We start from the raw sequence: 144,179 nt of genomic DNA on the forward strand, positions 1-144,179 counted from the left end.
AAGATTAGGTTGAAAGGCAACTGCTCTCATGGAGGAGCCCTGCACATGGATGTATTCTCTCACAAAATAGAGAGTACTGAAAAATCCAGCTCTGTTCTTTTAGTCTGGAAGTTGTTACCTGCCTTCTCTAATGGAATGCCCTCACTGGTCCTTGAATCTGTGGACTGACACATGGAGAGAGCTACACTAATCCAACATTTAGTACTCCAGGATCAGAGAGTCAAGAGCAGTATAAGCCTAACAACCTGGAATATCACAGGTTGGGGTGAAGAAAATTGTGTATTATGGAGTCAGCGTATCATAAAAGACGTTCCTCTTCAGAGGTTCACAGCAGAGATGCAGTAATTTTAAATATATGTGTAAAAGAATAAAGATCATAATTTTAAAATACATTTCTTCATGCACTCTAGAGTAGGTTTCCATTCAAGCTACACAATGGCATTGTCTTAATATTTCAGTATTTGAAATTACATACATATATGATTCCAGGAATGAAAGACATGTAAATGAGTTTCAAGAATAGGAAATAGATTTTTGGAGGACTATTGAGATTACTGAATCAAATTGTAGCTGAAGAGATTAACAAGAAATCTCAATACCAACAAAGGCAAATTACAGAAACTGTTTAAATGACCCAGAGGATATATGTGTCCTGACATCTAGTGGAGCTGTGAGCATTTGGGACAGGTCCATGATGCAATGTGCCCAAGTCACAGAGCAGAGATATCCTAGATATCCATGCTGGGAGCTGAGTGAGGACTATGAGTTTGGGTCCTGAGGCAGTATGTCTGTAGTCACACAGCAGTGCTTGAGCAAACAGTTCCTCCTATATATCATTATTCTACAGAGACAGCTCTGTTATTAGCATCTCTTGAGGTACCAGATCACTACAATCCAGATCCACAAAACTGGAGATTCTCAGTGTGGAGGTGCCCTTAGAGGCCTGATCTATTAAGTCCAGTGGCTCTTGCTGCAGCATGACACTGTGAAAATTTCATGTTTGGAGAACTGGCAAAAGGATCAATACTCAAATGATTGGTAACATAAGCATTTTTCTTAAAGAGCTCTCGTCTGTCACATCAGCTTTGCTGCAGGCATAAATTTGTATATGCCAATGATGCCCTGTGGGGAGCAACCTCCACAGGTCAGGATGGGTGTGTTTTCTTTTGAAACACAAGTTTTTTAGAAATGGTACAGAAGCTGAAGTAGAATGGGTGAAAGAAAGAGGAATTTATTGGCCACCTGTAACATTAGACAACAGATTAACAAGTATTATCATAACAGTGCAAATACTCACAAGAGAGTATTCAAGGCTAGAGTGTGCAAGGCTCTTTCTACCAAAGGGTTTTCTTTATATTTCCAGGCTCTGGAATCTGGAATCTGGAATCAGGGATCTGTCTAAACAGGCCTATGGAATAATTGCCTCACCTGACTTTGGCACGATTTTAATTATTTAATGTGTACATTATTGTACATTATCTCTCTAAAATTTTTTGCTGCCAAAGATGAATGTGCTAGAGCTTGAGAGCATGCCTTTGAGAGGTGACTGACTGACACCTAGTGTTTAAAATCCAATCACACTTAAAAAAGAAAAGTACATATACACACACAAAAAGCAACCAAAAAGGTTTATTTCTAGCAAGAAGGGCTCCCATTTGTTTCAAAGTACCACCTCATCAGCATTGCTCCAAGTTAAGGGCTGAGATGTTTCAAAAAGCAGCATTTAAAGAGACCATATGACATACTGTCTTACTAAGTCCACAATCACCATGTCCTGATAATCATCATGTTTCCATTAATTTAATTATCTGAAGTGCGCCTTTGCCCCAGATCTCCCTGTGCTGGTACATCTAACCCATTGCTCTAGAGCTGGGAGGGAAGCAACCTATCATTCACTAGTGGAGTGGCCCTGGCAAGTCCATGCTCCCACAAAGCCCAGCAGTGCCCTGCTTTCCACTGCAGGAAAGTGGTTTCATCAACACTTTTATTACAAAGCCCTGGGATAGAATTAGGGCAGGAGGGGAACAAGAAAAAAATCCCAAAACACGTTATCTTGAAGACTTTTAGATTCAAATTACCAGCACTAGCCTTCTCACCAAGCACAGCCCTTTCCTATAACAGACACTATCTTCAATTTCAAGGAACCCAAAATATGTGCAACGTATGAGACAGGTATTCTCTTATTTTATTTTTATTGGTTTTCACAAAAAAATAAACTGAAACATGTAATGATGCAAATAATTTACAATTTGTGTATAACCCTGAAGACCTCATACTTTCCAAATTCTTCAGTCAAGTAGAGCAGGTTTACAATGAATCAAAGCTGACTGTATTAACAGTATAATGAGTATATGTTAAATTCTCCCCAGCCTGCAGAAAATAGGCACAATTTTGCTAGTGTCCATCTCTTTCTACTGTTGCCTGGTGTTGAAACAGGCTCTGATATATACATCACTATTTCTTTTTATTAAATGTCCAAAAGGGATCAGGGATAAAGCTTTTCCATCCTGTGTGTTTTAAATAAAACTTTTTTTTTTTCTATTAAAAAAAACCTTGTGAATCAAGATGCTACTGAAATTATGCAAGTGGATAAAGACCCTTGCCAAACTATCATTGAAAGTCCGGGCAAATAAAGTTTGCCTGGAAGATGAAGTTCATTAGTGAAGATGGACTGGAAGACTTTATGAAGCCACAAAGTTCTGCTGGTTTGGGGGTTTAGGTGTTAGCTGAGTGGCAAGTTTTGCTGTTCTCCTGAAGATAGAGGTTGCATACTTGATTTCAACATTAGCATTGAGCTCATTAATCCCTCAGTCTGGAAGGACATACAATGCCTCAGCCATTCCTCCAGATATGTCTGACCTTGACCAGTGGTCCATTTTCTTCCCAGTAGTGCCTGTAGCAGGAGCCGGGGGAGAAACCAACAAGAGGACAGCAGCATTCTCCCTGTGTCTTGCAATTTTTGAACAAATAACCACGAGTCAGAAGAGTTGACAATGTATCTAAAAAGTCTTTGATAGATATTTTTTCATGGTTTTGTCAAGTTTCCTTTTGGGTACATGTACATTTTCAATATCCTTAGCAAGTAGTTTAAAAACTGAAGAAAGGCTTCCCACATAGTAGCCTTCTGCACAAAATCAAGAATGAAATGAGTATTTGTTAGCTATTGTGGTCTAGAATATTTACATAATCACCCTATTTCTCATTTTTGGCATTGCTTAAAATACCAAATGACAGCCAGAAGCCAAAACAAACTTTAAAATGCAATTATTTTTCATCTGTATGAATGCAAAGTGACAGCTTGCTGAATCCAAACTAATTTTGTGAGTTAATATAAACATAATAATAGTGCTGTAAGGTCTGGAATACTAATTCTTTTCATCCTTCCCCCCCTACTTTCATCTATTCTTTCCTTCTTTGTTAATGTCTTGCTTTGCCTATCTATTACACTTTGTATTTTTTAATCCTTGCGTGTTTTGATTTCACTGGAGCTATATACATATGATTGTGGTTTCTTTAGAAACTTCTGTGAAATTAGAGAATATTAAGAGGAAAGTTGAAAAAAAAGCTATGGTAGTTTTTACTCAAAGATTTCAATTGCTTTGTTGGTTCTTTGTCACTCTAAGTGTCTTTCTGAACTAAATACCAAAAGCATATTCTCTAACTATTTATCCAGCAGGTAGGGGTTTCCACCTGCCAAGTTTCCAGGAGAACCAGAGCATGGTGACAGACCTTATATGCAATTGGCATTCAAAGCTGTGACCTGGAATTTTTTCTGAGATTACCAAAAATAGGCTGATGTATATATTCTGATGAGATGCAGTAATATAACTCTAAGCACAACCCTGTGCTGCATCAGTCACCAAAGCATTTTTATCTCCCAATGTCACCTTTATCTTTTAAGTTACTTTGTAGGAAGCATCAGGTAAGTAGACCAAGTTGTATCAGTCGGCTGGCACTGGTTAATCAAATGCCAGCAGATAACTTGCACATCTGCAACGGAGAAATACAGGGCAGAATGCTAAGAACACCACATGCGCCACACACTTAGTCCTAAGGAATAATGGTGCTGTTTTCCATACAAACAGCATTTCCTTGGCTATGCATATGTACCCATATACACACACCCGCACATTCCCATGCTCTTCATGCATTTGATACATTTAAGTATTGCATCCTTCAGCTTCTCTACTTGATAGTGATAAGAATAAAATTGTGAACCCAGGCTTCAGACTAAATACTGTGGCCCAACTTTCTCTGCCCTTGTGCTTGAACAACGATGTTTCTGATCAAAACTGCTATTGCTGGCTAAATAATGCTGGTCTGAAACATTATGATATATGAACTATGATATCTTTAACTGTGCTGGGAAGACTCCGAAATGCAAAGGCTGTAACTGCCAAGCTCTTTGGCCAAAATATCTCTTTCCACTAGGTCAGAGAAAGAAAGAATAACTAGGTCAAGAAAATGTGGGCATGCACTCTGACTCTGATCATCATCTAGTGTCTAATAAGAAAGAGGTGGTCATTCTGTCTTGGACACCTGTTCTAGACTGAGATTGCTGGAGATCTTGTCTCAATATCTCAGAGCCATGACTGGTTCTGTTTGATTAGATACCCAAACCTGAGGAAGCAAAAATGAGAATCTTGTAGTGTATCTTGTCCCTATTAAAGGACAGGCCTTCAAGTTAGAGCAGGAGGTGTACTTCTTTAATTCTCTCAGTGCAGTTAAAGCAACAGACTTGGTCCAAATTAAAACAATTTGAAAACTTGAGGAACATTTCTGACTGGAAGTAGGTTGTTTGTAGAGCAGGTAGCAGCTTTGGGCAACCAGATGAGCCTTTGTGCTGAGTCCCAAGGCCGAAGGTTGCTTTGCTGATTCCCATCATCCTCTTCAAACTATTCTCCTTTAAAGGCAAAGAGAATGGACTATTTTTCCTTCAGGAGCTTCAGTAAGGTATGTCTGATATCTACATAATTGCTGATGTCCAGGAATAAACACGAATACTAAATAATGCTCTGAGCCCTGAGTGCCTGTGTGCTACATGTACTTGACTGAAGCAGGGACTTGGAGTTGAAAGCATAAAACCAGACAGCCATGACATATCACCAGGTTTTATGACTCAGTGCATGCATAAGTGGAAATGAAGAGCAATCTACGTGCAATGTACTGCCCAGTGCCTCATCAGGTCCCACTTCAGTACCAGAAGGTGAAGTCTTATACACAGGAATGTCATTTATCTGGAGCAAGAGCTTCATTCACAATGAAGCAAGAGCTTCATTGCCAGGAGAAAGCAAGCCGAGTAGAATTTTCAGAGAATCATAGAATAATTTGGATTGGAACGGACACTTAAAGACCATATTCCACATTCCACACATTCCAGCAGGTTGCTCAAAGCCCCATCCCACCTGGACTTGAACACCACTAGGGTTGAGGCAGCCACAACCTCTCTGGACAACTGCCCCACTGCCCCACCATGCTCACAGTAATTCCCTCCTAATTTCTAATCTAAATCTGCCTCCATTTCCCCTTGTCCTACCACAACATGCTCTTGTGAATAGTCCCTCCTCAGCTCTCTGGTCAGCCCCCTTTAGGTATTGAAAAGTGCTATAAGGTCTCCCTGAAAGCAACTTTTCTCCAGGCTGAACAACTCAAACCCTCTCAGCTTGTCTTCTTAGGAGAGGTTCTTCAGCTCACTGATCATTTTGGTGGCTCTCCTCTGGGCTGCTCCAACAGGTCTGTGTCTTTCGTGTGCTGAGGTCTTCGGAAGTGGACACGGGACTTCAGGTAGGGTCTGATAGGAGCGGAGTGGAGGGGAAAATCACATCCCTGCTGTAGTTGGCGTTCTTAAGCCTCATGACGTTCCTATAGGCCGGGTGCTAGAGCTTGACCAAGTCCTTCTAGATGACATCCTGTCCCTCAGACCTGTCAACCATACCACTTCTCTCAGTGTCATCAGCAAACTTGCTGAGTATTTTGTATAGACTGAGGTGTTTAATGCCAGCAATATATAAATTTTGCTCTCAGATCATTACCTTTCTTTATGTATGTATTGCAGATTAATCCACTATTGGAGAAGAAGTCTTGGATAGGTTTAGAATAATATTTTACTTTAAGGAGAAATTATACTATTTTGAGAATACGCTGGTCAAATATTTCTTGGAAATATTTGATTTCCAGATACTGGATTTTTGTTTTATTAAATTTGCACTTTAGGATTAATTTTCAATACAACTGATATTATTATAATGTTTTATGTGATGTGTCCCTGGAGGCTGTCATGTTCATGTGGGCAAGTTCTGTGTATTGACCAAGGCCTCTTGTAAAAAAAACAATTTTAATCTGAAAGAATTCTATTTAATTCTTCTATTTTCAAATAAAATAATAAAATTCCTTTAATCTCTACATTCTCTATCTTATTTTAAATCCTGGCACTGCTTTAGGACTTCAAGCACTGCAAGCCAAAACTATATAAAACTTATGTATAAAAATATATATTTTAAGGAACAATACAATATTCACTGTGGCCTGATTTTACTCTATGGAGTCTGTGTTCCAGATGTGAGTGGTCAGTGTAGTTCTCCTCTACTCCTCTTACCTCATTTATATTGTGATTTTTTTCATTTTATCCATTCTATATCCTCACCAAGAAAGGAATCTATAATTTCATGACACTTTCTAAATACCTCATCTAATGATTTTTATCAGAAAGAGGGAATTCTTTCCCCTCTTCTTGAGAAAACAAGTCTGAACATTGGACCATGGGATAAATTGTATTGTCTACCCACAGACATGGTGTCTGGTCATCCAAAAGAAAAGTTACTCTGTTGACTGAGGGTTTTCCCCTCAGCACTCAAGACAGAGGAGATATTACAGGAATTGTCTCACTGAAACTTGACTCATTACCTGATATCTCCAATTTACTTCCGCCTGATGATTTTTGTGGGCATCAGACTGACAGGTATGGAGGGGAGAGCACTGATGTTCAAAGGTAAGAACACCTTTACCTTCTGTGAAAATTACAATGCATGAGGAAATGTAACATTACCTACTAAAGCTGATTGTTCTTTTGAGGTCAGTAACCTGATCTTACAGCAAACAAAGTCCTTTATAGCCCTTTTATTGTTCAGACATTTCTAAATTGAGCTTTCCAGTTGTCACCAGCCATTCTTAATAATAAAGGAGAAATAGTGTAATCTTCTCCATTGTGGACTTTTTACCAAAACAAAAAGCACATTTAGGTGAATCAAGACTCAGCACCAAACTGTATCTTAGAAATCTTATATTTCAAAAGCACAAACAAAATTTTTATATTGTTATTTCTTCCAATCAATATTATTCTGACATGGAAAAAAATTACCAGTAATGACAGCAAGTAATTTTTAGGTATCTTCCAAACATTCCAGAAAATTATGTCCATCATTGATTTGAATTTCCCACTTTCAAAAAAGAAAAGTCTTCCTTGCAAAATCAGTTCATTCTCTTCTAGTCAAATAAACATTGTCCCAGCTAAGAGTTAGAATAATCTGCCCTGATTGTGTACCTGAAAATGGACTAGCATAGCTCATCATCTCATGAAATCAGTAGGAAAGATTCTTTAAAAGGACAGGGAAAAATAAATAGCAAAAATTGGTCAGTTCTGAACCTATAACTTCTCTGAGTTAAACTTACTTAAAAAATCACAATACAGCAGAAAACTTTGTTTTCTTTACCTCGTTTAAAGTTTTCTCTAAATTACCAGCTGCAAAGTCCACAACTTGAAGACCTTGTCTTCAAGCGTATCTCTTCTTTCTGGTTGATGTGTGTTTACACAATTCGGTGATTCAGAAAGGAACTTTTTTTTTTGAGTTTTAGAGAACACTTGTGACATTCTCTTGCTGTTTCCAGAAACATCTACTGCTTCCACCATTTCTCATGACCACTTCAATCAGATGTTAATAACTAATATGAGATTTGTATGAACAGCCAATCTTCAAAAGGAATTGATCTATCAGACAGTACTTGGAAGCTATTATAGCATTATGAAACACTAACTCTAATTTCATTTTAACACAAAAGGACCTCGATATTAGCTCATATTTTCTGAGGTGCTCTAATTTTACTGGGCTGAAGATCAGGTTTTTAGAGACAAACTGCAAGATACTGCTTTGTGTTTGTGATTAAAAGCTAATTTTAAGAGTTGCATGTTGTCAGAGTGCCAAGTACTTCAAGTTACTAGGCTCAGACAAACTCCCATATCAGCTGTTCTTTGATCTGTTAGAATATTGTCCACCGCATGGAAAGGTACACTTGCATGCAGATAAAAAAGGCATGTCACCTCTATAGGTCTTCTTACACAAATTCCTTCAAACATTTCTGTAGTCGAATGTTCTCATCTCTGTTCTCTTCTGGTGTTCCCAGAGTAACCTCTGAGTGCATCTCCATTTGCATTGACATATGTTGCTGTTGGATAAAAATTACATTATACACAAAATCTGCATTCATTGGTATTAAAATTCTGTGCATTTTTACAAGAACTCAACTTATTTGGCATATATCTGGGATTAGTACATATTACTTACTCTGTTGCAACTGGAATGCAAAGATTATATTAATTATTCTCTCGATCTACAAGTTGCTCACAGGCAAGTTTGCTTAGTTTTTCTGAGCCTTAATGTTATTTCTTGGCACTCTCCAGCCTGTTATGACCATTGTGCCATCAACAATCACTTGAATCCAAAGATGACTGTGTTATCTCAGTAACTTCTTGCTATCATGTAGACAGTAACTACCCAGCTATGCTGAAGTCTTCTGTCAAAGGTTTATTCAGTGTTTGTAATAGTTTGGGGACAGAAGTCACTTCTTTCTCTGTCAGTAACATTAAATATAGTTTTTGTGGTGATTATATATTGAATACAAAGACCTCTACACAGCAGCTTACAGAGCTCTAATGTGAAGAGAGATACAGAATATAAAGTTGATAGTGATGATTCTGTATTCTGCCAGCCCATATTCATAGCCACAATGGGTATTATCAGTTAATTTGCTCACTATTACTGGTAAAAATGGGTGAGAAGGACTTTAGCACAGAAGAGGTGATAAATATACTCTTTAACCAGCTGTGCTCAGGGTCAATATGGCACCTTTAGCATCAAATTTGGTCAAATTATATTGACCAGAAATATCACAGAAATTATTCTGAATCTTGAGAATAAGAGAATTGCCCTCAGGCCAGTTCTGGAGCTCTTGAGCTTTTCTGAGAAGATGAGTGTAGTGAAGAAGAGGAGCATAGTCTGCTCTGAGACCCAGCCCAAGGCTTGTGGAATGAACTCCAGATGCAAGTTCAAAACACTTCAATCTTTTAATTTGTCATTTGATTGTATAGATATGCACATTGTTTTCCCCCATAAATTTGTTTTAAGAACATAAAATTAAATGAAACAACCCATTCCTCTTGCCTCACAACTCAAATTATGGTTCCTGGATTGAGATATCTGTGGTTTCTTTCAGAGTTTGCAATCACGTAGATATATTATTTAAAAAAGCCCCAAAACACAGTATTGGAAGGCATACATCTTTCTCTTGGGAAAGAAAATAGCCCAAGGGAACACACTGGAAATTGCTAGTTAAATTGCTGAATGCTCTACTAGGAGATATTTTGATATTGCAGCATAAGTACAGTAATATGGCAGGAGAGAGTAAAATTTACAGAAATCCTGCAGAGGCTCTGAACAAATATTTTGAGCACACAAAGCAGAGAAAATCCTCATTAAAGTTTTCTATTTCAATGGTGCTTTCCACCAAAAAAAACCATAATTTGGGCACACCTGTGCCTTCTCCTCATGTGTTGCAGAACCAGGTAAGGAGCAATCTTGCTGTGCCTTTTAGCACACAGTACACTGTATAGCTTTTCTGGAGTTACACAGATCTAAACAACTGCCTGACTAGCACATTTTTCCCTGCAGCTCACACAATGACAGGTATAAGAAACATTGAATGTGCAAGCCAAGGAGCTCCATTAACGACAATCACAAAATACTGTAAATATTTAGTTCTTGTTTTGCCAAGTTGACTGAAGACTTGTAATCTGGCATGAGATAAGCAAGCACCTTAACTTATAGTGCATCAGCTCTTTCAATGTAAACACCTCTGCTTGTGGCTTTGTCCTGAAGCAGGGGCACAGGTGGGGTAGGTTATATCGCATGAATTGTGCAGCCTCCTCTTTCCTGCTCTGAGAATGTGCACATTTCCTACTGCATAGCCAATGACTTGCAGATTGCCACAGAAAATTCCCCTTGATAACTGCTTACTTGCTGCAACATGCTTACGTGTATAACATCCCATAACTGACTATTCTTCAGGTACTCAGGGTGATCGCTCCTTAAAATGTTGGCCCACTGAGTGTGGATATGCTGAAACACCTTTGAGCACACTAGACATTTTATTCCCCTGAGGATTTTCTCCATCCTGTCTAACATCATTGTCCTGTAACCTCTAAAAGTTTTCTGTTCTCTTCTGGCTTTACTACAAATGCTGTACATACCTTTTTCCCTTTTTTTTTTTTTTTTAATTACATGCTGCTCCAAATGCAATGTTGTACCATCCGATTGCAAGTAACATCATGCATGTCAATGTGGTGAGAGAAAAAAGACACACTACCTGGTGGTGAGTCTCATCTGCTAACCACATTTTGATATTATTTGAAGGATGTGGAACAGGCGTGGTTAAAACTTCCAGGCATCTATACCTGCAAGACAGTGATACAGGCACGCAACTATTCTTGTCTGCAGGAACGGATCAGACATTAATGCTTTGTAATATTTATTCCAGTTCCAAGACAAGCATCTACTATTTCTAAAGCCATTTAACCTTTTTCTCAACATTTTCCCTAGCTCTTCGTTAGCCTAATTGGTTTCTAACCTGCAAGAGTTTTAAAAGGACTGGATGTATATTAAAAAACCCTATTATCTATACACAAATATTATTTCCAAGCAAATTGAGAACTTGTGGCATGCTACTTTGTCTGTAGCTTAAAAAATTATTGCTATGTATTCTTTCCATAATTTAAAATTGATAACTTCTTTTATACAAATCAGGAATAATGATTAGTCATTAATTAAATAATAACTTTACTTTCAATAGAGGCTCCACTTACATACTGCATCTTTCAAATATTAAGGTATCTTGAGTTATCATCCTATCCTGGACAAGTTTATTTCTCAGTTCAAGAAAGCCTTTGCTGCCATAGGCAGCTCTCAATAGGGAAGCTATGTTGCCAGACAGAAAAGTAGTGGCCTAGAGAGAGTTAGCAGTATTAACTGCTGGTGGGTGTAGGGCCACTACTATCACTTTGCTCTACTAATGGTATTAATAGTACAGTAAAGGAAATTCGTTCCATCAGCCTGACTTCCCTTTTTTATTTCTAGTTAACTCTCTAACTTAGAGTGAAAGACTGCTTTCACAACATCCATGGATTATGAAATGAAATTGGACAGCATGACATGCAGTTCATCTCTGGTCTGACTGATATAGGTGGCCTTGAATGCAGAACCTGTGAAACCATGGGGTAAAGTCACACTGAAGATAGAGAGGCAGCTGTCAGAGTAAGATTAAAAAATGTCATTTATAGTGGCAGAAATACATCAGAGAGTAAGGTGTGAGACTGGATCTGTGGGGGACTGTGATAGGAGCTGTGAGAGAAGAATTACTGGTGTCAGTGTCTTACACTAGGTCATAACATTAAGCACTAATTTGTTAGAACAATAGCTGGAAAAGCACAATTAACTGCTTCTTGAGAAAATCTGTGTTTGACTTTTATTCATTGTATGGTTTACTCTCATCCTGACCCCTCTTCCACCAAAAATTTATACAATCATCAGAAATGTACACTACCTTCTACCTACATATATCATCAGACCTCCAAGGAAAACCAGAGGACAAAACAATGCAAGGCTTAGCATTAGGATATCCACTGTCTTTTCTTAAAAAAAAAAAAAAAAAAAAAAAAAAAAGAAAAAAAAAAAAGAAAAAAAAAAAAAAGAAGAAAAGGGAAAAGTAGTGTTAATTATATGGGAGAGGCTAGGGTATTTAATAAATTGATTAATTACATATGGACTCATAAATATTGCTCTATTCCTGAACTGTCACAGATTTAAAGAAACATTTCCTGGAGACTTTTTACGGGAAAAGGGCTTCTGACTTCAGCACTGTTCCTTCCTCCCCTTCCTTTAAGCCCTCAGCCTTGCTGCTGACTTTGTCCAGCACTTCTTCTTGCTTCATTCCATTCCCTCCTTTTCCTGGAATTCTGCTCTCATAGCCTAGGCATGGCCTGTCCTGCCACTGGATATTTCCACATAGCCTTGATTCTTCTGGATATCAAACCCTCTGTCCATCTGCCATTGGTACTTCTGCTGCTGATCCAGCTGCTCCTGAGTTCCCACTGCTGCTACCTCCCATCTCCACACACCATGGGTCCCCTGCTTCTGCCGCCTTACCACTTCACAGCTGTAACTGATTTAAGGCAAAATGAAAATAAAAGCATTTTGTCAAGCAAAATATTCCTTGGGATTCAAGAAGTAGCATTTGGTTTCTATTATACTTACCTTTTTAACCCTGCTTGGCACAGTGCTAAAGAAATTGCATCAATACATATTTATACTGTTCAACAAATACTACTGCTCTGTACCTTGCATTTCTTCCTCCAAAATACCCAAAATAGCAATCTATTTGGTTGACTCAGAAATGTTTTTCTGGGAAATTTTATTTCTTGTTTAATATCTAGCTTCAGAACCACAACTAGTTTGAACTGGTTTTAACTAAGTATTTTGAAGAAAAACAGGCAAGGACAGCTCTTAAAATAGAGCTGTTTATAGTCTGAGGCCAGTTAAACAGTGGTTTTAGGATCAATCTAGATTAAAATCAAAGTATAAAAGAATAAAAGTTCTGAGTTTGAACCCATTTATTTCCACAAATTTCATATGAAACCAAGACAAAACTCAGAAACTTGTGGGTAGAACTTATATGAATATGCATTATCTTCTTTAAAGTACAAAACTACTCTTTATTCACTTTAAGATGAAGTTACTTTCTTCTTGTTGTCTGAGATGAGGGCTCAGAAAACTTATTCTGAAACACCTCTGGACCATGTAGCAGATTTTTTTTTAGTTTGTGGTAATTTCTCTGCATCATTCTGCTAACCTTATATCATGCACACACCCAGGAGAAGAGGAAGTCCTGTTCTTATCATCAGCTGAACCACAAAGTTTGCTTCTCCTGCTTTCTTACTTCTTGCATTTTGGAAAGCAGCAAGAAAAAGAAGCACATATATTCTTTTGGGTAGACCATTTCATGGTGGGTTTTTTTTCAAATTAAAATACTTTAAGTTTGACAGAAATAACAGAACTTTGAAACCAAAACAAGTGGCTTGGTTTGCAAAAATGCAGAACACTTCTGAATTACTACAAACTTCAAAGTGATCTGTGAATGCTCATCAGCTTTAAAAATAAGACCAATTATTTCAAGTTTCTACATATGAATAAAGCTGATTAAACATTTCTTTTTTTAGCAGAAAGTTTCTATAGTAAACAGCTCAGTTCAGGTTAAATTGTGAGGGGTTTTTTTGAGGGCATATGCTAATTCCAAAGGAGAATTAATGTTTTTCTCATGAGAAAATTAGCAAATTCTTTTCATGTCAAAGGAACATTTCAGAACAAATATTTTAGTTATGTTTTGAATTATGTTATTTTATTTTGATGTTTCAGCTTTTTTTAAAATAAAGGCTAAAATGCCTTTTTAAAATGCATTCTTAAAGAAATGTTGCACATTTCCTAGATGAAACAGTAGAATGTCAAGGAGAAGCAAACAGAAAGCAGGTCATGCCATGCTTCTTCAAGACTTTCAGTAGAAAGAGATTGTGTAACACCAGAAAAATCAACACATTTCAAAACAAAAATATTGAATGGATGTTATTCTTTTCAGGTTACTTGCGTAATGTCAATTTATACATGTCTCCAATTAGAAGCAGATAGAATAATTTCCACAGAATACAGAGTAAAATGGACAGAAAAATTTAGCTCAGCATCAAAGGAGGTATGTAAAGAGATTTAGCTGAGTACCTGACCCTCCAATGGAATATCTCCATAGGTTCATTTTATAAAACCACTGATCCTTCCTGAGTAGGAAGGAGGGGAGTTGCTGCATCACATGTGCAGTACGCTCCAGGGTAAATCATCTTGCTGCACTGAACACATGCAGATATTACAGCTTATATGCCATGGGGTCTTGTCCATCCTAAACTTTTCTGAAGTGGAGGAAAGCTGTTGTGATGCTTGAACCTCAGCAACAGCTGTAAAGGAGGCTGGGAAGGCAGCAGTGTTGAAAACATCTAAAGGATACTGGCAGATGCTGAGAGCAAGGTTTGGTAGGCTGGAGCCAGAATGGGTGACTGCTCAAATCCATTTCCTTCTTCTGGTGAAAGGCTGGCAGGGAACAAATAAATCTACATGCCTCCTCACAGAGGACCTCTTCTGATTTCCCCTATCTACACATGATTTCCATATCTACAGATGTGTCTGGCCTGATGCCAGGCAGACAGACCAGGCAGACCCCTCCTAGGCCATGCAGTGGTCCTAGACTCTCTCTGTCTTTAGTGAGAAGAAAGGGGAACCTCTAATGAAGAATTCAAGACTCTTATGGCCTGAAAATTTCTCTCCTTCACCACAATGAAAATGAAGGGCAATTAGGTTTCTTTCTCTAGATATTTCACAAGTGGAATGCTTTTGAAATTAAATGAAAGAATTTAGGCCAAAAAAGGTTTCAGCAGACCAGTGGGATACAATGAATGAGGCACCTGATAGAGCAGGCAGCCAGTATCCAGTAAACTCTATAACGGAATTTACATTCAATCAATTTCAAAAATAATAATATCTCGCCTGGCATTTCCTGTCCTCAGATAAATATGTATTTGAAGCTCAAAAATCAAAAGGACATATTCCAAAACACAGTCTGTTGTATTAAATAATGATACTTTCCTTGTTTTGTTTTACTACCCATAGTGCTGTATTTTTTTTTTTTTTTTGCGTGTCGACACACAAGTTTCTCTCTATAAATACAGCATCACACCACTGTGCTACTGCCCCTCTGCCTAACCTGATGGCAGAAAGCTTCTGCAGGTGGAGGCATTTTTCTCATCATGGAAAGCACAAGTTTCCCTTGTAAGCACACCACTGTTAGGTGTTTTCTTCATAGAGGTTATAGGAAAAATATTGCAAGGCTCTTGTTTACTTTGTGCTCGAGTGAGATATTGGAGCCAGAGCCCATGTATTTAAATGAGAGCTAAACCATTTCCTATCTCTGTCAGATAAGAAATTATTCCACCAGTGTACTAAGGGACATTTTGGACTTAGTCCTTAAAGACTATGTGGTTGGATGAATTTTATGACTTCTGTGGATTTCTTCGCTTACTAACTCCAGTTGAAAGTATTTTTAGAGATGTATGGGCTGTCCTTTGCAGGGCAAGGCAACAGGGTGTTAGGACCTTGACAGCTGCTGACCATTTATTATTTCCTAAAGGCTGTCAAGAGTCAAGTGTAACTTAACTCAGGACAAGAGTTCTGTAAAGACCAAGGAAGTAGAACTCAGACTAAGGACTCCCCTACGGCAGGGCTGTGTGAGCCTGGTGTGTGCCATGGACCCCTAGGTAGAGTTATGCCCCAATAGCAGCCTGAAGAAGAGAGGAATTAATGAAGTAAATATATTGAATGGTAGTAACATAACCCATGATAACAGTTATGAGTAGTAAGTACATAACTTACCATCGTGAATAAATACTGGTTCACTCCATTCACTCCAGATCTTGTTTGCTATGCAAATCTCTTTCTTTACCCTCACTTGTGCTGCACATCTTTTTGCTGGCTTATGAAATGGATACTTATAGTTCTCTGCAGTGACATTTGCAATCTATCAAGAGAGGTTTAGTGGATTACTTTAAAATATTTTGCATTGCAGTTCAAACAGATATAAACTAGGGATGTCAGACACTACTATTTACATCTCTAACTAGTAGGAAGAGATTTTCAGAAAAAGTTCTTATGTCCAGATACAATTTGACTCTCATCTGATGTGTGTTAAAACTCAGAACTGAACATGAAGAGAGACTGGAACTGATAAGATGCAAGGAGGTATCATTTATGGCAGGACATTAGGATTTTGAAACCACTGATTCCCCTTTCATTTTTAATCACACCACATATGGGATGAGCACAGTAACTATGGAACTGCAAGTTTCAAGATTTCGGTGTGGGTAGTATGCTACACTTGCTTCTCTGTTATAATAAAATCTTTCATTTTTCAGCTGAAGGATGTCCACTGTTTTTGTGGCTATCCTGAAACATCTTTAATTGTGCCTATGAAAAAAAGCACATCACTACAAAAGATCAATGGAGTGGTGGAATTTAAAGCAGAGGGATCTTTAAATAATCCCTAATCACTTTTAAATACTGAAGCAAACTTCTATAAATAAACAATGTTAAAATTTTAAGAAGTATTAAGAAAGAGAGAAAACTCTTGCTTGTAGAAATTAAAAGTGATGTTAGAAGGCTGCAAAGAAGTAGAAAGTATGAATCTCATACATGGAGAAGCATGGAATCTTTGCTTCCTTGGTGTTAGGAAAGCATGATCTGTTCTCCTCATACTGACTGATGTGGTGTGGATTTGACTCTGTGCACCACGTCACTTCTTTCTCTTCCCTTTAAGGCTTTTCCAGTTCTGGTGTCTATTATTATTTTGTGGTACCCAAAGCACAGTATGAAACTTCAGGGGAAACTCAGCATCTAGATAGGCAAATTAGTCACAACCTGCACCTTACATGTGACATGCTGGTCATGTACACTTGAATAACATTTGACCTTTGCCTAACACAGAATGATTGACTCAGATTGTGGTTCAATGCAATCCACAGACCTTTTTTCTTCTGTGTCGACTCTTATATTTTAATTCCTTATTTCGTGTTGACATATTTGACCTAATCACAGGATTTTCCTTATTCCTGAGTTTTGCCTTAACCAGCATTTCAAATTCTAACCTTGTTTCCCATGGTATTTGACAACCTTTCCTAGCTTTCAGACAGTATTTTTTTTTTTCTATAACAAAAAAGTCAATATGGTGATAATAGTGTACAATTCAAATTTAATATTGAAGCCAAAAACTTCAAATTCACTTCAATGCAAGCCTGACTCTAAAAGATTTAATAAAATGTATTGATTTTTCATTTTTACTAAAAAGACAAGTTGGATTATTCAATAAAGATAATGGGATTTCTTTAAAGTTTGTTTGAGATTAAATTCTCTTAAGTTCGAGGGGTTCCTTGTTTTTGTGGTAGTTATGTTGTACAGACTAAGCTACTACGAGGGAAACTGATTACCTTATGATCTGTTATTTTCACTTGGTACAAAAAACACTTTTTCCTTGCTGAACCAATAGTAGGTGGAGGTTTCCAGTGAATTTTAATACTTCTGTTTTCAAGGGAAACTGAGACATTGATTGGCGGGTTCAGCTTCTCTGAAAAATAGAGAGCAGAGAGAGACCTTCTGTACCTCATGCTCTTTCTCATATTTAAACAGATGTAAAACAAACGAAAGTACATCAGTCCTTAAAATATACAGCTGAGTGTTTTGGAGTTTGCCACACCCAAAGAAAACATTCTAGTGAGTGACACATTTTCTTCGAAGCTGCTGTTCAGGGAGTGTCTCAAAATAAGGGGACATAGTTGGGGTTTTTCATGTATCTTTCTAGGAAGGGCAGGAAGAGTGGGAAGGAGAACAAGGCCCTCTCCGGAGCCAGCACTGGTGCTGAGTCTGCTACTGGCTCCATGTCATGTAGGATACATGTGTTTTGTCTACCCACAGTCCTGGTATTAGTACTTAAAAAGAAAATTGAATTTCATCTCAGAGAGGGGTTACAGAGGGGGCACTTAGAAATTCATAGAATTCATAGAATCTTAGAAGGGTTTGGGTTGTAAGGGACCTTAAGGACCATCTATTTCCAAATCCCCTGCCATTGCCAGGGCCACCTCCCACTAGACAAGGTTGCTCAAACCCTCACTGAACCTGTCCTTGAACACTTCCAGGCATGGGGCACCCACAGTTTCTCAGAACAACCTGTTGCCCAGACGATTTATCTGATTCAATACATGAAGATTTCTGCAGATGCTTAAGAAATATCTCTCTTTCTCTCTCTTGTAGAGGAGCAAGCAAGCACTTGCTCTGGAGGAAGTACAGTATTGGAAGCAAGGGACATTTGGGTCCCCAGGATTTCAGCCTTGGATTCATATGAGCAAATCTATAGCTGTTTTTTAGCATGGCAATTGTTAGAGCGCAGCTCCTGAGTGTGTGCTCAGTACTCAGGCATCCTCAGTCCTTCTCAGCTGTTGCTGCATTTCTCTGAAATGAGGCATTCCAGCTGGAGTTTTCTGAAAAATCCCTCCCAGCAGAGAAAGAAGTGCATGGCAAGCTTCTGCAGACAGGGTCAGTGAGGTCTGGGGATGGCACGGTTGCAAAGTGAGAAAAGCCAGAGAGAGGCAGAGAGGGTGCGTGGCAGCACGACAGGTCCATGCAGCTGCTGTGCTTGCTCTAGCAGCCTTTGAGGGTGGGGGCACACCAGGAGCTGTGAAGAGACATGAGCCATGAGAAGAGTAAGAAGCAGGGGTTTTTTTGTTTAGCCTCTGAAATACTGCTGCCAGACCATTCTCCCTTCTAAGGATGTCAAGAATAAGCAGCAATTTAATTTCATCCTTTTGTCAAATGTCGGATTATAGCTGGCTCTGATTGCAGCGTAAAGCTTTAGGTGAAGCAAACAATTCTAATGTCTTAGAAAAGGTTAGATGAGATCTAACTCAGAATAAATATTTAGAGTTTTGAATTATATTTTTGCTATCCCTTGAGCTATGACTGATTCCCAGGTTACAGGTCTGGAAGATGATCAACATGTTAAAGACTTAAAAGGCATTTGAATCTGCAATCTTTGCTAAATTTCAGGTGAATTTCTTACCCATGAGATTAATTCAAACTTCCCAGAGAAGTTAGGAAAAGTAATTTTATATGATCATTCAAACCTGTAGATTAATATAAAAATAACTGCCAAGATATTTTTAATTTAAAAAAATAAATAAAAGTGCTACTAATGTTTGAAAACATTCATATTCTTAAATTCAGGTTATAAATGAGACTTGTGACTATTTATGGTTTTTTTTACAATCACACTTACTCAGCACTGTAAAAAAAGGACAGAAAAGAAAAAAAAATGAAGAAACAAGGGTGCAGTGCTTATAAATATTGTTTCCTCATATTAGCTCTTTTCTTTTAATTAAAATTATAGATAAGGAATGCTATTAAATCAGGCAAAACAATTAAAATACCTTCAGCCCTAATCCATTTTGTTTAATCTTTGTGTAACGTTCACACTAAGATGAATGCCTAAATAGTTAGAATTAATATTATGACTTTGACACACCTATTTCCTTTTCTGCTTTTCATGAAGTAACCAATAAATAAACTTTTCATAATATACAATAATACACAATACTTACCTATTGTCTGAGGTGTGAAAGCTTTGTAATAAGACAGTCCTCTTGAACTGTTTCTCAAATTTCTCACAGTTATGTTTAAATTTATTTTCCTTGATGGTTGGAAATATATTTCTTTCATATAGCATCCAATATTTTTCTTCTTTGCATTTTTTATATATTGCTGGCATGCAAAAACCTTCCCTACATGTCTGTGAGAAGGAAATATAAGGTATAAGGAAATATAAAAATATATACATATATTATAAATATATTTAAAATATATTATATATATATAATATATAATAAATATATATAATGTAAATTATATAATACATAATGTATTTGTATATATATATTAGAAATGTATATTTTTATATAAATAAATATAAGGAAATATAAGGATAAGGATATAAGGATTTTTTAAAAATCCTTCGGTCCAAAATCATCGTTTCATACTTATCTGGCTAAACATCCTTACCTGTATGAGATAAAGATCTGGATATCTTCAGGAGCTTCTGCTTTGATGTGCCAGGTGCAATTGAAAAAAGAAATGTTATATATGATGCATGAAAGATTCTGAATGTAGACTGCAACAAAGAAATAGTAAAAAGAAAGAGGCATGTTTATTTCACATGGATTTCCTAATAACAATGTGATGGTTGCCTTTACAAACCTATTATATTGGCTTATTTCTAGAAGCGTGAAAAAGTTCTATGTGAGTAAAAATAGTTCTTTTTGCTTTTTAGACAGTGAAAACTGGGAAGCACATCTGTTACTGACACAGAAGCCTTACTAACCCTCTTAAATTAAAATATCTGATCTTTTAAGAATTGCTGAAATCATGTGATACCGAAGGCAATCTTTATGATACATGAGTTGCTAGGGAAATGAAAAGAGTGTTTGGGTCATACTGACATCTTGCTCAGCAGAGCTGGAGTTTTCTGAATCTGAACACATCTAATAAAGGAAATAATTCTGCAATATCTCAAGATATTATGAACCATATTCTTAACATATCTGTACCAAAAAAAAAAAAAAAAAAAAAAAGTAGCAGAAGATAATGATGAGATTTCAGAAATTCTCCAAGTAAGACAGGAAATTATCGTAAATGCTTGGATGTCCTAACAACAAGCAGGAAACAGCTGACCTGGAGGTGCCTTGTAAGTAAATTCTGTCCAGTCACTCTCCTTAATCATGTCTTCTGTTTCTTTTGCAAAAAGTTGTGTCTTAACTTTAGCATTAAAACCAGAGTGTAATTTAAGATGTATTATCTTTTCCTTTTCCTGCAGTCTTTCCTAAGGGAAGGAAGAAGAAATTCCATGAAGGTAGACAGTTCTAAGTATTGAAAGGGAAAAATGCAAATTCATCTACTGAATAATACAATATATTATTTTACTTTACACTATGTGCAACCTCTGAAGAACTTACCTTCCTTTCCTTAGTGGTATTGAAGAACTTATAAATCAAAATATACTTCACAGTGTATTTCTTGGTTTCTTCTTTTGTCAGGTTATTGTTCCAGGACAAAATAACTCTTGACTCATCCTCGGTGGTCCACAGAACATTATGTAGCCTAAATGCATCTGCAATTACAATATTACATAGAGAGAGGATCCTCCACTGTGTACACTAAGGAATTGTCTCTCAGCAAGGCTTCCATGCCCAGTAGCTCTACCAGGACCTCTGTTCTTGCCTGGAGAAGGAATTTCTGAGCTTTGCTGAATATGACTTTCAGCAATGGGAATCATGCTGCTCTTTGCAGCTTTCAGAATTAATTGATTCACATTTGCCTGTCTTGGACACCTCTTCTACTGCAGCTCTCTGTTTCTCTCTATGGCCTGTAGAAAGTGCCTTGACAAGTTCAAATCAGACATATGAGATGGTTAGCACAGGATGAACTGTTAACACTCTACTTACCCTTTATGTCTTCTTGTCCTCTTGCCAGGATTGTGGAAAACGGTGACTTATGTTGGAAAAAGCTTAATAACAGCAGGACAGGAATGACTGTGACACGTGCCATAGCAAATGCTTTGGGCCACAGGTCTGAGGAAACTGAGACTCTTTAGTTCCAAGTTTGGTTGAAAAAGTAGTTAGAGCGTGACGCTTTCATTTTGCATCTGTGAAATATTAGGAAAGGGTCATCTAGATGCTTAAAAGGTACTTGCTCTAAAGTACAAAAAGTAAATATGAAATGACATATGTTTGACAGATATTGTTGACTGGTGCCTGCTGTTCCCAGGATGTTTGTATTCAAATCCACTCTTTAACTGGGTGCCAGGGCCAGAGAGAATGTGTGCCATAGAGCACTGGTTCTGAGTGACAGCACACTGTCATATGGCAAGCCAACACCACAGATATGACACTATTGACACTGCATGTGTTTAGGCAAGGCCCACCTGACATAACCATGACTAGATTTAAGCCCAATAGCTCTACTTGTATGTGTCATCTGGCCTCTTGTGATCATAAAGAACTGTCATTTCTAGACTGTGACTTGTGTCACCTGGTTTAGGAGGATATGAACCATAAGAGATGAATTCTGCCATTTGAAAAAGTATCAGCAAGAGAATTTTAGGTGTTTGCTAAATTTGGAATATAGTAAGCAAACAGATTCAGACCGATCAAAGTTGGTTTTAGCAACACAGCATTGCTATTTCGCTGAAGGGTCTCATTCAGAAGTTGCTTTAATGTAAAACAACATTTGATACCTTCTGTGTTCATATGCCTCCATGTTAAGAGACTTTCACTCACTAACTGATTCATCTTGGCTCTGATTGTTTTCACTTTTAAATTCTCAGACATACCGTATTCAGGGATCAGCACCTGGAGCCGTATCAAAAAGTTCACAATACATAGGCTCATAAGTGGCACTGGTCATGTAGAGGAAAATGTGTGAATGTTACAGCACATCAGAAAAATCTACAATGAGGTTTCCTGGAAAAAAGAAATACACATACACTTAAAATTACATACATCTACAGATTAATTTATAATGCTATTTTATCATTATGCAGTGAAAAAGAGACCACTTAAGGAATGCTGCCTTTGTTTATGAAGTGCTGTGAAAAAATCATAACAGAAAGCTGTAAGGCAAAGGTTTCCCCGTCTGGTTCATTCTGGAGTGATCTCAGCTGTAGCACCAGCAGCAGCTATAGTATGCAAGTCACACTATGCACATGGCCAGCCAAACAAAGAGTAAATTCTCCTGTTTGGTGTACCCAGGTAAGAAGTCAATTCTAATTGGCAGGGGAAGGGGTGAGCTGTGCCATTAATTGTGCTCCTAGAATAGTATGGTGTGTGGTAAGAGGGAAAAGTCAGGGAAGATATAAAATAAAAACAAGGGAATTTTGATAGTTTAGTATTCAACATATAGTGGCTCATCCCTCTCCATGGAATGGAGCAATCAAAAACAGTCCTAGGAGCATGTAAGTACTTTATTCAAATTAGCAGAAAGGGAAAAATGAGGATGGAAAACACTAAGCAAGTTAAAATACCTGTGGCTAATATTAACATGATTTTTTTGGAAAACACAAGTCAAAAAGGGATGTGGAACAGGAAAAGGAACAAAATAAATCTTACAGTAGCAATAATAGCAATTTTGATGTTAGAAACAAAAATGGACATAATTTCTGTGGCAATATAAATGCATTTATAGTTGGAGAGAGGACACACAGGGGCATACAAGGAAGACTGAGCAAGCTTAGAAAAAAGCCAACCAACCTGAGTCAAAGAAAGACATTTCAGGTGAGACCAGTGCTGTTTCCCCAAAGTGAGTTGCTCCTAGGAGTACCTTTTGTGCAGGACTGAGAAGCGCTTCTCCACTCAGTGTGCAATGAACACGTGCACCTTCTCCCACGGACACTGTGATGGTGGATGGTGTGAGCGGGCTGCAAATAGGACCAGGCAAATGCATGGAAAGCAGGTACATGGAAAGCTACCAAAAACTATTAGAGGTACATGCACAAGCTCACATCCCTAATTCAGCAGCTGTAGGTGCTGGGGGAATACTTAGGGAATGGGCTGCAGGAGGTGGCCAGAGTTGTGGATTATTTCTGAGTAACATCTCCTGTTCTCACTGCTGCAGGCAGAACAGCATAAGGACAGCTGGGCTGACCCCACAGGGTATTTCTTATGTTTATATACAATTAATTAGTCCACAAAAAACAGTGAAGTGAAAGCACTGCAGCATAATTGCACCCAAAGTGACCAGGAGGGAAAACACCTGTCCATACATAAAAAGCTTTTGATTCACAACTTGTCAAAGAACATGTATTTTCATTTATGCCAGCATAGATGAGCTGAAAGACAGAACATTTCTTCTCAGACATATGCAGACAGGACTTTGTGTTCCTCATCCTGTGCTACAAAGAGGTTTGAGTTAACATATGGTGCTGAAATTCAGTCCATGATATGGAAAATAAAATTCATTGCCTGACAATTTTTTTCTAATAAGACTCTCTGGCTCTTTTGTCTCTGAAAAAATGCGTACTAGCCAAAAGCCATACTTGCAGACAGTCCAGTTAATCTAGCGGGATAGAAATTATCTCAACAATCTAAATTACCTAAAAAAAAAAAAAACCACAAAAAACCAAATTCTTTCCAAGACATGTCCTGTCAAAAATGGGGCTTTAAAAAAAAAAAAAAAAAAAAAAACAAAAAAAACCCCACTAGATATATATTTTACCACTTCTTTTTCTTTTATTTGTCCCATCTCTTTCACTTTTGAGCTTCAACTACAGTTGGTTGGCGCCCAGCAATGTCTGGTTTACAGTAGTGCATCGTTAGAGTAAAAGAAAGGGAAGAGAACTGACAGGAGCTGCCAACCCATCCACCACTGCAGCTGCAGAAGTTGTTTGTACAAAACCCACCTGGTGAATTTGAGAAGTAGACAGAGAAAGAAAAATGAAAATAGATAAAACAAGTTTCATAAAACTTAAGAGCTGTTAGTTCAAGTGGCAGGACATTAATCTATTTAATTTTAAATTCACATTATACAAGTATTTGAATAAAGCTATTTTTAAAGTTTCCGGGGCTGATTATTATATCCTCCTAAATGTAAAAGTTAACTTTTTAAGAAATAGTTTTTATATACATATATTTTCTTTGAAAAATAAATAGTAAAATTGTCAAAAAAAGACAATTTCAGGTGGTCTTGAAAATTATATTATGCCAAATTTATGAAGTAAATTCAACCATTAAACAATGAAATCTTTTATTGAGTATTCTAATGCACAGTCTTAGATGAAAGGAATCACTGGGACTGTTTGTCTGATTAAGACTACCTAAAACTTAAGACTTAATTTAAGGTTGTCAGGTTTTTAACACTCCCACCCCCATCCCATATTTAATAGTGGAAAATATAGAAATTGATCAATGAATAATGAAATAAGAAGTATAGCTCAAATAAAGTTTAAATCTCTTGGTAGCTGAAGAATCAAAAGAGGAGTACCATTTACATTCTTTTTTTTAAACTTACCTTAATTTTAATGCTTGTTAAACCCTGGGTACCTATGCATTGTTTGGGCTGAGAAGTGGGACAGATCAGCACTGGAGAATGTCTTGATTTAGGACTACAATGAGAAATTGATTCAGGAGACTTCCCTTTTCACAAGGCACTCCCTCAGAAAAGCCCATTGCGAGAGCCACTTCCCACTGAGGGGCTGAAGCACACCTCTGAATAAAGCAAACACTGACTGGAACCTTACCCAAGGTCTTTGGACTTCTAAGGAGACACACCTCTGCATGACTAACTCAAAAGTCAGAGCTGTTACTATTTTTCCCATTTTGTATATGGTAGAGAAAGGTTTCAAAAATTTTTATGTATTTTAATAAGCTTTTATCTTTTAAGAAGAAGTCAGATTAAAGAAGAAATTAAATCACACGGTTCAAGTGTGACCTATGAAATTAAAATCCCAGAAAGATCCTACCCTACTTGTCATTGTTCTTCTGGTTTTTAGTGGCTAATATGCATCTTTCAGTGTGCAACAAAATAGAAAAAAAAAAAAAAAAAAGTCACAGAACTAATAAGGAAAAACAAATAAATCTTGCATCTTGAACAGGTAGGACTGTCTAACTCTTCATAGCTGATGGTTTGCCCAGCTGAGTCTCTGAAATGGTCCTTTTAGGTGGCTTGCTTTATAAAGTAAGTTAATTTGCAGTCATCACAAATGGAATTGCAGGACACACTGACAACTTACAAATGTCATTCTGGGGGGAGTTGACTGACTTGATAATAAGTGGGCTTGAAATCAAAAACTTTGTTCATACACACTGATATTTTGCATTTCAGCTTTCCATGTTAAGCTGAATTTGGAGGGACAATAATGGATAAAAAATGTGGTGGGTTTTTTTGGGTTGTTTGTTTGGGTTTTTGGGTTTTTTTTTTGGTTTTGTTTTTGTATTTTGGCTTGGAACAGATATGACTCATTGTTCACATAAAAAAGTTTATTTACTAAGGATCTGACCCCAGGTTTTGGTGCAAAAATGAACTTAAGGTGTCAAGACTGCATTATTTATTGCCTTTACGTGCAAAAATGAACTTAAGGTGTCAAGACTGCATTATTTCTTGCCTTTACAAAAAATGCCAAATTTGGACAAAATATTTCATGATCCCTTCTATAAAGGGCTGAGAGGTCAAATAATATAGTTTTTATAATTTGCTAGCTGGTGTGATCCTTTCCAGATCATGGAAACTAGCTCTACTTTGCTTTTCTCCATCTTTAGATACTGGACACACAGCAGAGAAATGCTAAAAAAGGAAGAATCCCATTAAACACCTTTGATGCTTATTCAGTGAAGTGTTAGAAACCCAAAAATCTTCACTCTTATCCCAGACAGAGGCGGTTACAGTTATGTATGGAAATAGTTTTATTCTTTTAGAATATGTGTTAAAAATACATGTTCCAAAGAAAACACAAACACATAAACAAAAAAATCCAACTATGAAATGTTATAGAGAAGATCAATGAAATGTTTTGGGTTGTTAATGGTAAAGTCTTAAAAACAGCAGCTTTGTCTTTTGGGTGCCTCTTTCTTTCAATAAAATATTTTTGACAGTGCTTACTTTGACTGACTTATATCTAGATTATCCTGATACACTGATTCAATATGCTAATCTTGATCTTAGATTAGAAAAGGATATATTTAGGTCCATGTGGCTTTTTTTGTTTGTTTGTTTGTTTTGGGGTTTTTTTCGGTTTTTTGGTTTTGTTGTTTTTGTTGTTGTTAAAGCTAGATAGTACAATTCCAGGTAAGGCTAAACCAACTTTACCTGAAGTGCTTGAAGCCAATTGCTTCCTTGTTCTGTTAATCAGACATGATCTTATGGTGGGGATTTACAAAACCCACACTTTTCTAATGATGAACTAAGATAAAGGAAGGTAAATGCTTCTGGAGAACTCGGACTATATTTAGAAGTATGTTTTATTTAAGTAAGAAGAGTGTGACTTGGAATCTCAAATCCAATGGTAATAGTGGCAAACCTGACCAAAAGCCCAGTAGTCAATTTTTTAAACGTGGAAAACTTCATTTCCCCTTGTATCTTCTGTTTATTAGAAAAATATGCAATTTTTTTCTAGTTAATGTATGGTTTGTACTTTCAATTAATGGTGGCACCTCAACAATTGCAGTATGTTTCTTCCTCTTCTCTTACACCACAACTCACTGCCATTACTGACTTCAGAGAAAAGAAGTTTATTACTTTACACACATTTTCTGGAGCACTTTTAAAATTTTAAATAATTAAAGATTTTTATTTTATTTTTCAAGTCTTCATATGTTAATTTATTCAGGAAAGCAGGAATGGTAGGAATTCAACACTTTTTTCCCATCCTTAACAGACTCTCACACTGAGTTGTGTTACAGTTTCAGTCCATCAAAGCGATGCATTGGAACCAGATGTGGATTTGAGCTGATCAAAACAGCAAGCCATATAATTAAAAATATCTATAAAACCAGTGCACTCTGTAGTTACTTCAGCAGGGTTTAGGTGTCTGTGGAAAGGAATGACTGCTTACTCTCCATAAATTAGCCTGTGCTTTAGGCAGTGTTTAGTACTTGACAGCCCTTTCTGTCCCAGTCCTCTGAACCCTGTGTGGGGCCAGTGAAGTCCCATGCATGTGACTAAAGGACAAGGTCTTTCCCTTCTCACAGTCCCTGCAGTCTAGTTTCTTCTGTCTACACAGCTAGGGTTTGCAATCACCTGCTGGGGATATTTAGTGTACTCTTGAGTTCCACCTCTGTTTACACCAAGAAAGGAAGAGGGGGGAAAACTCATCTTTTGCTTTGTTTTGAAGTGAAAATGAAGTTTCAGAAATTTGGGCTGTTAGTAACACGCTTCACTGCAACGGAGTAGTGAGGCAGGCTTGAAGGCTAGCAGTAAAGTAAATGGAGTGTCCTGAAAGTGATACATGCTTGTTAACAGAAGGGAATTTTGAAATCACAGCTTTATACTGCAGTGACTAAATTTCCACCATCTGGGTCTCTTAGTTCTGTTTTAAATCTGATCTCATGTTTCTGTTTCGTATAATAGGGATGGCAGTTGTTATGAAGCTTTCTACTCTGCATCTGCAGTCTCAAAATGTAGCATTTCTGATGTCATGGATTATTTTGTAACACTTTTCAAACTATGTGTATGTACATACACCAATGCAAGGCTTGAGAAGAGATCTCCTGGAGGAGATACCTCTTTGCTTGCTGAAAATGATCAGCTGTAACAAATAGCCAGCTGTTGACAGTGAAAGTCAGCCTTAGATACAAAGCCTCTGTTCCAGTTTCTCTCAAGTTCTACAGATTTGAGATTTATGGGAGAGAAATGTGCAGGTTTGGGGTACACTGTAGGGTATTGCTACTATTCTGTCATTTCCATTTTAAGTTTAATGAACTACATAAAAAAAACCTCCATACACTGGTCAGAAGCTGATGTCTCATTATGCACACAAATTTCCTCTGGGGTGATGGTCAGACTACTGAATCATCACAATAGTTGTCACTACAAGCAGCCTAAGAGAATAAGGCTGGAAAGAATGATTTATCTTTTATCATTAAAACAATAGTATGAATCTTGAATATTTCTAGGAAGATATCCTTCTGTATTATTTCAAGGGAACTGGTGAAACACAGACTAATATATAGAAAATTCCTAGGCACTTCAGAGCATATATATCATCACCTGATTATTAATTTGTGCTACTATTCCTGAGCAGATATTCAAGTGCTGACAGCAGTTAATGTCTGCTCCCCCTGTTAGGATAAAACCTTTAAAACGAAGCAGATTTTAAAAAACAAGAGACTCTAAACAAGAAAAAATTTCTCCATTCTACTCCTTTAATGAATAATTTTTACATTATCTTCATGCTGCTTCTATACAATTAATATAAGAATGTCCTTCTGAATGATTCATTCTATTTTTCTCCCTTGTTGGTATGCAGAAAACATTTCAGGTACTCAAAAAATTCCCTACAACATTTTTAAACTTCAGTTCCTAATTTTCCTAATAATGCCACCATCAAGAACTAGGACTGGCAAAGCAACTATTGATTTACAAGTAGTCACTAAAAATCTGCTTCCTGTCTAGATTTCTGATATTAAATAAAACATCTAGTGCTCATATAGGGTAATTGTGGCCTAGCCAAATACGCCAACACATATATGAGCAGATGACATTCTCAGTGAAGACAAGTATGTCAGTATTCATTATGGAACCAAACATGGAGAAGAAAAAAGTCTATCCACCTGCCATAGCCATCATTCTAGGAAAAAATTTCTTACCCTCGTAACACTCTTCCCTACCAAACTCTATCTGCCCAAGAGCACAACAGTGAAGAGCAGCATTTAACACTCAGTTGAAAGAAAACTGACTCTCAGCCAAGCAGTCTGGTGATATAAAATTCATCAGAGACAGGCAGAGGGAAAATGTCCATCCATCTGCCAAGTGAAAGTAAATAAACTACTTGTTTGTGGAACAGCTTTTGCTCACAGTTTCAAAACATGTCAGCTTCTTCACAACTGAACCATCTAAGAAAATAATTCCTCTTAGTCACTTCACCCAGACAGATATTCAGAAATTCATTCTGTATTAGAGAAAGATGCATTTCTAGGCACTCTGCTCATCAGTATTAATTATTGGTCAACATTGATAATTGTGCTTGTTCAAACTCCTTATTACTAACCTGGAGCTCATTAATACAAATTCTTCCATTGAGGTCTTGTGGTGTCTCAGCCTCTGCTTGCCGCCATGCCCACCCTGAAGCTCCCTGGCTTCGCCTGCCCGGCTGAGGCATGGTCAGCAGCAAGGGACACTCCCCTGTTTCTCGAGGAGATTCGGGGAGCGGCTAAGACAGAGCGCTTCGCTGTCTGCCTTGTATGGAGGAGAGGCGACGTCCAAGAAGGTAATGAGGGAGTCGACTCAAGGCTGGGAAGACAGTCTCAGTTTTTAATCTGAGCTCTGACGAGCTCTGAAGGCCACAGCGTCCGACAGCCGAAAGCACCCTCGAGACTTTCACAATCATCTTAAAGACAGGGGTTGTAACAAAGAGGAAGGGATGCCCATGAACCAATGGGGGGATTTGGGGGAGTGGAAGGCAGAAGGATAGACAGATACATAAACCAATGGGGAAAGTTTAAAAGAGGGATCCTTGGCCCTCATCCACTCACTCGATGCCCAAGGTGGAAGATTCTGGGAGAGTGGGATGAGGAGCTGAGTGATGGACAGGGTGGCAGGAGGGGACAGGGGAATTACTGAGCATTTTAAGGGAGATTGGCATTGAAGGAAAGGCGGGATAGCTTGGGGTGGAACCACCGGGAGAAAATGGGGGGTGAAGGGGCAAACCATTACAGAACTGTTACAGAAATATAAAAACACAATTCAGCATCTGCTCAGGGCCAATGCACTGAGAAAGAAAGCCCACTGAAAGGCAGTTGTGAGTGACTGGAATGTTAAAATGGTTAATGATTCAAAACAACTGGCCATTTGCAAAAGTTTCAGGTGCTTTACTGACCATGCTCAAGGTAATCATACAGGTGCAGAGAGGCTGCACAACCACCACCAGAGGCTACAAGCTGGGGTTTGAGCCAAGTAAGGGAAGAGGCCTATAAGATGCAGATCATGTGAGGTAGGATAGTGCTTTTACCATGTCACGTGTCCTCCTTTACACAAAGGATTCAGGAGTGAAAACTCCTTCCCAGGTACTGGGGCATACAGATGTGGCCTAAAGAGATTCATCCCTTCTGATGGGCCATAACTGGCTCAACTAAGGTGAAGAGAGATGCAGCTGAAATGTCTTAGAATGTGTCATAAACCATCAAAGACCCCTTACTGCCCTGTGATCCACAGTCTTGCATCAGACAGTGTAAGACTCTCTGCCCCATGGGTGGTGTCTCAGCATTCTCACCGAGCCAGAGCATGTATTAATGCACTGAGGTTTGTGGTTTTTGGGTTTCCACCATCCCCAATGGATCAAGACTGTGACCATCATCTTGACCAATGGGCATCAGGGATATCGAAATTACAATAATCAAGTCTTGTTTGGGATCCATGGATGGTGATATCTTTCTACTCTTATCCTTTCTTTCTTTGCCCTTATAAATTTTCTTAAGTGTTATTTTTATGCTTTTATATTACTATGGCTAATAACCAAAACATGTACATACCTGCTTTCATTGCAACCAAGAGCAAACATAAACCCCGACTATTTATATTTTATATTATTTATATTTACCTACCAGTCAGTGTCATTTCACTCTAATCTGCCCCAAAGAGATATATTAACAAGAATCTGGCTTACCCTCACCTTCTGGGGTGGATTGTAACAGCAATGAGCTTTGAAACAACTATATTCTCACCCAAAAGATTGACCTATCTACAGACACTGTTGTTTGTCATCAGTAAATAAAAAAAAAAAATAGCCAGGAAATATTTTTATTAAGTCCTGACATGTTAGATAGTTAATAAATCTGGGGTTTTTTTCTAAATTTTAGAAAGATTTGTAGTAAGAGCCATCTGAAATCTGCATCTGTGCTTCAAAATAATTTGAGAGTGCAGACTGGGAGTTATTTTTCAGTATCCCAGTGGAGGGTACTTGATTTTTCTGACTAAAATATAATTTTTTTCTTGAGGATTGACAGAAAACAGTGAAGGTGGAGGAGAAGCTGGGTTTAAATCTGTCAGACAGAGGAAGACTGCTCCAGCACGGAGAAGGGAAGTAGGGTTCCTGCCTCTGGAAACTTGTGAGAAGGGAGTGAATTTTCCTGACATTTTAAAGAGGAATGTTGTTAGGACTTACCTTTGGCAGAGGTTCACAGCTGTTTCAGTCCATCCATGGTTTTCAGTGCCCCAAGAAGGACACATGCTTTTCTGATGGAGAAGATGAGAGGATGCAGCCCTCTATGATGCTATTTCAACTGTGAAGCTTATATAATTCCCCATTTAGTCTTCTGGGGAGTCCCAATGAGATGTACTCTTCATTCTGAGATGATTTCTCAAAACTCTATCTTCCACTATGGATCAAGCTTGCCTTAACATTTTCAAATCCTTTCCCGCATTCTGTCCAATGTTACTTCCTTTTTCCCATAGATCAGCTTACTCACCTCCCTGTGTGCAATCAGATCAGCTAACTGGTAAATCAGTCAGATCTCTGCCCTTTCAGTCACAGACATTACTTTTTTCCCCCCAACCCTTACCAGTGCACTTTATCACACAAGTAGTACCACCAGCTCTATTGACATCAGAGTTCGCACGTTTGCCCTGCTGATTCAGGATTGTCATCACTATTTTAAACTGTTCCCTACATCAGGCTGAATCACACTAATTTAGCCACTTCCACTTCATTTTTATCTGGCAAGTGTGTGCGGCTAAATGTTTATCTCCTTTTTAAACCATTGTTCCTTAGTTTATCAAGGTTTTATTTCTGAGGAACCATAGAATCATAGAATGGTTTGGGTTGGAAGGGACCTCAAAGATCATCTCGTTCCAATTCCCTGCCATGGGCAGGGACACTTTCCCCTAGACCAGGTTCCCCTAGTCAAGATCCAACCAAACTGGCCTTGAACACTTCCAGGAGTGGTGACTGGAAACTCTATGGACAACCTGTTCCAGAGATTCATCACTCTCTTGGGAAAGAAATTATTCAAACTTATCCAATCTAATTCTACCATCTTTCAATTTAAAGTCATTGCCTTATCTCACATAGGTTTACCAATACCTTCAGGAGAACTTGGTAACGGGGTACTTTTCTCTCAGAGACATCCCTTCTGCTGGGTGAAATACTAATATTGATTATTTCCCATTAGATCAGACCTATGATTACATGGCTGAGTTTTGTACATGTCCTTTAAACAAAAAGATTAGCCAAATCCGGAGAAATTGTGGTCAACAGGTCAATAAAGAAGGCTGCTAAACCTGAAAAGGACGTGCCACTGTGGCAAAGATGGACTGCAGTCAGACTTGGGATCTTTTCTGCTTCCTTTACAGCTAAAAACAGAGTTGCTTTAATAGAGTGAGTGCCCTCAATATGGGTGGAAAGCATACTAAGAGCTATTCAATATTTAGGGGTTTATGAGCACTGTATCTTTTCTAAACCTCTTATAGGAAAAATTACAATAAATTGCAAAATGCAGGGCAAATAATTGTTAAAAAGACTTGGAACAAAAAAGAAAGGCAGAATTTACTTAGATAGTGTATCTCACAAACTTCAACAATGAATCAATGAATGAAGTACATCTAAGAATAAAATATCTCAAATGCAAAACTTCACTACTAGAATGTGATAAGCCCAAGTCTTCTACGAAATACAGAAAGGCAGAGGAAGTAATTGATTGACTTCCTTAATATTTTCTCACACAAAACTCCGAGTAGCCTAGACTGGAAGTGACTTTAGCACGAGAGAGTACAGTACTGAGTGGGAAAGCAATGCAAGTACTTATGTGCTGTAGAGCCGCAATTTCAGACTGATGCATATCACCTTTCTAGGAATAATCAGGTAAATGTCACTGTTACTTGAAAGGCAAAGGAATTCTGTAATAAAGAATTTTCAATCTTTTCTGTCAAGATATTTTTATCTACACAAATCAGCTATCATTATTTTCAATTAAAATAAATACACTCTGATAAAACAGCACCCTCCTCACCCTGTTCACTTTCACCCAGAAAGGATCCATTTCTGTTCAGAGAGTTTAAAATTAGCACAGAATCTCATAACTAAATTATAGGTGAATACAATATGCAGTTTTAATCTACACTTTAGAAATTAATCCCATCTTTGAAGTCTTGTTTAGCATCCCTTGTATGGAGCTTTAATTATGGAAAAAAATATTAAATATTAAAATAAAATATTTTAAAATTATTAAAATAAAATCTAGGACTAGGAACTAACAATATCTGCAGCTAAAAACAGAAATTGGCTGGATAGAAAGCTTCTAGCACAGTTTTAAGTATTAGAAAGCAGGCATTCTTTATTACAGCATGCTGGTCACCCTGAGGATATTTCCTCTAATCAAGTGTGCTGAGCATCAGGTGAACAGAGATTGTACCATGTACACTGATTACGTATTCATTAGATATCTCCACCTCCTTGATTTTATTTTACATAATCACAACCTTTATGGGAAGCCCTTACATAGTTCTTTGGGTTCTGTCATCAATGCCCCATGTCCTTTTTAGGTGGCTGTTCCTCAGTCTCCATGTTTGAGTAATCATAATATCATTTCTCTGCATAAATTCTGCTTTGTCAGCCTTGCAGAGCTGAGCTGGCATCCTGCTTGCATCTTGCATGATTTATGTCTGCCTCAGTTACATCCTTTATCTATTTCTTCAAGGCTGTGTTTTTCTGTTCTACTGTCCTTGATAAGAGTAAGATGTTCTGTTCTACTATCCTTATCAAGTGAGGAAAATGTTGTTCTGCCCTACTGTCATTATCAAAACGGTTTCCAATTTTCCACTTTTTAAACATTTTGTTGCACATCGAGAAAAAGGCTAAGGTGAAATGCTAAGACCACAATAAGTATCCACTTTGGTTGGAGACTGGATTTAGGTTTCAAATTATGGTAGACTCCAACTCCAATGTGGATTATTGGCTGATAAAGTGCTCTGATAAGAAAACCGGTTTGGTTCTGCAATGAATATATTAACCGTGTCGTTTTTTTTTAATTATTGTTTCTATCATTTCATGAATAAAAATGAGTCTACTATAAGTACCTTTACCTGGTGCAAAGTTTTCCTTCACAGTATAGCCTTGTGTGACCTGGAGATCTCTGTTCCTACCCTGACAGCTGCACATATATAGAAACAGATGTTTCCATATCTGAGTAACAGTCTGAAATACTAGCTCAGATGCATGAGCTTTGGAGAGTGTTTACTGCAATAATATTTTATAATATACCAAAATCAAAGAATGGTTTGGATTAGAAGGGATATTTAAACATTGTCTAGTCCAACCCTGCCCCCAGCCTGATCTTGAACACTTCCAAAGAAGGAGCATCCACAGCTTCTCTGAGCAACCTGTTCACAGAGACTGGGGATTGCCCCATCCCGGGACCAGGACCTTGTTAATTCCATGAAGTTTACATGAGCCCACTCCTCAAGGCTGTGAAGCCTCAAGGCTGTCAGGCCTCAAGCCTCTCTCTGGATGACATCCCCTCCCTCTAATGCAAGAACTGCACCAGTCAGCCAGGTGCCACAAACTCACTGAAGGGAGCCCTTGATCTTACTGGCTGTGGCACTGCTGAAGAGGTAAAATAGTGCTCAACCAAGCATGGACCTTTGTGGGACACCACTTGATACTGATTACCCCTTGGGCATTGAGGCACTGACTCTAAGTCTTTGGATGAGCCCATCCAGCCACCTAACCATCCATGTGTCAAACTGATGTCTCTCCAACCTAGAGGCAAGGCTGTTGGGGGGGACCATATCAGGGAACTTACAGAAGGGATTTATGTGGGGATGATTTGAATCTGAGTTTGAAATGTGTGGATAGAAATGTGTTTTAGAGTTTAATGCATGGAGTGACCCAAGGCTGCTACTTACAGAAAAATTTTCCTTCTGAAATTAGAGTGTGTTTTTCAGTATTTGCAGGGGAGGAGAATTAAAGCAGAATAAAACAGACACAAACCAAAGAACAGAATGTCTAAATAAGGGATGACTGAGTGCCATCAAGAAGCAAAATCATGCCCTCAGAAATCTCTGTGGCCTTCATCTTGTGTGCAGGCAGTGCCTTGCTGCTTTCCAGACTCAGTGAGTAATCAGCCTTTGCTTCTGTTACTTGGGAAGATTCTCAAAGTGGCCACATGATGGTAGCCTAGGATCAGGTACAAACAAGCTAAATCAAGAAAGTAAAGTAAATAAGGAGGAAAACTAATACTTGTAAGCTAAAATAAATATCTGGATGCATCATCCCCACACAGTGAGGACCTGAGTTTTAATTCAGCTTTCAGGTATTGTAATATCCAGAACAGAACTGCCAAGTGTACCTACTGGATAGCCCTGTACTGAGATGTGCTGTGTTTGGAGCTCTTTGGTCCTCGTATAGACAAATTCATATCTAGCAAACTTCTGCTTACACTTTCCTTCCTGTTTTTAGATACCTCACATAAAAGGTGACTGGTTTAAAATAGATTCAACCAGAACAAAGAAATCAGAAATGAAGGAAAGACTCTATTTTGATTATTGACCTCTTCATTACTATAACTGCAATGTTCACTCTTGGCATTAGCTATGAAGAAGACTAAATGCAAATTGTGGAATTCTTATGTTTTAAATTACAGGCTCCAGAGCTATTAATATAAAAGTTGTACAATTATTCTGGTTTTAAAAAGAATACAGATTGGCCCAAAAAGTCTGTGGTAAAATGTGTTGGTCTTGAAAAGGATGCCTTTAGACTACTCTGGCATGCAACACCCCTCCTTTTCATTAATCAGATCAAATCAAATCATCCTTCAGAATGCACAGCAACTAAGGAGAACTTCATCATCAGGTTGCCTGGCCTGGTGAAGTCATCCATGTCCAGATCAAACACTGCTATGAAACTCTAACTGACAAGACTGGGATGCTTGTGTAGTACCCCAAATCCTCTGCAGAGGTGATCTTGGGTATAATCACAAAGTCTTACATTCTGTACAATTAATTAAATTGCCTACACTGAAACTGATAGAATGTTGTTTACTCTGTATAAATATTGAAGATTCTACCTTTTCCAATCTATATGAAAAAAATTATTAAGAAAAATTACTTGAAAATGAATTAAGACTTTAATTCCAGCTCAGCTTCCGGTAGCCTAATTCCCTGTAGCAGTTACACCATCACCCAACTTCTCTAGTGCTGGATTTAGGGTTCCAAGAATAATTCTGTTCTGAGAACAGAACAAGGTCTAGTTTCAAGAATTACAGAAACTGAGTAGTTACAAAAGTCTCGGCATTATCACAGTCCTCCAGCAGACCTCTTTCAATTCCTCTACAGAGCAGCAGTCAGAAGTCCTTACTTCTGCAGGTCCTGAAATGAAATGTCATAGCAGGGTACATGATAGTGTCTTGCTGTTTACTCTATGAATAAAATTGAGGAATTGAGACCTAAAGAAGAGGAAATATCTCAAGAACCATCCCCTACCTATTCCTTCTCTGCCCAGAAGAGCAACAAGAACAAAGACTGATGGGAATGAAGATGTACAACATACAGACAAACAGAAGGAGGACAGATTTTATATGATTTACCGCTCTTCCCGTGAGATATAACACTGAAGAGTAGTACACTCAGTGAACATTATACATAATGAGATTTAAATGTTGTTGCCTACTTTAATGACTTCATTTTTCTGTTAAAAATACTTAAAGATGAAGAAGACAGAGGGCTCTGTACTCAGACTGTGCTATGGGGTACATGAAGAGGCAGGTTCTATGCGTCTCAGTTCCAGGACACCAGCACAGACAAGTGACATATTGTTGGTTTGGTACACTCAGGACATTTCATACATACAGAAACTTTTCCTGATCTGCGCATTGAATTTACCCAACCCAGAAATACGTGCACACAAAGCAGGAAGGTTGTCAAGACTGACATGGTTCGCTACCCACCTACAGGGAATGACGCTGGCTAGTGCAAAGCTGGGACCAGCTCTTCTGTAGGCCAGAGCAGTGGGCTGATACTCTTGTACAGGGCAGCATCCCTAAGCAATAAGCAGAAATCAATGGCATGGCTTGAAGCAATGATAGCTAATCTACACCCAAGCCAGAAGGAAGACCCATGGTCATCTATCTTTCAGGTGGTGCTCTGTACAAACATTTATATGAAAAATGTGTGACAGAAATGAATGAAAATTATGTGAATCAAGTAATGAAGAGGGCATCTCTCTATTCTGACCTTCGTCCCAAGGCCGGGAGTGACCCTGCTTCTCCCCATAGTTTAACGGAAGTAAGGATAAGGGAAATGAGGCAATGAAATCACATTGTCAAAACATGCAAAAATACACCAAGGCAAAGTCATAGTTTCTATCCTTTTTGTTCTCCATTACTGTAAGCACTGCAGGGAAACAGGTTTTCAAGGACAAGGTAGGTTTAATATTGTCTGTTTTTCTTTTCTATTTTCTTTTCTGTTTCTCTTTTCTTTTACTTCTAAGAAGCTAGGCAAAGAAATACTGAGTTTTGTCATTTCTGCTAGTTTTAATGTTAAAATAACTGTGAGGGTTGGATAGACACTACCTGATAGCAAATGCCTACTTTCCTCTGATGAATATCTCAGACAGTATTTTGATGGCATATTTTTTCTACATTCTGAAAATAATTGTATTTTAAAATTCGCAGTTTCCAGTACTGGTCTCATCCACATAGTAGTATTTTGTTTGTTAAGTTAAACCTGAATTACAGAATTGGAGAGCCTGTGTTACTTTCTCTTGAAAACACAGTTAAATGGAAATGTTTGGATTTTAGGTCTTTGCATCCATAGAGTAAAATCACTAAATGGAGTGAACTCTTTTAGGAGTACTGCATTTAGGCATGAGTAGAATGGATGTATGTCAGTGTCCTTTCTCTTTCATGATTTTAATACTTTAGAAGATTTCCTATACACAATTCCCTGAAAATGCTGCAGGAACACAGTCATAATCTTAGCCTCATAGCACATCCAGCATGAAAGCAGTAATTCCATTTCATATATTCCAGCTGACAATAATATCTCTCAAAATCTTTCAGGAGCAAAGCTGGGAAATGAAACTCAGAGGTCTACTTTAATGTACTATTACTCAACACAGACTTTCCTTTAACAAAATATGGTCATATTAAAAACAAAGTATAAGTTTTGGTTTTTTTTTTTTTTTCAGTTACAAACCTTTCTTTTCATTGGCTATAAAAATCATAGAGGAATCAAAATATGATAAAATATATGGCTATGTGTTACTCATCATCAGCAGATTGATTACTGGACAGTTTTTATTCTCATCTAGTCACCTCTCTAATCAACTGCAGTAGCATTTCAAATTTTGAATTCCTGACATGTCTATCCCCTGTGGAAGGCTGTTTGGGTTCAAGCTTCTCTGAGAAATAACTCGTTCTGTAGAACAGAGAGTAGTAGTAGCCAATTTTCATAGAAACTTATAAACTACAGGACAGGAAGGAAATGACTTCACACAAAAATGCTTTAATTTTCCTAAAGATTTTCATCAGTAATCTGCACAGGACCTATTTGAGATGTGGAAGGAAGTTTGAAACATCTCTGGAGAAAATAGGACTGTTCTGCTGCAACTGTTTTTCTGAAGAGAAGCAGCACGTGATACTTGCACAGGTATAAGAATGAGGAGAAAAACACATTATCAATAATAAATTTTCAGTTGAGAAAATAATAGTCGCAGCATTTTTGTTTAGTAATTACATGTGAATTTCAGATGATGTAAGAAAGGAAAGGAAAGAATCTGCTTGGATTTAGCTGACAGAAGTGGATAGCTCAGAATTAGAGAGATTCCTCTGAGCTATATTTTCAGTGAATAGAAAAAAGTAAATATGGTGAAGCCTTCATTCATCATGTCCTAACTAGACTGAATAAACTGGTTTAAAGTAGCTGGGTTTATTTTCCAGGTAGTGTTAAGGCAGCATAGAATTACTGGTTCCCCTATGAGCATCTATACAGCTTTTTGGTAGGTTTAGGTAAGACAAACTCCACCTCTCACCTAACAACATCTTCAGAGTTAGGCTGGAAGGTTAAAGTAATTTAATTGCTTTTTAATTTTTTTTTTAAATTTCCAATATCAAGTCTGTTTAACATCTTTTATAAAGTATCTAGTCAATTATATCTAAGATTCAACAGTTTATACTTTTTTTAGTTGAAGAATGACTGAAGAAAAGTAAAAATTCTCTTGGGCTCAAGACTCAGGTGAGATCCTGTCCTTCCCTGCTAGTAATGTTGTTGGTAACCACAGATGGTTGCATATTGGTGCTGAGATCCCCGATGTGGGAAGAATGATGTGCAGAACTCCATGATATCAGAAGGCTAATTAATTACTTTATTATACTATATTATACTAAAGCTATATTACAGTAATAAGAACTATATGACTACTACAAAAAACCTGTGACTCTCTGCCAAGAGTCCCAACACAGCTGTGACCTAATTGGTCAATCAATCCAAAACACCATCAACCATGATCCGATCAAGCAATCACCTTGGGTAAAAAATTTCCATACCACATTCCACATGTGCAACAACCAGGAACAGTAAATGAGATAAGAATTGTTTTTCTTCTTTCTCTGCTTCTCTCACAGCTTCTCTCAGGAAAAACTCTGAGAAAGCTAAGTCTCTGTTCAGAGGACGTTTGAATACCACAGTTGCAGAGCCAAATTTTCTTCTCTCTGATATTTTTCTGAAGCTAAGGTGCCTACATTGTTTCTGATGTCTGCCCAAGAGATGGAGATAATCTAAGTTGACAAAATAGACATAAACAAACAAACAAATAAATTAAAACACTCTATGTACTTGAAACAGCAGATTGTTATGCAGTAGTGTGCAATCATAATTGTCACATCTCTCAGTTAAGTATCTTCATGAAAAGAATGTCAAACATTTCAAATATATCTAAAGATAGTAAAATATGTGAAAATAAGTTATTTGTGTCTGAAACAAAGTATGCTTCAGAGGATATTAACATACTTGCATATGTATTTTACTATTATCATCAAATAATATAGGAGGCAGTTCAGAAGGATGAGTACAATATAGAGAAACTAAACTGGTTTCTGCATCACAGCTCACAGAAAAGACTAATAAGAATACGGTCCTACAATTTTTTATGGAAATAAACATATGCAAGTGACAAATATGGGGCATTTCAAATAGGAGTGGTTAAGCAAAAAGACACTAGAAAAACATAGCTAGTCCTCAGTATAAACTGGAGGCAGAAAAATATCAGTGTCTCTTTGAAATAATGAGATAATGTCTCTTTGAATAAAAGTCTCATGAAGACTTAGCTCTATTCCAGGTGTTGCTAAAAATACAAAGGTAACTCTGACAGTGTTGGATGAATTGAGTAGGCTCAAAAATAAACCTTACAGAAAGGGTAGTGGTGTTTATATACTTTACTAGAATTTCTTTGACATAACCAGAGAAATATGAATAAATAAAAAATGAAAAATAAATGCCCTAAAACCTTGGAAAAAAGGTCCAATCAGCAACAGGTATAGAGAGACTCATACATATTCACAGCATGTGCCTGAATGTTTCCTTTGTCATTGAACACTTCAAGTACTTATTGGCCCTCACAAGAACCACGTTGTGAAGTGATTTAAAATCAGAATAACTCTTTTTTTTTTTCTTTAGATTTGCAGCACTGCTAAAAGCTTAAGGAAGTCCATGTCTCTAAGACCCTTGCACAGCACCTGTGATCATTTACTGCTGCATTTACCCAGCAATTGGGAAGACAATTTCTCTATTCATTTTGTAAATGAGGAAGTGAAGTGCACAGACTTGGTTGGCCCAGGGTCATAAAGTGAATCTGTAGCAGACCAGAGAACTGATCCAAGCTCTCCATCACCTCATCAAGTACTGTAATAACTGAACTCTCAAAAGCAGTTTTTTAAATATATATAAACTTACACATAAATTGGATGTAAACAACTCTATGCTGAGAACTTAGATACCTCTAGTGACTAAGTATGGGTCAGTATTTACTACAGCTATGGAAATAGCTCAGACAACTCTTAGTTGCTAGCCCACACTGCCATCTCAGATGAGCTTGTCCCACTATTTCTGATAGAAAATAAAAAAATAAAAAATAAAAAAAAAATAAAAAATAAAAAACCAAACTCCTGAGAGGAGCATTAATTGTAATGATGATCACTTGTTCAAACCTACTCACTACAGAGCCCCACAGGAAGTGGCATTAGAATCAGGCAGGATCGATGAAGCATGGGAAAGGACAGGGCATGCTTAGGCGAACACTGCCATTGAAAGAAATGCTGCTGAACCAAGCTCTTGAAAAAGTTTCAACCTTCCTTTTGGAAGAGAGAAAGATTTCCAGAAATCCAGTAGTACTTTGACAACTTCCTCATATCTTAAAAAATTTCTCTTTATTTCCAAATATGTAAGAATCAGATGTGGAGTTTTAGGGCTAATGAGAAAGGTAAATGCAAATGTTGTGTGTGTGGTGCTTAAACTCAATGAACAGTGGTTGGATTAGACTCGGAAAGCTGTGGCCCAGTCCTTCAATTCACAGTGATAGCTGTTGAGGTACTGAATGTTCATAATTTCCTGTTGATGTTCTTGTCTTTTGGTAGGGGAGAAACACACAAGGAATTCATTCAGGTTGTGAGTTAACTTAAGCAAGCTGTAAACTTCTGCTTCAGCTTTGTCTTGATTTTACACTAATTATAGGGATATTCAGGCCTGTTTCTATCACGTTCAGTGCTAATAAGATTCCCCCTATCCTTGAATCCAAAGTACTGGAAGAGATTAACAGCCAGTTTCAATTCCTAACTGAAAAATACATCATTGCAACACTTCTGCAGGGAATAGCTTCAGGAAACAGTCTCAGGGTTAGATTGTAAACAGCCAGCTGTCACACAGAAGAAAGTGGTGGACATCTTATTTAAATTATTAGTGCTTTGTAACCAAGGGTCAGAGCACTTAATACAAGCACAGCAGAGAGAACTTTGCCACCCTGCTCATGGTTGTAGAATTTACATTCCACTGTAGACTGGGCCTCAGCTAAACAAGGGGTCTAAACAAAGGACACCATGGTGACTGTCTCTGTTATTAATTTCTACTAAATCCCTATGCTTGAGTTGATTAAAGAGTCAGTTAGATCCCAGTCACATCTATGGCTTCAGGAACCATGATAGATAATCCTTATGGCCCAACAGAAATAAAGTCATTGCCATCTTCAAGTAAGAACAAAACAACAATACTGAAACTAATACAGTCAGATTTGCCAAGCAGATAGCTAAAAATTGCTAAACAAGCTTGCAAAGATATGTGTTATTTGAGTTTTTCAGTCTTTCTACAGAGTGGACATGGGATATTCTTTCTGTTTGCAGGCATGAATGGGACAGCCATTGAAAATTTTGCCTGTGTCATTTTTAATGTTTCCTTCATGAACTGCACCTGGCATGTGGGCAGGACTGCTACAGAAGACACCCAATATTTCCTGTACTGGAGACCCCGGAAGTAAGTAGGTCTGCTTGAATATTGGGAATTTTTATTTGTGGTTGGACATGTGACATTGTCAGTATTTTATTGATACAATATTTCATGTAAAGGAAAGACGATGTCACGGAATGCCAAAATTACATCAAAGATACCTGTGGAAGGCACATAGGATGTCAGTTTCAAAACGTGACAATAGAAAATAGCAATGCTTATTTCCTGGTAAATGGGTCCAGAAGTGGACAAAGCATTCAATCATATGAGAAGAAGATACTGCTATACCAAATTGGTAAGCATTTTTTGTTGATTTAATTTTCAGTTATATGTTAAAAGAATGAAGAATTCATCCCTGGGAAAAAGCATACATTTAAAGAATATTTCTCCCCATAATAGGTTTTTTCACTTTTTCTCAGCCCTAAACTATAAGAATGGACAAAAACTAATAAATACAGAAACAATTTGGAATCATAGGTTAGAAAATTTTGAACATTTCAATCAAATATTTATTCTTTGAGAGAAAGGTGTAATTTTTTAGAATTAACTAGCTAAGGATTCCTATCTAAAATCTTGGTCTTATTATCTCAAAATGCTGTTCATCCACCTAATGAAAAGAACCAGTTACCTTAATGCTGTGAGCAAAAACTCCCCTTTTTAAATGGAAGAATGTTCATTTAAAAAATCTGTTTAATTTGAATACAGTATTAAAAAAAACCCTTTAAACCCAAGAAATATAACCAAACCTGCAGAAATCATATGCTGAATTCAGTAAAATGTAATAAATGGCTTGTGGGTTTAGTTTTCTTTACTGTTGCAGCTGGTCCTCCAGGCTCCTCAACTGAAATGTTAAATCAGGGGGGTCCTGCTTCAGAATAGGGGAACAATATAGAAATTCTGCTAAAGTTGCATTACATTTTTTTAGATCAGTTGCTTGAACATCTACCTATATTTTTAAAACAGCAGAATGAAGAGAGCTATTATTAATCAATAGTATTTCTGATTATATTACTGTAGAAAAACTCACCCCTCCATTAAATGTCACAGTGAACTGTACAGAAGCTTCTCACAGATGTTGTATTTGGTGGCAACCACCTCGCACAAGTCATGTGAAAAAAAGTAGCTGTTTCAAATATGAAATTGTCATAGAAAACAAGGTAAGAATAATTATGACATTTAACAGCATTTTGTTTGTCTCTATTTTCACACATAACACCATACAACCCTGTTCTCATCCCCTCCTTTTGAAAGGTTGAATGAATATGGAAAGTAATATTGCATCCTCCAAAAATAAAGTTCAAAATATTTGTGAGCTTATTGTTGTTCCAACAGTGAAAAATAAAAAAAAAAGGAGATATAACTTAGCTAAATTAAATATTTAAGAATGCAAAAGATACACAGGCAAAAAATGGAAAAAAATTGTCCGAGTTGATTTGTAAATTTTAGATACTTTGTTTTAACAATTAAAATGTAAACATTTTGTCAACCTGAGACTTCTTTTCCTTTGTTAAGTGCTTTGATGCTCAATTCTGCAACCAAATTTAAACGGTGCAATATTTCAGAGCATCAGTGGAGAGGAAAAACCACTTAGTGGAAGAACAGCTTAAATTTCACAGTCTTTAAAAGAAGGCATTTAAAATATTACATACACTTTTTCTTTCTGAAAATCAAACATCCATGAGAGAAGACCCTTTGTTATATAGTAACAAAAGAATAATCCTAAAAATTAAACTTTTCTCTTGTTGCTAGGCTGATGCTGAGAAAAACACCAAAACCGCATCAAAAACAGTAAGCCTGTATTAATCTAAGATTTATGCTATATTGAAGTTTCTTCTGTATCAGAGCGTCCTGCAAACAATTTGGTTTGGTTTCACACTACCTCTTTGAATGTACTGCACATGCTCATTATTCATAAGTTTTCTAAATCTAAAGTTTTAAACTGTTTTTTATAAAACTTGGTACAAAAACACCTGCACATGTGAACTTTGATATTACTTCACAAAATTTTCCATTTTACATTCTTTTTTACATCCTAACAGATTCATATATATGTAAAAATATGGATCATGATTCTGTGTAACACAAAAAATGTGGGGGATTTTTTTTTTTTTTTAATACTCTCTGGAAAGGATTGAGATGTAAAAGGCCAGAAAATATTACCTCAAAGATGAGGCCAATATAAAGATGGAAGAAAAAAAAAATATAATCTGGCTATTGAACTCTACTTCGGTTTTGGAAATATCCACCGTAACATTAAAGTGCCAGATCTTTAAAGAATTTTTTCTTTAAGTCCCATTGCTTAGCAGAGTCTAAGGAGCCAGGGAAGCATACAGCAAATTTCATCTTCATATTACCCAATAATAAAAATGTTCAAACAAGAGGAACTAAGATGAAACAATTTAAATTACTAAGTGATATTTTTCTAATTATTTCACTCTATTCTGTTCACAGATTATATAAATGTAAAATATAAAATTTTATCATAATTATTTAAAAATAATGCAAAAATTCTCATTCTACTTATTTTGCATTTAGACAGCAATCATTGAAGACAACTCCTACCTATATGAAAGCTTCAGTTCAGAAAAAAGGTACAGCATCAAAATCAGAGCAACAGATGCGGGCTTTTGTTTAGTAAGCCCAAACTGGGGAGAGTGGAGTACACCTGTGGAGTTTGGTAAGAATAAAAATCCCTTCTTTGACCTTGTTCAGTTATTACCTATCTGCTTCATTTTTTACTTCATGCTTACAGATGGAACCACATTGATAATTGCACATTAATTTGTTTGGACAAAGAGAGACAAAGAATTGCCATGTCTCTTACTATTAGGGGGTTCTCCAGTCATTCTTGGGAGACAGTGCTTCTTGCACAGGGATAGTGAATGCAGCAGACCTTTTTGAGGTCTGTTGCCATCTGTTTTACTTCTTCCATCTCTGCCCCTGATTTTATAATCTCTTTTTTCCTGCTGTTGTTGTCTGCCACCTTGGATATTTAAATACTCTGTAGGACTCAGTTCCTCAGGTTTCAAGTTTCTGTGGACAGTCCACATACTGTTCAGCCACTCTATTCCTTTGCATGCTACAGGGCAATGAGGTGCTGAGCAAAAGAAATCATCCCTTCACGCAGTGTTTCACACCCTGATGCAAAACAGATTGCACATAGCTGTGCAATCATTCGTGTCATGTGATGCTAACCAACACTTTGATGATTGCTTGATTTTCAGGAACACAACAACTTATGTCTACTTCATCATATGTGCTGTTTCTGATACCAGGGCTGGCAGCAGGTCTCACATTTTTCCTTTGCATAACAGTGTAAGCCTTTTTCTTGTGCAAAATTTTTATTCTATAGTTGAAATAGCATTTCTTCCCCCAACAGAAAATTTCTGGCTTCTTTTTAAAGGAGACAAGGAAGGGAGAAAATTGACTCCCTTGAAAAAATTGAGCTATACTAGGAATCATCTGCTGGATGTTCCTAAAGTATGCTTTATACTTCTGATTCCCAACTTTCTTATCCACTTGATTAATATAACACAATGCTTTCCAATACTGGGCCAAGGCCTTATATCAGTACCTCTTTCCCACCCTCAGACCCTGCAATGTAGAGGGGTGGTGCATGAAATTTTTCCCATTTTTGACAACACTTTCTTTTCACATAAAGAAACAACTTCCCTATGAGGCTTTAGTAATTCATAAAATAAATTATTGTCATGAAAATTCTGAACAACAAAATTATAATATTGTATTCAGCCTGTGTAATTTTTAGCTACTTTTGAATTAGAAGAATACTACTTATGTCTTAGAGAAATAAAATAGTACTTCAGGAGCACTGTTATATAGTATGTGTTCATGTGTTTGCAAACTAAGTCTTTTCTTCACCAAACCTTTTTGTCAATGTAGAAGAGCTTATTTGAAAAAAACATCTGCTACAGTACCACAGCCAAGAGACCCATTCCGTGAACCCTCTCCAATGGACTTCCAGGTATGCTTTCTTTCCATTTGCCTGAAATTTAAAAATTTAGTCTCAAAGGTATGACCTGACTGTCAGAAAGATGCACACAAGTAAGAATCAAATTTCTTTATTTTTCTTATTCTTGGGATATGGACAGAGAAAGTCCACACACAAATAACTTGTGTGTTTTACCTTTTCCATTACGAAATAATTGTCATCTGTCCACCTGGAGAATTGGAGAAAATGCAGTTTCACCCTGCTGTCCTTATAAGCCACATGCTATCACTAAAATAATGCTGAGCATAAGTTTCTCGGCACAGCAATAATGCAGAAGCAGGAAGGGAGAGAAGGGACAAAGAAATCTTCAGTAGTTTTGCCATGCTAGTAGCTGGCAATGATGCTAAAGGAGGCAAAAGTTTCTAGGGTATGGTAAGTGGGAAAGTAGAGCAGAATGTTGAGAGGTGCTAACTTACGTGGAACACTGGAATGACTCATGAGAAGGAACAAACAGACAGACACTGCAGGAACTGCCCTTCTAGAGAGCGTGTTGCAGTTTGCTACAATTTGCAAAGTCTTTAGGTTGGCTGCAGGCAAGTCTGGAAGACAAAATTTGTCTGCAGAGATACACGGAATTACTGACGAGTCTTTATAAATACTTTTATTTTCTCTTCCTTCATCATGTTATCTTTTCTATGTTTTAAAAGATGATTTTTCTAGCTTTTGAGTTGAAAATACTTTTTTCCTCTTTGGGAGCTATATGGAGGGAAGATCTAGACATGTCTACCTTGGTCTTCTAATTGACAGAGTCCTGTTACAGGTTTTATACAATAAATAACAAATTTGAATGACAGGAGATTCATAAATCATGACCTTGTGACTAATCTCATGCATGAAACACTAACAAAATGTTATATTCTTCCTTTAATAGACAGAATATATGAATATATTAAAACAAGAAGAAACTGAAGAAATAACAAATATTGAAGAAATGATGGAATGCAAGTGAAATGAGCAACTTGATTTTTTTCAAGCATATATACCTTATTGTCAAAAAATTTAGCAGTTTTTTATATTCTCTCACTCCTGGAAGCAGGGAGAAGAACATTGGCTGTAAAGCCAATTGCCCAAGATCTTATCTCTAATAGCCTCCTTGTATTTGGTTGCATTTTCTATGAATAGTTATGTTTGGACTATTTCTGGTTTTTATTATGATGAATACTGCAGTATTTCAGAAAAAAAAATATTTCAGTAATGCTTTGGAAGCTATTTTACTGTTTTTCAACAACATGCAAAAGAATAAGTAACAACTAAACTTAAGGGGTTTATTCAGTATCTCCATTGGTTCAGTGTCTCAAAAAAGGTACAGCCATACTGAGATTGTGATCAGGAATGAAATTTGACATCTGTATGAAAACCTGCTGTATGAAGACCAGCCAAGATCAAACCTCTTAAGATCACTTGCTCATATAAAGTGAGTACTATTAAAGAGTTCTGGATACAATCTTCCCATAAGTCTATTTGTTGCCTCCTGTTTTTCATCCCTTCCTATCTGTGTTAGATGAAAAAATTACTTAATATATGATTGCTAACAAGTAGCAGATGTACATATGTATATGTACTGAGTGGGAAATGTTGGAAATTGAGCATTTGAACTCTCCAGCAGAGGCCTGTCACTTGCTAATTGTAAATGGTACAGGCTAGTTGTGTGTTTCTGTAACACCCGGATGAAACAGCATAACAGCCTGAATCCTCCAACTATTAAGGAGATATGAGAGAAAACCCTCAATTTGGGTGCTGATCACATATTTTGACTTTCCATTTGCATGAAATTGAATATAAGTCAGTCCTACCCTGGCAGCCAGGAGGGCCAGCCTTGTCCTGGGCTGCATCAGGCACAGCATTGCCAGCTAGGCAAGTGAGGGGATTGTCCTACTCTGCTCTGCTCTGCACTGAGGCGGCCTCACCTCAAGTGCTGGGGGCAGTTCTGGGTGCCACAACATAATAAAGATATAGAGCCATTAGAGAAGGTCCAAAGAAGGGCTACAAAGATGATGAAGGGCCTTAAGGAGAGGCTGTATGAGAAGTAGCTGAGGCCATTTGGTCTGTTCAGCCTGGAGGAGACTGAGAGGAGACCTCATTGCAGTTACAACTTCCTTGTGAAGCAAAGCAGAGGGGCAGGCACTGATCTTTTCTCTCTGGTGACCAGTGACAGGACCCAAGGGAATGGCCTGAAGTTGTGTTAGGAGAGGCTTATGCTGGGTATCAGGAAAATGTTCCTCACCCAGAGGGTGTTTGGGCACCAAAACAGCTCCCCAGGGAAGTGGTCACAGCACCAGCCTGGCAGAGTTCAAGAAGTACTTGGACAACACTCTCAGGCACATGGTGTGACTCTTAGGGCTGTCCTGAGCAGGGCGAAGAGTTGAACTCAATGACTTTTGTGGGTCATTTCCAACTCAGGGTATTCTATAATTCCATCAAGTCTCAAGGTGGTTAAAGTCATAGTCATCTCAAGTAGCTGAAATCCTATCATGAAAAATAAATTATTCTTAGTGATAAAATTCAACTAGACCAGGTTACTGTCAAGAAACCATCTTGGAACTAAATTTTTCTATGGTTCTGTGCTTCTAAATGAGCTTTCAATAAAAAATTTATTTTTAATGTCTTTTTAAAACAGAACCAGAGAAGGATCCTTCTACTTAAGTTATATTTGCCAAAAGATAAAAACACCTGCATTAAATGGGAAAACTAAAGCTAACACTCACTGTAATCTAAGGACAGTTAAACAGATACAATCTACTGGATCCTCTCCATCTTGCTTCACACAGAGTTGATCACGGCCATTGGTGCACCCCTTACATCCCCACTGCTTTCACTGTGAAAGCTGCTGAGACAGAGAAGTCATTAAGAATACTTGTTCACTACCAGCACACTAATAGGAAAACCATAAACCATATCCATGAAACAGTGGAGGTGGTAGTAGGTGTGGAACTAAGGTATCACTTTCCCATCCCTGGGCAAAGACCTCAAAATCAGTGGGAAAGAATGGTCAGGCTTTAGAATCTTTTAACTAAGTGCCTTGGATGCTCACACAGGAAGAAGTCCTTTATTCTGGTCTCCTATAGCTATTCCTCTGTTCTGAGCTAAAAACTAGAAAGTTCTTGATGCAAGGAAAAAATTAATGGTCTTGTCTACCATTTGTATTTTTGTGACATACACAAAAGCTGTAACACACCAGTACAGCAAAACACCAGACAGCTCTTCTGAACAGTCCTGTTTTTGTTGGAGCAATAAATTATTCTTCAAGTTTTTGTGAGTTTTAAGAAGCATTTGGTTTGATACTGTTTCTGCAATGACTTCACTCCCTGTAGAGCCAAAAGTCTGTAAACAGTCCTAGTGTCTCTGCCCAGGTTTCTCTTCTCTCCTTTATTCTTTTTTTTCTTTCTCTTCCTCTTTCTCTTTCTCTTCTTCTCATTTTGCTTCCCACTCCTGAGTGATATCAATGCCACTCAAGTTGTCTGGTCTCTGAAAAATGACAGACTTTGGTAGCACCCTTAGTAGCACCCTCTTTGCTTGGGAATTCTTAAAATATGTTTCATCTGTTTGCATTTTTGAAAGCCTTAGGTAAGGAGTTTGCTTAAATATAGACAAGAAAAGAAATCCCCTGGGTAGAACAGTTCCCTTTTCTGCAAAAACACCACTGACCTTCCGGGCTGTTTGGATTGTTCTGCTGCAGTAATTCCAGTTTAAAGACAAAGTAGCCAAATCAAAACTCCACTCTTCCTCACTGTGTTTCAGAGATACATAATCTGAGAGAGCACACAAAAACACACTGCTTCCCTGCTGCCTTCTCTGCAGGCTCAAGTGATCTTCAGAGTGGGAGCATGATAAAGCAGGCAAACGAAAATTCTGACTTCCTTAATTTTCCAGAGTCTCATTTGAGTCTCCATGATATTTCTTACAGCTCTGATTTTATTACTTGGATACTTGTCATTCCCCTTCTCCATGAAATGCAGTATGTTACCACCAAAAAAATTGAGTGCTTTCTTCCAAAGATGAGGACACAATAAACTCTGGGGTTTTACATTTTTTGTGATCAGAAGTCCTTTCTTCTGTCTTTACAGCACAGTCAGTGTTAAAAAAATACATATATGGTTATGTATGGAATTTATTTAATCTGGAAGTACAGTGAAACTTCTGAAAATGGACTGCTTTTTCCTCTGAACAACTGTAATGGGCTCAGACCTGATGTCCAAGCTTTCATTTGCTTTGTCTATTGACTTCTATAATGAGATAGGGGTAATCATAATAATTCTCACCAAAATGAGCTGCGTATTTGAATAAATCTGCTTTTTGGTAGAATATCCACCTATACATATATGCTTCTCATTCCCACCCTTTGTCTCTTAGATATGCTTCAGAAAAACTTTGTCACATTTTTATTCTCCACTAGCATATGAAGAGAGTGAATGTCCGTGAATTGGTCCTTATAGAGCCAACATTGCCTTAGGTCTTTACCTCTGAAACCACAAAAGACCAGGCAAGGCTCTGTTGATTGTCTCATGGTTCTTGATTCTAGGGATGACTGAAGTTCTGGATGCTCAAAGTGAGTTGTTCATCTCCTCAGTTAACACCGAGTTATTAACAGATGTGATTAAATGCATGAACACAACCATAGAGTGCCACTTAATGCATCAGTTCTTTTTTTGTGCCTTGCTCTATGCTTTTAGTACTGCATGTTTTTTTTGGTTTTTTTGGGGTTTTTTTTTTGTTTTTTGTTTTTTTTTGTGGTAGAGAATAATTTTGCAGTCAAAAAGTTTCCAATATGATGAGTAGACCTGCTTCACTTCACCTGTTCACTTTATACAACATGTGTTGAGGAGAAGAAGGCATGCCAGATATGCACTTTGTGGTATTAGCTGGCCTCAGCAACAACTCAGTATAACTAATATTTACAATAAACACGAGATAATGAACCCAGAAAATGACTGCCCACTTCTAGCACATCAGTCATCAGTTTCATTCTCCAGCCAGATCCAGGAAGAAGAAATACTCATGAGCCTGGGCATTTCTGGGTCTCTAGAAGGTCTCCAAGGAAAGACAGCACTGAGCTACCTTTGGCTTCCTCTCTTGGACATAACTATATCCTAGACATCTGTGAATAGCTGATACATAAGAACTACTGCTGATATGGTTAAATCATCCCATATGCCAATAAAGAAGCTATGGGATTGAAATGACCTCAGCATTTTCATAAAGACAATTTCTGGAGCATCCTGGAAGACTGTTGGGCAGCAGGTGATTTTTTCCAAATATAGTAGCCAAGAAATGGGAGTATTAGAAAAGTACATGGACTGTTCTCTTTCGCACAAGTTTTTAACTCCAAGCAGAAAGGATCTGCGTGTTTTTAAGAAGAAAATATTGACATATCTTGGTGTTTGAAAAATGTAATATTTTCTAGTGATACTTCAATTTCAATGTGAAGAAATGAAATTACATGTATTTCAAATCTCCATATTAAGCAAATTGCATTGCTTCTGTGAAACAAAGCCTTTCAGGGTATAAAGGAGCTTTTGATGTTTTATACTGTTTATAATAACCCTCTTCTTTAGAAAATGTATGTCTGTGACCCAAGAAGGTAAAAAATGCTCAACAGCAGAGCCTGGAGCAGCTGTTTGTAGTTGGAAGCTTACTACCTGCAATTTTTTTCTGTTTTAGTGGCAGTTTGTAGTTTAACTGTTTTCACACTGGGTGAAATGAATTGAGGACAAGCGCACATCACACTTTTTAATAGTGATTTATCTTATCTGAAGACGTCATATCCAAGATTTAAATCCCCTTTTTTCATCTGCTTAGAGAACATTTACAGTTTACATTGTCATTTCCCTGAGAGCCCCCACAGACCTGGCTATCCTTGCCCAGTCCCTGGAGCTTCCCCCATCCTGCCAAGCTGGGCCCACCCTCAGACCTATGGCCCATCCCAGTCCCCAAGGATGTGCCTGGTGGTCAGGCTTGAGGCAGCCCTGGGTCCACAGCTGCCCTGATCTGGGCTGGAGGTGGGGTGAGCTGGGACTGCCAGGCCTCACCTCCATGGGGAACCCCCATCTTCCATCCCCCAGAGATGGCTTGTATGGAGACATGCTTTGTACTTCTCAGTATTGTTTAGAGCTAGAGAGAAATACCTGTAAAAGTAAATTGATGCACTTGCTGGATTCCCAAACACCACCATACTCTGGTGCAACAAAAGGGGAAATTTAACCAGCTAACTTCTTGTTCACGTTATAAGAAATCCCGAGTTGGGCAATCACAAAATTTGCTATGAATCAGGGGGGAAGTGATGAACATTTATTTTGCAACACTTCCGATGCTAAGATGGTTCCCCAAAACACAAGCAGCAAGGGAGACAGCCCAATTTATAGTTACACAGCTTTTCAAAATACAGTCTTTCCATCTTCTCTGAACCTGAAGATTATAATAGAAAGATAAACAAGGTAAAGACATTTTGAAATAAAAGGTAGGTCCATCTTTTTCTTTCCAAATTTTTTTTTGTTTGTTTTGTTTGCTGAGGTATTTACTGAGTCTCTAGGAAGTCCGAGACTGGAGGGGTGTCTGGATGTCTGAGTCAAAATCTAAAAAACTGTCAGAGGAATATATGGAACTAAGTTGAATGAAGTTTTTTTTACAAATAAAGTACCTGCTGCATGCTAAGAAAGATCCTAGACACAATTTTGATTTTTTACTGGGTTTAGTACTGAATTTTTAGAAGTGAGAGACTGTTTCTCAGTCACAGAATCATATTCACGGAATGATTTGGGTTGGAGAGGACCTTGAAGATTATTTAGTTCCAACCCCTTCAGGGATTTGTTCCAGTACACCTGGTTGCTCAATGCCCCAACAAACCCAGCCTCGAATACTTCTACATCCTTTAAACCACATAAACTAGCGCCCTCAGCAAACTTACCACATTGACATTCAACATTGGGTAACTTGAGTTGATGGATATTGCTGTGACCTATTTTGATATTTTCTGCTTGCAGCTATTTACCCAATTGCCTGACATCTACTCATCCTAAACTTTGCATATAGCAGATAGAAAAACAATCTTTAGACCTTAAAATAGCAGCCATCCAATGTATATCTATAAAGTTTATGCAGTGCTCCTGAGATCATCAGCTCTTTTATCACACAAATTGTTTTGTTGCAGCTATAATCACATCTTTGGAGGATTTATCCATAAAAAATTCTTCATTGGATCTCTCAGGGCAAATATCTTTCAGTGTTAGCAAACAAAATGAAATAAGTCATTCCTAAACCAAGCAATAACCAGATGGAGTCTAACATACCTAAGTGTGTGCCATGATCCTCCAGCTTGGAGGAGTCACATGATTTTTCCTCATCATGGATATTCCTGTGTTTGCAGGCATGAATGGGTCAGCCATTGAAAACTTCTCCTGTGTGATTTATAACATCTTCCTCATGAACTGCACTTGGCAGGCAGGAGGGGATGCTCCAGCAGACACACAGTATTTTCTCTACTGGCAGAAGTCAAGGTAAGTAGGTCTGCTTGGGACAGGGAATTCTGAATTCTCATTCAACACATCACAGTGCCCATGTTTAACGAAAATATTTTGCTGTATGCAGAGAGGACAATCAGATGGAATGTGAGCTTTACATTAAAGATGAAAATTGCAGAAATATGGGATGTATCTTCCAAAATGTGAGCATAGGGATTGAAAAAGCTTACTTCCTGGTGAATGGGTCTAGCAAAGACTCCCTAATCCGGTTCTATGATGAGTACATTGACCTATATAAAATAGGTAAGTAAATAATTTATTTCAGCTTTATGTTAATTATTGCATGAAAATAGTAGGGCATTTATCCCTGAGAAAGAACTGTGTATCCTGTCTCACCTAGAGTTGAGAGTAAGAGACTGTGGCTTCCTCAAGAAAACCTATTCCCCAAGCAAAAGATAAAGAGGGGAATTAAACAGGAAAGCTCCACAGCTGCATTCTTTCTCAGATTCTTTGGCAATCAACCCTTATGAGTTTTAGGTTTTTCTCAAGCCAAGTCCACAAGACTTAAAAAACTGTACTTTCCCCTGCTGCCCTTTCAGTGATGGCCAAACACCTCTCAACAGAAGAGAGAGGAAACTTTTTTGAAGTTTATCTGAGCACTAATTTCTGGTTTTCTTTGCCATTGGGAATGACATACAGGACACCTTATCCTAGAGTAAATGAATTAAGACATGTACAACATACCTTAGGCATGTGGTGCTGTACTTGAAAGCATCCTGTGCAGTTACTGTTACTGCAGCAAAGTCTCACTGGAAATGTCACAAATGGTTCTGGTATTGTGCTAAAACATTGAACAAAAAAGGCTTCATTCTATAAGAAGAAATTGAGCTGTAATGTCACTCATGGCAGATAAAACAAGATTGTTCTTTGACCAAGTAGCCCATCACAAACAGGTCAGGCCTGTCCCTAAAGACTGATGTAAAGTAGTATTCTAGCTGTTGCTAAACTTTCCTCTATCAACCTTTTGTCACCCTTTCTGCCATGAGTGACTGTCTTCAGCTGTTCCAATAATCAAGTCATTGGCAATGATCAAAATATAAATAATATTAAAATCCTCATACTTTTGCTTACATCTGTGAAGTGAGGGGCAATACATGAAGAAGTTGGCTAGACTATTAAAAATGAAGTGTTTTTCTTAAATTTGTGTGGCTATTTCTTTTGCAAGGAGGGAATAAACTGCATAGTTCACAACAGATTGAAGGCAACACTTCCATATCACAGAAGTATCATGGGGAGGCTTAGGGAAAAAAAAAATCTTTGAATTTCTTACTTTAGGGATAGCAGCAGCTAGTTGAGCCACAGTAATAATCATTCTCTTAAAATAAAGACAGAATTTTACCTTGCTCCTCTAGAAAAATAAATTGAGGGGATTGTTTCTTTCTATGCTTCTATATCATGTTGCTTGTCTTACTCCCTTTTTTTTTTTTCCTATGATCCTGTGTACATGATTTAGAAAACTTTGGTCTTTCAACTATTTCTAATAGTTGAATTTAGAAAACTTTGGTCTTTCAACTATTTCTAATAGGTCCTAAGAAAATAGGTACAAACAAGTATCTTTCATAGAGGTGTTACTTGCAATTTCACTCTCTTTCATCAAATCAAAAAGTGATCAAGGGATTTTAATTATTTGAATTCTTGGTTATATCATTTCAGAAAAGCTCATGCCTCCATCAAATATCACAGTCAACTGTGATGAAATTAAAAATGATTGCATAATTCAATGGCAACGACCCCAAATAAGTCATTCTAACAAAGACATGTGTTTTCAATATGAAATTAACATAAAGTATAAGGTAAGAATGTCTTCACATACACTTAACATTAATTCATATATTGGCATTTACCAAAACACATGAGTGAAAAGTAAATAAGTCTCTCTTCTCTGATGTAGCTTTCCCCATACATAGCACCCTATTTATTGTGACTGCACTTTTCAGGTCCATACCAAATCCTGCTCTGCCACACTGCCTCATTTTTACTTTTTTTTAATCCCTGCCTTCTTGAGTAAGACACTGCTGGAGAGACACTGGATGTCTGGGACAGTCCCAGAGGAGAAGCATGGTTAATCAAGATTCAAATATATCACAGCTTTGTCTGTGACAGCACTTAGAAAAGGCACTTCTTTCACTAAAACTTGTTGCAGTTGCCCTGGATTGGAGTATTTCCAGTGGAAACTGGATCTCTGTGGAAGAGCAGAGCTGGGATTTAAAGAGTGGAAAGAGAAATGTGTATTCACATTACAATTTTGAGTTAATATAAATGAATTAAATATCTCCATGTATGAAATGCAAATAGCTTACCCAGATATAAGCATCACACCTGTGGTCCAAAAGTTGAAGATTTATAATGATAAACAAAAGGAAAATAAATGTGAGAGAAAGCAGAAAGGCAGTGTGATTAAGGACAGGTCAGTGGTGGGGTGACCTTGACTTGACAAGTCTTATGGCAGCAACAGGGAAGGCATGAGTTTGCCGGGCTCCTCTGCAAGGAAGATTTAAATCACTGCGGCAGAATTGCACCAAAAGGCCACAGGGTGGCAGACAGAGACTACAAAGGAAAAAAATCTTCCTGAGCCACAACCAGATTTGGCCACCTACTTAGTGGTTGATTCAAGGCATTCTGGAATTTCTTAGTCTGGGTTGGGTTTACTATTTCACAGACGTGTCTTTGCAAGCCCAGCTAAATGCCGTGAAACAGCATTACTTCTCTGAATCACTTGGCTGTTGTAACAAAGAAACTTTAATGAAAACTCTGCCTGACATTGGAATAAAATCTATGGCAGTAAAGCAATACATACTTTTTAATAACTTTTAATATATGTAATACTCATTTTATAAAGAATACACAATCCATACCTTGTCTGAACTTTCTAGCTTTTTTTCATCGTCATTAGCAGTTTTCACCAAGCTAATTATGTCAAGGTACAGCAATTATTCCAGCAATTGAGCAGTGTAAGCTCCTTTGACACTTATCAGATGCAGCTATAATCATAACTTTGGAAGATTTATCCACAAAAATTTCTTCTGCCTAATTTATTGCTTTATCACTGACAACTCTGTTGGTCTGTCCTCTGATGCCTACACACAAGCTCTCTTACTGGTTCATTATTTATCCCAAGACAGAGCCCTGTGCACACCAGGCACTCCTTTATACACTTTATAGAAGGCCCAGTTGCCCAAACCTGTTTGCAAGGACACAATCACTCTCCTTGGTGAGATGTATCCCATGCCTGCCCAGTAGCCCCTCTTTCTCAAAAAGGAACCCAAGGTCATAGAAGACAAAGCCCTGACTGTGACAGCAGTTATTCAGCCAGGTGTTGACCTGCTGGATGACTGCAATTCTGCTCAAGCTTTCCCTTTCACTGGAAGGCCTGAGGAGACACCATCTGGACTTCCTACTCTTCACCATCCCCCTAGTGCTCTGTAATCAACCCTGAAAACTTTCAGGTTACCTCTGCACCAATAAAGAAAAACAAGGGGTTCATTGACCAGATATTTCTCCTAGATTGATCCCTGTGCATAATTTAGCTTGACTGCAGATACTAGAAGGTGTCCTGGACAACAGATTGCTTTCTAAAATCTTAGAATGGTTTGGGTTTGATGACCTCAAAGGCCATCTAATTCAACCCCCTTGCCATGGCAGGAGCACCTTTCACTAGACCAAGTTACTCAGAGCCCCATCCAGCCTGGCCTTGAACACTTCCAGAGACATCCACAGCTTCTCTGGACAGTCTGTCCCAGTGCCTCACCACCAGCACAGTAAAGAATTTCTTCCTAATATCTAATCTAAACCTACCCTCCTTCATCTTAAGGCCATCCCCCATGTGCTATCAATACATATCCTTGTGAAAAATCCCTCTTCAGCCTTTCTGTAGGACCCTTTAGGTGCTGAAAGGTGCTGGAAGCTCTCTCCAGAGCCTTTTCTTCTCCAGGCTGAACAGCCTTCTGTTCAGATGCCACATGATCATGCATGCAGTTATTTGAAAAAAAATAAGTCTGCATTAATTGAGTTTTGTTCTAAAATTGTGTGTTGCAAAATAATTACAAAAATACAAAACTAGTTGTCTAATGGAGAGGACATAGTCTGCAGTCTTAGTTGTGTGTGGTCAGTACATTATGTGGTAGTTTTCATGGCTATTCAAATGAAATGAGCAAATTTTATTCTATCTATTAAAAATGTAGTGGACGACAACCTAAAATAGCTGTGAATCCATGCTAGTTGCAAGTATTTTCATCTAAAAGAAAACAAAATAATATTTACATAATATTTGCAATTACATACAATGGCATTTATTGTAATGTTAAAATATTAGATGCAAACAAAAAAGTTTATTTCACAGATTATTTTTTTCCTGGTGTCTGTAAGAATAAACGTATAGTTTTCATTTAGGTCTGGTTTGCCTTATGTTTCAATCTGAAATTAAATTTGTATCTCAAATGTGATGAAAAGGAAAATGAATATCTTTCCATAGTAGAATTAATTACTATATAAACTTGGCATTGTAGATGAATTCGATATTAGATACTAAATGTTAGACAAATAGCACTTCTTCTGAACAAACCACAAAGTACATAAAGAGAATGCAGAAAAATGGGACAGTAGATAAAAATTAATTATTATTGAAACATTAAACAAGGAATGATAAAAATAAAGTTAGTTGCTTTTCTTTTTCTTTCAATTTACAGGATAATCCTAAAGGAAAACTCATATATACTTCCATACAAGTGAGTCTGTTTGTTTATTAATCAGCAATACATGTTCATTTCATTGTCAACTGTGAAAAGTAAATAGTATGCAAATACGTTTAAATCAGTATGTGCTCAGTGTCCTATGCTTTATAGAAACCTTATTTATGGATTTCATGAATACATCAAATTGCTAAATCATCATGGCATGTGCAATTTATTATCTATTCAGGGGCAGAACTTTATTGCTTTTCTGTAAGTATTTTGAAAAATCTCCCATTTTTCATTATATTGTCCACTCTCCTTCTCAAATATTTGGAACAGACTTTGAAGTTACACATCACTGACTACAGAGAAAAGATAAAGTATCTCCTAGGAATTCAATTTTTTTATGAAAAACATAGATCACAAAAGTCCTTTTGGGTTGAAGGCTGTCATCCAGGTATGCTGCACCTCCTTTTGCACATCCACCTTTATGCAAAAGCCACCAAGAGCAAGAGTATTACATTAAATTCTGGTAACACTGAGTATTGCAGTCATCTACTTATTTTACAGGTTTGGCTGGAAAGTTATGCTTTTTCTGAAAATTCATAAAGCAGAGACTGAGGCAGGTGCACAGACACCTTATTCCTCAAATCACTCAATTCTAGCAGTACTAAAATGAGATGGTTAATGTTTTTCTACCTCTCTATGTGGAAGTTATCAATAAATCAAACCATATCAGAAGAAATCACAGGTTATACTTTTATAGTGTAAAAGATGAAATGCTTCTAAATGTAAAAAGTTACATGAGTGTCAGGTTATTTTTGAGATACGTATTTGTGTACATATTTGTGTATATATTTATATATTATATAAATAATAAGAAAGATTTTTTTTCTCTCTGTAACAGCAGTCTTCTTTAATAAGCAATGCTTTCATAGCCTCTTAAAAGTTTCACTGGTAAATGGCACATGCATATTGTCAACACAGGCATGGAACAAAGAAAAGCATCTCAGTTTTTTGCGTGTTTTTTAGGAAGGGGGAAATAGTAACATATTTCTAAGATCAAATACAAGAAAGAAGTACGTCTTGAAAATGAGAGCAGCTGGCAGTGCCTGCCTTGTGAACCCAGCCTGGGGGGAATGGAGTGCACCTGTTGAGTTTGGTAAGAACAAATCCATGCCCTGGGCTACTCTTCTCCCCAGCAATGTCCTGTCTACCTCACCCATTGTCACACACCTATGGACACACACATGTAAAAAGGATTGGCAAACATTTTGCTTCATGCCACATGACAGAGAAGAGTGGGGAGAGACTTAATTGATTTCTTAACATTCGAACACTGGAAATAACATTAAAAATTACACCTTTGCAGCTGTAGTGAGCTCCTGCTTACTCCAGGGGGTGAACAAATAGCATCAATATTAATTCTTCCCATCAGACATTTCTGCTAAAGTGATAAATGACAGAATTCATTTTTATACTGAGTGAAACCTTTCAGACTGACATTCACCACAGTCAATCACCACAGCAGATGTTTGACACAGCATGAAGTTCAGCAAGACTGAGTTCAAGGTGCTGCACCTGGGTCAGGGCAACAGCTGGTGTCAATATAGTCTGGGGGATGAAAGAATTGACAGTAGCTTTGCTGAGAAGGATTTGGGGGTGTTGGTGGATGAGAGGCTGGACATGACCCAGCAATGAGCACTCACAGCCCAGAAAGCCAAATGTGTCCTGGGCTGCATCCAGAGCAGCGTGGGCAGCAGGGTGAAGGAGGAGATTCTGCCCCTCTGCTCTGGTGAGACCCCACCTGCAGTGCTGCATCCAGCTCTGGGGTCCCAGCACAGGAAGGCCTGTTGGAGCAAGTCCAGAGGAGGGTCACAAGAAGGATCAGAGGGCTGGAGCACCTCTCACAGTCTGAGAAAGCTTGGGTTATTCTACCTGGGAAAGAGAAGGCTCCAGAGATACCCTGTTGCACTTGTCCAGTACCTAAAGGGGCTACAAGAGAGCTGGAGAGGGATTTTGTGCAAGGACACATAGTTATAGCTCAAGGGGGAGTGGCTTTAAACTGAAAGAGTGTAGATTTAGGTTAGATTTTAGGAAGAAATTCTTCACTATGAGGGTGATGAGGCACTGGCATAGGTTGCCCAGAGAGGTTGTGGATGCCCCATCCCTGAAAGTGTTCAAAGCCAGGCTGGGGCTCTAAGCTGGGGCTCTGATCTAGTGGAAGGCATCCCTGCCTATGGCAGAGTGGCTGGAATTAGATGATCTCTAAAGGTCACTTCCAACCCAAGCTATTCTAAGTTCTGCAATTCTACGATCTATTCCTCAAATGACTACTACTACTACCACTACTATTACTACTAATTTATGAATGGTTCTCTTTCAGGAAATGAGGAAATTATATCTTCTTCAGTATGGATTTTACTTGGGGTAGCAGTTGCAACACCATTAATGGCACTCATCACAATTTTTTTCTGCAAAAGGTAACTAAATTAATGCATTTATTTTATTTTCTCTCTGTGTGTGTAACATCTAAAGTTTTTAAACAAATAAGGTGGAGGTGTCTCTGTAGGATAGGTAAAAGAAACCCCATAAGTGAAACAGAAACAGAAAAAAAAAGTATATTCTCCTATATGATGCACTTTGCATAGAAATATACAGCAATTCAGAGAAGATACAGCTCTCTAAACTTTTAAGAGTTAAAATTTTCCCCCCACTTTTCACTGCTCATAGTAACACAGCAGGACAAATTTCTTTTTCCGTCAAAGAAAGAAATTTACCACTAGTAAATCTTTAATCAAAAATGAATCTATTACCATCCAAATTATTAATGTTTTCCTGTCATATGTTCATTCTGTGTTGAGATTATGGATATTTTTCAGTTCACTTCTAAGAGTGAAGAGGAATATAAGAGCTGGTTCAAGGATGCAATGGTGTTGTCACATTACAGTTATTAAGTTTTAATTTTGTATTCAATACATTTTGATTTCCAGGGCTGGCTGTTGGAAGGCAGCATTTCCACAGATCCCAGGACCAAAACCTTCTTTTTTTACACTGGCTGATACAAATTCAGAGGTATGTTCTCTTTCTATTTTTATATTAAATGTGTGAAATACATACAAACTCTACTGGCTGAATTTTTATACAATAAGGAACTTATTACAGAGGATTACACTTCTCTTTGCCATATTCTGAAGAAAAATTAAAAAAAAAAAAAAATCAGCAGGTGAGTTTTTTAAGGGAAATCAAATGCAGTGCTCTTCCAGAACCACGGAATTTCTCCCATTCCAGTCTCATGGGTGCACAGGCTCATGCTCCCATTGGTAGATCCAGGCAGCAGAAAGGGCTGTTCACTTTCCCAACACAAGGACATGGACAATGACACAACAGGGCACAGTGAGGCAGCCAGAAACAAAACCAGCACAGCTGCCTCTACCAGCACCTTGTCAACACCAGCAGCAGTCTCTAAAATAGGGTCCTAGACATCACAGTCCTCCTGCTACTCCCCAGCCGAGCAGGGCTGAATTTGTCAGTGAGATTAGCACATCTCCTCGCTCTCTTCATCTACAACCACCATAAAGTTCCTCACACCTGATCCCAGTGTCTGAGCCCTGTGTACCTCCATGTCCCCCCGTCCAAGCTGTCCCTTGAATCCCTCCAGGTGCACACCTCACCTACTTACTGACTAGCAAGTTGCACATGCAAGAAAGAAAATAAGGTGACACAGAAAACAGTTCAAAATACGATTTTGTAAGGAAACAGGACAGACTGTGGTGGTCATCCACAGCAAAAATAAGTGAAATACTCTCAGAATTGTGCGTAAGTAGAGGCTAACCTAACATTATGTATAAAACTGATGGAAGTTTTTATTTTCCTTTCAGCTGATGGAGAGCAAAATACAGTCAATAACATCTGAAAATGAAGAGATAGTATTAGTTGCTGACCTCGTGAGATAACCAAGAAAAATGGAGGAGTCTGAAAGTGCATTTCTTAGACAACTGTATATCCCTATGGAATAATATATAGGCTTTCTTTACTTTCTTCTTTTTCCTGTATAAAAAAGTGATGCAGCCAAGAGAGAATGATACCTCATATGTAATCTTTTTAAATGCTATTGTATTTGCTTTTAGTTTTGGCTAATTTTAACTGTTTGGATATCTTCTATTTTGTAAATATGATTGGAATATTTTATTCAACAAGTTTTAGTTACATTTTAATCTTAAGGAAAAATAATTGTCTTTTGGTCTCATATTAGAAAGATTAATGATTAATTTATTCAGATGAATAATTTTTTTTTTTAATTCTGATGCCTGAATTTCATTGTTCTACTGTTAAAAATGGGTCAGTTCATACTAGAAGTTTCTTTGGAGCTCTTCAAGTACACATGGGAAACTAGAAAAATGAGATTCACTCAGATTTTTACACTAGACATTTGAACATTGCTATTTGATTATTAGACTAATTTTATAATGGTACTAGATGTTTTATTATTAGACTAAACATTCCTGGGACTATTTTCTTGCAAAGGGGCCAATTTACATATAAGAGTCCAGACACACTTTCTTAAACCCCTAAATAAAGTGAACACATGCAAACTACCTTTAGAAATTAGCCCTGGCCTGAACTAACCTCTGGACTATGTCCAGGAGCTGTTCAGGACATTACTTGAAAATCCTGGCTGAACTAATGCTGGGAACAGTTGTTCCTGGACATGTTCCAGTGCTGTACTTTCTCCAGCTTATACCATAGCTGAACACAACAGCTCTTGGCACACCTATTGCCTTTGACACAGTTAATGATTACCTTTTGGTCAAAAACTCACCTGGGAAGCTTTTTGCAGCAGGTCAGAACAACAAAGTAAATTTCTAAAAGAGGCCAAATTCATGCTGGACACACTTGTAAACCATCTTTGTATTTTTCCCAGTATGCAGCAGTGGTCGGAGTGGAAATTCTCACAATAACTTGCTAAAAAGAGTGATGGGGTTGTAACAGACTGCACTGGTTTATATAACCTTGCACAGCAACTCTCCTCTTGGGCAAAATTGCCAGAGTGAGGCATAGTTTGGCTCCAGTCCACCAAAACTTAGCCATGAGCTATGAACAACCATTCAGTGGTTCAACCTGAGGAAGGGAATAGTAAAGTATCAAATATAATAGTATTTATTATATTATTTATATTATATTTATATTAATTATATTATATATCAATATTCTATATTAATATAATTAATATTATTAATACATAATAGTAAAGTATCAAAGTATAGTAAAGACAGAGATGGCATGGGGGTCATGTTAAGTAGAACCAAAACAAACTGCTCAATTTTTTTTTCTGTTTTCTCCTGGAAAGGGATAACTGATTCAGGAAAGGTGTTACAGACAGAACCCTGATGAAGTAGTCCAGGCTACAATGCAAAATCATTGAATCACAGAATGATCAAGGTTGAAAAAGTTCTCCAAGATCATTGAGTCCAACCCTTGACCTAACACCACCACCTTTTCAATAAAACCAAGCAACTCAGTGACGCATTTCCAGTCATTTCTTGAACACTTCCAGGGATGGTAAGCCACTCCTCATACAGCTTACAAATGGACGAGTTAAAACTAATTTAGCCACTGTTTAGGCAGCCTGATGGTACTGGTCAGGTGATACTGTAATACCACCTTCACATCACCTAGAACCTCACCAGACATGCCATCACAACAGCATGCAAATCACCTCAACAAAATTAAGCAGGCACACTGACACACACCTTGCATCACAAATATGTGTGACATGGAAGGATGATATTTCAGAAAGGTTACTCAAGGTGGCAGTGGTCACTGAGGTGGGTGGTGGTACACAAGTAGAGCACATTTGATGAATAGACAATTTCAGATCACACTGAACTGGGACTACACATGTACTGGATGTGCTTTTTTTTAGGCTACATAGAATAAGTAAATTAAGTCCTTTAGAGAGTAGAAGATTTGTAACATGCATGTCCTTTTCCCAAGGTACTGAAAAAGATGACGAGGACTGAGCCAATGCCAGTATATGGTTCTAGAGATAAAATTCTGCAGCTGAGCCCTGCCTCACACATGATGTGACTAAACTGTTATGCATTTCACTTACCTAAGTTTTTTCACCCAAGGATTTGAAAAGGAAAATAATATTAATATGCCTTTCTAGTGAGATCACTGGGTAAAGGTGGGCAAGACTGAGCAGTGTCAATGGAAAAGCAAAGACGTTAAAATTTGAAGTCTGTAAAGTAGTTTGCTGTTGGTGGATCTGAGCACATACACTAGCAAAAAAACAAAACAAAACAACAAACCAAAACAAACCCACCCTACAATTTTGGTTCAATGATAGCAGGGTTAAGAATAGTTCTTCCTTTAACAGACTTACTACTAAGGATCGTCCATCACTCCTTAGAAGCCTAGGGAATTCTTCACCTTCCTGCTTTTGTGCCTGTGTTGGGAGAGGAAGGTAGGGGTTAAATGAACTCCTGTTTGCTAAAAGCATCCAAGAACAGCAGAAATATTAAAAAAAAAAAAATCCATTACATGCAGATTATATAACAAATGGGGAAGTGACTAACAGTCAGAGCCACATCTGAAGTTGCTAGAAGTTAAAGCAAACAAAATTATTATTATTATGCCTCTCATACTTACATGACTGCAAAGATTTTTGCAAATTCAACATTATATTATTCAGTAAACACTTTGGACATTTTCTTTTAATTTCTGCAGTCAGGCACTTTTTCACCTAACATGATATTGTAGCCTAAGATGAACCAAACAGAAACAACCCATAGTTGGCAGTGAGAAAGTTCAGAAATTTGGGTCTGGTATTTTTCTTGGCATTTCTTTGCCTGCAAATATGCAAACCAGAACTTTCTTAGCTGTTTGGGTATACCTGCTAAGGGTTGATCTTCCTCAAAGGAGAATCTGGGCTTGTGCAGGTGCCATAACCAATATAGACAGGCAGCCACTTTAAACATGGACTAGTCACACAACACTGCTTTTATTTCCAGAACCTATTATTTATGAAAATCTGTTTATTTATAGAAGTGGTATTTCCATGAGCATGTTGACATACTGTGACCCTACTGAGTATTTATGTGTTTTTGGGTAATATGTTTGCATATTGTGACTATTAATGCTTAGTTCATCTGACCCAACAGGAAGGAAGAGTTAGTTGCATGATCTCTTCATGTGAAGTTAACATCTGCCAATCAGGAAATTTAAGGAAGCTCAAAAGCAGTAAAGGAAATGATAAGGGAAGCTTTCAAACTTGCAGCATTTGTTACTTAATACTGTCATGCAGTAAAACAAAACTAACTGGCAGAGCAAAACTTTTATGGATTTCTGCATTTAACTACAGCTACACGTTAAAGCGTCCTTGTTGCTGCAAACCAAAATCAAACAAGATAAATGAGGAGAGTTTTTCAAGAGGAGGTATGTCTCTCTATGTTGTGTGTTGATTTTTTTGTGCAACAGAAGATCTTTTGCAGGATACAAATATTTTCCAGGGATTAAGTTAGGTACAGTCATATTTGCACATGTACAAAATCTGGATTAGTGTCCTTTGAGTTTAAGGAGTTCTGGAGAACATTTTGAGGATTCTTTTACCTGTTTGATTAAAAGTAGAAATGTGTATATTTCTAAAGATTTCTGCAAGATCCAAGGAAGACTATGAAATTTCTATTATATCTATTGACTGTTTGACATTTTTTATCTGACATCTATTTTTCAATAACTGAAAGAAATGCTATTTTCTGTACCCTTTTTATAAATTACTCTAACTAGAAGTATTTCTCGGGGGGGAAAAAGGGAGATCACAAAATCATGGGATGGTTGAGGCTGGAAGGAACTTCTGGAAATTGTCCTATCCCAAGCCTTGCTTAGAGCAGGGTCAGCTACAGCGGGTTGCTCAGGCTTTGTCCAGTCAGTATCTCCAGTATGGGTGACTTCAAAGCTTTCCTGGAAAACCTGTTCAAGTATTTGACTACCTCAGACTAAAAGATGTTTTCTTGTGTTTGAATTGAATTTCCATTATTTCAGTTTTTGCCCATTGCTTCTTGTCCAGTCAGTTGTCACCACTGAGCAGAGCCTGGCTCTTTCTCATTCCCCACAGCTGGGTATTTGTACATGTGAATAACATCCCGCTGAGCCTTCATCTCTCCAGGATGAACAATCCCAGATTTCTCAGCCTCTTCTCATATGTCAGAGCCCTTTTGCTGGACTCCCTCCAGTAGCTCCGTATCTTTCTTCTGCTGGGGGTCCAGAACAAGAGCCACCACTCCAGGAACATCTCCTTGACCTGCTGGCAGCACTCTGCCTCGTGCAGCCCAGGGTGCCTTTGATCTTCTGTTCTGCAAGGGCACATTTTTGGCCCGTGGTCAGCCTGTGCCCTTTGTAAAATGCTTTCCAGGTAGATCTCAGCCTCTGCTGGTGCCAGGGGTTGTTCCTCCCCAAGCACAGGACTCAGCACCTTCCTTTGCTGAATTCCAAAAGATTCTTGTCATCCCATTTCTCCATCTTCTCCAGGTCCCTCTGAAGCAAAAATATACCCATACCACCCACTTGTCCCAGTTTCGTATCATCTACAGGAATCAGAATACTGATCTAAAAACTGAAATAGTTGTATTTAGGCAGCAATTTGATAATAATATTTCATTGCTTGGTATGCACTGTAAGGTTTTTATTCCTATTTCAATGCTTCCAGGAAGGCTTAGCCAGTGTAAAATATTCTCCGTATCTCAGCAATGTATCAGTTTATCCTCCCCTTTCCCTATGAGTAAAATACAAAGTTTCATTTCTGGAAGTGTGTCATGGGCAAGAGTAATTTTCCTGGAGACATTGAAGCAAATGAGTCACTCGTCTCAGCTGACATTTTCTGGTACCATCCTGCACTCACAACCTAAGAGCAAAGGCAATAGACTAAGAGGATAAGAATTGATAGTGCTTAACTCAGTGTTTAGTGCATGCTTTATGTAGAAACCACTACAGGTTACCTGACAGTATTTTACTTCTGACATATTGATAAGGTGGATAAATTGACTTTATAACAAACTGCCCTGGAGAGAGCTAGGGAGTCAGCTAAGAGTTGGGGAGTCTGGAAACCAGGTGCTTGAGTACCCCCCAGGGCCAGCCCTCCCCTTTGCAGCAGGATAGACACATGCTTCTGAGGCTGGCTAGGGGAGAAAGAGGAAAGAAGCAAGACCAAAAAAAAAAAAAAAATCATTCTGTTTGGGCATTTCATCCTAATAAATTCTATTTTGATGAAATATGAGGAAATACTGCTTACAGCAGAATATGTATGGTTCTTCTAGTCTGATCCTCCAAATAACACTCACAATCACTTTAACATGAGTGCTCTTTCTGGTACCTTCAATACTGAGGTGACTTTAGACCAAAGAGAGTTTTACCACACCTGTCTGAAGAAGACCAGTCTGGGAGAGGGTGGAGGTCCTGGAGACAGAAAATTCCTACCAATATGATGCTGGAGCCACTTGGCCACCGCACAGAATGTCTGGATTGCTCAGCTGAATGGCTTAGGGCTCACCACAGCTCCTACATCACTCATCCTGTCTGCAGGCAGAGAAAAAACAGAGAACCTGTGTTAGGGCATTCAGCTGGAATGGTCATTTCTTATGAGGAAAGTGAATGCTTACATGCCCTGCTATTCCCACTGCATGTCAGATGAAATATCCAGAGTGTGGAGACAATGATGCCAGCAAACATTTCTCTAAGCAGACAGGCCTGTGGATGATTACTATGGCAATATCCCAGATGAGCATTTCCTTGAGAAAGCATGAAGGGTACTTGCAGCATCGGGCTGCAGACATGTGTAGGAAACCTGAGGGAGGTTTTGAAAGAGCAGGAGTAATCCGAACAGAGAGAGGGAGATCTCAAGAAAAATTAAACAAAGAAAATAAAGGAAAGGTGAGCAGACAGTTGCCAAAGAATAGGAAAACAAATGCCTAGAAAAGGAACATAAGATGAGGAAAGGAAGGGGAAAATGCTGAGTGACTGAACAGAAGGGCCAAAATGGAGGAAAAATATGATTAAGAGGCTGACTAGAAGGACAGCAGCTCTTCAGGTACTCATGTGCACTACTGGGGAAGTCCCTGAGAGCATGGGAAAGTGTAACTATCAAGACAATATCTCACAGAGAATTTCAGGGCCAGTCCTCTATACTGTTTGTACTTGAGATTCTTCAGTATCACTTCCCAGCAGCCTTGGCCACATCCTTACTGTAGTATGATAATTTACAAATATGGATGCTGCAAGAGATAAGCAGGTTACAGTGAAGAGTCTGTCTCTGTTGCAACCCCAGCATGGTATAGTGGCCTAGCTTGAATCCTGGGGATGTGATGGACACGTCACATCAAGCCAATTTCCAGGAAATGTGACATGACTTCTGAAAATATTCAAGACTACAGAATGACTTGCTTTCAACATCGGGGTAGGTTTTTGCTTTCACCACAAGTGGAGTCAGTTTGAAATCAGCATTCTGAGATAACTATAAAAATTAATATAGAAGGGCTGACTAGTAACAAAATATTACCACCTTTCTCTTTTTCATGACTTTTTAAGAATTTAATTCAGTTTTAGAATTATCCTTAGTATTATGTGTAATCAAGAAAATTGCTACTATGAAGTTGCTCTGCTAAATAATGCTAAAGCAAATGAAAATTTAACCAGAGTTGTTTCTTCATGTAGAAAAAGAAAAGCTGGGAAGAGAGAAATCTTTTCTAAAGAGTTTTAACCTCCTTGGAGAAAAAGAAAATTGTGCATAAGATGAGAAATGTTTGACAAGAGCTGATGCCAGTGTTTGACTAGCTTTGCTCAGTCCACCATAACACATGAATGAATGTGGATTCGCCCTTTGTAGGTGCTCACACTTCCTTAGTAATTTAAATTTCTTACAGTGATGTGGAACATCTGACTCCTTGGTTTCTGACACTGAAGCAAGATAAAATTCGAAGTAGACTATTCTGTATGGATGCAAACCTCTAAGACCAGTGGGAGGTATGTAGTTTGAAAAGTGGAGACCCATTTGTGATAGCAAACAGGAAGAAACTCTGTGGTGCCCTGACCTTGGCTGGCCACCAAGCTGCTCTCTTACTCCCCCTCTTCCTTATTCTCTTCTTTCCCTCAGCAGAAAATATTCAGCCACTCCCTGGGACAGGGGGCCACAGTACACATATAGCAGCTGCTTTGGAAGTCAAATGTCTAGACAAGAAATGCCTCATCCCATCCAAATCCCTCTTTCTCCCAGGTTTTATTGCTGAACATGATGCCATATGATATGGCATGATATGATATCCTTATCAGCTGGGGTCAGCTGTCCTGGCCATGTTCCCTCCCAGCCTCTGGCTCACCCTCAACCCACTGGCCTCTGCAGAGTTGGTGGGATGAGGTTGGGGAGACAACCCTGATGCTGTGCCAGCACTGCTCAGCAACAGCCAAAACACTGGTGTGTTATCAACACCATCCTAGCTACTAATACAAAGCACAGCATTGTGACGTTCACAGGGTCAGAAAGCAAGAAAACCTGACTTTCTGATGGTATAGTTAGGATAGATGTGTGGGAAAAAGTCATTCTCAGTCATGGTCTCTGCACTGAATACAGTGAGTGTATTTATCATCATGAGAGTCTGTGGCTGCTTTATTTCAAACTGCTTTGTTATAGGCAGTATCATGGCTACTCAGTTAGTTCAAAGAAGAGATGCATGAAGCACATCCTCTGCTTGGCTTTTCTAAAGAATATTTTAAAAAAAATAAGTTTTGCAAAACCAAAATATACTTTAACATGATTTTCCTTTAATTTTTTAAAATACTTTCATTTTTCTTTCTGAAAGTTTCATTATCTCTTTCCAGAGAAGGAGATATGTTTGATACTCTTGGACCCATTTGTATGATTTTGTGGTACATGATGCTATTTCATCCCTTGCATGCTGACATCCAGTGTATGGAGTGTAAGTATGTTTTTGCAGATACAATCTGAGAAACAAAATTTAACTCTTCATTTATCAGGGATACTTGTAATGAAACTGGCAATTGCTATCTTAAGCCTGACAGATACCATCCTCTGTATTCAACAAAAGCAATAGCATATCCTTACTGAACTCATGCTGCAACACTTTCAGCAGATGCACAGGAATCACCTATTACAAATGTGAATGTGGACTGGAGGAAAATGGAACTGTCCTGGGAGAGCAGCAGGAATTTCTCTGAGTACAAATGTATCATCATGGACAGAGACATGGAATATATAGACACAGAGGTGAACTTGCTATTCATTGAGATAAATAATTGTACCTTTTCTCAATTTCACTTTGAAAATAAATGAATGTCTCAGATAACATCTGACATGTGGCTGTTTGCAGTCTACAGCTTGATCTCTTAGGGGCTGTGGAAAGCCATCAGCAATGCCAAGGTGCATTTACTGTGAGATGAGCACCCAATGCATACTAAAGAATTGAAGTTCTGACATCAAAGTAGAAAGAAAGTGATAGCCTGAACTGCAGCTATGTTGAGTCATGAGTAGGGATGTAGCTGCTAAAAAAAAGGGGCTGTGAGATTAAGTGAGATTTCCAGGGACTTGAAAGAGACATAGCAAGAGACCCCCCCCCTCAAAAAAAAAAAAAAAAAGAAAAAAAAAAAAGAAAAAAAAAAAGAAAAAAAAAAAATTCCCAGAAACACTGCCATGGATTATGGTTATCTTAAGTTCTTCACTTGTTTCCCAGTAAACTGGATCATGACTGTATCACAGGCTATTTTATAAACCCACATTATCCAAAGAGGAAAATGGGAAGCTTGACAAATAGAGATGGCTTGTTCAGCCTAGCAAAGCAGGTGCCCTAAAAGTACAGTACAAAATACATCACGTTTTTATTGATGATTATATGTGTTACACCATAGACACTTTTTAACCCCTGAGCAGGTCATATGAGGACTTTTATTTTGCTTAATCCTTTGATTAAATTCCTTTGTGGCTCCCCTATGTATTTGCCATCTTCTGTTATGCCACTGGGCTACTATTAGCCTCCTAAAATAGTTGTGCACTAGTGTAGCATCCAACTCCTGAGCTGCAAAGCTTTTTGTGTAGTTATGTTTTTGATCCCTCAGTTCCATTCTATATCACCCTTGAGTGCTAAAGGAGAGAGATAGCTCTTGAGCCAAAACCATACATATATATGGAATTGCATTCCTGAGTTGCATTTCCATAGCCAGCCTCATCTTAAATCAGAAGAGGAAAAGCAGGGAAATAAAATATTAACATGTTCTCTTTTCAGGTGGATAGCCCACTATGCAGCTTTCCAGCAGAACTACACATGCCTCGGCACAAAGGGGTAACTTTTATCATTGAAGTGCCAAACACAAACATCTCAAAACAATGCAACTTTCTCCCTGGAGGTAACGTATACGGTCTGGCTAAGGTTTTATGCATTTGCAATCTTTTAAAGGTAAACATTGCTTCAGAAAACAGTTACTTACACAGTAGGTAACTATATTTTCTACTAAAAGCTTCTTTTTTTCAGATCTGTTAAAATTATTTGCTTTGTAATAAATGTCTCCATCATTCTGCAAGAGATGTATTACAACAAATGTATCCATAAACACATTATTCTCTTTTATACTAAGGCTCCAAAATGCTAATAAATTACAGTGGTTTAAGGGTGGATTCAAATAACTCTTCTGGCTGTTACAAATTAAGATTTTAGTACTTATTTATTGAGTGCCTTTCTACTGGGCTGTTGATGAGTTTGTTGTGAGCCATTTTTCCCTTCCTTATCAGCTCAGAGTTCTCCATTAAAATTCTCCAGCCGCCAGTGGTGCAGCAGCTGTGTGTAACTGGGGTATTTCAGACATGACAGAGGTGATGGATTAGCAGCTTTCCCATGTCTGAGCAGAGAAAATGCTCACTGCTCTTCTCTTCCTGTACATTTGCCAGTGGAAATATTCATGGTGACCCCCAAAATACAAGCTAGGTCACATAAAATTTCAGTGTGCCTCCCCAGCTGGCCCTACCTTCCAAGTGTGCAGCTTCCCCAGAGGATTCCCCTGTTCTTCCATAAGGTTGCCCACTTTATTGGGCCCTGGAGAGAGCTGGAGTCAGTAGCAGAGGAAGCCTCCATGCTTTCACTGAATTTAGGACATAGCACAGAAAGAAACAGAAAACTGGTTAAAGGAGAAGATAGGAAAAGGCTGAGCATGCCTGCACAACCATGAGGGACCTTCAAAAGAAATGAGGTTCCCATTTCAATGTGATCCAGAAAAGCAAAAGAACAAATCACTGTCACCCATATGAAGGTGGAAAGATCTAAGGAGGAGCCTTCTTGATTGGAGAGCAGGAAAAAGTCCAACCTTACTTCTAAAAGTCTCAGCTCTTTTAATCCTCTGTGTAAACATGTCAGAAGTGGTCTCCTGGGCATTAATTGCAAGAGAAATACTTCTCTCTGTAGCAGCATGGATGGTATTAAAAGGCAATGTGCCTTCCTTTACTTGTGGAATGCTTCACTGACAGGTTTCACAGCTCAGAGACAGTTAAAGTGGAGTGACAGTAGAGTTTTCTCTCTGTTGTCACTCCTAACCCAAGCAATAACTAGCTGGGTTTGCAGGTATCTAACATACCTAAGTGTGTGCCATGATCCTCCAGCTTGGAGGAGTCACATGATTTTTCCTCATCATGGATATTCCTGTGTTTGCAGGCATGAATGGGTCAGCCATTGAAAACTTCTCCTGTGTGATTTATAACATCTTCCTCATGAACTGCACTTGGCAGGCAGGAGGGGATGCTCCAGCAGACACACAGTATTTTCTCTACTGGCAGAAGTCAAGGTAAGTAGGTCTGCTTGGGACAGGGAATTCTGAATTCTCATTCAACACATCACAGTGCCTGTGTTTAACTAAAATACTTTGCTGTATGCAGCGATGAAGAGGAGAGGGAATGTGAGCTTTACATTAAAGATGAAAATTGCAGAAATATGGGATGTATCTTCCAAAATGTGAGCATAGGGATTGAAAAAGCTTACTTCTTGGTGAATGGGTCTAGCAAAGACTCCCTAATCCAGTTCTATGATGAGTACATTGACCTATATAAAATTGGTAAGTAATTGAACATTTTATTTTATTACTGTTTTATAAAATAAGGAAGTGGGGATTTTTTCTTGAAAAGCATATTAAAATAAAGTGTTGCTGTTGCTGGAATCTGCATTGCAGGGCAGACTTTGCTTCCAACAGCTGACAGAATACAGCTCCAAAACTTGACTAAAACAAGCAGAGGCAGCCTGAAAAAACTGCTGAGACAAGAGGTGTGGACATGGTCATAGATTCCAAGTAATGAAACACAATGGCCAGATTTTCAAGGCCACCTTTCTTAAGGGATTGTTTTACCATTCCTTAATCTCACACCTCTCTGAGAGCCACAAGAGCAACATGTCCTAAAACCAGAGTGAGGCTTCAGCTTCCAAATTAGGATGGCGTTAGTTAAATATGTGGGTACCTCTGTGAGACTTTAGGTGTGACTTTAAGCCCCAAGAGAAATCAGGTCACACTGAATCAACTATATTTTAGGCACTCCAATTCAGATGCCTTGAATGCATCATGAATAAGACCACATATATAAAAACTTCCTTCCCTTTTCCTATGGAAATTCGCATTGTCAACATCAGGTTGGAAAACAGATGTAGAAGAAAATGGCACTCTGCTGATTGCACTACTGAATAATACAAAATCTTTCATACCTTTTCTTTACATGAACTTCATTTACTTCAGATGTCCAAAAACTGCAGTGGTATATTCTCAAGTTCTGGAAAGGTGTTTTACTGCTGTTTACCAGATAACTTCAGTTAGCACCAGCAGCACACAGTTGTACATCAGACGCCTCATCTTCACATGCATTTTGTTGTGAAGGCATGAGTTGTAGCTGTTTACTGACCATGCCTATATTAATTATTCAATTTTTTCCCCAGAAATACTCACTGCTCCATTAAATGTCACTGCCCATTGTACCAGAGATCCAACAGGTTGCATAATTACGTGGCATCCACCCCTTACAAGTCATGTGGAAAATACAAAGTGTTTTCAGTATGAAATTAGCATACAAAATAAGGTAAAAACAATTTATTGTTTTGTGTTTGGTACCATACCTGTGCTCATGCATATCTATAATGTGTATATTTCTGAATTCCTTACTTGTTAATTTTTCTCTCATAAGTTTTGGTGTCCTCCTGCTACAGTTTCCCACCTCTCATCAACTTCTGCAGCTCAGACGCTTACCATGGTAGCAACTGCTCAGCCACAAGACCATTACAGGAAAGATCAGCTAAGGGTTAAACATAAATATAAAACTGCAATAAAGCAACACATCATTAAATTTCATTTGTTTATTAAAAACAAGACCAATGAGTTGCGGGCTGTTTGGATTATGTGGATTTTGGATCTTTCACACATTAATAGTATCTACTTTGGTACCTATTGGTACAAGGAGCAATTGCAGTACATGCAATTGCAGCAATGTAGCTTTCCAGCTAGGTGGTGTAATTTGACAATAAGATCTTGTGTGAAATAGTTATGAAGTTTTACATAAAGATATAGATCACAACATAGCAATAGTGTCAAAACATTTATTTGAAAGAAATACATTTTAACTCTTGTTTCCTGTAAAACGCTGTGCCACAGTCAGAATGGGTGGGATTCAGTGTAGATTTCTACATTTGGGTAGGAAATTCATCTCCTAGACTGAGACACCTTAATGCAGGTGTCTGCACAGGAGCACGAATATCTCCTAAGGGTCAGTGTGCACATTAGAGCTCCCTGCTGTGGAGCAGTAGGTGTCTCACAGCCCTTGAGGTGCTGAAGGTACCAGCAGTACTGACATGGAGATGGCAGCCAGAACTCACACCTTCCAGGAGGGGCCAACAGAGGTAAGGCAGCTAAAGCAGCACAACACATCTAAAGTTTAAGGAACTCATTTACACCCTGCTCATTCCCAGCACAGGCTGAGGACCTCCATCATGTCCTAAGCTGAAAGCACTCAGCTGACAATGAGTGATGGGGAAATGCTAGTCTGCTTTACAGTAAAAGACATACTGTGAGTGTGTTTTCTGTAATGAGACATTCCTTCCAGTTACACCTTTCTGACTTTTCCATAATGCTGGCTATCCTTATATAACATGTGACAGATGTTTCCAGGACCTCAGCCTTTCAATGCTTTCTGAGATCATTGCTAAAAGTCACTGCTGTTGAATTTGTTCACTCATTTTTGAACCTATACTTTTCTTCAAAATTTTCAGGTTCTTTGACCAAGGTAAGTGTTTGATTCCACTTGATTAAATTTTGATTGCATAGGATGTGTAAGCAGCTCTTTACAGAAAGCCCCTGAGCATGGATACGTCTAACAGAGACTTTGACTGGAAGGAGGATAAATTCACTATTCACATCAATTTTCACAAACTATTGTGAAATCACAGCTCCCAGATCTGCTGTGTTTGTAGGATGATGTGATTGCTTGTGTAATTTGGATATGGATGAGAATGCACAGTGTGTATAAAAATACCCTTAGTGGTAAATGCAGCTTCTCACATCTACTGACAAATAATTAATATTTCCTTCCTTTTGTAAAAGGAAATGTAGGAAGACAAAACTCTGAATAAAATGCTGTTATTCTGGGACATGACTGGAAAATAATATCTGATTGATTTTTCAGTTTAAAATAACTTATAATCTTCAAAAGCAAGAAAATGAGAAAAATATAGAGAAATATTTGATTAAAAATAATAAAAATGAAGATTTGTCTTTCTTTTGCAGGATGAGCCCAAAGAAGAGAAAAAGCTTCCTCGTGTAAGTATTCTTGTCACATACAAATTTGTGCTTTTGCCTACTTAAGCATATAAATACCATTACAGAAAATACACTTATAGAGCTACAGATTTTGTATCAATGTAGCAATGAGAATTCAGAAAAATATGTTACTGTGATATCTTTAAGTGTAAACTTAATATTTCCCTTTTGGGTGGGGTAGGCAAAATTTTCCATGCATTTCACAAAACTTCATACATTCCATCTATTGCACAAATAGATTTTGTTCCTGACAGATGTGACATTTTGCTTACTAAAACTCTGAAACACTCTTTCTCATTGGAATAATACCACTGATAGCTCAGAACAGCTAGGCAAAGGGAGTACAACGATCTGCAAAACCTGGGGAATTTGATAAATACTGTCAGTCTTCCCTCAACAAATGAGTGGTTTTCTAAGCCTTGGAAGGGCTTGACAGATTCCAGACTTTGTATAAAGTATCATGAAGCCAAATATAACTTATCTGTTATTGTATTGTCTCAAGAGCATTAAATCTTTTTAGCAATGACAGACATCATCCACACCTTTTTAATCCCCATGAAGGTTGCAAGGGGAGTTTACAGGGTACTTCTTCACTTTCTGCTTTGTGTCTTTTAGATTTCTTTAGGGTCCACAAATAAGGACACAAAAAAAAAAACCCAAACAAAAAAAAAAAAAAAAAAAAAAAAAAAAAAAAAGAAAAAAAAAAAAAGTGTCCATAAAGCATAATAAAAGAAATCAAAGACAAAATAAACTTAAAAAAAAAATTAACCTTCAAAACCTAGACAGTTTTGCTGGCAAGATAGTACATACCTAAACAAAATCATACAAATTATTTTTTTATAGAAACTATATCAGGAAATTTACCCGCCAACATTGTTAATATTTGCCTATGAGGTGAAATGCAGAGTCTGATCACTTTCCTTTTAGGTAAGGAATGACAGATATGAATTTCAAAATTACAATGAGAAAAAAATATACACTCTGAAAATCAGAGCACGTGGAAAAAACTGTCTTGTAAGCTCAAACTGGGGGGAATGGAGTGAACCCATTGAGTTTGGTAAGACCATGAATTTTTTTTTCAGTATTACCTTATTTGCTTCTCTTTCTTCCTCACAGTCACAGAAATGAATAAAATCTTAATTTTTACCCAATTACAAGGAAGGAACAGGAGGGGTTTTATTAATGTGGAGGAGTAGCTCCAATACTGTGGCAGCAGAGCCTTTAATTAGCAAGGATTGTGAAGGCAGCAGTTACTCAGATGCCAGGGCTACAGAAACAGACTGAGACGCACCCACCCTTGTCTTTGGTCTCCTGTGATGAGGCTGCCTCTCTGTTCTCTTAAGCTTTTACATTAATATCACCCCTTTCCTCCTGCATTTTTCTTTTCACCCTTTACACTAATTTTGCTCTATTAATTTTTCTGTTTATTCTTCTCTTTTTCCAGAATTTAAAAAAAATTCTCTAAATTTCAATTCTCTAAATTTTAGATATTTGAAAAGGTTTAAAATGTATCAAGCCCATCTGCATTTTTGGACAAAATTCTATAATGAAGTCAAGTTGAAGTCCTTTAGAACATTCAAAAAATATAGTGAAATTCACATTCGTTATATCATACAGTCAGAAAGGCAGCTTTTTACCATGCTAAAATATCTCTCTGTCTTGGCTGTTTCAGGTCAAGGGAAAGATTACTTTATTTTTGTGATTTTATTTCTGATTGCACTTGGAACAATCTCAATTACACTTATCCTGTATTGTCTTTTTAAAAGGTAAATTAATTTTTTTTTCTCTAGACACTACTGACAGAGTATTATCTATATGAAACACATTCCTCCAACCTCCTACTTTCCTACCTGCAAATCTGAATCATCTGATTATCAGTGTCATGAACTATTACCACAAGGATTGCTGGGGATGGCCCTTTGGCATGCAAAATCACTAAGTGGAAAAGGGGGAAAGGATGTTGATGTTATTGAATGATTGATTCTACCAGATCCTACAAAAGCTTTTTTGTTGTTACTTTTAAGCATTTAACATCCAGGTAGCTTTGAAGCCATTGGCTGTATACACTACCAGACAAGAGGGAATCCAAATTAACGTATTGTTATTTTGAGAAAACTTCTCACTCAGTGGTGAAAGTTATGTCACGTGATTTATTCAAAGTAATTTTTTAATAACATATTTACTATGACTCTAATCACAAAATAAATTTTAATAACCCAAATGCTAAGTGTAATAATAGTTACCCACCAGTTACCCCACTGAAAATATCTTATTTCTCATTTAATTTGTAAAGCAATAGATATTCAATCTTGAAAGTAAAAAAGTCCTTAAGTTACACCACAAAATGTTTGTGTAAGTTATATTAGCCGTATTAGTGTATTTTTAATTTCTCCACAATCCCATTTTCTACCCAAAGGTACTGCAGTTTCAAGAACATATTTCCTCCCATACCACAACCAAGAGACAAATTCAATGCATTAAGTGATGAAGATATCCAGGTATGATTTCTTCTCAATTCAGTCAAATTTGTTAACTACAAACCACAACAGGTCAAAGACTTGAAGAACTGACTTTTAAAAATAAGTGTTAACATTTGGTCCAAAACTAATTTCTGTCACGCAAGATATGCTGCTTTGAAACCTGAAAAGCTCTATGCCAACACTAAAACAAAAGATTGTCCTGGACATATTTGCAAACATATTTTAAGACCAGAGTTTTCACTTTTACTGAGACCCGTAGTTTCTGTATGTATCAGCTTTACAAGGTTGCTGTTCACACTTTAAAAATAACCTAAGTGAGGATGCATCTTCCATTAGCATTTTCAAACATCAATGGTAATGTGAATATTTCCTAAGCCTGACCTACACCCATGTAAAAATCCTGTCACACTTAGTGCAAATCAGCAGGGCTGGAAAGACTTAAAAGTTAAACTTCCTCTTGCTTCAACACAGGATTTGCAATTTCAGTGTTTTGTGTGAATTGTATTTGACCAATATACTGTAGCATCCCTGTGCAGCCTATTCTGTGTGTTTATCTAGCCTTACTTTTAAAAAGCCTTTTTAATAGCTTGGTTTAATGCACCTAAAATCCATTACTTTTTATCCTTATTCCTTTCCTGTTTACAGTATCATACACACCTGCACACTGTCAACAGCAAGTAACTCTTCTGTCTATCTGCACACATCACGATAACCAGGCTTCAAACCATTCATGCTTGTCAAATCCATCCATTTGAGCAGTGGTTTGTATGGTGACTGCATAGTGAGGGGATGCTTTCACTCAGCTGGCTAAAGCAAAGACATACTTGAAATCAGTAAATCAGTCATTAATTGCCTAAAATTCAGTGGGCAACACCACACATTCCAATGAAGATTCCAAAAGTGACACATATATTTTCCTTCAATTGTTTACAAAGAATCCCCAAATCTCTGACTACTAAAACTCTCTTGTTTTGGTAACTATATACCAGCTTGCTGTCCTGATTAATTTGTCTTTGGTCCTACCACCTTTGGCTTTCATAGAAAGCAGGTAGGAGTGTGAGTTAGATAGGTTTCCTCATACACCTTAAGTCATAAATAACTGGTATCTCACTTCCTACCAGGCTGCCAGAGCTAAGGCTACAGAGCAGCAGCAGTCCACAATCCATCACATTAAATAATAATAGCTAGGAAAGTAACAAGCAGGTTTTGGGAAATTGTTAACTGATTGCTTGCTTTTCCTGAACTTGAGTGGCTTACAAATTCCTGTGCAGATACACTACCAAAAATACTCAAATCACTCCACTACAAGCCAAAGGCCTTTGTGGATGAGGTCTGCAAACTGTGGCACAGGCACTTCCGTGCAGGGAGCAATGCAGCAATAGCACTTGCCAGAGTTAAATGAAGCCCTCACGTTACCTCACACTTACCAACCAGCGCTGTGAAGATAATTCATATGATTTTGACATGTTTAAACAGTTTGATCTACTCTTAAAACCTAATTTTATTTTACCTCTTCTCTCCAAACTCAGTACCTTCAACACTGATTGAATGCTGTAATTCTTCAAAGTTATTAAAATAATAACACAGTACAAAAAGTACATTTTCAAAAGCTCTCCTCCACTGAATACCAAAGACTCTCCCTGACATTTAGTGCTAATGGATTTTTGAGCTGTTTTGAAACCTGTAATATCCTTTGCTAATCACATATTTTTAAAACTTGCATTTCCTCATTTTCCCTCTATTTACTCAATGACCTTTCACCTTTTCTCATTCTTTTCTCCTATTACATAATACTTTTCCTGAGATCGCTGGAAAGGCTCATGATTAAAAAAACCTAACTTTCTGCACTGCATCCTTAAACACTCATGTTAAAGAACTGCCAATTTTATTTGCTTTAAGATCCTCCCAATCAAATCATTCAGTGCATCAGACAATTTGCACTCCTCTAATCCATTCTATTTTACTCATCTTACTACAGACCAATGGCTTTCTAGTCATTCTCTCCCCATATGCTTTCCTCACCATTACTGAATTTTATCGCCTCTTGCCTGGAGTTAAATATATTCCAAGAACTTGCAAGACACACACTTTGTGCATTTTCCTTGGAGAACAGTAAAGTAGCCCAAAACACCATGATCACAAAGCCCTGCAGTGCTTTACCCATTCTTCAGTTTTCGTAGGAAAAATGTCCCCAGAACACCCTGATTTGATGATCTGCAACATACCCTCAGTATGACAGCAAGCTTGCTTTTTTTAACCTGTTTTCCCCACCAGTACTATCCCTCCTTTTTTTTTTTAATTTATCTTCCCTCAAAACTTTAAACTCCAAATGCTCTATGAGTACTATGATCTTACCTACCAGCAGGCACTCTCCTAGAACTCCAGGTTAGCCAATGTAAAAATGTGTGATAGCAACCAAAATATTTTATCTACATGTCTAGCCAATGCCTACATATGGAAAATTCAGCCAATATTAACTGAATAAATTCCTTCTATTGTCTCAGCTAAGGTTATCCAGTATCTAAACCAGCTTATGTTCTTCCTCCTGCTAACAGCTAGTACTGCTCAGACATATTGAAACATTCCCTAACTCTCCTTAGAACTGTTTTCTTCTGCCTTGCAATAATTTATTCAGTATTAAAAGACCAAGATGGGATGCCTTGGATACTGCTGAAACTAAAGTTCAGAATGATACCAACTTGTAGCCTACTGCATGGTACAGAATTTTCGTTCTCTTTAGACAGAGTATGTAAATCTACCAACAAAATGTCATACTGAGGAAATGACTACAATTGAAGAATGATCCAACTTTCCAAAAAAACACCTGATTCCCCAACATGAAAGAAAATTATGGATCCTGCTGACAAGTACTTCAAACCAGCCTATAAAAGAATATAATCATCTATAAAACTGTTTGTCCCCTTAAAATCCACTTAAATGGAGCAGATGAAAAAAGGGGAGAAAAATCAGTGAAATTTGTTTTTTCCTTTGTTCAAACCCACTTCCAGTTCCTGGCAACTAAGCTTTTCTGCAAAGATCTACTTTGAAGAAGTGCTTAAACCTTGCTAAGAGGTTCTTCACAAAAAGAGACAAGCCCTCTTAACCAGAATAAAGCTGTTACTTCTTCTTCTCATTGCTATGAAGCTTCTTTCCTCTCTTTATAATGATTTCCTGTAGCCTGACAGGCTTGCTGTATTATGCCACAGTAACTTTACTGTAATTTTTATATGTCCAGTTATTTTCTAAAGCATAAACCAGCTATTTAGAATGTGTTTAAATTGCTCTTTGATCTTCCAACCAGTAACACCAAACTACCCCAATACATGCAATTAACTTTATGCAAGGCAAGAACAGAAAATAAAATTATACTTGTCAATTTTAACTATTAATACTGGTCTGTCAGCTATTTCATGAGCTCAGTACTGCAACTGTAAATAAATCTCTGCAACATTATGATCCTGTGCAGTTTTAGTATGTACTTAATTAACACAAATAGCATTGAAAGCCTTCAAAAAATCTAATCAGTTGTGAGAAATTAAATAAAATCTAATATTTAATAACTAGATCTTATATGTAAAAATTCCTCACAAATGTATTTTAGTTTCTTCCTTCAAAGGGTGGAAATGCTATTTCCAATGCCTTCCAAAAATAATACAGGCTTTAGATGCCAGTATTTTCTTTTACAAATGTTGGATGTCTTCCTGTTCATACTTTTCAAAATGAATGAATGTCAATGTTTCAATAAGACAGAGAACAAATGGTGGTTTTTTTAAAAGTTTCATTTATTGTTTGCCTCTTACATCCCTAAACTGCATCATACACTGGAAATTGCTGCTGCATGACTAAAGGAAGCCATGTTAAAAAAAAAAAAAACCTGACACCACAAATTAGTTCATCTTGAATGTACAGCATAGGGAAATTGCAGTTCCACTTAAACTTTTTGTCCTGGCTTAGGGCAGATTTGGGATGATTTGTTTATTTTCCTATTTCTTTTGGTTAAACCTTGTTCTGAAGGGGAGATTGGGTGTAGAAGTCCTGTCCCTTTTAGGGGCTGCTGAAGTAACTTCCACATTTGGTTTCTCTCCCAAAGCTTGGGTGCTCACAGGGAGGTATCCATCATTATCTCTACCCTTGCAAGGCACTGATACAGAAAGAAACCTGATTGATGTGTTTATACAGATAAAAGTATCTTCCCCTGCTCCCTAGATAATTGACTGGCAGTGTTAAAACCAAATGACCTGCCTGCACCAGAGGGAGCTGCTACTGCCACACGGGATGCAAGAACCATTTGCAGTAGGTACACGAAGTTTGCCAGTAGCCTGTGTACAGAGTAGCTGTGTAATGTCCTTACATTCACATACAGATGTTGAATGCAGTGCTTGTGCAACAGTGAAAGGAAAAAGTACACTCGAGAGGAAGGTAATAACCAGCCAAAGCCAAGCAGGTAATTTAAATACTTCATCTTGAATAGCAATCTCAGAAGGCACACAGAAGAACTCAAGACAGCTCAGTCAGCCTTCAATAGGTCATACAACACTTTTCCTTTCTCAAGATATAGGGAGAACTCTTAAAACATCAAGATTAACATCTCGTTTTCCTCTACTGGTCCTTCTACCATGTCTTTGCAGATTACAAAGTACAAAAGATTATATACACATGAAGAACAGCACATAGGTATTACATTATCTCAAAGAGCAGTTATGAGAAATTACTCCATCTGGTCTTCTGACCATCCCTAAATATCAATCAGTTAATACTGAAGGCTGACCTACTTTGATCTATTATTTTACAGCTACATAGAAGCACACACATCTCCCTCCCCCACAACCCTTCAACCTCACCTATTAAGACTGCAACTCATTTCAGAGTCAATTCAACCTTCCACAGAGCTACTGACCACTGCTACAGATGAGGCCAAACAGTATCCTGAATGGCACAATCAACATTTCCAAACAGCAGCAACAACACCATACATAGGTCACTCAGAAGTTGAAGGCATTTACTGGGTTCCTGGGTTTTTGCATGAATGCCATGATGCTTTCCATACTGATTTGACAAAAAAAAAAAAAAATTATTTTAGGCTGTTTTACCAAGGGCAAGAGCATTACTTTTTAACAGTCCTTGGTAGTTCGGGTTTTCCTAGCACTACAACTGAACCCCCACCCCATAATTTTAAATCATAGGAGTTGTAAATTAATTTTTAAGAATCATGCAAAAAGCCACTTGCAGCAGCCCATCAAACACTATCAGGCACAAAGAATGGGAGTGGTTTCTATTAGTATAACCCATGCTTCCCCACCCTTCCTCCCTAAAGATCTCACATTTAATTATTTTTTAAAAAAGCTTATTTGTGTAAAGGTATCAGAGGACCTATTATCTGAAACAAGTCTTCAAATACAAAAGGCTTTTCCAAAGCTTTTATGTAATAATTTCAACAGAGACCAAGTAAGTATGTTTATTGTTTTACAGCAGAATGCCCCAATTTAAGAACAAAGTTGCTAGATGTTCAGCTGTGCAAAATGGTACATAGTGCTTCAGTACAAGTGGAAAAGAACATGATTTGTTAGCAAATGCTTTCAAATACAATTTTATGGTCCTAGAAGATAGGACTTGAAACTGAAGACTGATCCACAGGCAAATGATTTTTTTTCTGCCTAAATTGGACCTAACAACTTTGGACCCAGAACCAACGCCACTCATTCCTTACTGCTGTAAAGAAAAATTGTCACACTGAATTGCCAGATTCAGTGTTTTCATGTGTGTTACGGAGAAGTGGATCAGTCCTCTATGTCAGTTTCTAGCCCCATCCAGAAGTATCATCTGGCTCCGATAAATAAGACTCACAGGAATTTCTTGAAGGTCAATGGTCCATAATGGTAGTTATTCTACATGATCTGCTCAACTTGATTTCCAATTCTATTTAGGCTGTTTAAATTACTTTCTTGAATTCATCGTACAGCACAAGCACAAAAGCACCCCCCATGCCTCTGAGAACATTAGACCATGCACCCTTGAAGAAGGCCTTTCCTCCTTCATCCCTTGCAATCTTCCGCCAGCAGTCAATTGTTCCAGAGTACATGATATCAGCTGCAGGAAAAGAGCAAAGAGTTATTCTTAATTCCTATTTTATCTCCGGTAATTTTAACAACTGCCCTGTTTCGCTTAACTGCTTTGTGATGTCCCAAACCACAATTTATAACTTGTAACACAATACCTGCTAAAAATATTATGCCTCCTTTTTCACACCTTTGTTTAATCTAACAAAGCAAACAGGGAGGCCATTTTTTAAATTCCATGTTCCTTAAGGAAAAGTCCTCAGCATAAATCCTGATAATCTCAAGTTGTGCCTTACTGCATTTCCTCACTTGAGTACAATATAATAAACTGGATTTATGGAACAATGAACTGTAACTCTGAGTATGGCTATTAGTAAAAAAGAACTTAAGCTTGTTAAAGCTGTTTCAACAGCATTAACAGCTCCACAGATTTACAGCCTACCTCCTTTGCGTCCTGACTGCATCATCATTCTACGTCGCACTGTATCAAAAGGATAGGAGACGACGCCAGCCACAGCAGTCACTGTCTGGGCGATCATCCAGCTGATAACAATGTGAGTATTTCTGGGATCTGGGAGCATGCCTGCAGTAAAACAAAAATGGCCATTAGCTTTTTACCTTGCACAATCTCCTCTCGTTCAGTTACTGCATGATAGCTATTTTACTAGCTGAACTAGTTTGAAGCACTGTAGACCCATACTCTAAATAAAATTGCAGCAAAACATTTCACAAACTTTACACATACTGAAGCTGTATTTGGAAGACTTTCTTCTCAGTAATCACAGTAGGTTACAATTTAAGCACAAGCATTCTTTTTAGATTGACATGAGAAGACTTGACTATTCACTACACTTTTAGTAAAGAAACATCACTAAATTAAGTCACTGTCCCTGTGGATAACATCACACTAGAAACTAGCATCAATGGCTTATTTCCCCAAATGTCAAGCTTAAGAATTACTTCGCAAAAGCACTGCTCAGTCCCGTTCTGCTAAACACACTTGGACTGGTCCAGTGCAACTTCAGTATGCACTGAACAACAAAGAAATTATCCTGATTGTGCCTGGTCATCAAGATACTCTCCTGGCTTTAGGAGCGACCACTTGAAGTACAAAACCAGTACTTGCAGGTAGGCTGCTGCCATTAACACATGAACAAGTTTTCCCTTGTATACAGCAGTGCCAGGGATGTGGCACTGATATCCCCCTTCACTTTCACATGTCCAAAAACAGAGAATACAATTCTAAAAACAAGTTTTTCAGATGCCCTCTGCAATATTACCTTTTGCTGTATCATAGATCCCAAAATAGGCAGCTCTATAGATGATGATGCCTTGGACAGAGACATTGAACCCTTGGTACAAGCCACGCACACCATCAGACTTGGTGATTTTGACTAGACAGTCTCCGAGACCAGAGAATTCTCTGTCTGCACCAGCTTTTCCAACATCAGCAGCCAAACGGGTTCTTGCAAAATCCAAGGGGTAGACAAAGCAGAGGGAAGTGGCTCCAGCTGCACCACCAGACGCCAGGTTACCAGCAAAATACCTCCAGAACTGAGTGTGCTTGTCTACACCTCCCAAAAACACCTGCTTATACTTATCCTTGAAGGCAAAATTAAGAGCTTGAGTTGGGAAGTATCTGATGACATTTGCCAAGTTTCCTCGCCAGAAAGACAGCACTCCTTGTTCCTTTGGAATACGCACTACACAATCGATGATGCCCTTGTACTGCTTATCAGCAGCAATCTGTTTACTTGCATGTTGCACCTGCAAATAAAAATACAAATATTGATCACTTGCCTTGACAAATCTATGCTGCAGTTGGGCTTAAACCTGCTTTTACTATAAAACAAAGCTGTTAATTCTGAATGGCCATTGTTGGTATTGTAAAGAAAAAGACTTAAAATTGCTTCCAAGCTTTCCCAGAAATCAGGACTTGGCAAAACAAGAACAGGAAACTGCGAGCAATTCCTCCACAACTTCCTGAAGGGAGACTGTAGCAAGGTGGGGGCCAGTCTCTACTCCCAGGCCACTAGTGACACGACAAGAGAACACAGCATCAAACTGTACCAGGGAAGGTTTAGGGGGAAGTAGGGGAGGAATTTCTTCAGACAAAAAGTGGTTAGACTTTGGAACGGGTTGCCTAGGGACTGGTGAAGCAACGATCCCTGGAAGTGTTTAAGACAGGATGTGGCACTTAGTGCCACAGTCTACTTTAAATTAGACTATGTGGCATTAGGTTGGGCTTCATGATCTCTCTGAAGTCTTTACCAAACTGATTCGGTGAGGTACAAGGGCAAGTTTAAGACAAATAGACCACGACAAATACACCGGGCATATGTAGAGGTGAGAGCCTTTACTGACAAAGCCGGGCCTGAGGAGGAAGTCGCCCGAGAGAGCCGCGTAGGCCGACAGAGCTGCCAGCAGAGGGACAGGGGCTGGGGGCGAGGGAGGAGCCTCCAGCCCCGCGGCCGGGGCCGGAGCCGCGGCGAAGGTCACTCGAGTCACCTTGGGGCGCCACCGGGTCACGCCGGGCCGCGCGCGCCGGCCGCCGCCCGACTCCGCCCCGCCCGCGGCCCAATCGCGGCCCGGGCGCGCATCACGTGAGGGCCACCAAGATGGCGGCGGAGAGCGGCCGCCCTCCCCTCCCCGCCGTGCCCTCGGCGCCGGGAGCGGGGGCGGCAGGAAGTGACACCATCGGCGGCCGCCCCCCTCGGCCCGGCCCGGCCTTCCCTCCCCTCTACGCCCGGCATGGCGGAACCGGCTTCGGCTTCCTCGCCGCCGTTCACGTGACCTTCCCGCCAGCCGCCGCCGTCTCGCTCGCGCCCTTTGTCCCGCGCTGGCCGCAGCCCCCGCCCCCGTCCGTCCCTCTGTCCACGCCCGGCCCAGTGCACACGGGGGCAGAGACGGGCGCCGCCCGCGCTACCCTCTCTCGCCCGCGCCGCTGACCTGGAGCAAGAGCTTGACCCGCTCGATAGGCGCCACCGCCGTCTTGCTGATGGCGGCGGCGACGCCGCCCGCCAGAAAGTCCTTGAGGAAGGAGATGGCCTGGTCCGCCATGTTCGCGCCGCGCCGGAGCCGCCGGGAGGGAAACGCTGCTGCCGCTCAAGCCGAAAGGGCGGGAGCGGCCCCGCGCATGGGCTTAATGCCGGGCCGCGCCGGCCACGCCTCCCCGCCCCATTGGCCAGCCAGCCAGGAGGGCGGAGCCCGTGACGTACAGGCCCCGCCCGCAGCCCGCCCCTCGCACTCCGCCCCGCTGCGGCGCCAGTGTCGCAGCGCCGCGTCACCCGGGGCGGCCCGGCCCAGCCCGGCCCCCGCGGGGCGGCCTGCGGGTCCGCCAGCTGCTCACACAATTGTCCCCACTACGGTCGCCTTCCCAAGCGCCCTGCGCGATCGCTTTCTGCCGCTGCCAGTAGCGCCCGCACCAGCCTGCACAGCCCAGCGGGTCCCCGTACCGCCCGGCACGCGGGCTCTGCAGAGGGATCTGGACGGGCTGGATCGATAGGTGCTAGTTGTATGAGATTCAACAAGACCAAATGCCAAATGCACTTGAGTGACGACAACGCCGTGCAGGGCTACAAGCCGGTGGCAGACTGGCTGGAAAACTGCCCCGCGTAAAAGGAACAGGGGGTGCTGGTGACAGCATCGGAAAATGAGCCAGTATGTGCCCAGGTGGCCAGGAAAGCCAATGGCGTCCTGGCTAAGAGGACCAGGGCCTGTAATCCTGCCCCTGCACTGGTGAAGCCACTCCTCGAGTACTGTGCCCAGTTCTGGGCCCTTTAATCCAGGAAAGACATTGAGGTGTTGGAGTGGATGCAGATAAGGGGAATTAAGCTGGTGAAGCACAAGTCCTGTGAGAAGTGACTGAGGGAGCTGGGGCTGGTTAGCCTGGAGAAAAGGAGGCCCAGGGGTAACCTTATCTCTCTCTAGAACCACCCAAAAGGAGGCTGTAGCCAGTTGGGGGTCGGCCTCTTCTCCCAGGCAGCCAGGGACAAGACAAGAGGAAATGGCCTCAAGTTGTGCCAGGGAAGGGTTAGGCTGAACGTTAGAAGGAATTGTTTCACACAAAGGGTCATGAGACATTGGAATGGACTGTCCAGGGAAGTGGTCTAGTTGAAGTTCCTTGGTGTATCTAAGGAAAGAGTAGATGTGGCACTTGGTGCCATGATCTGCTGATGTGGTTTTGGGTCAGGGGTTGTACTTCATGATCTGAAATTTCTTTTCCTACATAACTGATTCTGTGATTCTGATTCTGTGCAGCTGCTGGAGCACTGGCTTTGGAGTGTGGGTCTGTGAGCCCAGGCAGTAGTCAATGAGCAGCACAAGCAAGTGAACTAGGAGGCTCTGCAGCAACTGCTGGAAGCCAGTCTAGGAGGCAGACACAGCTTTCTGCATGAGTTTCCCATGGGGCAGCAGCAGCTCTCAGGTGGAGGGGAGCAGATTTCAGGCACTGTCAGTTTTGCTCCACGCTCACCACCCTCTGGGTAATGCTGATGCATGGCATATCCTTGTTCCCAAGTTCTGTTCCCACCTCCTCCTTAGCACTGCCAGGGCCAAGGGTCACATCATGAGGCTTTTCTGTATATCACTAAACTGATCCAAGACAATGGAATACCAAAGGACTTAGCTGCAGTTTCCTGTGGGACAACAGAGGGACAATAGGTCAGGGTGGTTCCAGCTTCTTGTATGGGCACTCGAAGTTAGATGCTGTGAAAACCTCCTCTGCAGGTTGTCAGAGCAAGCACTCATGGCAGGGACTCAGGCCCTACCAAGACAGGCGTGGTTTCCATCAGTAACTTTGCTAATTTTATTGTATGCTGAAATTGGTATTTTGAACCTGTCAAACTTTTGTCTGAAATTATACCTATTCTTTCTAAAATGTGTTGAAATTGTTCTAGCTGGAGGGCATTAGTTCACATCACCTGCTTTCACTTTTAGTGGGTGTTTCCAACCAAAGTAAATAAGGCCAAACCTTTTTTTTAAACAGATGACTGGTGAACCACAAAGCTGCAGTAGCTGAGATGCCAGAAACCACTGCTTACACATGTATGTACTTTGCAGGATTTCAAAATGAGAGCGTGTCTCTCAAGAGGGCATGTTGTGAGAAGAAAAGGTGCCAGGCATAGTCTTTGTCTCTGCTCTAGTACAAGATATGTCACTATACATTTTTTTTTTTTGCACACCAGAAGATCAAAAGTAAACAGTGTGATCTTCTGAAGCATAATACAGATAGACTGAAGTGACTCCTGTGCTCACAGAGGGTTATGCACATAGGGTGTTAGAAGACCATATTCTAAACATTATTTATGAAATGCTGTGGTACATTCATTCAGGGGGAAGCACACACAGTATGGTTATTTTTCCTTTTAAAAAAAGCTCATAACTGAATGTTGATACTCTTAGCACAATACCTTGTCTGCAAGACTGAGATTTTGTTCACATAAAATTTTCTATTGATTTAAAAAGAACTTAATTTTCTAAGACTCTCAAGTATCATCAGTGTGAAAAAAATGAAGGTAAAAGGCACGTAACTTATAATGGGGAACTTCTTCAGTCCGTAATTGTCATGTTCTGTTCAGCTTGGGAGCTCACCTGCATATGACTGGGGGAAATCCTTTTTTCTCCATAACCATGCTTTTTCTTCTGTTTCTTCACCATTTTTTTCCTCTTTATCTCATATTCTGCTATCCACTTTTATAAGAGCTCACAAATTAAGTAGGGCTAAAAAGGTGTGGGTGTTCCTGAAACAAACTCGGTGCCCTCACATTTAATCTCAAATTACAATCACAGAGGAAACTTGTGCTTTTATGTAACTGCCTTTTTTTGGAAGCCTTTCTCAAAGCAGAGCAGTCTGTCTTGACTCTCTCAAGAAGCTGCTGCTCCAGTTCTTGTTTCCAATCTTACTGCAGTAACAGTTTCCAAAGTTGATTAGAGTATGTTTATTTACAGTAGAGGGTGTAATATAAAATGATACTACAATGGATGGTGAGGGAGCATTAAAAGGATACCAACCTTAACCTCCTGGAACAGGGGCAAAGCAATGTGTGATGGTCTAAAAACTCTACTATTCTAATTGCACCAAGTATGAAGAAACAGTGATTTCTCAGCAGTGTGAATACTGCCCTTGGGCTGATGACACCATTTGTGTCCGACACGTGTTGTGCAGCCACAGAATCTCCTGGCATCATTCTAATGAAGTCTAAAATAAATCTAATCAATCTTTCCCCCTTTTAGAAGTAACACCACAAAGCTGACATTTCTTGTTACATTTCTTGTTTATGGTATTGATGGGAAATTGAGAATGTATTTGGATAATTACAAAACATCAAACACAAGTATAAGACATCCAGACTACCGCTTAATACATTTTTTCTAAGTCTTAACACAGAGAATGACATCTAACAAATTTCCTGTTATTCTGATTCTGACATTTGTGAATCCATGTTGTTCCAGCAAAGCTTGATATTCAGAGCCACTTCTCTCCTTTCCCTCTGTCTGCACAAGCATGTTCAAAGACTGCAGCAGAGCTGTGCTCCTGCTCTTCTTTTCATCATCCAACACCATTTCAGCCAGCAAAATTGCACAGCCTAATTTAAAAACAAATGCATGCAACAGTTCTAATCCATTATCAGGCAAGAAAGTTTCTGGTGCCATGAAGATGGATGCAAACTACAAGACCTGGGTGAGTTCCTTTATCATTTATGGATTTGCTCTGCTATTAAATCCACTAATCCACTATTCAATGAATAATCCACGCATCTCACAAACCCCAGGAAATTCCCTTTCACAGTTTGCAGTGATCAAACACTCACAAGTCAAATCACGTCTCTGTTTTCAGGGGAAAAAGGGGATGACTTCTGTAGACTTGGCATGAGGACTATAGAAAATAGTAAGACAGGAATAGAGTTGCATCTCTTTGGGATATACTGCTGCTTCACATTTATATTGAAATTATGCAAAGCAGAGAGATGGAGTGGATGGCAAGCATTACAGAAACAAAGGAGAAGTCAGTATTTCTGTTCAATACATTCTGTACGTTTTTTCTGTAGGACCAGAATTCTTTGTGGTGGGACTGACCTAAGGATGAAAGCAGAAATTAAGTGATCTGATTTACAGAGTCTTCTTCTCCATATTCAGACCTGTGAGGGGAAAGGGAATCCAAGAGAGGGCTAGTGACAAAAGCATTGTGATACATACTTGCCTTTTGGCCTTACACCAACTCAGATCAAAATAGCAGCAGTTCAGAGTGATTTTATTATGAAGTGCAGCATAACATTCATACCTTTCTGACCTTTAAGACAATCTCCTCAGAGCCATTCCAACTTGTACAGCTCAGACATTCAATAATCATCAAAAAGTTTTAAAACTTAACCCCTCCTCATTCTTCATGTCAGGAAAATTTTCTTCAGTTATGCATATTGCTTAGAATCTTTTCAGTGTTAGACGATTAAATCCACTCCTTCTACCAGTCAGCAAAAGATATTCAGAGCAACTGAAAAACTAAATTTGTGTATTAGTAAAATGAGCTTATAATTCCTCAGGTGACTGGGCTGAATCACATGATTGTAGAACACCTGAGCCTGAAACAGACCACAAGAGATCATCTAGTCCAGCCTCCCACTTAGAGCAGGGCAGCTCTGCAATCAGCTCAGCTTCTTCAGGACAGAGATTCCACAACCTCCCTGGACCATCTGCTCCAACACTTAATTATCCTGAGAGTGCAAAGCTGTTGTACATGACCACAGACACCATGCCCAAGGGACTAGTGCTTAGTGTTGTGCCTTAATCACAGAGTAAATGAAGGCTGGGTAGTAGCCAAACACATTCTATTCAAATTTTACAGTCAGAGACATAGTACTTAGGGGCACAGTTTTAAAGTCTGTGACAGTTACAGGTGTGCCAACTTTAGGATTTGATTGTTTCTGACTCAAACAGCTTAGAGCAGCTTAAGGAACAGCATTATGAACTTCATGAATAACTATGAGATGAGACACATCTGATCGCCAGAATGAGTCTCTCTCAACATACAAACCTATTAAGCTAGGAGCAAGCTTCATGTCAATACATTTTAAATTTATTCATTTGAATATTTGGCCTTATCTATTTTAAATGTCTGTACAGATGAGATCAGTCAAAATTCCATTCATAGAAACCTTCTGGTAATCATTAAAAACCCCAATGTGGTAAAGTCTGACATTTCCCTGATTTTGTACACCTGAAATGCTCTGTAGGAAGCCTGTTTCTCCTGATGAGTTGAGCCACTGTGGCACTTCTTCTTTACCCATTGGTCAAGGAGCAAAGTAACTCCTGATTAACTAATATTGGGGCAGATGCAACTCTTAACCTTCCTCATTAACCCTCTCTGATTTTCTGAGGTTGGTGATTCAGTATTGGCACAGCCTCTTGCACACTGGTTTATTGGGACTGCTGCTGTACAAGCAACAGGCAAAAACCTCACAAATTATAGAAAGCAAGCTAGTTTGAAAGTGTAACTTTCACTTCCAGAGAGGCTTCCATTACAGTTTAAAAAGAAAAAATAAATATCAATGTATCAGGAAAGTAATATCAGTATCAGGAAAGTATCAGGAAAGAAATAAACATTAGGAGAAGTGACATTTGTGACAAATTACTTGAAGAGACAGGATACAGCATGCACTTCTCCAATTAAAGACTGAAGCATGAAGAAACTTTTATTTTTTTAATTTTCATACAAGGTTTTATACATAAATTCTAAAACTCATCTCAGTTAATGAGACAGAAAGCATATACGGCCATTCAACCATATTCAGAAAATCCCAGAAGTGACAGTAAGCCATATGAACAGCTCTCAGCTGCAGCCTGTGCAGGTAGATACTGTGGCTGGAGGCCAGAGGCTGCTGAAGTTCCTCTGTGACACTACAGCTATTGTAGGAACATGTTTGAGGTTTGTTCTGTTTTCACTTTTGCTTGTAGAAGAAGTGCTTAAAAGACTATATATATGAGATGTTTTTGAGTAAAGTCCCACACAGCAGTGAAAAAGAGGACTATCATCCCCAAATTCAAGCAGATGGTACAATATTAATTTTTCATTTCTGATAAAAATTAGTAGTAACCACTGAATACACTCCAGAGGGGGAATTCTCTTTAATTTTAAGGTCCAAGAAAATGGAGGTATTAATGTAGCTCAGTACAAGCTTGCATTTTTAACCTGACCGGCTATACACAGCTATGCCAAGTCTAACTAAGCTTAATACAGTCTGCAGAAGAATTGGACATTAAGGTATTTCACATGCAGGAGTTTCAGCCTGCCCCAGACACTTTTTAAAATGCACAGAATTCACTCTGGCAAAAGCTGCACTCCAACTTCTATCCAAGGCCTGTAACAACCATGCTTCAGACAAAGGGCCAAGATGATCCTCAACTGCCAATACGAGCTGGTTGATGATGGGTATATTGCACAAGGGATGAACATTCAGCATCCTAGATTGTTTCTGGGCACACTACAGTGACAGATTCTTCTTGAAGCACAGGACAGCATCTAATAAGTTTCCTGTGATCTTAATTTGTACATCTGTGAATCCGTATTTCTCCAGTAGCTGTTTATATTCTGAGCTGCTTCTCTGCTTGCCTTCAGTCATACTGAGGGATTGTAGCACAGCTACAGAAGGGTGCGTCTTCTGTTCATTGAGCACGGTTTCTGCCACTAGCAAGGCACTTCCTGCATTTCCAAAACAACCAAAGGTGTTTCTGTGTAAGTATTTTTAGCTTCAACTTAAAAGTGTTTTTTCAGAGGCAATTACAGAGGTCCCCTCAGATTAATTTTTTTAATGGTCTTCAGCAGAAATCAGTGAAAGAAGTTTACTTTCAATGATCTCTTCCTGGAAGCAACCATTTAATTGCTAAAAATAAGGGAGAGTTTAGAGCACTGTCTCCAGAAGCTGAGATCACTTCCTGCCTATGCTCTTAAACTCAGCCTTGCTTTCATTTGAACCAAACAACTCCTGTAAGCATCTGTCATAACCCAAACTTTGCATAAGATTAAGACAGTCACCCAAAATTCTTTCATAATTTATAATCAGGATTATAGTTTATGGGCTAGGTCTTATTTTGCATCCTCTCCTCTGAAAAAAACTTCAGGTCTACAGTTGCATTAAGGAATCAGATAATCTTAGTGGTCAAGCTTTTCTGCTTTTTGTCTTCTTTGATCTTTAATACTGCCTGAATATGAGCCAGCAGTGTGTCTTGGCAGTCCAAAGGGACAACCGTCTTCTGGGGTGCATCAAGCACAGGATCACTAAATCCTGTGATTTAGTCAGGTGATCACCTCACTCTACTCTGTGCTGGTACTGCCTTGCCTTGAGTACTGCGTGCAGTTTTGGGCACCACAATATAAAAAAATATATATATATATATTAGGCTATTAGAGACCATCCAAAGGAGGGCCACAAGGATGGTGAAGGGTCTCAAGGGAAAGCCTTTTAAGGAGCAGCTGAAGTCACTTGCTTCATTCAGCCTGGAGGAGATTGATGGAAGACCTCATTGTGGTCCTCAACATCCTCACCATCCTCACAAGAGGTAATGGAGGGCAAGTACTGATCTTTTCACTCTTGTGACCAGTGACATGACTCAAGGAAACAGCATGAAGCTGGGTCAGGGGAGGTTTAGTTTGGGTATCAGGAAAATGCTTTTTACCCAGAGGATGGCTGGGCTCCCTGAACAGGCCTGAACAGCCTGAACAGGCTCCCCAGGGAAGTGATCACAGTACTAAGACTGTCAGAGTTCAAGGGGTGTTTGGACAATGTTCTCAGGCACGCGGTGTGACCCTTGGGGCATCCTGCATAGGGCTAGAAATTGGACTTGAGGATCGTAATGGATCCCTTTCAACCCAGCATATTCTTTGATTCTATGTGTAATTTTGGGTGCCTCGGTGTATGTGACCAAGATGGTGAAGGGCTGTGAGGCCAAGATTTATGAGGTGCGGCTGAGGTCCCCTGATCTGTTCAGACTGGAGAACAGAAGGCTGAGGTTACTTCATCACCATGTACAACTTCCTCAAAGTGAGCAGTAGAGGGGAAGGTGCTGATCTCCTCCCTCTGGTGCACCAGTGACAGGACACAAGGAAATGGAACAAAGCATCAGGGAAAGTTCAGACTGGACATTTGGAAAAGATTTTTCACCCAGAGGGTGATAGGCACTGGAACAGGCTCCCCAGGGAAGTGGTCACAGCACCAAACTTGCTGGAGTTCAAGGACCATCTGGATGACATTCTTAGTCATATGAACTAGTTTTAGTTAAGCCTTCAAGAGGCAAGGAGTTCTATTTGACGATCCTTATGGGTTACTTCCAACTTCAGATACTCTGATGATTCTAGGATTCAAATGTAGTAGAAAGTCAAAGAGGCTGCGTATTTCTCATTGTATGTGTGCATAAAGTAGCACTGAAGTCCAGCCAGTTTGCCATATTCTGGACACTACTGATAGCAAAACAACAGCAAAAGAAACTGCTGTTTCTTGATTTACCCAAAGGAACTTTACTTGGGCTAATTTTATGTATAGAAACAAGCACATGGTTACTTAATTGATGATACAGGGCTTAGTGAGAAAGACTGGGCATGACAGAGACTGGGGATATGATACAGTTATATGTGAAGCCTGGAACTATAGTAAAAGCTTATTATATATACTTTTATTTGCAGCTTTGTTTCCTTCTTTTTCTTAATAGGTATTATCATAATGCAAGCCTACACATTCAAGCAAAGGCTACTATTATTGAACAAAAAATATCATAAGTTCATACTAGAAAAGCATTAGTCAGTGCTCATTAAAGATACATTAACATGCACCTTTAAGTTCACAAGATGAAAAAATGTACCTGGTCTGCAAACAGCTGATATCTTGCTTAACAGCACATGTATCTTTTCATCAGGCCAGTCATGAAGAACACGTGAAAGGATGTAAAGCTCTGCTTCTGGAAGATTATCCTTGAAGAAGTCACCTGTTGGTAAACAGAGTTAGTACATTCCTACAGAAACCACAGAGTACATACTGCAAAAACAAGGCGCTTCAGCAGAGTACAAAAGTAACAGGAATGAACAGGTACATGTATGCCCTGATTTGCAGCTAAGAAAAGTGTAGTTAAAGAGCAGATCATAGGCAAGAATTGTCTAACAAAAAAATGGAGAGCAAACCTAAAGCAAGGAAGGAGAAAAAGTTCTTTGTAGTCACCATTCTGATCTTGTCTAGAAATTAAATACCTCAGACAAGCACATGCAGCCTCTGCTTCCAGTGGTATTCAAAAATTACTAATTCATACCTATTTAGCCACATTCTCCAACCATTTTTTTATCCCCACAGTCTTGAAAAATACTATGTCCCCATTTAGCATGGGTGAACCTATATTGCCCTGTACTAAGATATGTTTGGGGTTGGAGTGGCAGCAAAAGAACTTGTTTGTTCTCAAAGATAAAAGAAACCAGAAGAATGATCATGTGCTACATTTACCTGATACAAATGTTACCGGAGCAGTGTGCTGTCCTGAAGGCTGAAAGTAAGAGGTGTTTGCAATGACTTCTGGAAGGTCAAATACTGTGACCTTGAGATTTGGGTATACTTGTACTAATTCATGAGCCAGAGCTCCAGTGCAACCTGTTAAGAGTTTAAAGAAGTCAAATCAAGTATTTTCTCCCAGAATTTGCAGACATTTTTAAAGACAAGGCTGTATGTAACATTGTGAAATAGAGACATCCAATCAGAACCAGAGGTAGACAGCTCAAAAACTAACATGGGCAATAAGACTTCCTGATTGATAGAGCAAGGTTTTAAAGCTTGTAGAATGCAGGCATGACTCCTTACTGACACAGAATTGCAAATGTGACCTTTGATATCAGTACCTCAGGGTTTTTCTGGGGAGTATCAAACTGTAAATGAAAAGGCAAATACTTCTATTAGTTGAAGAAGAACACCTCTAACTGTTTAGCATTTACAAAGCACTGATACCTGAAATTTGACAAACACTCTCCAGCATAGTAAAGATTGTCAGGTTCTGGAGTCTCTGCACAAGTGGCAACGCTTGTACCAATATTGGGTTAATTCCTCTGAGATGCTGTCCACCTCCTCAGGCACTAAATAAAATATTCTTCCTTCAGTGGATCTTTCCGTATATAATAACACTTCCTCTGTGCAGCTCCAAGCACAGGGTTTCCTTTAAAAAAAGGAATGCTAAAAAGCAGCGTTTCTTCCAGTATATCACTGGTCTTCAACATTTTGATGGACATATTATCTAATAACTACAACAATACACAAAACAAACCCATTAGAAAAGAATCAAATTTTTTGTTTTAGCAGTGCAGGGTTTCAGGTTTGACACCCCAGTAGTGGTGGCTCACTACTTTCATTACTTTTGAAGATCTTGGATATGCCTAAGTAGAGCAACAACACTGCTGAAAATGGCACTCCCAGCCCAATGCCGTATCACCTGAGCCACTATCTTATTTCTGTCTTGAATTCTGTAACTGACTGAGACAAACATTCATTTATCTTAAGCTATTCTAATACCTTTTAGGTAACTCTGCTTTCAATTAGCTGCACTGTTCTTTTATCCTGACATTGCAATATCAGAAAAATAACAATACATAATGTTACTGCAGTTCTAGTAAAAAAATATACATGTTTTTTAAGTAATAAAATGCAGAACTGAAATCAAGCTTTTCCCTTTAATTTGTGTACAAGTTCAATTACAAGCAATACCTCCTAAATCACAAGCAGATTTAAACTGTGAAAGATCAAATGCTGTAGCCACATCTCTTGCTGTCAGGTGAGCAATGCTGTGCATGGCAGCCATAAAACGTTGCTTTACCTCCTGGCTGTGATAATAGTCCTAAAAACGGGGAAAAGCAGAGTAATTAAAGTTTATTTTCATAGTTAATTAAAACTATGTACAACCAAGGCAGTAGGTGAACATCAGAATTCCCAAAATGAAAAGGTCCATCAAAAGTGCCACTGACTATTTGCTCATCCAAATCCTTTGCTGCAGAGATAAGCAGATTTTTGCATCCCCTCAAGAATTCTGATCACACAGACATCTTGAAAGGACAGATTCAAGAGAATGAAAGAAAAATTCTAGTGCTCCTTCTTGATATCCTCACAAATGGCTTTCATTTCACTCAAACATTTATTCTTCCATGATGAAAAAATAATTAGATAATTGCACCATACCATAAATCAGAAACTTTAAGTTAAAGGTAGTTCCGGTTTTTTTTTTTTGATTAGGGAGCAAGCAAGCATTCAGTAGCAGAATCTCATGCCTTTACCTTTTCAAGGACACACACACAAATGCCTTTACCTTTCACTTTTATACAGATTTCAGCAGTTATGGCTGGCTTTGTAATTACCATGAAGTGAAAGTATCTCCAGGCTGTGGTGTGCATAGTGCCATAGGCAGCCCATAGATTCTGCTCAGGCACAACATCCTGTACACATATGGAGCCCAGGTCCAAACTGGACGCAAGCATCACCCAAGCAAAGGTGATAACCCAGATGTTTAACCAAGGATGAGCTCCAGTGGTTAATTAAACCACTTAATTTGTATATAAATTTAGACATCTACTGCAACAGCTATCTTAAAGCAAAGTATGTTAATTCCCTTTAAAGACCCTTTGAATGATTTCCAACAGAGTTTTTGTCCTCCAGTTAAATACTAACATAAGGCTAGCAGAGCTTTTAAGTCTCCAGAAGTCCTTATTTTGTTCCATTGACTATACATGAAGGGTGTAGACATCTCCTTCAGGATACTGCCTTCATCACCATCTTGAAGTTTAATACAAACTAAAGACCTCAGGATGTAGTCTGAAGTACAATTTAAGCCAGCAGTGCTGTCAAAGACTGCTCACACTACCAGCTCTCTGCTTACACAGGCACAGATATTTATGCCTCTCATCCTACTTCACTAGATGGGTAACTGACAAGTTAGGCTAGTGACACCCCTAAGTGATTCTCCAGTCTGATCACATCCACTTGGGCTAGCATCAGAAAAGGAATACCACATATTGAAACAGAAGGATTACAATTTTATCAGTAATAGATATCAGCTTGAAGCTTATAAAAAACTACAAAACTTCATAAAGGAGATTAGATCCCTTCTCTATTGCATCAACACAAACCAGCTTTGACTACACAGCACAGCCTAAACTGGATGCACATCACAATCAACTGACTGGTGTCCAACATGGAAAGAGTATATGTGTGATAAGGTACTATCTGGTGTTATAAAAAGGACACAAACGTAAATTAATCAGGCCCAGAGGTTGTTCTGAGAGCGTGTCAGTAGGATGGGCAACACTTCACCTGGAGAATTTTTGTCAGCACTCAAATTTCCCAATATATTTTGTGATTGCTTCTCTACTTCACAGCCTAAAGTTGAAGGGAACAGAAGCTTGAGACTGGTGAATTGCACTGTGTTTCTACCATTTCTGAGACTGACAAACTTTCTTCAGACAGCTCTGTCTCAATTTGCCCCTAGATAGGTTCTGGGCTCCTCACACCTGGTTTTGATATTAATAAAGAGTTTATATTACCTTAAATAGATCATCTGCTTTCTTTCCAAAGGCTCGATGATTCTGCCTGCTCCCTTCTTTGACAGCAGACTCCAAGTTTGTGAAGAGAGGCCAAAGGTGATCATTAGAATGGATAATGTAGCCATGAAGTGAGTATTTACCATCTGAGGTCAGGTAGGTATTTGCTGAGTCTGTATTTCTATAACCTTATGGGAAGAACACAGTTGTAACCAGCTTTGTTTCAGTACTTTGCAACTATTGTTTGAACTCTGAAGGCATGTTTCCCTGCATAAATAACTAGTAAATCCTGATCTTATGATCTATTATTAAAAATTTTGCACAAAAAGTAATTCTGAAAGTCTTGTTATTCCTAAAGGAGCAAGTACTTAGTTTCAAAAAAGAATTTAGATGCTGGAAAATATAGATACACACTGATTTTTTTTTTTAAATTTTAAACCAGAGTACCTCAGATACCTAATATTCAAAGGACAGTATTAGAACAGTCATTCCTCATTCTTGACTGTATTTTTGTTTAGATTATGGCTGTTTCTTCCCTGAATTCAAGCTTTCTCCATTTTGTCCTTAGGTCTTTTTCATTTGCCTTGTCCTCTAACAGAGTTAAAAAGACTCCTTTATTTTATTTTCTTCACACCTAACCATTTCAAGTCTTACTATGTAAACGATGCACATGGAAACTTTGAACTACATAATGTGGACTGAAAAAGTTAATCGTAATACTGACTCCCTCATTTACATACACATTCATGGACTCTTTCAGTTAGGAGCACTAAAGTTTAAGTTATTGTCCACAAAGAGGGACAGATTGCAGAACTCTCCCTATTAAAAGCCTGATCCTTTGCTGAAGACTGAGGACACTGCTGCAGCAGGAAATGGAATTTGACAGTCATTTTAGATAGAAACACAGAGTCACTGCAATAGAAAAGCCTTCCAAGGTTATCAAGTACAACCTTTAATCCAGCACTGTTAAGTCCATCACTTAACCAGGTTCTCAAGTACCACATCTACATACCTTTTAAATACCTCCAGGGATGGTGACTCAGCCACTTCTCTGGGCAGCCTGTTCCAATGCTTGGAAGAAATTTTTCCTCATATTCAATCTACATCTCCCTTGGCATACCTTGAGGCTGTTTCCTCTTATCCTGCTGTTTGCTACTTATAAAAAGAGACTATCTCCCACCTGGCTACTTCCTCACACGTAGTTGTGGAGAACAATAAGATCTCTTCTGACCCTCCTTTGCTTCAGCTTTAACACCCCCAGCTCCCTCAGCCACTCCTCATCAGACTTATGCTCCAGATCCTTCATCAGCACCATTACCCTTCTCTGGAGCACCTCATTGTCTTTCTTGTCATGAGGGCCTCAAAACTGACCACAGGATTCAAGCTGTGGCCTCACCAGTGCTGAGCACAGAGGCACAGTCACTGCCCTGGTCCTGCTGACCATGCTATTGCTGATGTAGGCCAGGATGCTCATTGGCCACCTGGGCACACACTGGCTCATGTTCAGCTGCTCTTGAACACCACCCCTTTTCCACTGGGCAGCTTTCCAGCCACTTTTACCCCAACCTGTAGCACTGCATGGGGTTGTTGTGACTCAAGTACAGATGACAGATCTGAGCAATTACACTGTTCCCTGGGACTGTCCATGCAACTTTTTCTTAGAAATTTGGTCAGTATTATGTCCAGAGAGCAAAAACAATCTAAGGTTTCCATAAAGGAGACTTGAATGTGTTCATTGCATAATGCCTTCCCCCACATGAAACAATTCCAGCTACTAATAACGAAAGCAAAGGAATCCATTCCCCTCTGCCCCAAATACAAGTTACCCACAATATCAAGTCAGAACCTGTGACTTTAAAAGCATCTCTTCCAGCCCTGCCTGTCTTTTAGTACCATATACAGTTGCAGGGAGGGTAAATTAATTACCTTGTGGTGTTTTCTCCAGTAATCCAAGAGAAGCACATGCATCAAGGAGTCTTTCAGTTCCATGTATAGAGGTTCCAACATCATTTGCAATATCCACAGCCTTCATTGGACCTTTGTCTTTCAGATGATCAAATATCTTCAGCTTAGAGGCTACAAACAGAGCCTATGTGTAGGTAAGATATTGTTATCATGCTGTGTTTAAAAGACTGCAATCAAAAAACAAAAGAATGATATTGTTTGCCTAGAATTATTCTACACAGCTACTGTTAAACTACTGCAACACAACTTAACCGACCTCCTAAAAAATTGCTCTCTTCCTTCTCAAGAGGACTTCAGTATCTTGGCCAAGTAACTTAACTTTTAACAATGGTGTTTGGGAGAGAAAGGAGCTCACAGTATTCTGGAATGCAGCCTACAAATTTTGTATGAAGACACACTTCTTTACTGAGTTATTTAACTGACATAACAGTACGTTCTTAAGCATATGAACCAATACCAAAATTTGATAATAAAAATAATTATTAAATAATTATTAAAAATTAAATTTGATATACCCAAAGCATAAGAAACTCAAAACTCTCCACTAAGACAGTGTTACAGCTTCAGTTGCTAAAATGCAGGTCTTTATTTTATTAAAATTAAGGAAAAAACCCAAAAAGATTAAGAACAGAAAGACTAAAACTTCATAGGACAACTGTACTACAGGCACACCTTAACAGGGTGTGTACACATGGAATGGGGACAAAAGAACAGCTAGTGCTTGATGGTGAAGAAAAGCTCATGGGCAACAGCTGCCTTAAATTGAAAATCTTAGCTGAACTTTTTTAAAGATCTACAAACCAAACCAGAGAGTAAAGTTATTGAGGTATGGTAATATATACATTTCCATTCAAAATTAATTTGCAATTCTACAGTTTCTGTATTCTGAAGCAGGTGAAACACCTAAAACCAAGGAATTTATGGAGAGCACAACAGTGGAGGCAAATGCAGTATCACAGAATCAATTTCCTTACAACTGCAAGCAACTATAAATTTAAATCTAAAGATAACCAAGGAAAGAAGGGCCTTGACATTCTGCTTAATAAAAATCAAAGGGAGAAAAATAAGATTAACTTTGAAAAGTACGTCTGTTACTGCATGTATTTATATTCTATCATCTTCACATCTTTTTATTCCATTTTATAACATCTTTGTTATTCTAATAAGAACATATAGCTGGGATTTATTATAATTCAGGCTTTCACAATACTGAGTCAATTACATCTAGTTTACAACCAGATGGCTTCCGAGACCTGCCCAGTCTTTGGACTGATACCAACTGGAAACTATTAGGACAGGAAAAAGAAGGTGAGAAGATAAGGCAGAAAACTTGGCTGACCTACCTGTTCAGTAATTCTCAGTTAAAAAAAAAAAAATTAAAGAAGAAAAAAATGTCAAAGATCTGAGTACAGATAAGACTATGTCAATTTGGAATATAGTAAACTTCAAAAGTTTTTTCACTTGCAAGTATTTAATGCTGATCCCCTCCTGTTCTGCAACAGAGCAGTTCAGAGGAAAACAGGAAGCAATACCTTCACCTGCAGGACATTTTACTCTGCTTTATAAAGTTCTCGAAGATTCACCAAGAATCAAAGTTCTTGAAGAACTTACTCTGCTTTATAAAGTTCTTGAAGAATCACTAAATTCACCTAAGAATCAAAATGAACAAACTTGAGAGTTTTTGTGGAAATAAATGCTTCTGTGTACTTATACCTATTCTGCAAATGGAAACATGATGAGTTTTGTCAGATCCAATTTATCACTACTGATAATTAATTTTACAAAGATCCATGAAGTGGGAAAAAAAAAATCCCACTAGCTCAGCATGTGATTCAGTACTTGATACTATGACTTTATACTGGAGTAATGAGAAAGTAAAGCTCTTCCTTTTATTTCCAGCCTCCACTGTCTTTCACTGCACAAAACTACTCAGCATCACATCACTGTAAACAGTTTAAGTAATATACAACCACATGCTGATGATTCTCCATATTAATTTTTATTTAAATTGAAGAAATACGAAGCATCATCTCACCCATTCAAATACATCACTCCCTATAGGTACACAAGAAGTTCACAAATGCAGCAACCTCAAAGCCACTTTATTCCAAACCTTTCAGGACAGCTTTGTATGCCTGCAAGCAGCACGCCCACAGAACCAGACCACATGATCACACTACAGTCTTCCTTAAGAGCTGAGCACAGCTCTCCACTGTTTCAGCAAAACTATTGTTCACTGTCTGGTGTGCCCGCCTCCATTCACCTCAAAGTTGCTGGATCTTTAGTTCCAAGTTTGCATTTCACAGCCACTTTACCTCTTTTTTTCCATCTCTTCCTAAAACACAAACAGCTTGATAGAGACCAGTGATCTATTAGATCTATTAATTTCTTCTTCCCTTTCTTCACTACTGTCTTTGCCACACTGGAACTATGTAGAAAATCTGGGAGTACTTAAAATGTCCAGCTATATATGTCTCATCATGCCTGGCTGAAACACAGAGCATGTGACCTTGTTTGTGAGCTGTTATGAGTATGCCTCCATCAGATACAGCATGGATATTACCAGTTAATAAACACATCCAGAACACGAAACAGGTTATTAACAAATAATATTCTGAAGAGGCAATAAAAAATTAAGACCTTCCACAAAATTCTAATGCTAAGCATTAGAAGTTACAAAGGAAATATAATATATACAATTCTCGTCACACTTTTAAGTCAGGTGAGTTAACCACATTAAATGCTTTCTTTGAAGGACATATAATTCCAGCTTAGTTGTGCTCTTCTGATCAGTAAAAAAAGAAAAATCTGCAACTTCTTTTCCCTCTCAACTCAAGAGATAAAATTATCCAATAGGTAACTGAAATTTCATAGAAAACATAAAAACAAATACAAAAAGACAAACCCAGCAATGTTTGCACTGCACCAGAAGTTTCAGCTATCCTAAGATTCCCCAGAATGTCAGTGGTCCTTTTTTACTAATGATTAATACATTCATTCCCCAGCTGAAGTATTTCACAATACCTGCTACATACCTGAAGTCCAGTGAAACAAATGTATCAGACAACAATGTAACGAGTAGTTTTATTTTTCCCTTACCTTTGAAGCTCTAAAACCATCCATCAACTCTAGAATTTTGGATGGAAGTTTTGATGCACTCTGTGACACTCCATTCTGATTTTCCAAAGTTACTGTAAAATCAGTTCTGACAGCAGAAGTGTTATCAGAAGTGTAAGCAGCTCCTGAGGAATGCATGCCACTGCAGTCCAACTTACTAGCAACTTTGTGCTCTGTGAAATTTGAATTTTCTTCATCACTTAGGTTCTCAAAAGTGTCCACAGAAGGGATAGAGTCATACTTTTTATGTTGTACATTATGTTTAGAGGGCGGATAGTATAATTCTGCTAGCTTTTTGCAGAAGTGATTCAAAGGAAATCCCACCACATTCAAGAAGTCTCCATGGACATACTCAACTAACATTCCACCAAGGGCCTGGATACCATATCCACCAGCCTTGTCCCTGGGGGAGAGAAAGCAAAAAGAGAAATCTGTAACATAGATCTAATTAAGGTTAAGAGTAGAGAGGTATCACAGAACACTAATAAACCACCAGTACTGCAGAGGCTGGCATAAAGACTGGTACCTAAGTTACAGGCAGATTAAATCTACTAGGTAGGCTCAACACTTCAGTTTGTAAATCACAATATAAATATAAGGATCAGTATTTCTACAAAGGGTGAGGAGCCAAACGTCTTGATGCTTCAGACAGTGCAAGTGCAACAGTCACCTAAGCAGCAGGTGACTGCATAAGTCATAAGTTACCAAGTTGTGGCTACCAAAAACATAACAATGTCACCAAGAGCAACACTGCCACTGGGTCACCAGATGCATACTGACCCTCACCAGAGGCTGGAAAGCCTTTGGGAATGTCAGGTCCCAAAGGAGCTCAACAAAGATGACCTTTTAGACCCTTTAGATGATCATAGAACGCATCTTGCAGATCTCAGTCATAGGAATACCTAAAATGAGGATTGGGAAGACAGGATTTTCTTGGAAAACAGCAACCTATTCAAATGAAATCCACTACTCTATTTAGCCCTTGTGCAACCATCTGAGATAGAATAGAGTTGTGGCTCATAACACTGTGCTCTTAGATGTCATGGTAATACTAGTAATTTGGCACAGGAATGTACGTGCACAGAAACTAACCTTGGAAATCTAATTTGTCTTTAGATGTAATTATGCAAATTCTACAGACTGGAATGGAAACATATACAAGTCAGATAAGCTGCAGTAGACCCAACAATTTTACTGTTCTCATACAAGGAAGAAGGCAGTTAAAAGTATGTTTCCTACATAACAGCAGAATCTGAAAGCCTATGTCAGCAAGCTTAGAAACCAAAGGTCAGTCAGTCTCAGATCTATTAACTTAAGGTAGTATAAAAATACACAAACTGCTTGAGAAAGAAGGTTACTACACAAAAAAAATTATTGCTAATTTTTTCATCTTAGATTTGATCAGAAACAGCTCTTTATTTTTAGTACTTACCTCTGGATTCCCTTTCTAATAGCATGCTAAAACAAACAGAAGAATCAGTATACCAGCAAGTAGGATTTTCTGAATTGCTATAAATTGTGGAACAGGAATTCTCCTTTAATCTTTTGTAAGTACTACCTTATAGCTTTGTCATTGTTTAAATGATTTCTTCTTTATATCAACTAAATTAGGAATATTATAATGACTAAAATGTCTTCTCATTTTTCAATGAAGTTATAGTTACTTTAGTATATGCTTACAGGTAGGCAAAAAACATTATAACCATCAAAAGCAGCAGTATCATACTCCCAGCAAGAATATTAACAGAAATGGCTATATATTTATTTTTCTACAACACTTTATGTTCTGGGATTGGATCCTGAAAAGAACATTTATATTCTGTATTTTATTCCTTCACAGTAAAATGTGAAACTGTAGAGCTGAAGGCTCTGTCATCACCTCCTTCCCAGACTGCAGTAGAGTCCTTTGATTTCACTGCCATCAGAGGAGAGCTACTAAAACCACATAGGATTTTCAGGCTAGCAGTTGTAAGCAGAGACAGATAAAGTTGTTCATAAGGGAAAGATTACAAAATAAAAAGCTGGGTGGAAGTCTACCCATTATTTATATAAGCCCAAACCAGTTAGGATTACTGTGGTACAGCCTTCTTTCTACAGATACACAGAAAAAAAGAGACACTGCCTGCAAGTAGAAAGAGGACTAGGAAAAAAACAAAAAGCAAAACATTTTTCTGAAGCCAAAATTTGAAGGTTTTTATAGCATCATCACAGACTACCTTGAGACAGCAATTTCCCCTCCTTCCTTACCCATACTTTACATCAGCTATGTATTCTAGTATTACTCTGTCACCAGTGATTGACTTAAACACTATATGCCAATTTTCTTCTTGCTAGAAAAAGAAATCAGTTTAATTCTCAACAGAACTAGTAATTTTTCTTTTATTTTTTCATGTGATTATTAAGTCTTGTATTATTTCAGAAAATTATTTTACCATGTAATTTTTTTTTTAATAAGGAATGGTCACTTTTTGTTTAGAAAAACCTGTATGCATAGAATTGTGTAACCTGTATAAGTGGACATGGAGGAGGGAACAAAAATAAACAAAAAAAAAAGTGCTGTGAGATACTTCTCCTTACCGTTTTGCAAAATTTATAGGATACTGTGTTTAGTAGTTCCTTTGCAAAGTCAGAGTAAGTGCTTCCTTCCTATTATATAAATGTAATAGGAACATTTATAAACACGATTATATAAACAAAGATCAATTGGCTTCTGCCTCAGAGAGTAATAAAATACATTCTCTGAACCTGTGGTTCCTGAGAAATCCTTGATGTCACACACCGTTATTAGGAGAATGAACAGGACAACCCAGCACTGCTCACAAGCTGTTTTGGTGCAGCAAACTACTGCTAAAGCTATTTGCATCCAGAAGAAATATTCAGAATATTCCAAAATATTTTTCAACCTCATATTCTTCCTAAAAATCCATGGTCATTTCTCTTTCAAACTGCAATTTTATGGCACACTAAATCTAAACCTCATACTAACTAGCAGAGTAAACATCACCTTCCAAAAACCTACGTAGAGGTTATTACAGCTTATTACAAGCTGTAGTCCTGCCAAAATATTCTCTCCCTATAATCCAATTTAAAATCAGTCTATTCAGTAAGCTGTGAACCTTACATATTCACAAAGTATGCCTCATTTACACATAAGCACTGAAGTATATCCAAAGTCTACACTGGTTTATTTTCCCCAGTAAAACGTGGCTTTATTGTTTTATAGCACATAAGAGTTTAAAAACCACCACAATTTCTTACATGATCAGAATTGAAGCTACAGGGACAAAAGTTCACATTGTATCACCTAATACACAGTCCATAGTGCTAACTGTGCCTTCAGGCAGCTTCAGCTAACACAAAGGGAAGACAAATTCCTTTCCCTTGTTGTCTCCAAATAAGTACTTTTTTTAACCAATCTAGTGAACTTAATCTTAGGGAGTAGTAATTAGGCATTCTGTTCTCATGCTATTTCTTCCATGGAGTCACTGTTGTCTGGTATATTGTCTTTGCCAATGTTGCCTATATAGGTCATAACTATATTACCAGTGTAGAGAAATGCAGAAACTGAAGGACAATTTTGGCATAGCAACATACACAAACTATGTTTTCACTTTTCACAAGGATAAGTAAAAATTAAGCTGGCGTTCCTTGCATCAGAGAGTGATTTTGATAAACTAAATTCTAGCACCAAGTTCTAGCTTTCTCCCAATACAGTTTCATGATGCCCTGATTATCCAACACTAACTCTTTTTACCTGTTTGTAATGAACTATGCATTGTCTTGGGCACTGAAGATCCCTGAATACCTCTGCTAACAGAAAGATAATTGTATATTGCACAATTGCTTGCTCTAATCCAGAGGATTTTAAGTCTTCACTTTTCAAGTTCATTAGGGTTCTAAAAAGGTAGCTCGCTTTCACTGGAGAAATGACAGCTTTGCACAAGAACAAAATAACAGTGACCTTGCATCACCCATATTGTCATTTATTATACACACAGAGCAAAATTTCACAGAACACAGGACAATATTTTACACTGGCTTAATAATGTACTCTAAGGCCTAGTCTCAAGTGTTGAGTGTTGGCATCAGGGTCATACTTACATTGGCTCCCCACTATGAATATACTCCCATAAGAGCTCTTCAGACAGCTCAGAAAATTTTACTTTAGTCTCTTCATAGAAATCGGTGATTTCCATCTCTAGCTGATTGTCTAAAGAAAGAAAAAGGCCTTATGAGAAACAGGAATTATAGTTTAGAGAGCATAACATCTAGGTTGTATTTCTTAATCATTTGACAATTTTGCTTGAGAAGAATTAGATATATTGCATAGATGTATGAAATGACTAATAATGTTCTTTAGGGAGAGTGGGCTCAACTTTCCCAAAACAGTAAGAGTTTACATTTTCAACCTCTGCAGTCCTGTGTCAAGGCTAACAGACTGCTCCTCCTGTATGGAATATATTATTAAAATGAACAACCCTTACACAAAGCTTTTTATGGATGCTGGAACACACATCCAGCACTGAGTACAAAGAAGGCTAAAAGCACCCTTCCAACTTCATGACTGTTGTCAAAGAACTCTTAACAACATATCAGAGTCCAACATGTAGCTATCATAAAAGTGGGTACGTGCAGCTGCACCTGTATTTCAGACTTGGGTATCCAGCAATCCCATCAAGAACCATTGCTGTCATCTTCCTATCATCTCTCAAGAGATGACAAGATTATTTCAGACTTCTGTAGCTGGAAGGGGATGAGGGAAGGTGCAATGAAGTACTGCACACCTGGGTATGGACTCTGCTGCATGTGGTACACTGTGACCCTGCTGTCACTGCTGACAGAGGCTTTTCCAAAACATGTTCAAAAGGTAACAGCCTTGCACAAATGAGTGTGCACATTACAGATTATTAGCTCTCTCTACTCTTAAAACACCAAGCGTTTCCTGTTACCACCATTCTGGTAGCAGTGGAAATGCTTGAGGAGGAGTAAGAAATATCTGCAGTACAGACCAAAGGAAGAATGCTAACCAATTTCTAATGGTGATAGTGTGAAGCCCAAACAAAATAAGAAAATTGGTGCATATGAAGACATTACCATGTCCTTCAGCATTGATAACAAATTCTAGTCAGCTCAAAATAAAAACTTCACCTTTAACAAGTTAAAAAACACATTGTAATTATAAATTGTAAATACAGTTTATAATAATTCTACAAAACTGTTCTATCTATTGCATCTCTTGGGGAATCTGCCGTCTAAAGGTATATTTTTATTCATCCGACTGTGATGCAGTTCAAATTGGTAAACTTCAAATGAGATGTGCTGTTATAGCATCACTATTACAGTTGGGTGCACTTAACTTTCTTCCTAGAGTAAACAGTTAAAGGTGTTATTTATATTGCTGGACTGCTCACAAGAATTCCCTGGTAACATGTTTTATTTCTTTTGCAGCAGCTCTTTCTCTACTGTACTAGCATATTAGCAGTACTATATCACTAACTTTAATTCTATTTTACAAGAGCTAAGAGCAACCATTCCAGAAAAGATTAAAAACTGTTAATCTGTGTACAGAAAGACTATGTCCAGCAAAATGTCTGCAAAAGCTCTACTAAAAGACTTTTGGCACAATTATCAGATGATGCTCCTCAAGTCCTCCTCAAATTATATTAATGGTACAATTTCCATAAAACGATTCACTTTCTCTGTAAATTATGTGATAAAGAACATTGGTGTATTGCTCCCTACAGCTTCTTAACAGTCTGAGGCATTAAGCCTCAACTGGTCTAAGCACAACACAGAATGAAGTTGATACGGATCACATCCAGCTCAGTCTCACAGTCTGTAGTACCTTACTTGAATTTAGTTTAGAATTCCACAACTTACACTGGCCTTTCAATTAGTCTCATAGCTTTCAGAGACAGTATTTCTGAACTCCGTTGTGTCTTGTTGCTTTCCCTTCTGTGTGAAAACTGAATACAGGAAGAAGGTTTCTTTTGTGGGGAGTCTTTAATTTATATTTTGATAAGGCAGTTCTTGAGTAGAAAACCAATTTAGACTGTATATGAAACATTTTCATCCTGTTTCCTTACTTGTACAAGCTATCACAAGAGGAATTTTGAAAACAAACATTGAATTGCAATAAAATGATGCATACCTTTACTGCAGCAGTGTATAATAGCCACGCCTGTGAAAACACTGTGCTCTTTCCCATTTAACCTGTCAGGCAAAACATGTCCATTAAGCAACAGTCCTATTAAATGCTCTACATGATTACACTGCTACACTCTGAGAAGCAGACCATTACATTAATGTATCACTCAATGGATCTGACATGCACCCTAAACAAATAACTTATTTCAATATCGCTGAAAAGATAATGGCAAAACAAACAAAAAAATAACTACATAAAAAACATTACCAAAAGCTGCAGTCATTTCAAGTCTCAAAAATACCACTTGTATAAGAGTAGTTCTTGGTATCAACTCATTCACTGTACATCAGGAAAGTGACTATTCCAAATGCATTAGAAAAGGCCAGTTGGCATAAATACTAGTGTTATGGCCATCTTTGCTGAAAGCTGGCAATAAACAGCTAGTGATGTAACTCAGACTAAACATGTAATAGGGAACTAGAGCATATGTTCTCATTTCACCCAGACTGGCCCCCAGAGATCCCATTGCAAGCCCGAGTGCAGAGAAGAGCTTAGATTGCCTTACCCCTGGCTCTCTCTTGTAGTGGCTCCAGAGTGCCACGCTGTGGCCAATTAGTTCTGAGGACTTTATTTTCTGCTGTGTAAGCAACACATGTATAATGGAAGGGATTGTGAATTTTTGAAGAGACTATTTAAGGAATAATCTCGTAAAGGTTAGCCAGGATGAGATCAGAAGTATCTCACATGCTCTGTCCCCCACAAGATTCCACACCAAATTGTTAAGATGAAACAGTGTGTGAAAATTTTCACTTGACACCTTGGATATATGCAAAAATGCATCATCTTGTCTGCCTTTTTTCCTGGAGTTCTAAAAAGTTAAATATTAAGTACTTTTCATAACCCAAATTAAGAGATTGATCTACTAAACTTACAACAAACAAAACCCCCCAAAAATTGCATGTATCCCTTCTGTGGAACCCTTTTGAGAATCTAAGTGATGGAGAAATTGCATCTTCAGATTTCATGTCTTACTTAAAACTACAGACCTTGATAGCATCCTGTAGGCATCTTGCTTATCAACTGGTTTCTCCAGGATCTGCTCATCCACAGACTAAAAACAAAAAAACAGAGTGAGTGTGCTTCTTTTTCTCACTTTTTAGAAACTGAGGTCAGAAATGATGTTCATATCATGATTCCAGCCAGGGCTCCAAACTTGAGTCTATTGAGTAGAGCAAGCAGCACAGATCCTTTGGTAGAACAGGTAATTAAGTGTCAAGCACATGAGTGCCATATTCTACCCTCCAATGGGTGCACCTCTCAAACAAAAGGATAATTCAGCTTTTTCTGTCCTTAACAGTTCACTGTCTCTGTGAAGAGGTCAGGTACAAAGTGACCTCCTCCTGCAAGGCACAACACAGAACAGTTCACATGATCTGGACTTCTTGACAGGCAAGTCACCTGAGGACAGAATTTCCATAACATATTAGGAGATCCAGGTCAATATTTATGGCAGTATTAGTGTCCCAAAAACCAGTAGCAAGGCTTCTAGCTCTCAAGACTTCAAAAATTACCTTGTTGGGAAAAACCCCTAAAAGCCATATCAACAAACCCCAAAAAGATGTACCATAATGAAGGTATAGCTTCACAGTGAAGACAGCTTTCAAACTTAAACCTAAAGATGTAAGTATTTTCGACACTTGTCATAAATTAACTTAAAGACTTCTTACCACAATAGTGTCTGCTCCTATGACAATATCAGGTGTTCTCATATGCTTCTGCAAAAGCATGAGAAAGAAGGCATTTGTCAAGATGCAAAGAGAACAAAATATTTTAAGACATAAGGTAAGAAAATAGCAGTTTACTGGTTTAGAAGTAGGGCTCTACACTGACCTGAAAACAGACACTATTTCTCCTTTTGCACTGTTCGCAAAATAGTAAACATTTATATCGCCATAAAAGTGAGGCTTGGGCACACCATTCTCAAGCCACAAATTTGCCCAAATATGTTACTGATGAATAAATGCATCCAGGAAATAAAGTGCATTCTCAAAAGTCAATCTGGTCTTCAAGGTGGCAAATAATTCCTTTAAAGGAAGTGCCTAATGCTTGGAAGCCAGAGAATACAGCCCTCTAGGATCATTTTTCCAAGCAAAATTTTACAAAATTTTTTAGCTACACTTCATGTTTTTCTCTCAAAAGGGAACATAGTATTTTTTTTAATATGAGAGGTAGTGATATATAAAAATTCCTTGTAAATCTTTCTTGACTTTAAACAGTACCTGTCCTTATAGCTAAGTTTTGATTTACCTGCATATTATACTGCTGTTACTTATCACAATATGACATGAAACCTGCCTGTGTTACCATTCTAATAAAACATTCATAGGGAGGCAATTCTTCTAGACAAAGATTTGATGTGCTCTAAATGGTTTAACCATATCTAGAATTAGTTTTACAAATTCCTGTATGAAGAAGCATTTTGAAATCCACTGAACTGGCATTATCACCAGCACAGTATTTTGCAATGAAAGCCCAAAGTAAGTCATTTAGTGAGGTTGGGTTTAAAATCCACTCTCCTATGTCGTACCATTGTCTGGAAAGTAGTTGACAGAATCCTGGGTAACGATTTACATTGGAGACCATGCAATATTTGCTTTGAAGAATGGTGACATCTGGCAACACTGTTAATTTAAAGTGTTCAACATTCCTTTTCTGTTGCTAGAACAGGATCAGCAAACACCCCTCTCAGAGCTGTATTATTAAGAAAATATTATAATCCATTTTGTGAGATTTAATCCGCTTGACTTTCAAATAGGTTCTGGTAGCAAAGAGCCTTATGTGTTCAAACAGTGATCACAGCCAAGGGCATAAGTCAAACACCACTGATAGTGGAAGTTGCATCACTGGTTTTGATAAAATTTAGGATACAAAATGGATGCCTCATGTAACAGAATCTGAAATAATATCAACTTCTCCCTTCTTAAAATTAGATACACAAATTCTGATTTAAAACATTCTGGGCAAAGAAAGAGTAATATTTATTTTTTTATGCTTTCCTCCAGTACCCACAATTTCTGAGCTATTCTTGTCACTCCTTCAGTGAAAGCTACAACAAAGCACTGGAATCACATCAATGTTTTTCTGTGGAGTCTGTCTCCACAATCAAGAAATACGTGGAATGAAGTTAGCCATACACCCGACTGTTGAAAAAAACTATGGAATTTATATTCTGCACAAGAGTTGGTATGATGCTGACAATAGATGCAGGCTGCTTCAGTTCGTGGAAAGCCTGAACTGCAGGCATGAGACTTCTGATTAGGCAATTTCTAGATACCATCTTTCACAAATGACAGGAAAACATCCATTAGCCTTCAGTGGAGAAAAAGGACTCAGGGATCACTTAAGCAGTGCAAGCAAATTAAGTCACAGGAACATGCACCACCTAAAGACAAAAAGCTCACTTCTGTAATAGCAACTTACTACATGCATTCTGTTTGCTACTTCAAGAGCTTTCTGTTTTGCTGTTTCCACAGCATACTCATAAGGGGCTTTAAAAGATGACTTTTCTAGTGTCTCCTTAAACCAGGATGGAACCACCTCAAACCGCAGGCCCTGTAACACAGGAAAGTGATGCAGTCAGTCTGACCTCATCATTAAACATTGCTCCCAAGGCATATTAAGTGAATAGCAAATTTGACATCTGTTTTTTAGACTTTAAAACACCTCCCCCCCAAACACACACAAAAAACCATTCCTAGTGCTTCTGTTGGTGTTTAGTGCATACATATCCTTTGCAAACAATCTAAAACAAAACAATCAGAACTTTGGTGTGTATATTTGATTTTGCCCTTATTTACTAGAACCTAATCACATTAGTAATTTCATTATCCATTTTGTATAAAAACTATGAAGTGTATAAGCTTATACTGTTGTATAAGCTTACACACTCCATAAACAGAGGATTATACTACTGGCTTTTTAAAAATTTAATCCATCCATAGCACTTTACTCATGCAACAGCAGTGCACATTCTTACAGGAGCTTTACTGCACTTTATGTATCCTTATACATATGATAAACAGAAAACAAAACCAAAGAGTTTCTGATTGGTTTCATCAAACAATGCCCAACTATTCTTCCAACTTTTTGCTTCTAGGCTACATTTCTACATTTACTACACCCAGCAAGCATATTGTGTTTCTAATAACTTAGTGTATGACTGAACCTCGGTGCTTCTCCACACATCCTTATTTTGAAGTTATTTCTTCCACTAAAGCTCAATTTATCGATTGAATTATTAAGAGTGGTAATACTAAGCAACCTAAGTTAGATAGGTAATACCCAAGTGCTATTCAAAAGCGTCTCGCAGCCCGCCCAGCGAGGCCAACACGTCCCTCCGCAGGGACTGAAGGATCTGAATGACAGGTTACGACCTCCTTTACTCTGCACTAGTGCATTCCAGAAAGGACACATCGCCTTTATTTCCCCGCTCCCCTCCCACCGGTCTCATGGAGCGGCCGGGCCGGGAGGCGTCGGGCCCCGCAGGCCTGGGCCGGCCCTTGCGGCCGCCGCTGCCCGCAGCTCCCGGCCGCACTCACCACGTTGGTGAGGATCTCCTGCCGGCGCGGCGAGGCGCTGGCCAGCACCACCCGCTTGCTGACCAGCTTCCCCAGCACCGGGTTCAAAACCATGGCGGAGGCCGGCGGCCCTCAGCCTCTGCTCCGCGCTGCTCGGGGGAGGGGAGGCGGTGGCGGCGGCGGCGGCGGCCTTATGTGGCGGCGGGGCCGCGGGGCGGAGCCGGGCCGGGGCGGGAACGGAGAACGTCGGGGCCGTGGCCTTGGCGGCACGGAGCGGCCGTGTGTGGGGAAAGTGGCTCGGCAGCCGCTCTGCCGTGAGGGGAAAGGTTGCAGCTGTCCCGGTCGTGCCGTGCGTACCAGCTGACGGCAGCCTTGAAAGACAGAATCAGTCAGATTGGAAAAGACCTCTGAGATCGAGTCCAACTTATGACAGAATACCACCAATAGACCATGGCACTGCTCCAGCTTTTCCGTAAATACCTTAAGGGATAGTGACTCCACCTCCTCCACGGGAATTCCATTCACCCCATCTGTGAAGAGATTCTTCCCTGTGTCCAACCTAAACCTTCCCTGGCACAGCTTGAGGCTGTTTCCTCTTGTCCTCTTGCTGGTTGCCTGAGAGAAGAGGCTGACCCCCACCTGGCTACTGCCTCCTTTCAGACGGTTCCAGAGAGTGATAAAGTCCCCCCTGAGCCTCCTTTTTCTCCAGGTTTAACAACCCCAGCTCCCTCAGTCACTCCTCGCAAGACTTGTGCTCCAGACCCTTCACCAGCTCCAATGCCCTTATCTGGATCCACTCCATCACCTCTATGTCCTTCCTGAATGGAGGGGCACAGAACTGGACACAGTACTTGAGAGGTGGCCTCACCAGTGCTGAGTAGAGGACATGCATCATGTCCCCTAATGCTGCAATAAAGTATTTGGAAAAGAGGTGTTACCACTTTTTCTTAGCTCAGAAGGAAGCCTAACATAAGAAGGACATGAAAGTGTTGGAGCAAGTCCAGAGGAGGCCATGAAGTTGATCAGAGTTGGAGCAATTCTGCTATGAAGAGGGCTGGGAAAGCTGGGGCTGTTCTTCCTGGAGAGTGTTTAATGGAGACCTCATAACAACCTTTTAGCACCTGAAGGGTGAAAACAGGGAAGTCAGAGAGGGACTTTTCACAAGGGCATGTGAAAAGGATGAGACATAATGGACACAAACTGAAAGACGGGAAATTTAGGTTAGCCATTCCGAAGAATCTTTGAGGTCCCTTCCAACCCATACATTCTACGATGCTGTGACTCTATTTTCATCATCACCTGTTGCATTTTCATCAAACTTTAAATATCCCCTATTTGGCCTTTTAAGTGAAAAAGTAGAGAAAGTAGTAGAAAAAGAACATAAAAACTCAGATTATTTTCAAATAGTGTGATGCTGCATGTTTTCTCAGTTGGCTTGGAAGAAAGTGAAATGTATCCTCCAGCATTAAAAATATGTCCAGTCATTAAAACAGCAATTTGCATTGCATATTTGGATCTATGGACCATGTGTCTCATTGGTGGTGCCAAGCAATAGACAAGAGGCAATAGTCAGAAATTGATGCTCAGGAATTTTCACCCAAGTATGAGGAGGAAGTTTTATGTGTGGTTGACCATGCACTGGGACAGGCTGCCCAGAAAGATTGTGGTGTCTCCCACGTTGGAGATATTTAAGAACCATATGGACACAACCCAGTGCAATGTGCTCTAGGATGGCCCTGCTTGAGCAAAGAAGTTGGACTAGATGATCCCTTCCAACCTTTCCCATTCTGTGATTCTGTGGTTTGTGTCAAATTTGCCAAATCTGACAGCCCAGTGGAGGTGAGACTGCCACAGCCCCATGCCCCAGGTGCCCCCAGCAGCAGGGCTGAGCGTGTATTCCATTGCCAGCAGGCAGACACGCACACACACAGTATGGCACGTGTACTTGGAGACATGGAAAACCACACGGAGCAACAAGGACAGGGACACTAAGAACTCACACAGGCACAAACACTACCAGGAGTCTCTTTGTTCCCCTCTGGCTGATCAGGATGAAAAACTTTTTTGTATGCACACACATTCGCCTACCTACATATTGTATATGTGGACCCCCCAGCAGCACAAATTGGACAGGGCTCCTGTGGCACCTGGAAGGGCTGGGACAGGGGACTCTGTTGGCCTCGTGGGGCTGCTGGGGGCTCCCCTCAGGCATGGGCCTCCTGCTCCTGTCATGGTGCGTGGGGGTCAGCCATTTGTCACCATAACCTGACAGGCTGTACATTATCCTAGGTGCCAGGATTTAAGGTTTGAACTTTGATTCTTTTTTAAGGTTTTTTTTTTTTAGTCGTGATGGTGACTTGAGAGCAGAATTGAAAACTTAAAAACATTTTTTCTCAAGTAATTACAAAATACAAAGAACCTAGGGAAATTATGCTGAATTGAACACAGAAATAAAAACCTTAGATTACATACAACTGTGAATGTAGACAGCTGTGCTCTGCATATCCATAATACTGAATATAGTTCTGGGATATCTGGAGAGTCAGCAAGGAAAATAGCGCCTGTGTGAAAAAGGAATAGTCTAAGCTTGTCCTAGAACTTGTCAGAACAAATTCACTGTTCCTTTTTCTTGGCTGTGAAGTGTGACACTGCTCCTTGCAAATGACAGGTTTGAAAGATACTGCAGAAATGAAAGCCATAGTATCTTTCTTACAATACCAATATAATTTTTGATGGAATAAAAGGACAAGGATCTCATGAAATAACAGAAACTTTTGTTTCCTGGCACATACCAGAAGAGATGTGGAGTTCTTCCTCTGGGAAAAAATATTACAACCCTGCAAGTTTAACGTAAATGTAAATCCTAATATATGTACATCTTCAATGTGCCTGCATTACTAACCAAAGAAAGGGAAATTGCAATTGTATGGGTGTTCCTAGAATCTGGGACACATTTCTTATCCAGAGTAATCTTTTTATACTATGCCTTGCTTTGTGATGAATATAAGCAAGCATAATAAACTAAAATCAGACACTCCAGAGGACTAAGATGATAATGCAAAGGTTTACATATCAAACCAACAGGCCAAATTTTCATCTTTCCCTCATTTTATTCAGTCTTCCAATAAGTGTGGTTATCACAGCAACACAGCAATGAAGCTGTGACTCCATCCAATCTGTGTGTATGAATAAAGGAAAGACTTGAGATGAAAGAACACCTGTTCCTGACAGCTTCTTTTGAGATAGAGGAACAAAGACTGTCTCTAGATACCCGTAGAGCCTTTAGAGATGCTCCCAACATAAATCCTCTTTCTTAGGTGTGGCTTCCCATTAACTGAAGAGTTAAATAAGCCTGATTTGTTTCCCTTAACTGAATTCTGCTTTGTGCAAGACTTTTTGAAACTTAAACAAATAAATTTGAAATATGTGGAATTTCTATATATTTTCCATTAAAGTTAAGACAGTGCCCAAAACCAGAGACTACCAAAAGAGTTTTTTACTTGAAGAAAATGAGATGTGGCTCTTGCATTATTATTTTTAAGGAGCGGTATTTACTAAATTTGTTATTCTATTAAACTTACATGGCAAATGGTGATTTTGTCTATTTAAAAGAAAAACCACAAACCTGTTGAAATACATATTTTCATTTACTAACTTTATATGTTATTTCTGCTGGTCCAAATGTCAAGCTAAAGAACCCTGTGAGAAAAGTTAAACCCCATCACGTAAGCTGCCATGGCTGGGAGAAGTTTGGTGGAGAGCTGTTAACTGCTCCACGGTGGCCTCGCAAGCCAGGTACAGCAAGTGTGAGGCTGCAGCGAGCTGACCGAGGGGAAGATCAATGACACCTGTAGTTATCAGAAAAGTTTGTGTCATGGCTGACTGTGCTAGTCAAAGATTAGCTTGTCCAAGGTTGGTTATGAAACTATTGACTTTTTCAAATATCCAAGGTATTTTGAGCAGAAGCAAAACAGCAGTTAAAGCTCTGAACTGCAGAGACCTCAATACTTTTGTTCTAGACTTCTCTGCTTTTCTGTCTACACATTTACTGGGTGGCCATGACACCTTAAAGCATATCAAGAATACTGTGATCATTAGAGTTCTTGTGCCTACTTTTGTGTGTATTGTGATGAGTGTATATATTTCAATCCACATGTGTTATTTGCCTGAGCCACCTGTGCAAGCACAGGATCATCTTTTTTGGGAAACCAATGCACTTCCATTGTGAGGAAATTAGTGAACCCTAGGGGCTTAGCTATAAAGTTGCTATGAAGGGAATGAGCATTTCACCTTTCACAGGGTAGCTTGACTTTTCTAGGATAACCTCATCAATTCAAAGAGCTCACACTTAACGTTTTTCAAGGAACCGTTTTCTGCCACCAAAATCCTTGCCATTGTCTGTCTAACTTGTAAAGTAATTAATACATCTTGTTTCTGTTACTGTAGGGGAAAAGATCTTTAGTTGTTTGCAGATGGATTCTATTTCATCAGCTAATCATCAGTAACTCTGTTTAAAATCATGGTGTCATTTAACATTCCCTGTCCTATGTTTTATTTTTCTCTTTTTATATACAGCTTGTATTTAGCTAGCAGACTTCTGAGCAGAGTTATCTGCTTCTTATAGCACTCCATCTCCTTGATATTTTAAGATTGCTTTACATGTTAAACTAGATCTTTGGTTTTGAAGGGGTATTCTAGATTTTTCCAGATTCAGGGAGTGCTTTCAGAGCAGATTCCCTAGATTTCTTCCACAGTCTTATTGCTTAGCTCTGTGTTCTCATAGGCCATTTTTAAGAATCCCTATCAATTTGTCAGCTCAGGTACAATTGCTCCTTGCTCCTCTTCTGTCCAGCTTGGAAGGCCTGTAATATCTCAATGTCCCTAGGTGACCATTTCCCAGAATTTCCTTTCTATTTGAAGAGTAGTACTACAGTCGTATGGGGACATTTTGTGGAGACCACAGGAAGTCAAATGAAATGAGATTTAAATACACTGTAGGATAAAGGCTGTAGGATACACAAGGTCCCTGTTTTTACATGTACTTAATTTGAAGATCTTTGTCTTCACAGCAGTTATCAAAATACATCATACCTTGGGAAGAAACTTCACAACTGCTGAGGGAGAGCAGTATAAATAGTACCAGAAGAATACCAACCCATTTGTCAGGCAGCTCCATGCCCATCTCCTGGGACAAGGAAAGCAGCTACATCAAACATGGATGTAGCAATGCCCAGGAGGAGCATGGCCATTCACAAAGCAACTTTTAACAGTACGGAAATCATTATCCAAGCCCCAAAGGGTCATCCTTGGCCAGCACATTTAAATAGTGTAACAAGTGTCTTTCCAAGAATAATTGAAAAAAGGATGTTAGGAATTCAAACTAGCTATTTTGCTTTTGGCCTCTGCCACAGAAACGGTATTGCAAATTGGAGAAGCCTAGAGCCTGGAAAAAAATTTCAGTGTGAAGACAGCTAAGTCCTAGTAAGAGGAGCACAGAATGACAGATTTCGTGCCTGTGCTGGCCAAGAGGATGAGCTGCCAGGTTCACAGCAGCAATACAAGATAGAAGAAAGAAAAGAATGCTTTCTTCCTGCTAGTTTCTACCTGATATCAAATATGTGCTATATCCTCCTCCAGTATAAAGTGGAGTGCTGCAAGCACATCCTGATTTACATGACATAGAAACAGCATTACAGTTACACACAGTGCCAATGCTGACTTTCCAGCTGTTGCCACAGCCAGTGTCTACTGCTGAGAGCAACTTCTGGTCTGCAGCTTTCTTTCTCCATGCTGTGAGCTTGAGGCCAACAAGCAGCTTCAGAAGAGAAAACTGGGTAGAGTCTAATAACCCTGTAGTCTCTGGGACAGGAGGATAAGTGTTTGCTGACAGCATCCCTAGATATCTATGTGTTTGTGTGTTTGACAGCCAGTGGATTATATTGAATCCATGAGCCTCTCCTGAAGTCATATGTCTGGTGTTTGCTGCACGAGCAGGTTCCACCTCTAATTTCAGCATCACCCCAGTCTCACTTCAATTAACATTTGCATTGACTCTAGACAAAAAGAAGCTGTGTATCAGACTATAAAAAACATTGGTTCTGTGTTATTTAAATTTGAAAAATGCATAAACAAGTACATAAAATATTTGAGGAAAATGTGCATATACATAATATATATTATATATGCAACATGCATGTTATCTATGTGTGTGTATGCTTATAAAAAAATATATGTACACATATATGATATAAGATACAAATATATAGTTGCCTAAGACTAGAAAATAAGTCTTCCTTCTTTTTGTACAGTATAATGATAGCTGCAAAGACAATGGCATGAAATTAGGGAAACTTAAAATAAGGTGCAGAGAAGAGAATATTAATTGGCTCAACTGTAATCCCAGCTTTTCCAGAAAATAACTTCCGAGGCTCCAAGGTCAAGAGCATCTTGGAGCTCTTATATTTATTACCTGAATCTCCACCGGAGGGCAGTGCGTCCCGTCTTTTTCCTACGTGTTTGATCATGAACCTTAAAGTACCTCTAAAATGCTGCAACTTCTAAGAACTAAAGGCCACACAACCCAAACGTTCACATTCCTGGTTTTAATTTTAAGGATTACATAACAGAACAGCTTCAGGACATTCCCTCGGGTCCTGTCACTGGTGACCACAGGGAAGAGGTCAGTGCCTGCCCCTCTTGCCCTCGAGAGGAAGCTCTGAACTGCCAGGAGGTCTCCCCTCAGCGTCCTCTTCTCCAGGCTGAGCAATGGATGCACATGTGTGTGTGAAGATGTGTACTTTTAGGGACAGTCAGAACTGATGTGAATGGCAATATGTCTAGCAATATCTTGAAAGAGATGCATTGAGATTGGAGCAATAAAGAGACATCATAAGCATGTTAAGAAGTGCTAAGATATGACTGCCACAGATCTTAAGGCTCCTTCCGCAAATTTTCATGGTCATAAGAACATGAATAATTCTACCTTTATTGAATATGGAAATAAACACTGTCAGATTTCTATCTCCTATCATCTCAATTTTATCAGATGTATCAAGTGAAGAAAAATTAAATGTTGTATTTTAGCTTATTTTTGTACTCATTTAGAAATTTAAAAAAGCTCAAATGTATGGACACTTTATGTGAAAGTGTACAGAGAAATTTGCATTACTCATCAAAATGGGGTGGGATCACCCCATAGATATGCATTCTGCATACACTATGGAATGCAGGATGAAATAGGGAAAGGAAAAAATATCAGCATGTTGACAATAATAAGGAACTGGGGAAACCAAGTCAGAGGTGTTGTGGTGCTGAAACTTTTTGAGGGAGAAAAAGCCATTGCACTCCATAGAGAGTTTCTAATTGAGAAGGTGGACTGGCTCTTTTTAGAGGTAAATGATGGGAAGAGATTTAGCTTACACATTAACTTATACATTTTCCTTTATTTTCTGAAGCCGTGTGAGTTTGAGGATGTATGAAAAACCCACACCCTATTTAAGTGCTTGCTGGGATCCCCAGGAATATTATTGTAACCTGCTGTTATAAGCATGAAGATGGCAAAATTCAAAAACAGCTGTCAAGAGGAAGATGGTGATACCAACATTTCTTTTGTAGTGTATGTCTACACAGAGATCTGCTGTCATCTGGATGTCTGAATGCAATCAAAAACCAAAGCAGATATTGTTTAGGAAATGAAGGAGTCAGTCATCAGTCATCATGATGCTGCCAAGCAATAAGATGCTTAGGGCAACACTTGATGAGGTTAGTTAAACCTTTTGTGCATGGCAAGCTCACATTTCCAGGGGTTTGAGTCACTCTGTGAGATGTTTGTTCTGTATCTCAATAGTGTTTATTTGTCTGTGAATCACATTCCTTTCCTTACAGCAGAGATCTGGAGATTTACTGCTGCTCCCAGCTTTTCTGCTGAAAAGGTGCCATGTGTCTAAAATGGAAGTGTCTGTTTATGAAAAAAACAATTTACAGACATACAGACATTCTCTAACTGCAGATAGCCTATTGCAGAAAATAACTTCCTGTGCCTCTCTGCAGTCATTTAAAGTATTTCTCTGCCCAGCTGCCACAGAAGTTACTTCTTTAACCCTTCTTCCATCTCTAGCTTGAATCTGTTTATACTTCATATAAGTCTGTTGTCCTTTCTCCTTTGATAAAGCTGCCCAGGTACACAGCAGAGGAGAAAAACCTTTAAATTTCCTGAGATTTAAGGCACTCAACAAAACACTTCTGCATTTTCCTGGTACTTCACCATACCCAACAACAGCAGTTAAGATTGTGGAACATACTAGGAAAAGCTCCAAAGGACAATTAGCCTGGGAAGCCCTCAGTAGGACAATGGGCACTTTTCTTTCTGCAAGCTGGGACATGCCAGAGCCAGGTCATGTAGGCAGTGGTGCAGAAACTGGGGAAACAGAACCGTCAGTGTCCATGTGCTGAAAATTTCTGCAGAAGTCTGACTGCAAGACATCATCCTGAGCTAAGACAGTCAAGAATGGAGTTGAGGTATTTATTTATGCTAAAAGCTAGAAAGGTAATCTGTCTGGCAGCTCTGAACTTCATGTTTTATAATTAAAGATGCTTGAGAGTCTCCTCATTTGATAATCTATTCCAGCTGTTTAGACTTTAAGGAAAAAGACTAGAAGACTTGCAACTAAGTCATGAAAGACCAGGAGTTCTGTGGCAGTCCAGACTTCAGTAATGCAGAGATGTTTTTTTTTTTTGTCAAATAAAAAAGAAAGCTTTAAAAAAGATATTTCAACTAAGCATTATGCTGTACTTTGTTATGCAGTCCATAATAACACTTTATATGTTCAAGAAGAAAACATTTACTTGCAAAAACTTAATCCAGAATGAAAGTAATCCAAATATATAAAAATTAATAGTATGACTGAAATTTTGCTCTCAGTAACTTCTTTTGAGACTATGAACTGTGACATAAATGAAGAAAGTACATTTATTCCTATAAAAGATTTCTGGTTGGTTATTTTTTTTTTTATTTTTTTTTTTTTTTTTTTTTTTTTTTTTTTTTTCCCATGATGGATTTAATTACTAAGGACAATAACCAAGGCTTATATCCTAATCATGCTTGTAAGAGTTATTTTATATTAGAATTTTCATTTGGGGCACTTAAAAGAACTGTCACTTTAGATACATCTAAAATTTTTACCAATAAAACTGATTATTTTAATGGACTTCACCAGGTCATAGCATTGTAAATTAACTTTTTTAGAGGAACTTGTCAGGTCACTGAATTTTTTTTTTTTTTTAACAGAAAAGGTACAGTAGAGTGTATTTGCCAATATATTTGTGACAATTCATGCCAGAGAATTGTACTCTTCCCTAATGCAGCTGTGAGCTTTAAAGAGTAGACTAGGCTGCTGCCTGAGAAGTTAAAAAAAAAAAAGCAACAGTGAATTGCCATGCCTCAAATGCACAAGCAGGTCTACTGCTAGTCAGCGCAAACAGCAGAGAGATAGGTGATGGAAAAAATGAGACCAGAGGTGAGAAAATATGTCAGAAATGGAATTAATAATTATGTGTTTTGAAGCAAAATGGATGAACTGTTACAAGCACCTGGAGAGATTTGTTGAAGGGCAAGACACAAGTTCATCTTTACCTGATTGTGGGAGATCGCTTGGTTAGGGGGACTGGACATGGTGACCTCCAGAGGTGTCTTCCAGCCTCAGCCATCCTGTGATTCTGTGACCTGTCAAAAGGGGCTAAATGACAGATGATCAAGCTTGTACCCCAGGCCCCCCTGACTATGGAATAGCCTCTTCCAAGATGGTAGCAGGCTGAATTTCCTGCTGAATCCCTTCTTGGCAGCACCCCAGCAAGCAGGGTGGAAGAGGCCAGGCACCAAGGTGGTTCTGGCAGGGCTTAACTGGGAGTGTGAGATGGACCAGAGTGGAGACAAGGGGCTGTCTTGCTTATGGTGTCCTGCCTCAAACACTGGCATTTCAAGAGAAGGGAGAACAGGGCAATTGCATCCTATTACTTCCTCTTAGTACTCCTCCAGCCTGTGACAATTTTAATCCTTGAGGCCTTCCTGGGCCTGTGGGGGTTTGCCTGTTTAATAACCTACAATGGATTTCTTTTCCATGTTCTTTTCCAGTTTCTCTGGACCAGTGTACTATGTGCATCCACAACATTCTTGGCAAAGTGTTTTCTAATTATACTATGAGTTGTAAGAAGAGATGAGGAACTTGATCTGGTTTTAAGCCTAGATCTCATTAGCTTAATGTGTTGTTCACCAATTATTGATCAAAGGCAGCGTAAGTAATCCAAATCAGCTTTTGCACTTCATTGAGGATTTTGGAGGCCTTTTTCCTATCTACATTATATTGTCTATTTTCTGAGATGAGGAGTCCTAAACTATTTAACTTCCAAGATTTTAAATTCATTTCTCAGAGCATACCGTATGCTCTTTCCTTGGTCTTTTCTAATCCTTGTTGATCCTATCTATGACAGAGGCCAAAAGTGCAGAGAGTAAACTAGGAATGGGTGAACAATGGATTTCTATGATGCTGAGCTGATGAATGGAATTATGGATTGTGATTAACTTAGTCACTGACAAGCAACATCATTTTATACAAAAAGCTGTTACTGGGTTTCCCTGTGTGCATTACTTCACACTTACCAACACTGAATTTCACACACATTTGTGCTATCCGTCCCATCTTGGGTAAGCACATACCCTAACTATCACCTTAGAGAAATAACACCCCAGTGGGTATCAATGTAGACCTCATATTATTTTAAACAATTTAAACTAGAAAAAATGACAAAAAGTGATGAATTCACTTCAGGATAATCTCTGGCCCTCTCATATATTAGCCTATATGTAGCCAAACAGAAAATGAACCCAAAATGCAACATAGTCTAGGGAACATTTATGAAAGCACAGCATCATGAGCTGGTTGAGCAAGGTGATTGTCCTGCTTTTCTCTGTGCTGGTGTGGCCTTATCTTGCATCCTGGGTGCCACAATATAAGAAAGACATGAAGTTCTTAGAGAACACCCAAAGAAGTGATACAAAGATAGTGAAGTGTGTAGAGGGGAAGCTTTATGAGGAGCAGCTGAGGGCACTTGGTCTGTTCAGCCTGGAAAGAGGAGACTGAGGGGGGACCTCGTTGAAATTACAACTTCCTTGGGAAGCAAAGGGGCAGACACTAACCTCCTCTCTCTGATGACCAGGAATAGGACCCAAGGGATTGGCCTGAAGTTGTGTCAGGTGAGTTTTAGGTTGGATATCAGGAAAATATTCTTTACCCTGAGGGTGTTTGGACACTGGAACTGGCTCCACAGGGATATGGTCACAGCACCAGCCTGACAGAGTTCAAGAAGTGTTTGGACAATACTCCTGGGCACATGGCACACTCTTGGGGATGGTCCTGTGCAGGGCCAGGAGCTTGACTTGATGATCCTTGTGGGTCCTTTCCAAGTTGATATGTTCTATGATTCTATGATTCCATGACACTGACTGTCTGTTCCCAGTTTCCTCCAATGCCCTGCTCCAGGATGGGGGTGGGACAGGCTCTGACTGCTAGGGTCCTTCAGAAATGCATAGAAATTTAAAAAAAATATACATATCGGTGCACTTATTGGGCAAGGAGAAGGATTCAAGTTAGACAAAATCTCATTAAACTACTTTTAAATACTTTTAAAATTTGTGTGAAGGGTCTATGACAATGCCAACTTCTAATATATATGTATCTATCCTGTAAAGAAATATGAAAAAAAATGAAAAAAATCCACAATAACAATGAGAAACAGTTTAATTTTATTTCATAACTTGGTTTCTCTGCCCTCTTCTATACTTGTAAGTTTTTCATGCATGGCACATAAAAACATGGGAATGAATCTTAAATCATGTACTTTTTATTTTTTTTTTAATTTTTATCATTATGTGTACAAAAAAGTTTGAGCACATTCATAGGTTAAATTCTATACAGTAATTAAAAAAAAACCATGAAACACAAACTCCCCTCCCAACCCTGAAAACAAACAGAAGCCTTTACATTCTTGTCTTTGCAGTGATATTACAGTAACTATATAGTAATGCTTACAAGTAAGCAAGTTGCCCAGGGCCCGTGTTCCCCAAATTGAACATAATATGGACATGAACTTCTCAATAACTTCACAAATTGCAATGTATATTTATTTATATGTCTTTATTTATATGTATATATGTATATGGATGTCAACTTACACTCATTGATCAAGGAGGGTAGAAGCCATTATTCTTATTATGCTCCAGAAGGTTATATTTCCAGGATCAAAGAACAGTATGATGGGCCTCTTTTAATAATAATTTATTCTCTTCCTCTCTAATAATGACTCTCCAAGACTTCACAGTATATGCCATCAGACTCTAAGGATTGCTGTTAATGAGTGCATTTTTATATTCCTTTCTCAAGGAAAAATCCCACTGACCCAAATAGGAATCTGAGCTAACTAGAGGCTAGTTAGTGAAATGGCATACTCAAATGAGGCATCCTTCCTGTTCCTTTTTAAACATTTCCAGAAGAGACATGAAGGGTTATGAAGAGCTGCATGAGTTTTGAGAGAACATTTTCAGTTGTTGTGAGCATCTTTTCTCACTTGAAAAAGGAGCAATTCGCTATTTTTCAATATATAGCAGTTGATGTCCAAAGTGCAAGGTTTCTGCCCTTTTGGCTCTATTTTGTGTCAGTTATAGTTCAGGCACTTTGCAGCATATTTTAGGAGGAACGATGCACTTGAGGACCATGTTCAAGATAAAACAGTGTCAAAGTCTGCATTAGCTGTAGGAGAAGTAAAGGCTTTCAATGTAGAAATATTTCCATGTTAAAAAAAAAGGAAAAGAAGAGAGATTTCAGTATAAACTTCAAAAAGTGTTATGCCACACCAAAATGCAGAAAACAATTAAACAATTGTGATAATGAGATAGCTGGAATCATGTGAAAGTGAATAGTGAAGCGTAGGTTCCAGGCAAATTGATGGGAGGGTTTAGGTGAGTTACGTATCACAAAGATTGGCCTTGTACACAGAAAATGTGCAGATCAATTAAAACTAACACTGTGAAATGCCACAAAGCACTGAATGTTCAGACTGGCTTGTAAATGGTAGTGCTAAGTCCACTCACATTTATTCTGCTTCAAAAACTGGCAATACTTTAGCAGAAGATAGGACATTGAAATATCTCACTGTGTGTGTTTTGGTTTTCTACCCTCTACTGTGAAGAAATTGATGGTAGTTAGTGGTGGAAAATTGGTTTCTAATCATGAGATACCCAGAGAAAAATGGCAAATTTTAAGGGCCTTGAGTGTCACCTATTACTTAGGCACAGGAGCTCAGGAATCAGTGCAGCATGAGATGTCTCAACCAACTATCTACAGCACTGCGGACAGCTTCCTCCTCAGTGCTGGATGCAGTTGAAGCGCAGCAAAAGGATATGGTATATTTTTGTCTTGCTTGTGAGGGGGTCTTGTCTGGTCTTCACAGGTAGTTTGTGTCTCTTCTCTGTCAGTGTGAGTCAAATGTAGGTAAAAAGCTGTAAATACTACAGGAAAAATTTATCTTTTGTCTGTCCCCAGTGCCTGTTCTGTAGCAGTTGTCTTTCCAGGCACACAGACAGTTGTTGAGATGTGAAAGGGATTAAACATGGCACGGAATATGCAAACAAGCTGTAGAAAGACATTTCAGAGGAGGGTTTCAAACACTGGACTGCTCAATCCACTGCCATAACTTATTTTCAGGATGTTTGGCACAGCTCCCATTCTCAAGCCTTATTTTCCTCTTTCTTTTCTTCTTTCTTCTTGCCTGCTTCAAAGAAGTCTGTTTCTGACATCTGGCCATCAGGAAAAGTTTTTATCTAGTTTCTGCTGGCACAGAGTGACTCTCCAGTCTGTGGCTGAATTTTCATTTATCTAGCTGAAAATCTGGTTTATAATCTACACCATCTCTGTAAGGAAGAAAAAATCACTCCCCAGGCACTACGTAACGCTAAATTCTGTTGAGGGGGATGGTTCTTCTATGTGTAGCCTACAGTGAATTGGTGAAAATGACCAGTTGATACTAACCACATACAAGCAGCATTCATACTGTAATAGATTAATGTGGGAAAGTCTGTTTTCTTAAATAAACTGCTCCCCACAGTCCTAAGAAATTAATAACTTCAAGAAATGCAGCAGTATTTGCAAACGTTGTTAGCTTTCCTTTCATTGTATGAGATGTTTTGCTGTATAAGATTGAAATAAATAATATGAGTCAACCTAACCTTTTTAAGTGTCAGTGTGGTTTGACTCTGAAATGCATTTGGGTGAGTGTTGTGATTTCAAGGTGGCTGTGCATTATGCCTTAATGGTAAAATACCATGCTACTTTTATTCTTTCTTTTATAAAAATACAACAAGAGAGAAAGAAATATAATCAAAAAACAAAAAGAAAAACCAAGCTTAGCACATTGCTTAGAAAAACAACTCCCTTACTCCCAAACCAGCTTTGGTGTATGCTCTATTTCATGTACAGTAATATTTCACATTCACTGAGAATCACAAGTCTTTGGTTAACTATCATAAAACCTGAGATTAACTGTTCTAAACCTATCCCTTGGTCTTATGCAGCAATGTTATTTCCAGGCTAATCTTGTTTGATTTGCTTCAGTGCCTTCTTGAATAAATTCAGTTCCTTTAGCACTTCCATGACCAAAAAATGCTGAAATGCAATTTAAGTGCAGCTTGAATTCTGTCACTGGAGCAAGGTATTTTGAGTGTGGCCTTTGAAAAGGAAACATTTTCTGTTTTTACTCATGAGTTTCACAGGTATCTTTCTTCTGGGAATATCTAAAGCTAAAAAACACTTTCCTGCCTTTGCAAATTGACCTTTACTCCCTCTAACCCATCCATAGGTCCACTTGACATCGATCTGGCTGACATGGTCCTGCCAGAGAATAAACTTTCCCTCCTGTTTTCCAAGCTGTCACTGAGCAGTACCTTAGGGCGAAACAATTGCATGAATTTCTGGTAAAATTCCTTTGATGCAAAATAATAAATGAAGGGATCTATGCAGTTGTTGAAGCAACTGAGGCACAAGGTGAGCTTGTAGGCAGGGTACAAACTGCTGCTGTAAAATAGGCGGCTGATCATATGTGCAAATAGGATAAAGTTATTGGGGGCGAAGCAAGTGATGAAGGACAGAAGGACAATTGTCGCCAGGTATATGGATCTAGTCTTTTGCTTATTACCATATCTGCTTGATGTCTGAATTAGCTTCCTAATGATACCAATGTAGCATCCAACTGTTACAACAAAAGGGATAAGGAACAGCACAACAAATAAAGTGAGGAGAAAGGCTACCCAAGCTCCAAAGGTGGGCAGCATATCCCATTTCAGGACATCAAAACAGGTTATAATCCCTAATTCTTTCACTTCATAGGTCAGGTCTGTAGTTTCTAGTGGGTAGAAAGCTAGTAGCAAGGAAAACCACATAGCTAGGCAAGCAGCCAAGGCATATCTTTTTCTTCTCCACTTGCTCAACTTCAAGGGGTGTACCACACCCATGTACCGCTCCATGCTGATAAAGGTCATGGTCAGTATGGAAGAATACATGTTGGAATAGAACATCACTGTCACAAGGCTGCAAAGAGTCTTGCCAAATCTCCAGTGATTGCTTTGGAGGTGATAAGAAATCTGGAAGGGGAAACAGCTGGCCAGCATAAGGTCTGTGATGCTTAAGTTGATCATGAAGATAACAGAAGGTGTTTTGGGTTTGATGTGCCAACAGAGCACCCAAAGGGAGAACAAGTTTCCAGGGATGCTGACCAGAGCCACCACTGTATACACAATTGGGAGGGTGATGGAGACTGTTTTATTCTGGAGCATTGACAGCGTCAAAGCGTCCAGGTGGGATTCGTTTTTAACCATTATTCACAAGTAGGTTGTTGATCCCTGTGAGCCAGCTGGATCATATCATGAACACTTGCTTGAAAACCTAGAGGAGAAATGTCAAGTGAAAAAAACAATATGTCAAAACAGAAATTAGGGACATAAATCACAGATCACAGATCACAAATCATGTATTAATCAACTAAAAATATCCTTTAGTTTGACAGATTTTCCTTGAGTGCACTGAATCCATTAAAATTACTTTCTGAAAAGTCTTGCCTCCCTCCAAATCATCATAATGTTTTACCAGAGTGATGTCTTCCTATCTTGGAGCAGCTACCTTTTCTCTGCTGAATGGTTTTACTTAGACTCATAGAATCATTAAACTTGAAAAAGACATCCAAGATCATGGCACCTTGGAGCAAACACCACCATGTCAATTAAATCATAACACTGATTATTGTTAACCAGCACCCCCGGGTTCTTTTCCACTGGGCAGCTTCCCAGCCACTCTGCCCCAAGCCTGTAGTGCTGCATGGGGTTCTTGTGGCCCAAGTGCAGGACTTGGCATTTCGCCTTATGGAACCTCACACCATTGACCTTGGCCCATCAATCCCTCCTGTCCAGATTGCTCTGTAGTCTATTCATTATCACACCCCCTATGTTACTGTAACATAGAGAAAATCACATATCACAAGTCGAAATTCAGTTGATGTCTGTGTGAGAACACTAGTCCATAGATTCTTCTTGAGCTAAATCCATTGTGCCTACTCTAGATGTCATAACCTTGATTTCTGTAGTGCATAATATCTTCTGACATTTTTGCCCCCCAACTAAACTGTGATCCATTTCAAGTAGGGGCTGGATTTATTTTTTTTTCTTTTTTTTTTCAACTTAGGGAAAGGAGAACATGCATTCAATGACTCTCACTATATTTGTAATATAAACAGAATATAAGGAAAGAAACATGAGGACCAGGGAAAATTGCACTTGCTTGGACTGGTTTACAGGCTGGAGAAGCCATCTTCTACCAAGAAGAAAAAACTATTGAGCTTCAGTTTCTGCAAAATGTATGTTATTTAAAAATATTCTGTTTGCAGCTGTCTTATTTGCATCATCTGTAATTCTGCAAAATTACTTTCAGTTTTGCAGTCTGCAAAGCAGACCTATGCTTTCACTGTCTGCTTTTCATAGATCTTTCTTGGCCAATGCAATAGCTCATAGTTTAGTGTATTTATTTTAAGCAGCATGGTCGCATTCAGCAGCTGCAGGAAAGAACCCACATCTCACTGCTTGCTTTTGTTAAGCTGCAAGTACAGGGAGACAATTTCACAAAAGTACAGAATTGAAAAAGTGGAGAAATGGCAACAAATGCCCAGAAAGGCAGAGAATAGATCTACAGTATGTTCTGTGAAGAGTTACAATAAGGGCTGAAGAGGGGCCAGGCCAAGTCAGCCAAAAACTGTGGGCACATCTCTACTGCTTAATTACAGGCAGAGAGTGGGTTCAGGCACACTCCTGCTTGTGGACTTTCATCACCTGCATGGTTTATTCCAAGTATCTTGTTGCAGAGCAGCCCTGCTGTAGGAGGTTAGATTAAAAAGCACAGGTGCCAGTTGGTGTCACTTAACCTAGTATCTTGTTTAAAAAGAGCTTTAGTTTGTGTGGTCATAGGCCATGAGCAGTGTAACCGGTCAGTTCCTCAAACTCTATAGCTGGAAATAACCATTCTGACAGAAAAACTGTGCGTTCTGAGAGAGGCTTTTACTGAAAAACTTCTCTGAACCACTGATGATTCCTGAGACCTGGCAAATGTGAAGTCTCTACTGGAGGCTGCAGTGCAGTAAAGAGATAATCAACTGAGAAAAACCCAAGTGCAGATCCAGAAAAAGTGATCTCAGTGGGGGCTTTTATTGAGGTTCTTTCTTGATCTGATATATTTGACATAGTGCTTCAAATATCTAAAAATAGCTAAAAATAGCTAAAAATATCTATAAGTGGTGAGAGTTAGTATCAAGAAAATTGTATTGATTAATGTTGCTTCCAGCTGAGTTGTTGGAATCCTAGATAAAGGAACAAGAAAATTGGAATTGCAAAGAAATCAGAGATGTACATATATCATGCACATGACACAGAGCAAGCATGTTTCAAGTAGTGAAGTGATCATCAGATGGGCACAATTGCCAAAAAGCCCTTTGAGCCAAATCTGTTCAAAAGAAATTCAGTTTTTGTCCAGGAAGTTCTATCAAGAATGAAACTAATTCTTCATTTTTTAGGCTAACTTGAAAAAGCACTCACTGTCACATAACTCTTGGGAAAAAAGCCTTAATGCTCTCTATTTCAATTCATCTGTCTGTGACTTAGCATAGCAAATGTTTATTCATGAAGTCTGTTGCCTCAAAAATCCTGCTAAAGTAGCATTCCTTTGTGCCTAACAACTCTATACTTCTCAAAACAAACAGAAAACTGTTGTCTGTATCAGAGTTACCACAGAGCTCTAATAATATACCTTTGCAAGTGAAAGATATTTGCTATCACAGGCCCCTAGATGCTATTCCTATAGAAATGACAGGTACTTGGGGAGGTAGGAATATAGGTGAAAATTTCCATTATCACACTGGTCATAAAGCTATCTAATATTTTTTCTCACATTTTGGTTTATGTTAGAGTCAATCTCAAACATATTTTCTTCTGTACTTGCTTTTTCTGAGAGAATATCTTGATAAGGAGATAAAAAATGCATGCCTAGATGCTGCCAAATGCAAAACAGTGTCAGCATTCACAGCCTGACTGAAGGTGAATTTTATGCACTTGTGGAATACTACTGTCAGTGAAACATAAATGCCTCCAAATGCAGGCACCTCTTGAATCGGAGTTGAAAGACACCAGAATTACTGATTACGTGCCTACAAGAGCTTTCCAAAAAGTGTAGGTCTCCTTGACATTGTTTTCAGTAATGAAGACGTCCATCAAAACAAGCAGAAGAAGAACGATGGGGTGGTTCATTTAGAGTCTTCTGCAGGGAAGAAGGGGGCATGCAAAGCACACAAGATTGATGTTGCATGTCATTCATGAGGGCAAATAGCCTCTTGAGGAAATGTGGAGTACAGAAAATCTTTCCCCCAATTTCACCTTTCCTTTTGCCAGATTCTCTGACACTAATCCTGAATTCCTTGTCAGGAAAGCCTGGACTAGAAGAAATTCCTGCTCTGATTCACCCTTACTTGTAATTATTTGCTTTTTAAATGCCCAGGTTTTGTTTTTTAAACCCCACAAAACCCAAGTGTGGGGTTTGACTGAGATAGAGTTAATTTTCTTCACAGTGGCTGGTATGAGATTATGTTTTGGATTTGTGCTGAACACAAAGTTGACAATAGAGATGTTTTTGTTATCAGTGAGCAGGGCTTACACAGAGCCACCACAGAGCTTTTTGTAGTGCCACACTGACAAGGAAGTTGGGGGTACATGAGATACTAGGAGGAGACACAGACAGACAGGTAGCCCAAAGTGACCAAAGGGATATTCCATACCTGTAACATCATTACCTTTATATAAAGTAGAGTGGAGAAGGAAGAAGAGGGGACCATTTGGAGTGATGGTGTTTGTTTTCCCAAGTAACCCTTTCATGTGATGGGGCCCTGCTTTCCTGGAGATGGCTGAACACCTGTCAGCCCATGGGAAACAGCAAATTAATTCCTTGTTTTGCTTTGCTTGCATGCATGGCTTTTGCTTTCCTTATTAAATTGTCTTTGTCTCAACCCACATTTTTTTCTTCCTTTTACCCTTTCAAATCTCTCTCCAGTCTTGCCTACTGGGGGAGGTGAGCAGGCGACTGTGTGGGGCTTGGCTGCTGGCTAGGCTGAAACCATGACAGCAAGTTAAGCTGCTGGAACCACAATGTGCCACTCTCATTGCTGCTTCTTTTGGGGTTTAGTTAATGCTGTGTTTAAATTTGCATCTTGTTCAGGGTAACTATGTCCTTCCCCCACTGCACCCCAATCTCTGTCTGTCTCTTGTGGTTTAATTTGTAAATGTAATACCTCAAGAGAGAAAATAATCCCTCTTTAGAGGTTTAAAATTAGACTCCTCTTACATTTTATGAGCTTTTTCCGTCCAACTTCAGCTTTCCAAAAGAATTCAAATCAGTGAAGCTTGCACAGATTTTAAAACATCAGCACTAAGTTATGGTTTCATATGCATAATTTTAAAAAATATAGTTCTGTTACATACATTTCTGTGTTAGAAATACATGTGTTTGCTTTCATTTTGGGAGACCCTATATTTGAAATACAACAGACCAATGGACATAGAGACTGAAACAAAAACTAAATAAGGATTCTTCAAGTGACATGATCCAGTCTTAGACATTTACATCAGTCCTCAAGCTTGTGACATAGAAGGAGAAATGTTAAGCTTTTCTGCTTGCTTGATTTCTGAAACATTTAGTAGATGGATTGTATTAGTCTCATATTAAGTACTAAGCCTCTGAAGTAATACTCAATAAATCCATGCAGGATTTATTTTTGCTACTCTTTGTACTCACTGGCTCGTGGCACTCTGCACAGAAAATTCACTTGGAAATTCAGTGGCATCAGGTTTCCATCCAAGCTGCAACCATAAGCTAAGGTGATAGCTGCTTAATGCTTTTCTGACAGGAATAGGGATTTCTTTCCCTTCAATTGACAAAACATGATAAATAAAACATTAAAGGATGTACCGAAAATCAAACAGTAAAAAATCACAAGATATCTGTGTTATTTCTTTGTTGTGAAAGAGGAACAGTAGATATGTCTCTATTTTTAAACTGCTAAATTAAGCTGATGTGATTTCTCTCTTACAGCTATTATCTTCCTGTTGTCAGTGACAAGTGCACCTGTGAAAAAGACTGAAAAGTTCTTGAGCGAAGTCAGAATGAAAATTGCCAATTTATAAAAAAATTGAGATTTGCTTTGTGATTTGAGATGGAAAAATAACTTTTAAAATATATCATGCAACCGAAAGCCTTTCAAAACCTATTGTGTTTCATAATTTTTGTTTCACAACCTGTCAAAGCACTATTGCATAGGGAAAAAAGTTTTTATTTCATAACTTCTTTCATATTGTTACACTTTTAGAAAGACACCCTTCTAGCTGAAGAATGTAGGGTGGCATGTTTCAGATTGCAGGAAAAACAAGCTGAAGTGTAATTTCAACTCAATTGCAAATAGATTTAGAATGAAGCAAAGTGAAAGCACAGATTTTATTGTAAGCACTTAGAAAAATCCTGTTAATAGTTTTTTATCAATGCAAGTGTAGCTGAAGAATGTTTTTTTTTTTTCCTTAAAAGACTGCTTTTTAAAATATTTCTATTTTACATTGTCTTTTACTTACTCAGTTTGATTACAAAGCAGTAACAAGAGCTAAAGGGTCAGGACAGTTTATGTCTACCTAATGGTAGATAAAACTAGAGACAACTTGGGTGTTCTTAGTACAGAGTGTTCCTGCTGGGTTTTCAACCCCTCCTGGACTGTCTGAATTACTACTGACATGACAGAAGTGAGTAAAAGCCCCTAAAACAAATGCTTAATTTCTATTGTAGACTGAATATGAGGAGAAGAAGGAGTTGGGAAGGTAAAGAGCCAAGAGTCGGTAATCTTGAGCTGTGGGAAAAATGAGAAACACTTCAATATTTAAATAAAGTAAGGAGTTTTAATATGAAGAAGTGCCCTTTTGTAACACATCTCAAGTACAGTTCCTAAAGCATCATTCATGTGATTCAGAGAAACACTTCTGCAAATGTTCAAGTTCACCAAACCGAGCAATGTAAATGAGTCCATCCCCATCTGAATGATTCCTAAACTGAACATGGGTCTTACTGAAAGAGGCTGCAGGTTTTGTCTTGATGGTTCTTTCTCACCCTTGCAATAAACTTTCATGCAAATTTTAGCTTGCAGTGTTACATCTCTACATCTCTAAAAGCCAAGAGTTTGGTTCACTCAGTGAAGATGTGAACCTAAGTCTTCTAAGAAATTTCTTTGTATTTAGGCTTCCTTGTTCTTTTAGCTGATTTGTTTTCCTATTTTTTTGTTCTGAGTATCATTATTGCAAAGGTCAGAAACTGTTGCTAAGCCTGTAGTTATGTTATCACAAACACATTTTTTTTGATGTTTCAGCTTACCTTCTTTTAAGAAAAATACATTTGGGAAATTACACTTCTACCCTCCATGCACTTGTGTGTGCAAGTATTCCTGAGCAGAGAAAACAAAACTGGAAGCATCTAACTAGCTATGATATTCCTGACTTTCCATGCCATTTAGCTTTAAAAATAAAACTGTTCTTTATTTCTTATTTTTAAGCAAAGATCACTCAGATAAAGGACATAGGTAAACCATATGTATACTTTCACTGCAAAAGCTGGCATATATTTTACAATGAAAAAGTTAAGTTATACTCATTATATTAATCCAAAACTCTTTCAGAGACAAATGTCAGTCTTTATCTTAGTACACACAGTCAAAGTAAACCCTATGGTGGTTATAGCTCTGACCTCAAGCCATCAGGACAAGGTAAAACAAGAGTGTCTTCTCTCCACAAGGATTTCACATTGAGACGTAAAAACCCCTCAGTTTTTCAGCAAGAAAATATAGAAACATTACCAGCTTTCATGTAGTGGAGAGGTGCATACTTGTTAGAGCTTGTTAGCTGTATCAATCTAGAGAAAATCTGCTTTATTCAAAAACGAATAAAAGTAATGCTGTCATTTCTGCCTACTAGGGAGTGCTTCTGTTCTCCAGCCTGACAGAGTAAAAGCAGGCACTTTCCAAGATTGAACCAAAAAATTTAAAAAATACAGATGAGAGGCAAAGAAACTCCACAAGCAAATGCTGCACCAAATCTTCAGAACTAGCTAAGTAGTAAAATTAAATTACATATCAACTTTCAAATTTCCTGTGTCTGTCCTGGACTATGCAGTTTTGCTGATAGTTGAATTTTAGTTCACTTGAACCTTCACCTTTTCGAAGTGTAAATCAGCAAGGTCAGGACTCTCTGCTGGTGTTAGCAACATTCACCCTATCTTAAGTAAGATTTGCATAAACACAGCCACAGTCATCTGTGCCTATGAACCAGTTCAGAGTGAAACTCATCTGAACATGAGCCAGCAGTGTGCCCTGGTGGCCAAGAAGGCCAAGGGCATCCTGGCCTGTATCAGGAATGGTGTGGCCAGCAAGAGCAGGGAGGTCATTCTCCCCCTGTACTCAGCACTGGTGAGGCAACACCTTGAGTGCTGTGTCCAGTTCTGGGCCCCTCATTTGGGAAGGACATTGAGATGCTTAAGCGTGTCCAGAGGAGGGCAACAAGGCTGGTGAGGGGCTTGGAACACAAGCCCTATGAGGAATGACTGAGGGAGCTGGGGTTGTTTAGCCTGGAGAAAAGGAGACTCAGGTGTGACCTTATCACTTTCTACAACTTCCTGAAGGGTGGTTGTAGTCAGGTGGGGGTTGGTCTCTTTCACCAGGCAGCAACTGACAGAACCATAGGTCACAGTCTCAAGCTCCATCAAGGGACATATAGGTTAGATATTAGGAAAAAGTTTTTCACGCAAAGGGTGATAAAGTACTGGAATGGTCTGCCCGGGGAGGTGGTGGAGTCACCATCCCTGAATGTGTTTTAAAAAAGACCGGATGTGGCACTTGGTGCCATGGTTTAGTTGAGGTGTCAGGGAACAGGTTGGACTCAATGATCTTGAAGGTTTCTTCTAACCTTGTGATTCTGTGATTCTGTGATTCTGTAATGTGGTCTTTAAAAAACTTTATTTCTGCAGTAGTCAGGTTCTTGAAAATAGTAAATCTGTGGGCCAGTATTGACAAAAACCTCTCAGCATCTGAAGTATGATTTTACAGTTCAAGTACTACTTAGATTACAAAATAAATCAGTTTGCGGTTTCCTTTACCAGTGCGCAAGTCAGCTTATAAAAGTGCTGTGCACAAAACCTTAGGTCAGTTGAAACCCAAGTTGTGTAGCTCCACTGATAAATTTTGTAGTCTGGTTTAAATTTCAGTAAGAATAACCATCCTAAACTGGATTTGATGAGGTTCCAATTTAGGGGCTAATAGCTAGAATATTATATATATGTGGATAAGCAGACTTTGTAAGCTAAATTTTTTGAAGACTTATATTTTAAAAAAGATTAGCAAAGCTAAGGCAATAGAAGAGTTCAACATATCAGCTCAGGAATTCATTCTATAGGACGTAGAGTCCTCTGTGATCACTGCCCATATGCACACTCCTGTTTCCCAACAATACAAGGTAACTTTCCTCTGGGTGAAACCATGTTGTCTTGCACAAGGAGGAAAAGCCATGCAAGCAGTTCCTGAAATTGCTGATTCCTGGCAAGGAACCTTCACTTAAATGGACCACAGTGTTTGTCAGATGGTGCAGGACCATGAACAATCAGCTTGTAAACCTCCCTTTAACTCCTCTGGCAGACATCCTGCATAGCATGGAGTTATCCTGTGCTAGAGGGCCCTCCTGCAGGTACCTTGGCCTTGACTTATGGCAAGATGAAGACACATGATTTTATAGAACTTTGATGAAATTGCCTGATCTAGTTGAAATTTAAATAACACATGAACTGATTTCCCTTATAACTTTTTAAGTTTTAGATATTGTCTGTATCCAGGATTGACAGACAATGACTTCTGGTCATCAACTACTTCCCTCTACAAGTAATTGCCTCACATAGCTGTTGTAAGAATCAGAGGAAAAAGTGTAGTCAATCATTTCCCTTCCAACCTCAAATTCCAGGAAAAGAATTTAACAGTTTATTGGCACAAGGCATTTGTAGTAAACAATGTGACAGATTCCTAACAGAGAATCCCTCAGTCTTCAGAAACTTGGTGGTCTTACACTGAATAGGTGTGCTCCAACTGGCATTTTATAGCAAACAAATATATATAAATATACACATGTATAAGCATATGTGTATATATATATTGTTTGAAATATCTACTTTCTATCTTTTCACCTCTCTTTTCTGTGAAGCTCTCTTCAGGTGTTTCCTCTCCTGATCAGTCCACAAAGGAATTGAGGTAGAGTTGCTGCATGCTCTTAAAGATTAGCTTTAGAGATAAAAATTTAAAAAAAAAAAAAAAAGAACCTCAGATGATGGGGTTTTTTTTCATACTTGCACTAAGGATATGACAGTCTGTAGCTGTTAAATAATTTAGCTTATGACTCAGTTTATGACTGAGCCCATAAAAAGGACAGGCCACGAAGTTTTGCAGGCATACCTGAAAGGATAATTTGGTGTGGTATTTGGGAAATGTTTTGAGCAAACAATGTAGAGTAATTCTAACAGCCATATAACATATTGGGACCAGAAACTGGAAGTAATATTTGTAGGGGTATATCAAATAAATTGTTTGAGCATATAAGCTGCCTTCAGATGGGCCTTTTCAACTGCTTCCACTAGTTGGTCTCAGTAGATTCAAAATATCATTCTACCCCTTGGATAAATAGATGTGTCCCAAAAAGCCTATGCTGGATCCATAACAACTGGTAACTGGTAAAATCACAGGATGAATTGTTGTTCCTCCTATTAATTAAGATCTATATGAATAGGCAAAATTCTTTCCACACCAGTAGTACTGAGCGGCAGGGTATACGTGGCCTTTCCTGCCCGGTCTTTGTTACAGCTATGGATTTATCACCCATAGAAATCTAAGTATCTATTTTTGGGTGAGTTGGAAAGCGTTTACTGTACTGGGCGGATCTCCAGTGACTGCAGTATTTGCATACGTAGTCACTTCCACAGTAAATGCAGGTGTTTGAAGCTGATTCCAGCCTGTTTAAAACATCCTGTTGATTCAGATCCTGATTTCCGGGAGGCCCATAGTTGCCTGGAATCTGTCAGAATCTGAGCTAGTTCACTAAAACGTAATTCACCCCTTTCACACTTGGATCACTCAGCTGCTACCTTTAAATTACCAAGTCAGCTTTTGTGTGAAAATGAATTGGTACGGAATATGATCAGATGCATTGTTTTACCCGTATCCATCTTCTTCCACCTGTGTGTTGAAGCCTACAGTCAGTTTTACATTATCATAAGGACTCAGAATAAAAATTATTTTGTCTTCTTCTGTTCCTGCTGCAGTACTTGCTCAGCACATATCATTTAGCCCTTACTGGCAGACCATGGAATGGACTGACCACTCCTCTCCCCCAGGTGCCTTCTGCAATGTTCTGGCAGTGAACTCCTGCGGACTGGGCATTCTCTTGACTCTCATGTCAGTTTGGAGTAATTCTCCCATCAGTGCTAGTGAAAACAGTCTTGGCTGAAAAATATGAGACCAGGGGCTCTGTAGGAGCTAAATTGATATGCACTATGCAGCTTCTTGCATATCTTATTCACTGCTCCCGAAATGGTAGAGGAGCTAGATATACAGAAAGAATGAGCCTTGCTTCCTCTCAAACTGCACATCTTACTGGAAGGCTTTGGTACAAAAATGGGCTGCTGGAAGCACTTTGGTATGACTGGAACTGATATGCCTTTCATTCATTCTCCTGTACCTCTTGTCCATACCCACTGAAAATAGGTGACTGCATATATTTCAGGAGAGGTGTGCCTGGGCTGACAATGAACTAGGAGGCAGAAATGTAGGCAATCCAAGGCAGTGGGAAATGTGAGCTCATTCCCTAGCACTTTGGACAATGCTTCCTTTCCAGCTTGGCCTGAAGGGAATGGTGGATGGGGTGCATCTCAGGTCATCTCCATGAGAAACCTTGAACTTTCCTTTGCCCATTTTATTTTACTGCTTATTGTCACAGCTCAAAATGTCAACCCTGAATTGTACTACTGAACTATGTATGAGCTGTATTTTTCTGGAGTGATGTTCCGTTGCTTGTGTGTATAGTCACATATAAGTGGTTGTGGTTCTCTGCTAGAGAAAGTTTCTTCATTTTTTTAACCAATTGCCATCACCATTCAATAGTATTCAAGCAACGGTCATGGGGTGCCCTGGCTGATTCTGCCTTTTAATTATGATCATATCATCTATGGAGGCCCAATGGCATGACCAGGATGCATTTCTCTCAGGAGCAGTCCTGTAGGTCTGGTATTCATGCAGCTCGCAGTGAAGTCTGAGGCAGCTCTGTGTGTTGTATGCACAGCACCTCAGAGCTCTTTGCTTCATAGGTAGAAAGAAGCAAGATCATTGTTTCCCAGATTGTGCAAAATCACTTTGTTCACATGTGGAAAGAA

The 144,179-nt window shown here is 38.8% G+C and overlaps 6 protein-coding genes across 14 annotated transcripts; 2 read left to right on the top strand and 4 right to left on the bottom strand.

Moving 5' to 3' along the window:
- Window positions 1-8,328: 8,328 nt before the first annotated feature.
- Window positions 8,329-21,557, bottom strand: LOC128804211 (interleukin-5 receptor subunit alpha-like). The gene is made up of 10 exons (XM_053971797.1): window positions 21,455-21,557; window positions 20,966-21,120; window positions 20,685-20,832; window positions 20,016-20,124; window positions 19,559-19,746; window positions 17,396-17,532; window positions 15,789-15,933; window positions 11,869-11,956; window positions 10,636-10,723; window positions 8,329-8,439 (listed from the first exon to the last, which is right to left on the bottom strand). The coding sequence occupies exons 1-10, from the start codon at window positions 21,555-21,557 to the stop codon at window positions 8,329-8,331; spliced, it is 1,272 nt and encodes a 423-aa protein (XP_053827772.1).
- Window positions 21,558-38,015: 16,458 nt separating this feature from the next.
- LOC128803409 (interleukin-5 receptor subunit alpha-like) lies at window positions 38,016-63,550 on the top strand. The gene is made up of 16 exons (XM_053970342.1): window positions 38,016-38,068; window positions 39,168-39,296; window positions 39,832-39,881; window positions 43,037-43,166; window positions 43,259-43,434; window positions 44,157-44,296; window positions 44,889-44,927; window positions 45,675-45,816; window positions 54,509-54,638; window positions 54,730-54,905; window positions 56,316-56,455; window positions 59,348-59,386; window positions 60,365-60,494; window positions 61,719-61,815; window positions 62,326-62,407; window positions 63,214-63,550. Exons 4-16 carry the CDS (start codon window positions 43,039-43,041, stop codon window positions 63,286-63,288), a joined length of 1,494 nt encoding a protein of 497 aa, XP_053826317.1. The 5' UTR covers window positions 38,016-38,068; window positions 39,168-39,296; window positions 39,832-39,881; window positions 43,037-43,038; the 3' UTR covers window positions 63,289-63,550.
- Window positions 63,551-66,620: 3,070 nt separating this feature from the next.
- Window positions 66,621-83,103, top strand: LOC128803739 (granulocyte-macrophage colony-stimulating factor receptor subunit alpha-like). Of its 6 annotated transcripts, none has more exons than XM_053970974.1 (13): window positions 66,621-66,772; window positions 70,215-70,351; window positions 71,204-71,301; window positions 71,473-71,609; window positions 72,622-72,742; window positions 74,038-74,167; window positions 74,259-74,434; window positions 75,301-75,440; window positions 77,138-77,170; window positions 78,098-78,227; window positions 78,843-78,936; window positions 79,587-79,668; window positions 82,391-83,103. In XM_053970974.1, exons 2-13 carry the CDS (start codon window positions 70,326-70,328, stop codon window positions 82,451-82,453), a joined length of 1,230 nt encoding a protein of 409 aa, XP_053826949.1. In that variant the 5' UTR covers window positions 66,621-66,772; window positions 70,215-70,325; the 3' UTR covers window positions 82,454-83,103. The 6 variants fall into 6 exon arrangements, with proteins under 6 accessions (XP_053826949.1, XP_053826951.1, XP_053826950.1 ...); XM_053970976.1 differs by having other exon boundaries at window positions 71,476-71,609; XM_053970975.1 differs by having other exon boundaries at window positions 70,252-70,351.
- Window positions 83,104-85,091: 1,988 nt separating this feature from the next.
- Window positions 85,092-88,832, bottom strand: SLC25A6 (solute carrier family 25 member 6). The gene is made up of 4 exons (XM_053970985.1): window positions 88,656-88,832; window positions 86,987-87,473; window positions 86,149-86,289; window positions 85,092-85,737 (listed from the first exon to the last, which is right to left on the bottom strand). The coding sequence occupies exons 1-4, from the start codon at window positions 88,764-88,766 to the stop codon at window positions 85,580-85,582; spliced, it is 897 nt and encodes a 298-aa protein (XP_053826960.1). The 5' UTR covers window positions 88,767-88,832; the 3' UTR covers window positions 85,092-85,579.
- Window positions 88,833-91,637: 2,805 nt separating this feature from the next.
- On the bottom strand, window positions 91,638-117,280 carry ASMTL (acetylserotonin O-methyltransferase like). 4 transcript variants are annotated; one of them, XM_053970970.1, is made up of 13 exons: window positions 117,082-117,278; window positions 115,964-116,095; window positions 114,211-114,258; window positions 113,530-113,594; window positions 112,487-112,548; window positions 110,437-110,545; window positions 106,318-106,738; window positions 103,180-103,342; window positions 101,257-101,441; window positions 99,431-99,560; window positions 98,186-98,329; window positions 97,557-97,679; window positions 91,638-92,293 (listed from the first exon to the last, which is right to left on the bottom strand). In XM_053970970.1, the coding sequence occupies exons 1-13, from the start codon at window positions 117,172-117,174 to the stop codon at window positions 92,079-92,081; spliced, it is 1,890 nt and encodes a 629-aa protein (XP_053826945.1). In that variant the 5' UTR covers window positions 117,175-117,278; the 3' UTR covers window positions 91,638-92,078. The 4 variants fall into 4 exon arrangements, with proteins under 4 accessions (XP_053826945.1, XP_053826946.1, XP_053826944.1 ...); XM_053970971.1 differs by having other exon boundaries at window positions 92,201-92,783; window positions 117,082-117,280; XM_053970969.1 differs by lacking the exon at window positions 91,638-92,293 and adding an exon at window positions 94,806-95,403 and having other exon boundaries at window positions 117,082-117,280.
- A 14,625-nt stretch (window positions 117,281-131,905) lies between these two features.
- P2RY8 (P2Y receptor family member 8) lies at window positions 131,906-132,979 on the bottom strand. Its single transcript, XM_053970984.1, has one exon. The coding sequence runs from the start codon at window positions 132,977-132,979 to the stop codon at window positions 131,906-131,908; it is 1,074 nt and encodes a 357-aa protein (XP_053826959.1).
- Between the last annotated feature and the right edge of the window lie 11,200 nt (window positions 132,980-144,179).

This window comes from Vidua macroura, chromosome 2 (assembly GCF_024509145.1).
Source record: "Vidua macroura isolate BioBank_ID:100142 chromosome 2, ASM2450914v1, whole genome shotgun sequence".
NCBI lineage: Eukaryota > Metazoa > Chordata > Aves > Passeriformes > Viduidae > Vidua > Vidua macroura.

Excerpts from the sequence above, each read along its gene's own strand:
- LOC128804211 (XM_053971797.1), bottom strand. The coding sequence starts at position 21,557 with ATGGCACGTGTCACAGTCATTCCTGTCCTGCTGTTATTAAGCTTTTTC. Across the intron at positions 20,125-20,684 it reads TACTTACAAGGCACCTCCAG|TCTACATTCAGAATCTTTCA; the intron begins GTCAGCTGTTTC and ends TCTTTGTTGCAG. Across the intron at positions 11,957-15,788 it reads ACCAGTATTTATTCACGATG|AAAAGACAGTGGATATCCTA; the intron begins GTAAGTTATGTA and ends TTTTTTTTTAAG.
- ASMTL (XM_053970969.1), bottom strand. The coding sequence starts at position 117,174 with ATGGTTTTGAACCCGGTGCTGGGGAAGCTGGTCAGCAAGCGGGTGGTG. Across the intron at positions 113,595-114,210 it reads TAGGAGCAGACACTATTGTG|TCTGTGGATGAGCAGATCCT; the intron begins GTAAGAAGTCTT and ends TTTTGTTTTTAG. Across the intron at positions 97,680-98,185 it reads TCCGGTAACATTTGTATCAG|GTGACTTCTTCAAGGATAAT; the intron begins GTAAATGTAGCA and ends GTTTACCAACAG.
- SLC25A6 (XM_053970985.1), bottom strand. The coding sequence starts at position 88,766 with ATGGCGGACCAGGCCATCTCCTTCCTCAAGGACTTTCTGGCGGGCGGC. Across the intron at positions 86,290-86,986 it reads GATCTATGATACAGCAAAAG|GCATGCTCCCAGATCCCAGA; the intron begins GTAATATTGCAG and ends GTTTTACTGCAG. Across the intron at positions 85,738-86,148 it reads GCAGTCAGGACGCAAAGGAG|CTGATATCATGTACTCTGGA; the intron begins GTAGGCTGTAAA and ends CTTTTCCTGCAG.
- LOC128803409 (XM_053970342.1), top strand. The coding sequence starts at position 43,039 with ATGAATGGGACAGCCATTGAAAATTTTGCCTGTGTCATTTTTAATGTT. Across the intron at positions 44,928-45,674 it reads CCAAAACCGCATCAAAAACA|ACAGCAATCATTGAAGACAA; the intron begins GTAAGCCTGTAT and ends TTTTGCATTTAG. Across the intron at positions 54,906-56,315 it reads CATTGACCTATATAAAATAG|AAAAGCTCATGCCTCCATCA; the intron begins GTAAGTAAATAA and ends ATATCATTTCAG.
- LOC128803739 (XM_053970974.1), top strand. The coding sequence starts at position 70,326 with ATGCAAACCTCTAAGACCAGTGGGAG. Across the intron at positions 74,435-75,300 it reads CATTGACCTATATAAAATTG|AAATACTCACTGCTCCATTA; the intron begins GTAAGTAATTGA and ends TTTTTTCCCCAG. Across the intron at positions 78,937-79,586 it reads CTGTATTGTCTTTTTAAAAG|GTACTGCAGTTTCAAGAACA; the intron begins GTAAATTAATTT and ends TTCTACCCAAAG.
- P2RY8 (XM_053970984.1), bottom strand. The coding sequence starts at position 132,979 with ATGGTTAAAAACGAATCCCACCTGGACGCTTTGACGCTGTCAATGCTC.